The sequence below is a fragment of the Ranitomeya imitator genome, chromosome 2, assembly GCF_032444005.1.
Source record: "Ranitomeya imitator isolate aRanImi1 chromosome 2, aRanImi1.pri, whole genome shotgun sequence".
Taxonomy (NCBI): Eukaryota; Metazoa; Chordata; class Amphibia; order Anura; family Dendrobatidae; genus Ranitomeya; species Ranitomeya imitator.
The window spans coordinates 263,168,838-263,313,016 of NC_091283.1; the positions used below are offsets into that span (position 1 = coordinate 263,168,838).

General features: G+C 46.6%; 2 protein-coding genes across 2 annotated transcripts; both read left to right on the top strand.

The window, feature by feature from the left end:
* Nucleotides 1–7,635: 7,635 nt before the first annotated feature.
* On the top strand, nucleotides 7,636–74,210 carry LOC138666377 (oocyte zinc finger protein XlCOF22-like). The gene is made up of 7 exons (XM_069754604.1): nucleotides 7,636–7,785; nucleotides 22,164–22,313; nucleotides 22,443–22,619; nucleotides 22,702–22,825; nucleotides 22,909–23,003; nucleotides 38,440–38,530; nucleotides 71,999–74,210. The coding sequence occupies exons 1-7, from the start codon at nucleotides 7,636–7,638 to the stop codon at nucleotides 73,423–73,425; spliced, it is 2,214 nt and encodes a 737-aa protein (XP_069610705.1). The 3' UTR covers nucleotides 73,426–74,210.
* Nucleotides 74,211–101,224: 27,014 nt separating this feature from the next.
* Nucleotides 101,225–103,705, top strand: LOC138663020 (uncharacterized). The gene is made up of 2 exons (XM_069749072.1): nucleotides 101,225–101,601; nucleotides 101,718–103,705. Exons 1-2 carry the CDS (start codon nucleotides 101,261–101,263, stop codon nucleotides 102,460–102,462), a joined length of 1,086 nt encoding a protein of 361 aa, XP_069605173.1. The 5' UTR covers nucleotides 101,225–101,260; the 3' UTR covers nucleotides 102,463–103,705.
* Nucleotides 103,706–144,179: the final 40,474 nt, after the last annotated feature.

Below are 144,179 nucleotides of genomic sequence, written 5' to 3' on the forward strand. Positions count from 1 at the left end.
AGCGGTGGCATTGGGTTACTCGCAGGAGGCACAGCGATCGCAGCAGGTGTCGAGTCAGGAGGTCGTGCAGCAGGGACATCAGGAGACCGGCAGTCCGGCTGGAGGGGTCACAGCCTCCTCGCAGCCCGGTGAGTATATATTCATGTCTAGTCCATTTATGCAAAACGTTTCCGTACCGGTGGCTGGTGGTAGGCTGGGTGGTATGGCAGGTGCGGATGTGGCGAATGGTACTGCCGTTGCGGGGGGGGGGGTAGGTGTGCAGGAGGTGTTATATAGCGTAAAGGCGTTACTGTCTATGTTGGATAGGGGTTTATTGGAGCAGAGGCAGCTAGCTGCTTGGGTAACCCCTGGCAGGCCCCCAGTTGGTGTTGTGGCGACAACGCAGGTGCAGGTGTCGCCGGTTTCTGTGTCGGTGCAGACGGAAAAGGAAAAGGAATGCAGGGTGCATCTTGATGATAGGGCTCACGGGGAAGTCTATGTATGTTTTGAAGGTCCTTTGGGGGCCGATCTTAAAAAGAAAGTGAAAGAGAAAATCAGTAAGGATGAATACGTTGAGATTTTTTCGTTGCTTCCGCTAGAGAAGTTTCATTTGGATAAGGTCAAAAAAGAGGAAAGCAAGAAAGAGGATGAGGAGAAACGGACGTGGCGTCTGATACCGCAAACATTTTCGAACTGGCTGCAGGCGTTTGCGATTTTAGCTACTGTGATTGCCGAAAAGGCGCCGGAGAACACCGGTGGGTTGTACTGTTATATGGATTCCATCGGTGAGGCTTATCGGGTTTACGGGGGGCAGGCATGGCTCAGGTATGATGAGCAATTTCGGCAGCGGAAAGCTATCCGGCCTGCCATAAGGTTGGATCAGAAGGATATCGGTTTATGGCTGAGGGTCATGTCGCAGTACAAATTTGGGCATTCCTTTCATGGGGGATCCGGATCCTCGGGTCAGGCTAACCAGGCCAGTGGTTCAGGTTCTGGGGCCCAGTCGGGTAATTCGGGAGAGCGGAAGTCGGGATTGTGTTGGCAGTTCAATGAGGGGCAATGCAAGTTTGGGAACAGCTGCAAATTTAAGCATCTCTACTCCCATTGTAGCGGCTCCTCGCATGGGGCCGCTAAATGTTTTAAAAAAGGCGAGCCCAAGTCAGGGGCTGGTAATACCCAAGGGGGCGACTCCAGGGAGTTTGGAAAAGATGGCCCCTTATCTAAATAGATACCCGGATAAGGAGAAGGCCAAATTAATATTTTCAGGTTTTAAGGATGGTTTCGTGATACCGGCTCCTAGTTTTGTGGTGCTACGAGGGGTTAAAAATTTGCGTTCTGCCTTGTTGCACAGTGCAGTGGTCACTGAAAATTTGGAGAAGGAGGTGTCGTTGGGTCGTATGGCGGGCCCGTTTGAGGTATCACCGTTGCCGGATTTAGTTGTGTCACCACCTGGGGTAGTGCCTAAGAAGGAGCCAGGAAAATTTCGCTTAATTCATCATTTGTCCTACCCGCGTGGGTTGTCCGTAAACGATGGTATAGCGCCGGAGCTTTGCTCGGTGGTATATGTATCTTTTGATGAAGCGGTGGCTTGGGTGCGCAGGTCTGGAAAAGGGGCGCTGTTGGTGAAAACGGACATTGAATCAGCTTTTCGTTTGTTGCCAATTCACCCCTTCAGTGTTAGGTTGTTAGGTTGTTTTTGGGATGGTTTTTTTTTCATGGATAGGTGTTTACCGGTGGGTTGTTCCTTGTCCTGTGCTTTATTTGAATCGTTTAGTTCATTTTTGGAGTGAGTGGTTCGGGATGTGTCCGGTTGTGATTCTGTTTTACACTACCTGGACGATTTTTAGTGTGTCGGCCCAGCTGGGTCCGATCGTTGCCGGAGGTTGTTGAGCGCTGTTCAGTGGGTGGCTGATCTTTTCGGGGTCCCGTTGGCACAAGGAAAGACTGAAGGCCCAGACATGTGTCTTTCGTTTTTGGGCATTGTGATCGACACGGTGCGGTGGGAGTTTCGTTTGCCGATGGAGAAGGTGGAAGGTATTCGGGCTGAAGTGGCCAGGGCCTGTCATTTAAAAAAGTTGTCTCTGCGTGAGGTGCAGTCATTGCTGGGGAAGCTTAATTTTGCGTGTTGTGTTTTGCCCATGGGTAGAGTTTTTTTCCAGAAGGTTAGCGAGTGCTATGGCTGGAGTGCGTGCCCCTCATCATTTTATCAGACTGTCTGCAGAGGTGAGGGAGGATTTGGTTGTTTGGAATAGGTTCTTGACGGACTATAACGGATGCTCTTTGATCATGGATGAGGTGATGGATAGCGACACGCTTGAGTTGTTTACGGACGCCGCGGGGGGCATTGGTTTTGGAGCATATTTTTGGGGACAGTGGTGCGCGGAACATTGGCCTGAAGCTTGGATTGCTGCTGGCCTGGTCAGGAATATTGCATTGTTGAAGATTTTTCCCATCCTGGTGGCGGTCCATTTATGGCGTAAAGACTTCCGTAATAGGCGTGTGCGCTTCAATTGTGAAAATATGGGTGTCGTTTGTGCTATCAACGGGCTTTCTGCGTCATCGCCTCCTGTGGTGCGCGTGCTGAGACAGTTGGTTTTGTCATGCTTAGCGTTGAATGCACAGGTAACGGCATCCCACGTGCCAGGTGCTCACAATGCCATTGCTGATTCTCTTTCTCGTTCGCAGTTCGACCGTTTCCGATTGTTGGCCCCGGAGGCGGAAGTCGTCGGCTTGAGATGCCCTGCAGAGCTTTGGCAGGTGGTATTCGAGACGCTGAAGGTTTGATTAGGTCATCGCTGGCGCCTAAGACTTGGGATGCTTATCAGGCAGTATGGTCGTCCTGGAAAGGGTTATTGGCGGCGGGGCATTACGGGGCGAGCGCGGACGATCAGGTGGGGGCATTGTTATCCTGGTTAAGTGTGTGGGCAGGGGAAGGTTGGTCCGCGGCTAAGGTGTCGCGTACTTTGGCGGCGCTAGCCTTTGGTTTTAAATTAAGGGAGCAGAAAGATCTGTCGAAGATCTTTTGGTGAAGCAGGCGGTTAAAGGTTTTCGGAGGCGTCGGGGTCAGGGTGATACTAGGCGCCCGGTTTCGTTTGCCTTGTTGGAACGTTTGGGGGGGATTTTGCCTTCCGTATGCTCGTCGGATTTTGAATGCTGTCTCTTCAGGTTGGCATTTTCACTCGCATTTTTTGGGGCGCTTAGACTGGGGGAGCTGGTTGCTCCCAGTAAACATGTTTTGGGGGCATTTTAGCGAGCGATGTGCTATTGTCTTCTGATAGTTTGGAGTTTTGGTTGCGGAGGTCAAAAATGGATCAGGAAGGTCGGGGTCAGAGAGTGGTATTGGGAAAGGTTGCGAGTTTGGTTATGTGTCCGGTGAATTGTTTAGCTAATTTTTGTAGGCTGAGGCCGACGGGGAAGGGGCTTTATTGTGTCATGCAGACGGTATGTTTTTGTCCAGACATCAATTTACGGTGGTTTTTAGGAAGGCGTTGAGGTTATTGGGGCTGGACAGTTCGTGCTTCGCTCCTCACTCTTTTCGTATCGGGGCGGCAACGGAGGCCGCGTTGGGCGGTTTGGGTAGTGAGGAAATTCTCCGTATTGGGCCGTGGCAGTCCAATAGGTATCGTAGTTATGTTAGGCCGCACCGGGTTACCGTGGAGCAGTAAGGCCTCGTGACCTGGGGTATTTGCTTGCTGTGATGGTTTGTTTAAGTGTTGTTTTTTGTTGTTTCAGGGTCTCCGCCAGTATTGGTGTGGATCTTCGGTCACTCGTTTGTTCACTGGGGAGCCTTGCGTGTGGACGTGCGGAGAGAGGGGAGACAACTGGGTTTCGAACGAGCGGTGGCTGTGGTTCGGTCGTTGGGTTTCCGGGGTATGCTCTGGAGCGGAGTTTTGAAAGAGGTGCACAACAGTGCGAGTTTGGACAGGGCACCGGATATTTTGGTGTTGCACGCCGGTGGGAACGACCTTGGGGTCCGTCCGTTCAGGGAATTAATCAGGGACATTAAATAGGATTTGCTGCGGTTGTGGGTGTTGTATCCTGACCTTACTGTTGTTTGGTCGGAAATTGTGCCGCGTTCTCGTTGGCGGAACATGCGATCTTGTGTTAAAATTAACAAGGTCAGGGTGAAGGCGAACAGGGCGGTGTCAGCGTTTGTTTCATCGAACGGGGGTGTGGCGGTGCGACATTTCGAATTAGAAAAGGGGGAAGGTGGTTATTGGTTTGCGGACGGTGTGCATTTGAATGCGGTGGGTAGTGATCTTTGGGCTTTAGGCCTGCAAGAAGGGATTGAAAGGGCAATGGTTTTTCGGTCTGGGGGGGTCTCGGGCCTTTGAGGTGGTCATCGGCCCTCGTTGTGGCGGCTGGGGGGAGTCCTTGGAGTTGGTGGAAATTGGTTCTGGGGATCCATCGGCATATGGGTCCCCTGTTTTCGGAGTTTAACAGGTTTTGGATCTGGTGAATTGTGGTGGGGACTTTCGGCTTGGGTGGCCGAATCCCCGTGAAGTTTTCGTGAACAGTTAAATCCCTTGGCGGATTGCAGGACAACATAGACAATTTGTCAGATCGCATGTAATGACTTTATTCAGAAGACGCCACTTTTAGTGAATCTTCCACCTTCTTTTTTATCTTTCTTGGTGCTAGGACATTTTTTAATGATGGAGTCGAAATGTCAAAAACGGATTGCTAGGTAATGTTATTCCCACTCCAGCTGTCTGACATGCTCACCATGCTCCTCCAGAGAACGTGAGGAACTCAATATATCACCCAGGAAAATTACCACAAATCCACCAATCAGTGAGAAAAAATATAATTAATGACATTTTCACAGACTGGTGAAGCATTGGTTACCCCGAATGGCAGCAGCAAATGTTCAATCTGCCCCTCAGGTGTATTGTGTGCGGTCTTCCATCCGTCACCATGGCGATACGTATAATGTTATATGCCCCTCTCTCGTTAAGTCTGTAAATCCATTTATCTCCAGGTAATTGGCTAAACAGGTCAGGTGTAAGGGGTAAAGGACAGGGAAGGTGAACTGTGATTTTATTACTCTCTCTGAAGTCCAAGCATGGACGCCGCCCTCCATCCTATTAACAAAACCCCACAGCGCCTGTATAGGGGCATGGCCGTATACGACCCTTAGCCGGGGTCACACTAAAGAGAAATACGGATTAGAGAGAGGTGCAAAAACAACGCATTGCACTCGGACCAATGTTTCTCTATGGAGCAGCTTCCATCAGCTGAATATTTCTCAGCAATATTTAACAAGATGAGAAAATCGCAGCATGCTGCCATTGTCAGCGTATTCCTACAAAAATACACCAATGCAAGTCTATGGGGACGAGAAAAATACGGATTACACACAGACCACACGTCTGCCTTGCGAGAAATACGCAGCGGTGTCCTATAGAAAAGCCGGTAATTCAGTGCGGTGTACAGTAAAATCACACTGACAGGTTAGAATAGAATAGATCAAATAAATGTCTACACATAGAATAGGTAGATATAGATTATATATATGTCATTGACATAAATATATTTACATTTAATACAGAGCTAGATAGCATAAAAGCCGTAATTCATTTGTCGACTTTTGCTATCTCCTTATCAAACCCGAGAGGATATGAGACATGGTTACATACAGTAAACCATCCAATATCAGTTAGATTTTTACACATTCCTCACTAATAATGTTAGAAGTGTGTGTGTGTTTGTGTAAAATTTGGGAAAAAATTGGCGTGGGCTCCCGTGAAATTTTTTCCACCAGAGTAGTAAAGCCAGTGACTGAGGGCAGATATTAATAGCCTGGAGAGAGTCCATGGTTATAGCCCCCCCCCCCCCCCCTGGCTAAAAACATCTGCCCCCAGCCACCCTAGAAAAGGCACATCTGGAAGATGCGCCTATTCTGGCACTTAGCCCCTCTCTTCCCACTCCCACAGTAGCTGTGGGATATGGGGTAATGAAGGGTTAATGCCACCTTGCTATTGTAAGCCAGGTTAATAATAGAGAGGTGTCAATAAGACACCTATCCATTATTAATCCAATAGTAAGAAAGGGTTAATAAAACACACACACACATTAGGAAAAAAGTATTTTAATGAAAGAAAGAAACAGGGTTTTATTATCTTTATTGTACTCTCAATCCAACTGAAGACCCTCGTTCTCCTGTAACAAATTCCAAAATAGAAAAGCAACAATATCCCATATACCTGTCCGCCGTACAGTCAATTCCCACCCTGTAAATCCATGTAAAGGGTTAAATACTAATGCGGCTGCTCCCGGCTGTAAAAGACTGGGGAATGAATTAAATGAAGGTAACGGAGCTTTGGTGACTAGCGGCGGTGCCATCACCCAAGCTGTGCCCTCATCTCATCATATCTGCCCTCAGTCACTGGCTTTCCCACTCTGGCGGAGAAAATTGCGCGGGAGCACACAACAGTTTTATTCTGTGATTTAACCCTTTATTTTAACACCTAGAGCGCCCGAATTTTACACACAGACACTACTAACATTATTAGTGAAGGATATGTAAAAAAGTAACCGATATGAAATATCCTGTCGGGTTTGGTAGGACTTCGCAAAAGCCGGCAATTGAATTACCAGCTTTTATGCTATCTAGCTCTGTATGAAATATACGGTAAATATATATATATGTGTGTCTCACTGACATATATGTATATATATATATAGAATGTATATATGTTTTCACGAATATTTGAGCCCATGGATCCATTATTGTACGAAAAAAATCGCATCCTCGGACCTCGCATTGAACACGGATCACTGTTCAGGAACTTTTCTGAGTATCTCGGCCATAAAAAACGAACTGTATTTTTATACGTCAGATCTGTCTCTTAGGCCGCGGTCACACTTGTGAGAAACTCGCACTGCTCCCGGCACTCGGGACCGGAGCGTGCGGCTGCATGTATTTTTATGTAGTGGAGCGCGCCCCTCCGAGTGCCGGGTATTGAGGTGCGAGTTTCTCACAAGTGTGACTCCGGCCTTATCCGGACACTGGAAGGGGGTAAATAAGCGAGATTTCGGCATTTTAGCTCCTGGTGTGGAGGCGACAGCACAATCATATGCCGCCATATACTAGACGTCTGGTAAGGCTTCTTTTACACTAGCGTTGGAATCTCCCCGTCGCAATGCGTCGGGGAGAGATTCCGACGCTAGCGTTTGCTGCATTGCACAATGGGTGCAGCGGATGCATTTTTCCGGTGCATCCGCTGCCCCATTGTAAGGTGCGGGGAGGTGGGGGCGGAGTTCCGGCTGCGCATGCGCGGTCGGAAAAAGCGGTCCGTCGGGAGAAAAAAACGTTACATGTAGGGTTTTTTTCTCCCGACGGTCCGCCAAAGCACGAAGCATCCGTCGCAAGACGGATGCGAAGTGTGCCAATCCGTCGCAAATGCGTCGTCAATAGAAGTCTATGGAGAAAAAACGCATCCTGCAAGCACTTTTGCAGGATGTGTTTTTTTCTGCAAAACGACGCATTGTGACGGATTTAAAAAAACGCTAGTGTGAAAGTACCCTAACCGGTAATAATTCCCTCATGTGTGGGGTCTATTTGTCTCCAGAGAAATCACACGTTACATTCCACACAGAACATTGTGTAGAAAAGGCGGCGCGAGGTAATTGTGCCAGTAGTGAGGGCGAATAATGGCGGAAATGTCACTGACTGAGGAGAAGTCTCCATGTAGCGTCTTCACTGCGGATCACATGACCCCCGACTCCTCCCCCTGTGACCTCATCACAGGTCCTGTGCGCACAGAGCAGCCATATATGTGGAGTGCGGCTCTGCAGGTGGAGGTATGTGGAGATTCCCCATTACTGAGCGCGGGGACATTAACCCCTTCTGCACGGAGACTCTTTATAAAAATCATAACGTTGTTGTTCTGTTTCCTGTAATAGATACATACGAGCCAACTATGGAGGACAGGAAGTGAGGGAGCGGATTGTTCTCCTAGTACAGGGCCCCTTTCTTGGCCCCACACAGTGTAATGCCCCCATTATGCCCTGTAAGCAGGTTCTGCCCCACACCCAGCTGCCTCGGGCACTTTACCATGAGCTGGTGAGTCGCCCGCCTGGGCCGTGGGGTACCGGGTCCTGCGGTTCACAGGGGGATGTCACGGTGGCGACCCGTCCGTGGCCCTGGGCGCCCATGTAAAAGGGGAAAGGTCTTTAAAGGGAATAAAGTTTATGTTCATGGTGCCAACTGTGGTATTCGGTCAGTGGGGACCGACGCTGCTTTAAGGGGTCCTCTGGGGTGATGTTATGGCAGCTAGATGGTATACCTTCCCACAGGTGAATTATATCCTCAGAACTCCCAGTGTGTAGATGGAAGATGGTGTGAGGCGCAGTAAAGAACGAGGACACAGGTTTGCAGTCTCTTTACTTTATTTACTGAAGACTTCAGCAGCCACAGTCCAGGGCACCAGGTCACAGGGCAGGCAGGGTCCGGCCGGCTTGGAGGCAAGTTAGGAGTCCCCTTGTCCAGGTGGAAATCAAAGCCTTCCTCTAGCGCTGTGGTGGTGTATTCCCTCACTGCCTATGGCTTCAAATAAGGTCCTCACAGGTGTTCTCTTGCTCTCTCTGTCCCCCATATAGGATAGTCCAATATCAAAAATTACCGCACACTTGAAGCTGGTATGATGCAAATATATAACAAGTTTATTGTGTTCACAAAACAGGTTGCCACAAAAAGGAAACAAAAAGTGCAGATAGAAACCCAACGTTTCGACCCTCCCGGGCCTTATTCATGGGGTTACTTAATCTGGAACAGGCTGGGAATATGCTGTTTTGTAATGCAAAGCGATAGTGGCACACAGAGGCTGTGACATCCGTAGTGGGCCTGTGTATAGCTGGATGACCTGTGCGGGCAGCACTCCTGAGGCTTGTAGTGATGTAAATGGAGGGTGCTGGATGAGCGGCGCTCCTGCGCCCTGCTGCTGCGGCATGTCCTTTTTGTGGCAACCTGTTTTGTGAACACAATAAACTTGTTATATATTTGCATCATACCAGCTTCAAGTGTGCGGTAATTTTTGATATTGGACTGTTTTGGACCACACGGTCTGTTTTACCAGCACCTACTTACCTCTGTCCTGAGTGCACACCATTATTTCCTTTACCCCATATAGGATAGGACATGACCCGTATGACTTGTGACTTGAGGCGGATAATAGGGACTCTAGCACGCCCCGGCCTCTAAGGGTGTCACCGTGCCTCCTGGGTACTAAGGCGGACAGGTAACGTGGAGTTCAGCTGTCCTGCCAGTCTCTGATGTAAGTCGTGGAGGGTCTTACGATCCCCAGTGTTTCGGCTACCGGTTTCTGTGCCTCAGAGGGAGGCAGCCTGCTCGGGGCTGGTCTCCACCTGTTATCCTCTCCTGTGCTTTGCTCTCCTGCATGTTCACGGCAATGTATTTGGCTTTCTGAATATCTCTTTCCGGGAACTGCTGCACTGTGGCTACACAGCTCCGTAAACCCTCTTCTGCCTCAGACTGATCCAGTCTGTTTCCTGGCAAGAACTGACTAACTTTCTCTACAGACTACCGTATATATGGGGAGTCGCCTAGTAAATAGGATCAAAAGCTCCCCCTGGTGGCCTGGAGTGTGAATGTGCTGCATGCTTGTGTTACCTGGTTACAGTTATCCCTTCTTGTCTTCAAGCGTAACATCACTCTCCCCGTGAGGAAAGTAATGCTACTGTGATGACCAGGACCCTGGGGCGCCACACTGGTACCTCAGATTCTTCCCCGCACCCCTTTCCTTTGCTTGGCGCCAAATCTGTTCTGCCTTTGGGGCTCCGGCCTTTATAATATCAGTAACTGCGTCATCAAGGTCTCCTGACCAGGTGCACCCTCTAGACTCTTCCCTCCGGAAACCCTCCCTCTTCCCATTGATGTCACATGGTCCCGTCTGGATGGCAGATAGCAGTCTTTTTGTACAAATGCAGCACAGCCCTGAGGAGTCTTTTTTATGACTCTCCTTTTTAGACCCCTTCACACATCCTCCATCCCATAGTCTAGTGCCCATATACTACTATTATTTATATGGCACCATTGATTCCATGGTGCTGTACATGAGGAGGGGTTACATGCAAATTACAGATATCACTTACAGTAAACTAACAATCACAGACTGATACAGAGGGGAGAGGACCCTGCCCTTGCGGGCTTACATTCTACAGGGTTGTGGGGAGGGAGACAGTATGTTGGGGGGTTGCAGGAGCTCCGGTGTTGGTGAGGCGGTAGCTTCAGTAGAGGTGAGGAGGCAGCGGGGTCAGGGTCAGTGCAGGCTGTAGGCTTTCCTGAAGAGATGGGTTTTCAGGTTCCGTCTGAAGGATCCGAATGTGGTTGATAGTCGGACGTGTTGGGGCACAGAATTCCAGAGGATAGGGGATATTCATGAGGAGTCTTGGAGGCGGTTGGATGAGGAGCGAATAAGTGTGGAGGAGAGAAGGAGGTCTTGGGAGGACCAGAGATTACGTGAGGGAAGATATCGGGAGATTAGTTCAGAGAAACGTATGGCGGAGACAGGTTATGGATGGCCTTGTAGGTCAGTATTAGTAATTTGAACTGGATACGCTGAGGGAATGGGAGCCAGTGAAGAGATTTGCAGAGGGCAGAAGCGGAGGAGTAGCGAGGAGAGAGATGAATTAGCCGGGAAGCAGAGTTAAGGATGGACTGGAGAGGTGCTAGGGTGTTAGCAGGGAGGCCACAGAAAAGGATATTGCAGTAGTCGAAGCAGGAGATCATCACACATCCTGCATCCCATAGTCCATTGCTCATATACCCATCGTACATATCCTGCATCCCATAGTCCAGTGCCCATATACTCATCATACATATCCTCCATCTTATAGTCCAGTGCCCATATACCCATCATACATATCCTCCATCCCATAGCCAACTGCCCATATACCCATCACACATCCTCCATCCCATAGTCCAGTGCCCATATACCCATCACACATCCTCCATCCCATAGTCCAGTGCCCATATACCCATCACACATCCTCCATCCCATAGTCCCGTGCCCATATACCCATCACACATCCTCCATCCCATAGTCCCGTGCCCATATACCCATCACACATCCTCCATCCCATAGTCCAGGGCCCATATACCCATCATACATATCCTCCATCCCATAGTCCAGTTCCCATATACCCATCACACATATCTTCCATCCCATAGTCTAGTGCCCATATATCCATCACACATATCCTCCATCCCATAGTCCAGTGCCCATATGCCCATCATACATGCTCCATCCCATAGAACAGTGCCCATATACCCATCACACATCCTCCATCCCATAGTCCCATGCCCATATACCCATCACACATCCTCCATCCCATAGTCCCGTGCCCATATACCCATCACACATCCTCCATCCCATAGTCCCGTGCCCATATACCCATCACACATCCTCCATCCCATAGTCCCGTGCCCAAATACCCATCATACATATCCTCCACCCCATTGTCCAGTTTCCATATACCCATCATACACATCCTCCATCCCATTGTACAATGCCATATACCCATCATACATATCCTCTATCCCATAGTTCCGTGCCCATATACCCATCATACATATCCTCCATCCCATAGTCCCGTGCCCATATACCCATCATACATATCCTCCATCCCATAGTCCCGTGCCCATATACCCATCATACATATCCTCCATTCCATAGTCCCTTGTCCATATACCCATCATACATATCCTCCATCCCATAGTCACTTGTCCGTATACCATCATACATATCCTTCATCCCATAGTCCAGTTCCCATATACCCATAACACATACTGTATCTTCCATCCCATAGTCTAGTGCCCATATATCCATCACACATATCCTCCATCCCATAGTCCAGTTCCCATATACCCATCATACATATCCTCCAGCCCATAGTCCAGTGCCCATATACCCATCATACATATCCTCCATCCCATAGTCCAGTTCCCATATACCCATCATACATATCTTCCATCCCATAGTCTAGTGCCCATATATCCATCATACATATCCTCCATCCCATAGTCCCGTGCCCATATACCCATCATACATATCCTCCATTCCATAGTCCCTTGTCCATATACCCATCATACATATCCTCCATCCCATAGTCCCTTGTCCATATACCCATCATACATATCCTCCATCCCATAGTCCAGTTCCCATATACCCATAACACATATCTTCCATCCCATAGTCTAGTGCCCATATATCCATCACACATATCCTCCATCCCATAGTTCCGTGCCCATATACCCATCACACATCCTCCATCCCATAGTCCAGTGCCCATATACCCATCATACATATCCTCCATACCATAGTCCAGTGCCCAAATACCCATCATACATATCCTCCATCCCATAGTCCAGTTCCCATATACCCATCACACATATATTCCATCCCATAGTCTAGTGCCCATATATCCATCACACATATCCTCCATCCCATAGTCCATTGCCCATATACCCATCATAAATATCCTCCATCCCATAGTCCAGTGCCCATATACCCATCATACATCCTCCATCCCATAGAACAGTGCCCATATACCCATCACACATCCTCCATCCCATAGTCCCTTGCCCATATACCCATCATACATATCCTCCATACCATAGTCCAGTGCCCAAATACCCATCATACATATCCTCCATCCCATAGTCCAGTTCCCATATACCCATCACACATATCTTCCATCCCATAGTCTAGTGCCCATATATCCATCACACATATCTTCCATCCCATAGTCCAGTGCCCATATACCCATCATACATATCTGGAGAAACTCCCGGACCCCAGAGACCGCCAGATCCTGAGCCGATATAGACTCAGCGCCCACAGTCTGGCCATCGAATGTGGCCGACACAGGCAGAGCTATAAGCCCAGGGAGGAAAACCTGTGCCAACACTGTGACCAGGAGGCCATAGAGGACGAAACCCACTTCCTGCTACACTGCTCCAAATACTCAGCAGTGAGGGACACTCACTTCAGGAGACTCTCACATCTCTTCCCAGACTTCATCACCATGAAGGAGGAAGAGAAAACATATATCCTGCTGGGAGAAGAAGAGAGAGCAGTGGAGATAGCAGCGCGGTATGTGAGCGAATGTCATAGACTGCGAGAAAGGGAACTATGATGCCATGGACTATAGCCCCCAACCTGGACCTGCCCCATCCACCTCCCCTATGCCATGGACTAAAGCCCCCACCCTGGACCTGCCCCATCCACCTCCCCTATGCCATGGACTATAGCCCCCACCCTGGATCTGCCCCATCCACCTCCCCTATGCCATGGACTATAGCCCCCACAATGGATCTGCCCCATCCACCTCCCCTATGCCATGGACTATAGCCCCCACAATGGATCTGCCCCATCCACCTCCCCTATGCCATGGACTATAGCCCCCACAATGGATCTGCCCCCATCCACCTCCCCTATGCCATGGACTATAGCCCCCACAATGGATCTGCCCCATCCACCTCCCCTATGCCATGGACTATAGCCCCCACAATGGATCTGCCCCCATCCACCTTCCCTACAGCTCCTACCCAACATCCCCACAGTCCCTATCCCTATTGCTTTTATACACTTGCTTTGGCAAAACTGATGTGTATTTGGTCCTGCCAATAAAGCTTCTTTGAATCTTGAATCATATCCTCCATCCCATAGTCCAGTGCCCATATAACCATCATACATATCCTCCATCCCATAGTCCCGTGCCCATATACCCATCATACGTATCCTCCATTCCATAGTCCCTTGTTCACATACCCATCATACATATCCTCCATCCCATAGTTCCTTGTCCATATACCCATCATACATATCCTCCATCCCATAGTCCAGTTCCCATATACCCATCATACATATCCTCCAGCCCATAGTCCAGTGCCCATATACCCATCATACATATCCTCCATCCCATAGTCCAGTTCCCATATACCCATCATACATATCTTCCATCCCATAGTCTAGTGCCCATATATCCATCATACATATCCTCCATCCCATAGTCCCGTGCCCATATACCCATCATACATATCCTCCATTCCATAGTCCCTTGTCCATATACCCATCATACATATCCTCCATCCCATAGTCACTTGTCCATATACCCATCATACATATCCTCCATCCCATAGTCCATTTCCCATATACCCATAACATACTGTATCTTCCATCCCATAGTCTAGTGCCCATATATCCATCACACATATCCTCCATCCCATAGTTCCATGCCCATATACCCATCACACATCCTCCATCCCATAGTCCAGTGCCCATATACCCATCATAAATATCCTCCATACCATAGTCCAGTGCCCAAATACCCATCATACATATCCTCCATCCCATAGTCCAGTGCCCATATACCCATCATAAATATCCTCCATACCATAGTCCAGTGCCCATATACCCATCATACATATCCTCCATCCCATAGTCCAGTGCCCATATACCCATCATACATCCTCCATCCCATAGAACAGTGCCCATATACCCATCACTCATCCTCCATCCCATAGTCCAGTGCCCATATACCCATCATGCATATCCTCCATACCATAGTCCAGTGCCCAAATACCCATCATACATATCCTCCATCCCATAGTCCAGTGCCCATATACCCATCATACATATCCTCCATCCCATAGTCTAGTGCCCATATACCCATCATACATATCCTCCATCCCATAGTCCCGTGCCCATATACCCATCATACGTATCCTCCATTCCATAGTCCCATGTCCATATGGCCATCATACATATCCTCCATCCCATAGTCCCTTGTCCATATACTCATCACACATATCCTCCATCCCATAGTTCTGTGCCCATATACCCATCACACATCCTCCATCCCATAGTCCAGTGCCCATATACCCATCATACATATCCTCCATACCATAGTCCAGTGCCCAAATACCCATCATACATATACATATCCTCCATCCCATAGTCTAGTGCCCATATACCCATCATACATATCCTCCATCCCATGGTCCAGTTCCCATATACCCATCACACATATCTTCCATCCCATAGTCTAGTGCCCATATATCCATCACACATATCCTCCATCCCATAGTCCAGTGCCCATATACCCATCATACATATCCTCCATCCCATAGTGCAGTTCCCATATACCCATCACACATCCTCCATCCCATAGTCCAGTGCCCATATACCCATCATACATATCCTCCATCCCATAGTCCAGGGCCCATATACCCATCATACATATCCTCCATCCCATAGTCCAGTGCCCATATACCCATCATACACATCCCCCACCCCATAGTCCAGTGCCCATATACCCATCACACATCCTCCATCCCATAGTCCAGTGCCCATATACCCATCATACATTTTCTCCATCCCATAGTCCCGTGCCCATATACCCATCACACATCCTCCATCCCATAGTCCCGTGCCCATATACCCATCCCACATCCCCCATCCCATAGTCCAGTGCCAATATACCCATCACACATCCTCCATCCCATAGTCCAGTGCCCATATACCCATCATACATATCCTCCATCCCATAGTCCAGTTCCCATATACCCATCATACATATCTTCCATCCCATAGTCTAGTGCCCATATATCCATCACACATCCTCCATCCCATAGTCCCGAGCTGGGTGGCGCTGAGCAGGGATTTCCTGGAGATGTGCTGTTATGTAACCTGGCAGTGCGGCTCTGTGTGCGGCCGCTGATGATGCGATTTTCTACGCCGGTAACAATAGAGCGCGGCAGTAATAGAGGAGGGGGATTCATTTCTGTCCTGTGCTCTTAGCTCCTTTCTGGGGGGCAGACAATGGCTGGAGCTTATGTTCCCAGGGATGCTAGATTTCTCCCACCCGGTCAGTGTCTGCTGAGGTGTTGTGGAGTGGGAAAACCGCTGCTCATAGCAACCAATCCCAGCTCAGCTTCTTCTAAACAGCTCTGGTGAAATGAAATATGCTTAGTGATTGGTTGCTATGTGGAATGGGCGTGGCTTGACACACACACACACATACATATACACATACAGTACACACACACACACACACACACACACACACACACACACACACACACACACACACACACACACACACACACATACAGTACACACACGCATATATACCCTCAGCTTTATGTATATACCGTATATACTCGAGTATAAGCCGACCCGAGTATAAGCTGACACCCCTAATTTTGCCACAAAAAAATGGGAAAACTTATTGACTCGAGTATAAGCCTAGGGTGGAAATGCAGCATTTACCGGTGAATTTCAAAAATAAAAATAGATCATTATTTCCCCATACCTGTGTCATATAGTGCTCTGCACCGTTCATTATTTCCCCATAGCTGTGCCATATAGTGCTCTGCACCGTTCATATTTCCCCATAGCTCTGCCATATAGTGCTCTGCACTGTTCATATTTCCCCATAGCTGTGCCATATAGTGCTCTGCACCGTTCATATTGCCCCATATCTGCCCCATATAGTGCTCTGCACTGTTCATATTGCCCCATATCTGCCCCATATAGTGCTCTGCACCGTTCATTATTGCCCCATAGCTGTGCCATATAGTGCTCTGCACCGTTCATATTGCCCCATACAGTGCTCTACACCGTTCCTATTGCCCCATACAGTGCTCTGCACCGTTCATATTGCCCCATACAGTGCTCTGCACCGTTCATATTGCCCCATACAGTGCTCTGCACCGTTCATATTGCCCCATACAGTGCTCTGCACCGTTCATATTGCCCCATACAGTGCTCTGCACCGTTCATATTGCTCCATACAGTGCTCTGCACCGTTCATATTGCCCCATACAGTGCTCTGCACCGTTCATATTGCTCCATACAGTGCTCTGCACCGTTCATATTGCCCCATACAGTGCTCTGCACCATTCATATTGCCCCATACAGTGCTCTGCACCATTCATATTGCTCCATACAGTGCTCTGCACCGTTCATATTGCCCCATACAGTGCTCTGCACCGTTCATATTGCCCCATACAGTGCTCTGCACCGTTCATATTGCCCCATACAGTGCTCTGCACCGTTCATATAGCCCCATAGATGCTCCACATAAATCTGTGCCGCTGCTGCTGCAATTAAAAAAAAAAAAAAAACACACATACTCACCTCTCTTGATTGCAGCTCCCAGCGTCTCGTTCCGGCGTCCGGTCCCGGCGTCTCTCTGCTCTGACTGATCAGATCAGAGACGCTGGGAAGATGGAGCGGCGCCCGGCGGCTGGAACGCAGACAGGTGAATATAACATACTTACCTGGTCCCGTCATCCGGCTCCCTCTGCCTGTCACAGCTGTCTTCGATGCCGCAGCCTCTTCCTCTGTCAGCGGTCACCGACACCGCTGATTAGAGAAATGAATAGGCGGCTCCACCCCTATGGGAGGTGGAGCCGCTTATTCATTTCTCTAATGAGCGGTCCCACGTGACCGCTGAAGAGGGGAAGAGCTGCAGCACAGAAGACCGTGGGACGGGCGGGGAGCGCCAGGATCGCTGGGACTAGGTAAGTATGCCTCAGCGCCCTCTCCCCCTCACCCGCCGACCCCACCGCTACCGTGACTCGAGTATAAGCCGAGAGGGGCACTTTCAGCCCAAAAATTTGGGCTGAAAATCTCGGCTTATACTCGAGTATAAACGGTATATTTTTTTTTCTCTTTACGTTGGAGGGCCCAATTCCAGCTGTTGCTGTAGGACCTGTGATTTTTATCTCCTCCACTGTGTACAGGATAATAGAGTATAATAAAGTAGTTATGGACGAGACTTAACTAACATTGTGCAGTGACTCTGCTTTCCATATAGTGATGGATATTTCTTGTTGCTGAAACTATGATGTTTTCACTTTAACCCTTTGTTAAACCCCTCTGATCAGTGCGACCACACAACATACAAGCCTCTGATGGCTCCGGTGATGCCCTGTACTACTGTAGTGCCGTGTATCATCACTGCTGTCAGTGTAAAGGTACCTTCACACTCAGCGACGCTGCAGCGATACCGACAGCGATGTCGATCGCTGCAGCGTCGCTGTTTGATCGCTGGAGAGCTGTCACACAGACAGCTCTCCAGCGACCAACGATCCCGAAGTCCCCGGGTAACCAGGGTAAACATCGGGTTACTAAGCACAGGGCCGCGCTTAGTAACCCGATGTTTACCCTGGTTACCAGCGTAAAAGTAAAAAAAACACACTACATACTTACCTACCGCTGTCTGTCCCCGGTGCTCTGCTTCTCTGCACTCCTCCTGCACTGACTGTGAGCACAGCAGCCGCAAAGCACAGCGGTGACGTCACCACTCTGCTTTCCGGCTGACCGACGCTCACAGCCTGTGCAGGAGGAGTGCAGAGAAGCAGAGCGCCGGGGACAGACAGCGGTAGGTAAGTATGTAGTGTTTGTTTTTTTTACTTTTACTCTGGTAACCAGGGTAAACATCGGGTTACTAAGCGCGGCCCTGCGCTTAGTAACCCGATGTTTACCTTGGTTACCAGTGAAGACATCGCTGGATCGGTGTCACACACGCCGATCCAGCGATGTCTGCAGGGAGTCCAGCGACGAAATAAAGTTCTGGACTTTCCTCAGCGACCAACAATCTCCCAGCAGGGGCCTGATCGTTGGTCGCTGTCACACATAACGATTTCCTTAACGATATCGTTGCTACGTCACAAAAAGCAACGATATCGTTAACGATATCGTTATGTGTGAAGGTACCTTAACACTAACGGCCCCATACACATGAGATAAGAGTTGGCTGAACGGTCATTTGGCAGACGGCCGTCTCTCCCGACTCCCCCATACACACAAATATTCCAGCTTTCCTGGGGTCTGTATGAGAGACCTCCAGACTCCTCTAGAGGAGGATTATCTACAGGAAGAACAAACGGAGTATCCTCTGAAATTCAGGATGTCAGATCCTTCTCTGCCCTGACATCATCTGTCGGGAGGCCCCAAATACATTATATAGTCGCCCAAACCCCCGAAATCAGTGATTTGATGGAACTTTAGTCTAATGTGTATGGGGGCGGTAAAAGGTAACTTATTGGACGCTGCCTCTGGCCTAATAGACCTTCATGCAGCCCAGACCCCATTATTAGGCATGTAAGTATCGTAATAACTAGGCCGTCCCATACTATCGAGTACTTGGGGGCGGGGGGCATTCAGCCAAACTCTGTCACCTTCTTAGATGCCATGTTTGCTTTTCACAGCAGTAAGTGGTTAAACTGCCAGGGTTTTTGTTGAAGCCTCATCTGTGCCGTCCCTGCGGTGCACATCTATGTTCTGGGCACAAAAAGATTAATTTATTTTTAATAAATGTTTAACATGTTAAAAATTATAAAATGTGTCTTCTGCTTTTTCCATGTTTTTTCTTTTTACAAGAATTGTTGGAGCCAATTTTCTTTAGAAACATTTCAATACCTGTTTTTTATCTGGTGTTTTTCCTGTAATATAGGAAAGCCTAAGGCCAGAAATAAACCCCATAAATCACTGTACATGGAGACTTTGGGATCAGATCATTTCTGTCACAATCCAATTTTGGATTTGTGGCAGATCTGGTTTGCTTAAGTTAAATACCTTTTTTCCTTTTTGGTCATCAGGGGTTAATGCAGTTTTTCCCCCTTTGGTGGCAGCTTGTGTTATTGCATTGCTTCTGGCTCAGCTGAAGTTTATGGTGACCACTCCCTCCATCCTTTAAAAGGTCACCTGGCTCATCAGCTGACTGTCGGTGTTAGTTCATTCTGCAGCTGACCAAGCCAGGAGTAGGAGCTAGCTGAGAGCTGTTGTTCTACTTCAGTGTCCATTTCTTCTGGTGTTTCTTCTTGCTGCGCCTTGCAGCATTAAGCTAAAGGTACCTTCACACTGAGCGACTTTAGAACGATAACGATAGCGATCCGTGACGTTGCAGCGTCCTGGCTAGCGATATCGTTGTGTTTGACACGCAGCAGCGATCAGGATCCTGCTGTGACATCGCTGGTCGGAGCTAGAATTCCAGAACTTTATTTCGTCGCTGGATCACCCGCTGACATCGCTGAATCGGCGTGTGTGACGCCGATCCAACGATGTCTTCACTGGTAACCAGGGTAAACATCAGCAGGGCCACGCTTAATAACCCGATATTTACCCTGGTTACCTAAAAAAACAAACACTACATACTTACATTCCGGTGTCTGTCACGTCCCTCGCAGTCCGCTTCCCGCACTGACTGTGAGCGCCGGCCGTAAAGCACAGCGGTGACCTCGGCATCGTTGGTCGCTGGAGAGCTGTCTGTGTGACAGCTCTCCAGCGACCACACAGCGACGCTACAGCGATCAGCATCGTTGTCTATTTCGCTGCAGCGTCGCTTAATGTGACGGTACCTTTAGTCTGGTTTTTTTCTTTTCCTTTTCTGTTTTGGTGATATTATGTACTCTGGTGCAGTTTACCTCTCTTGGGGGGAGAGGGGGTCACTTATAGGGCCTGCACAGGAGACAGGGTTATGCTGGCGGCTCGGGCCTTCTAACCTTTATAGGTACCCCCGAGATAAGGGAAAGTCAGGGTCCCTTTTAGTGGCAGGGACAGGTGCGGGTTCCAATACGCCGTCCTGCCCCTTTATCGCCATAAACGGCGTGACAATTTCTGTCCGCGTTGATTGTGGAAACAAAAAACCTTTTCTAAAAGCCTCAAACTTCTGTGTGTGAATCAGAGCTGAGATCTAACGTGATAGAAGATTACAGTGCGGGGAAGACGGGAAACCTTCATATAGAGGCCGGTGGTGATGGAGTCAGTGACCGACTCTGGCCAAATATGTCTGTAGAGCCGTAGTAGAAGATGAAGATGTCGTCCTCATCATGAAGTAGTTATTTCTCATGTCGCGTGTAATGAATATCTCCTGCAGTATTGCTAATGCCGATTCCAGGGTCGGTAAATGAGACGAGAATTAGCGTTATGGAAGATGAGTCTATGAGAAACGTATTCAGCTGCCGACTCCGAGGAGGAAACTGCTTGTTGTCTGTGGCCTAAATATATAGGATTTATTAGTAGACTAGATGGTGGCCCGATTCTAACGCATCGGGTATTCTAGAATATGCATGTCCACGTAGTATATTGCCCAGCCACGTAGTATATTGCCCAGTCACGTAGTATATTGCCCAGTCACGTATTGCCCAGCCACATAGTATATAGCACAGCCCACGTAGTACGGTATATTGCCCAGCCACGTAGTATATTGCACAGTCACGTAGTATATTGCCCAGTCACGTATTGACCAGCCACATAGTATATAGCACAGCCCACGTAGTACGGTATATTGCCCAGCCACGTAGTATATTGCCCAGTCACGTAGTATATTGGCCAGCACAGAGCCACGTAGTATAGAGACTTTAAAAAAATAAATAAATAAACATATACTCATCTGCTTGTTGAAGTCGTGCTATACTTACCATCCGCCGCCTTTCCCGCTCCTCGGCACACTTACGGGACCGCTCCATTGCAAGCGGCAGCTTGCGGTCCCAGGGCTGGTGTGAGCAGGACCTATGATGACGTCGCGGTCACATGACCGTGACGTCACGGCAGGTCCTTGCCGCACACCAGCCCTGGGACGGGACCTCAGCGAAAGCTGCCGCTTGCAATGGAGCGGTCCCGGGAGCGTGGCGAGGAGCGAGAAAGGCGGCGGAGGGTGAGTATAGCAGTTTTTTTTTTTTTTTTCAATTATTTTTAACATGACATATTTTTACTATTGATGCTGCATAGTCAGCATCAATAGTAAATAGTTGGGACACACAGGGTTAATAGCAGCGGTAAAGGAGTGCGTTACACCGCGGGCCGTTACCGCTGCCATTAACCCTGTGTGAGCGGTGAGTGGAGGGGATTATGGAGCGGCCGCCGGGCAGTGAGTGCAGGGGAGTAGGGGAGGGACTAATCGGACTGTGGCCGTTGCTGATTGGTCGCAGCAGCCACGACAGGCAGCTGCCGAGACCAATCAGTGAACGAATAACCGTGACAGGACAGACAGAAGTACCCCTTAGACAATTATGTATATAGATGTAAAGAAGGAAACTAAATACTGTAAAATAATAAATCTCCTCATATGTTTCCCTTATTATCTCCAGTAATTGTATTATTACACAGGATTCTTATGATGTTACATCGGCTCATCTTCTCATTCAGGTCTCTACAATATCGGATCCTCTCAGTGAAGATCGTCTACAAAAGAAAATTTTCCTGATTTACCCATCAAAGATGGATATGGACAGAGACAAGATGGCGGAGAGGATATTACACCTCACCCTAGAGATCCTCTTCCGGCTTACTGGAGAGGTGAGAGGTTCTGATGACGTCACATTACATCATTCTTATCTATAGGAATAACAGATGGACAGAACTGGAGAGGTGAGGACTCTGGAAATGTCTGTAGTGAGATTTATTAATGTGTCTTTCCATTACCAGAATTACACAGTGGTGAAGAAGACCTCTAGTATTCGCTGTCAGGACCCTGTGTCTGAGGGATGGGGAAGACCCCTGAGCCCAATCACGGGGCCTCCACCTCACCTGATACATGAGGACATCAATGACCGGAAGATCCTAGAACTCACCTACAAGATGATTGAGCTGCTGACTGGAGAGGTGACACTGCTGGGAATGCTGGGACATTATACAGTAACACTATGAAGGGATCGGGGGATGACGGTATCATTGTATGTGTCAGGTTCCTATAAGGTGTCAGGATGTCGCTGTCTATTTCTCCATGGAGGAGTGGGAGTATTTAGAAGGACACAGAGATCTGTACAAGAACGTCATAATGGAGGTTCCCCAGCCCCTCACATCTCCAGGTAATAGACAGGACTAAATACACACGGCCTATAATTATCTGTATGTAAAGAATGAATTCACTCCCTGTATGTGTTTCCTCCAGATCTATCCAGTAAGAGGACAACACCAGAGAGATGTCCCCGTCCTCTTCTTCCACAGGACTGTAAGCAAGATGATCCCAATGTTCCTCAGGATCAGGTAGATGGAGAGAAGGTGTCATGAGATCTCCCTTAGGCCAATTTCACACTTCCGTTTATTTCCGATCCCGGAAACACCAATACCGGAGATATCTGTGTCTGTAATACTTGCGGCACACGTGTGGCAACCGTGTACTGCCTCAGTACCACACAGACTGCCGCCGGGGAAGAAGCGCTACTGTAAGCGCTGTTCCCCGGTGGCAGGTGCTGAAGACGGCTCTCATCGTTCTCCCCTGCTCTGCCGGCGATCGTCAGGAGCAGAAGAGAATGATAAGTTATAATTAAGTCTGAACGATGACAGCAGGTGGGGGCTTTTGAGACTTCTACTCCCATCATCCGTCACTTGCTGCCGCTAATAACAGTGACAGCAGGAGCGGATGATCGGGGTATTCCTCAGCCGCCACTTGCGATATAATTAAATAAATTAATGAAAAACCCGGTGTAGGTTCCCCCCCTATTTTCTTGAATCAACCAGGCAAAACTCACAGCTGGGGGCTGCAACCCTCAGCTGTCAGCTTCAGCAAGGCTGGTTACCAAGAATAGATGGTGTGAAGATCTGAGGTTGTGGGTTATAAAAATCACCTAGGCAGGTTAACGATGCAACTAATTTTTTTTTATTCCATACATCCATGGTTGTTTAAAAAATCCAGGTAGATGGCCAACATACAATGTCTTCAGTCCACAAGTTCCCAATCTGAGATCGGTAGTCCCACTGGCTCCATACCAGGCGATGCCCACTGTCTCCCAACTTTTGGTTGGCCCACAGATTTTGTACCTCCAGCTGGTATAGTGTGCAGTCACAGCCTATGTTCCTCCAGACAATGGATATCCAGACCATAGCTCATGGATACCCCTCCAGCCAACAATCTCCAAAGCTCCATAGATCATCCATCCATTCCAGCTTGGATCCTCTTCCATCGAAATCCCTCCAACAACTGCCTGATTCAACCCTATGTCTTTTTCTCCCGCCCCCTTAAACATTTTCCTTTAGCTCACAGAACAAGGCTTATTCCATCAGCTGGGACTGTATATGAGACCTCCCGTGGTGACGGCTCCCCTGAGTCTATTATCCCCAGCCACACAATGGGCCTAGGTTTGGGAGTACAATGGGGAGAAAGACCTTGATACAAATGAGATTGATAGTCTGTCCTTAAGGTCCCTTCACACTAAACAACTTCACAACGATATCGCTAGCGATCCGTGACGTTGCAGCGTCCTGGCTAGCGATATCGTTGTGGTTGACAAGCAGCAGCGATCAGGATCCTGCTGTTATGTCGTTGGTCGCTGCAGAAAGTCCAGAACTTTATTTTGTCGCTGGATCTCCCGCAGACATCGCTGAATCGGCGTGTGTGACGCCGATTCAGCGATGTCTTCACTGGTAACCAGGGTAAACATCGGGTTACTAAGTGCAGGGCCGCGCTTAGTAACCCGATGTTTACCCTGGTTACCAGCGTAAACGTTAAAAAAACAAACACTACATACTTACCTTCAGCTGTCTGTCCCCGGCGCTCTGCTTCTCTGCACTCCTCCTGCATCCTGTGTCAGCGTCGGCCAGCCGGAAAGCACAGCGGTGACGTCACCGCTCTGCTTTCCGGCTGCTGTGCTCACAGTCAGTGCAGGAAAGCAGAGCGCCGGGGACAGACAGCGGAAGGTAAGTATGTAGTGTTTGGTTTTTTTTACTTTTACGATGGTAACGATGGTAAACATCGGGTTACTAAGCATGGCCCTGCGCTTAGTAACCCGATGTATACCCTGGTTACCGGGGATCGTTGGTCGCTGGAGAGCTGTCTGTGTGACAGCTCTCCAGCGACCAAACAGCGACGCTGCAGCGATCGACATCATTGTCGGTATCGCTGCAGCGTCGCTTAGTGTGAAGGTACCTTTAGGTTCACATAAGCTCTAGCCTGCTCGTCTTCCTCTGCTGACTGCCACTGAATAGAGACATTGATTCCTGAGCATGAACTGATGAGCAGGAAAACCACTAATAAAACAGCAATAAAATCACTAATAAAACACATCAAGCAAATTAACTATTAAAGTATAATGATAATGATGTCACCGGTGCTGCGTGCTGGAAAAAGTCTTTATGTCTTAGGGCAGGTGCACACGTTCAGGATTTTTTGCGTTTTTTTTCACGTTTCTTCACAATAAAAACGCGAAAAAACCGCTTACATATGCCTCCCATTATTTCTCCTTCGCCTCATTGGGGGACACAGACCATGACCATGGGTGTATGCTGCTGCCACCAGGAGGCTGACACTAAGTAATACAAAGAAAAAGTTAGCTCCTCCCCTGCAGTATACACCCTCCTGCTGGCTCCCAGCTAACCAGTTCTTGCTTAGTGTCCGTAGGAGGCACACGGACGGGTCTGCTATTCAGACCCAAAGAACTCTTTTTTACCGTTTTTTACTTTTTACTACGGTCGAATGGGGCGACGGATTCTTTCATGTTCCGATCTCCTCGAACCATCAACAGGCGAGCACGGGAGTTTTACCTCTCCGTATCCTCTCCTGCGACGTGGGAAGCCACTGCCTGAGCTGATTTTAGGGGCGACGGGCCCCTTCTAGGGCACCGATCTGCCCCCTCCCTTATCAGACGAGCACTGGAGTTTCACCTTCAGTATCCTCTTCTGCAGCCAGGTCTATTGCCGGACATTCAGCCCTGTCCACCAGGTTTTACCCTCGGCTGTACAGAGGCACCTTCCAGCGTGGCATCCGAGCAGCCCCCACTGCATCACCACTGAAAAAGCGGATGATGGAAGGAGGCAGACGGTTCCTCTCCCCCCCTCTTCTGCAGGGATGGTGGATGGAGGCTCCCCAACCCTGCACCGTCCTATCTACCCGGGCACAGCTCCTACCTGCAGCATCTGCCACCCCCTCCATATTGGGGTAAGTGCTCCGTGAGATTTGGGTTTTCCGGCGGTCAGAGGAGGGCTCCATAGCGACTGGGTCCCCACAGAGCTTCGCGGCACTTTTCCCCTCAGTCTGCGGGTGCGCGCCGGCCGAAGCCATAAATTTAGTCCCCGGCTTCGGCCCTGTTTAGGCTGCATCCCGGGAAGCCCCGCCCACCGCTTGCTTCCTTCTAGCGGCTCCGCCCCCCTATTCAGGCGCTTCTCGTTCCAGACGAGATCTCGGCGGCCATCTTCTTCCTCCTCCATTGCGGTCACTATTTCTTCTGGAGGGGGCTGCGGCCGGCGGTTTTTCAGCGCTGAAGTCAGCGCTATTCCAGACGGGGGACTCAGAACCTGAGTAAGGTGAATCGCCCCAATATCTCCCCCCCCCCCCGGCACGCATCCCGGCAGCATTAAGGGACTAGCTTTCCCTGTTTTTTTATATACTTAAGGCTGCAATCTCTGGTGCTCCTGCACACTACAGAATGTATAGTACAGTGTGCAGTCTTGCAAACAGAGAGCTGTGAGTTCCCAGCAATGAAGCTCTCATGACTCATTCCCTGGTGACTGGTTCCCTGGTGACTCATTCCCTGGTGACTCGTTCCCTGGTGACTCGTTCCCTGGTGACTCGTTCCCTGGTGACTCATTCCCTGGTGACTCGTTCCCTGGTGACTCATTCCCTGGTATTTAATACTCTGCCCGGTAGTCGCTGGGCCCATAGGTGCTTCCCCAGCTTTCCATGCCTTTTTATTAAACCCAGGACCAGCATTCCCTGGTCTTAAGGGTCCCCTAGTTTTAAAAGGGTCACATCCCCAGCATTCTCTGCTCTGCCAGAAGCCGGTCTCCTTTTCCTTAGTACTAAATCAGGCCAGTATGCCCTGGTCTTAAAGGCACAGGGCCAGTAGGCACTGGTCTTAAAGGCACATGGCAAGTATGCCCTCGTCTTAAAGGCACATGACCAGCATCCCTGGTCTTAAAGGAGCATGACCAGCATTCTTGTTCTTAAAGGCACATTACCAGCTTTGCTGGTCTTTAAGGCACTTGTTCCAACATTCCTTTCATGACCAGTATTCCTGGTCTTAAAAGCACGTGACCAGCATGCCCTGGTCTTATAGACTCGTGACCAGTATCCCCTGGTCTTAAAGACACGTGTCCAGTATACCCTGGTCTTAAAGGCACATGACCAGTATGCCCTTGTCTTAAAGGCACGTGACCAGTATTTCCTGGTCTTAAAGGCACATGACCAGTATGCCCTGGTCTTAAAGGCACGTGACCAGTATCCCCTGGTCTTAAACGCTATAACCAGTAGGCCCTGGTCTTAAAGGCACATGACTAGTACGTCCTGGTTTTCAAGGCACATGACCAGTATGCCCTGGTCTTAAAGGCACGTGACCAGTATCCCCTGGTCTTAAACGCTATAACCAGTAGGCCCTGGTCTTAAAGGCACATGACTAGTACGTCCTGGTTTTCAAGGCACATGACCAGTATGCCCTGGTCTTAAAGGCTCATGTCCAGTATGCCCTGGCTTTTAAAGGCACACGACCAGTATGCCCTGGTCTTTAAGGCACGTGACCATTATGCCCTGGACTTAAAGGCTCAGGACCAGTACGCCCTGGTCTTAAACGCAAATGACCAGCATACCCTGGTTTTAAGGGCACATGACCATTATCTCCTGGATTTCAGCATGCCCTGCTTTTAAAGGCACATGAACAGTATGTCATCTTACAAAAGGCACAAGACCAGTATTCCCTGGTCTTAAAGGCTCAGGGCCAGTAACCCCTAGCCTTAAAGGCGCATGACCAGTATTACTGGTCTTAAGGGCACATCATCTATCCTAAGCTGGTCACCCTAACTGAGCTCTGGAGCACTCACATGCTCCCTCTCCTACAATGGGAGCCGTCGGCTAGCAGGGGCCGCAAGTATTCTAGAAAAACGTACAGGTTCTAGAAAATCTCCATCAACATTTGACGGTGATGCACTGGAAGACCTCTAAGTAGGATACCATACCTGGTCGGAATTTTATGGGCGACGGGTCCCTTAAAGGGCTCCGATTTCCCCCCACACCTTCAAGAGACGAGCACACGGAGTGTCGCCTCCATGTATCTTCTTCTGCATCCAGGTCTATCGCCACAACCTGCCCTGTCCACTCGGAAACCTCAATTCTGGGGATGTGGCGTCCACATTTGTGGCGTCCCAACAAGGAGGTTTTCCCCCCTTTGTATCAGATGCAAGAAAGTGGACGATTCCTCTCCACTTCCCTGTTAAGAAGATGGTGGATCGAGGTTTTTCCTTATTTTCTTCTCTGCACGACGATGGCAGAGACCTGCTGGTTACAGTCCCGCATTCTGTCACTTGGCAGACTCGCCGGGCAGAATTTCTTGCGGTATTCCTACCAGTATCCTGGCCGGTGTATCATCAATTAAGATTCCACAGACAGTCGGATAGCAAATCTAGTTCGTTCCGTCTTGTGGTTTCGGGTTCAGCGCTCTACCCTTCCTTAGCCGCATGGGTTGCTTGACCAAAGGGAGAGAATGAAAGTCTCCGGGTCCCAGACCTTATTTACTTCGTTCCACAGTATAGCTGGCCAATCAAATCTTCTGAGCGGGAGACTAGCAAGGGATCGTATCTCTTCTTCAGGCTCAACCTGCAGTGGAAGCATTGGCCAGGACGGTCTAGATCTAAGGGATCTTGGTTCCAAAATGGAGGGAATGAAAAGTATCTCCATTCCTGGACCCCAAACTTCTAACAACCTTTGACAGGGCCCTTTCATTTTTCGGATGGAGTTCCTCCGCTCAGCCACTACTTCAACAGAGAAACGTGGTTGTTTTCTGGCATCCATCGTCATTCGGGATTCTTACCCTCACATACCTATTTCTCCTCTCTACTATAATCTCTTCGCCTTTCCATTCGCGAACAGTATTTTCACGACCTGGCCCTTCTGCCTGGCTACCACACCAGAGTGGTCGCAAGGGTCATGACGGTTGTCATGTTCTTCTTGCACCTTAGAAGCATGGTCGTCCTTCCTCTATTTGGTCGACTTTGTAGCCGCTCTCCTAGGACTACGCTGAGTCGTCCATATCACTTGCAATTACCTCTCTATTGGGCTAGCAGCTAAACTTAGACAAGTTTTTTTCCCTCATTCTCAGCCCAGCAGATCCTCTTTGAGGATGATCCTGCCCAAGAAGGATGGTTACTCTCTCTCGGGTCTAGGTCGTGGCCCTTCTACAGGGAGCTTGCGCACTCGATCTCTCATTCCCTCGGTTCTTTCAATTCACTAGGAGGGTTCTGAGGGAAAGGACGTCTACGGAAGCAGTTTCCTTCGCTGCGCTCGTTTTCTGCAAGTCAATCAGGCTCTCAAAGGGTAGTCTCTGAGCTCCTTTCTCTTCCAGAGCCTTCTCCTGGCCCAAGGGCTATTGGGAGATACCATTGCCAGTTTTCTTCTCCCGATCATCTCTCTGTAGAACCGAACGGTACGGCTATTCCTTCAGCAGGCCCTCTGCCTTCTGGCGGGTCTTCAGTTGGATAATGCCTCGGCTGTGCCCCAAGTTAGCCATCTAGCAAGTACCCTCAGTCAAGCGCCATGGCTAAGGTACCTCGCACTCTCTGATGGGCCGAGTTCTATCTTCGGTGATCTCAACAGTACATTCCCTGGAGTAGTACACTGGGCGGCAGACATATTCAGCCGTCCGGGGTTTTTCCTCAAGTGAGTGGGAACTTCACTCGGAAATCTTCCATCGGACCTGCCTTCACCGGAGTACTCCAGAGGTAGTTCGGATGGCGTCCAAGCTGAACGCCAATGTACTCCAGTTCATGGTTTGGCCTCGCGATCCAGGACCATTGCAGTGCATGATCTATTCTTCCATGGTACCAATTTCCATAACCCCTCTTCCACTACGTCTGAAACCTTTTCGGAAGCGGGTAGGGCCCCAGTGATTCCGGGAGACCCGCACTGACCATGTCAGGTTTTTTTCTCGCTTGCGGTACTAGTATTTTTCCGGCTTATTGTCTCAAGCTGGAAATATGGTCTTTCTTGCAGGCCTCAACCTGTAGTTCTTCCCTACCACGTACCGTTAAATCCGTGGGACCTTAATGGTCCTGGGCATCTTACAGTGGACTCCTTTTCTGATCCGGATAGACTTTTCTATCAGGGAGGGTCTCTCCCCTTCTTTCTCTGCGTTCTTGTCCTCCTGATGAGTCTTCAGATCTCGACGCTCTGTTCTTTATCTTTTTTCCTTATTACCTTCAAGGCAAGGTTGCCCTCTAGCCATCCTATTCCCTCGTTGCCAAGGGGTATTATATCTCCACTGTTGCAGGGGCATTGTCCTCTCATCTCCTTCGGCTCTAGTCCACAAAGCGGAATGGGTTCTCCATAATCTGGAAGAAGCGAGTGCTCCGAGTGGGTACGTATCGAGGACGACGTCCTTCCAAAGGTTGGACATTTTACTCGGGTTTTTCGATGGTAAGTAGGCTTCCTGACGGTCGCAGGAAGGGTTTAGCCGTTTTTCTTCGGCCACGTTAGCCTGGTGGATTCTTTTCTCCATCCAGGAGTCCTTTCGCGCTAGATGCCAGCCTATCTCCCTGTCTGAGGGCTCTAGGCGCCAGACGTCGGCAAGCACGACCGCAGGCTTGCGAATTTCTCCAGGCCGCATGCATTCTTGAAGCACTATATTTCACTCACTTCCACAGATGTGAGTCTGGGCAGGTGGACTTTGCAGGCCGCGGTGGCGCACTTGTAAGTAGCGGCTACACGGCCTGAAGTGATGTTGTCCCCACCCAGGGACTGCTTTGGGACGTCCCATGGTCTGTGTCCCCCAATGAGGCGAAGGAGAAATAGGGATTTTTGTGTACTCACCGTAAAATCCTTTTCTCCGAGCCATTCATTGGGGGACACAGCTCCCACCCTGTTATTAGCTTATGCTTTGTTTTTATCTTTTGATATGTTATACTCTTATATATAATGTGACATGCTTTACGCTTATATGTCGTTATTGATCTCCTACTGCTTTTGCACCGAACTGGTTAGCTGGGAGCCAGCAGGAGGGTGTATACTGCAGGGGAGGAGCTAACTTTTTCTTTGTATTACTTAGTGTCAGCCTCCTGGTGGCAGCAGCATACACCCATGGTCATGGTCTGTGTCCCCCAATGAATGGCTCGGAGAAAAGGATTTTACGGTGAGTACTCAAAAATCCCTATTTTCAGTGTATTCCGTATATCTTGTGCAAATGTTGCATTTTTTTCCGTGAAAAAAATCGCATCGCAGAAAAAAAGCAACATGTTCATTAATTTGCAGAATCGCGGGGATTCCGCACACCTAGGAATGCATTGATCTGCTTACTTCCTGCATGGGGCTATGCCCACCATGCGGGAAGTAAGCAGATTATGTGCGGTTGGTACCCAAGGTGGAGGAGAGGAGACTCTCCTCCATGGACTGGGCACCATATAATTGTTAAAAAAAAAAAAAAAAGAATTAAAATAAAAAATCGTGATATACTCACCCCCGGAGTCTTCCCGCCTCTCAGCGGTGCACGTGGCTGCTTCCGTTCCTATAGATGCTCTGTGTGAAGGACCTTCGATGACGTCACGGTCATGTGACCGTGACATTGCAGTCATGTGACCGTGACGTCATCGCAGGTCCTACACACAAAGCAACCGCTGAGGAGATCGGGGGCCATCAGAGGGTGAGTATAACTTTTTTTTTTTTTTAATTATTTTTAACATTATATCTTTTTACTATTACAGGCAGCATCTATAGTAAAAAGTTGGTCACACTTGTCAAACACTATGTTTGACAAGTGTGACCAACCTGTCAATCAGTTTTCCAAGCGATGCTACAGATCGCTTGGAAAACTTTAGCATTCTGCAAGCTAATTACGCTTGCAAAATGCTTAAAAAAAAAGTGGAAAAAAAACACAAAAAGAAGCATGCGGATTTCTTGCAGAAAATTTCTGGTTTTCTTCAGTAAATTTCTGCAAGAAATCCTGACGTGTGCACACACCCTTAGAGCTGTGGACTCCGCTCCTCGTCCATTTGGCCTATAGTCTTTAGTAAGCGGCCATATCCTCACACTGGGGTCCCCATGCTACGTTTGTTTTTAAATACTTTAATAAATAATCGTAAAAAAAATGGCATGGGGTCCCCCACATTTTTGGCAACCTACCTCGCTAAAGCTCACAGCTGGGGGCTGGTATTCTCATACTGGTAAGGGGTCATTGCTTTTGGCCCCCCTCCAGCCTAAAAACAGCAGGCCACAGCTGCCCAGAAAAGGCGCATCTATTAGATGCGCCAATTCTGGTGCTTTGCCCGGGTCTTCCCACTTGCCCTGTAGCGGTGACAATTGGGGTTAATATTTGTGGGGTTGATGTCACCTCTATATTGTCAGGTGACATCAAGCCCATGGCTTAGTAATGGAGAAGTGTCTATAAGACACCTATCCATTACTAATCCTATACAGTACAGTATATAAATAAAGACACGGCAAGAATAAAATCCTTTAATTGAGAAAATGACACAGATTCCTTTATTAATCTCTCTTTTTTTTTTTTTTTACTCAAATAAATTTTTATTAAGAACAACATTACAATATACATGTTACATTCTTGTTTTCATACAAAGTTTTCCCCTAAAACAAAGCCCCCCATTCCCAACTTATTCCGCCCCCTCCCTATAAGACAGCCCACCTCTTTTAATAGCTCGACCATCAAAACTATAGAATGACTATCATCTCATTTAGGACGGCAGGCCTCATGTTTTGTTTTCACCAATTCAGGACCGTGACTCACCCGTCCTCTATAGCGAACCTATCCCATGGCAAGCCACGAAGACCACAATTTATCAAACGTTTCTATTTTCCCTATTTTCTTATAAAACCCCTTTTCCAATATCAGGCCCTGCTTCACATATTGGAGGAATTCTCGTCTTGGAGGCGGTTCATCCTTAATCCAATTTCGCGCTATTACCTTTCGGGCCATATACAACAATCTGGCAATAGCTGTCTTCAGGTTGTTATCCAGGTTGTTATCCACTCCAATCTCATCCATGTATCCCAGCAAGCACACCATTGGGTCCCTTGGCACCGTGTATCTGTACGCTCCTTCCACACGACTCAAAACCACCAACCAAAAAGCAGCCAGTCTTGGACACGTCCACATCATATGAAATATACCAGCATTTGTAGACTTACACCTCGGGCACTCAGAATCAGCACGCAGTCCTGCCTTATATAACACCTCCTATATACTCTGTGTATTACATAAAGCTGTGACAGCCTATACGGTTCGCTCAGCGACAGCCGTGGAACCCACTCCAGCACCGACTCCCAAGTTTCATTCTCCATTGGGCCCAAATCCCTCTCCTACTTAGCTCTCACCGTTATCGGAAACCCCAAAAGGTAAGTGTCATGGTCCAGTCCGGAGTTTATTTTCATCTTTCCTCTTTTGAGACTGGTCATGCGGGGGTTAATCTCCTCAGCCTCGTTCTTGAGCTAGCTGGGCTATTTCAGGCCCTCACAGCCTGCCTACCGCTGTTAGTGATAGTTCATGTTTCCCAGCTTGAACCCCTGACCTGTATCCTGATTTTGGTGATCCTTGTGTCTCTGACTGCCCGTACCCGTGTATGACTCGATCTGTTCCCTGGACTTCGGCTCTTGTTTTCTGTCTCTGATACCACGCTCCCCTCCTGGTTCTAACTTTGGCTTGTACCCCGACTTTGTCTTACGTCTCATGTTTTGGTTACCACATTCCCGGTAGGCTCTGATTACTTGCGTGTCCCTGACTATTCTCCTGACTGCCCCTGTGTACAGTTCTGGTATCTCTGTGTATGACCTTGGCTTGTCTGACTTCTCTCATTACCTGTGACACCTGTGCCTGAGCTGTGTTACTTCGCTTAGTGTTTAACCTCTCTTCCCTCACCAGCTCCCCCTGGTGGAGGTTTCACTACAGTATGTATGCAGCAAGTCTTTATAAAGAGTGGAAATGACCCCCCCAGTAGTCCCTTCACCACACACATACTCCAACACTATAACCCTTTGAATTCTGATGCCTCCATCCCTATTCTGAGCTCCAAATGCGTGTCTCATCCGCAAATACTGATATTCCCCTGCAGGCCCGATACCGAACTCCACCTGCAATTGGGAAAAGGATTTCAACTCCCTCTTCTCAATTATCTGATACACGTAGTGAATCCCCTTGGCCTGCCATTCTGGTAACACCCCCAGTGCCACAAACTCCGGTAAATTATTATTATGCCATAACGGGGAGAATCTGGTCAGCCCCGTAATCCCACGTATATGTTTCAGTCTACCCCACAGCTTACATATCAATAATATAGTTGGATACAATTTCCCCAAAGCCCCCAGGGATCCATCCTCCAGACACTGCCTTCTTTTTGTCACCTTTTCCATCAGTTGCTGTACCGCACTGGACGACCCCTCACGCACCCAGCCCTTTAAATGCTGACTCTGGGTTGCAAGAAAATATACTTCAGGATTGGCAGTGCCAAGCCCCCATTTTCCTTGAGTCGCTGAAGCTTCTCCAGTCTGATACGTTGATGATGTCTCCCCCATAAAAAAATTCCTGAACAGGGAGTTAATCTGCCTAAATTTCCCTCGCGGTATCCAAACTGGCGTGTTATGAAGAACATATAGAATTTTCGGCATCAAAATCATTTTGATGAGATTCACCCTGCCCACCGCAGATAAATGCAACTTAATCCAGGCATCCACTTTTGCCTTAAGAACGCCTAAGATCGGAGTCGGATTCCTATGTATGTAATCCGTAACCGGCATAGATACCCATATCCCAGGTATTTAAATTGACTTACCACCTTAAGTCGCCCATCCTCAGGAAGCTCACTCCCATCCTCCCCCACATCATCAACTCTAAACAGAATCGACTTACTCCAATTTATCGTCAGCCCCGACAATGAGCCAAATCTTTCAATAAGCCCAATGGCCCCCCGAAGGAAGCGACCGGGTCAGCCAGAAACAGTAGAATATCGTCCGCGTACAGCGCCACCTTCTCTTCAATTATCCCATATTTAAACCCAGACACCTCGTCAGACTGTCGAAGTTTAGCAGCCAATGGCTCCACGGCCAGAGCAAACAAAAGATGAGAGAGCGGACACCCCTGTCTCATCTTTATAGCTAATTGTATAGTCCGCGATAACTCCCCATTCACCCTGACTCTAGCCACCGGCTGCGGGTACAGCAGCTGAATCCTGGACACAAACTGCGAGCCAAACCCCATACACTGCAACACCTGCCAGAGATATCCCCATTCCACACTGTCGAATGCCTTATGGGCATCTAAGAATGCAATAACTCTCTGGCCACAGTTATCAGACCTAAGCTGCAGATTCATAAATAGCCTCCTTAGGTTGACCGCCGTGGATCTATCAGGCATAAAGCCAGATTGGTCTGGGTGCATCAGGTTGGAGATGACACTCGTCAACCGCTTCGCCAACACCTTGGCCAGAAGCTTGACATCCATAGTGAGCAAGGAGATTGGCCGGTACGACTCAGGTTTCCCCAAGTCTTTCCTTTCCTTAGGAATCACCGCTATTATGGCTTCTCTCATGGATGCCCTCTACTCTTAGCCTCATCTAGGACCGCTTTTAATCTGGGAATTAGCACCTCCCCCATATTTTTATAGATCTCAGTGGGAAACCCATCCACTCCAGTTGCCTTCCCATTAGCCATGGATTGTAATGCCCGACCCAGTTCCTCCTCCGTGACGGGAGACTCCAAGCCCTATCTATTTGCGTCACTCAACATCATGAGCCCCACACCCTCAAGGAACGCCACTGTGTCTCCTGCCGACTCGTCTATCTTCAGGTCCCCCTTTTGCCCCCGCCATGCTGCTATTCTCCCTCCCCTTCTCTACCTCATGCTTTGCAGCCAGGACCGCATCCTCCTCCTCCATACCCGCTCCAGCTCTGGTTCCTTGTTCTGCCTCCTCCGCAGCATCCACTCTGGCATACTGCTGAAGCTTCGCCGCCACCTCCATACGCCTCTGACATGCGGCGTTCTCCTTGTCAGCGTCTTCTCTGGCATCAGCGCCAACTTGGCTGGCTCCTGCATCGCCAGCACCCGCATCCTTCTGCCGCCGCCTGGTCATTGCCTCCAAAGCCGGGTCCACCGCTCAGCACCGCTTTGCTCCCCTAACCCTCAGCCAGCCGGTATGTGGCAGAAAAGTCCAGTCAGCAGCATCTGCACAGAATAATTAGCCCTTTAGCAGCGGGAGCGCTCTTCTATGCGTCCGCTCACATGGCCAGCTAGGACACGTCCTCCGCCTTTATTAATCTCAATTAAACCATAGTTACTGCATCGTCTAATTCCACCGAAGCCCTCGGACTATAATAAAAGTGAAATAAAAAAACAGTATACCATACCTGTCCCTTGTTCTGTCCCACGCTGTAATCCATGTCTGGGGGGTAAATAGTTTTCAGCCTGAAGGGTGCCAAGATGCGACCGTCCAGGCTGAAAACCACTGGTGAATGAGCTGCTGCGAGCGCAGCCTCAGTGACAAGCGGTGATATCATCACTAGCATTTTCCCACGGTACTGAGGTCACCGCAGTTCAGCCCGGCCTCGATGATGTCACCGATGGTAAATGATGCTGCGCTTTCATCCGCTCATTCACCAGTGGTTCTCAGCCTGGACGGTCGCATCTTGGCACCGTCCAGGTTAAAAACTAATTATCCCCCAGACACGGATTACGCATGCATAGGACAGAATTACAGACGGGTATGGAATATTCTTGTTTTGTTATTTTATTTTTATTACAGGAGATCGAGGGCTTCAGTGGAATTAGGCGAGGTTGTAAGTATGGTTTAATTGAGAATATTAAAGGAGTCAGTCATTTTTTTAATTAAAGGACTTTATTCTTTGCTGTGTCTTTATTTACCATATAACTATAGGATTAGTAATGGAGAGATGTCTTAGACACTTCTCAATTACTATACTTTGGGCTTGATGTCACCTGACAATACAAAGATGAAATCAACCCCTCAAATATTAACCCCACTTGCCACTGCTACAGGGCAAGTGGGAAGTGTCGGGCAAAGCGCCAAAATTGATACATCTAATAGATGCACCTTTTCTAGGCAGCTGCGGGCTGCTGTTTTTAGGCTGGGGGGTCAATATCCATGACCCCTTACTAGCCTGAGAAAACCAGCCCCAAGCTGTGAGCTTTAGCAAGGCTGGTTGTCAAACATGGGGGGACCCCACACCATTTTTTAAAATTATATATTTAAATAATTTTAAAAAATAGCGTGGGTACCCCTCTATTCTTGATAACCAGCCTTGCTGAAGCTAACAGCTGAGGGTTGCAGCCCCCAGCTGTGAGGTTTTCCTGGTTGGTTCAAGAAAATAGGGGGGAACCCACACCGGGGTTTTCATTCTTTAATTTCGATATATTGCAGGCGGCGGGTGATGAATACCCTGATAATCTGCTCCTGCTGTCACTGTTATTAGCAGCGCTGACCGCCGGTAGAGCAGGGGAGAATAATGAGAGCCGTCTTCAGCACCTGCCGCCGGGAAATGGCTCATACTGTAGCTCTTCTTCCATGGTGCTGATGCGTGTCGCACGGAGGACATCAATGTGTGTTCTCCATCTGCACGTGTGCAGTACGTTTTGCCGTCCGTGCTGACGGTAAAAAACGGACATGACTACGTGCAGGACACACGGTCGATGGAAACACACTGACGTGCACAGACCCATTCATTTGAATGGGTGTACATGTGTACCTGTCTCCGGTATGTGTGAAAACTGTCACCTCACATACCAGAGACATGAACGTGTGAAAGAGGTTTTATGATGTGGTGGTAGTTCACTCACGTGGTGGCACACTGAGGTAGGAAAAATGGGAACACCGTCTATTTAAATCATCGTTGATGTATTGTAAGGCAGCATAAACCAACTTGGGGGGGAAACAAACTCAGCCTTCTTGGCTAAAATAAAAACAAAACGATAAAAGAAAACAAAATTCTGCAGCACAATGCTTATGTTGTGGGTGGCACCCCGCTCTGGAGCAGGACAGGTTCAGTTTGTACTTGATGAGCCACAAAGCCTCTGGAGTCCTCTCTCCAGGCTAGCTGAACCCAGACTGTAGAGCTCGGTTATTTCAACCCAAGCCTGTAACTTCCCCATCATGTGATTGATCACATGATCATGTCCTCATGCAGGTCCTGGCAGGTCTGCCAGGGGAGATAAAGTGGACCTTCTCCCACCCGCTCTGTGAAGGTCCACATAAAACCAGCCCTGTTTATACAACTTAACCCTCACAACACGTAGTGTGCTGGAGAAAAATGCTCTGGTTTCACACCACTGACACCGTTAAGCGCAGTGACACATATCTCCCCTCTATCACCTTACCAGTGACTGTGTCACATTGTGTAGATGGCTGTGAACGTCTTGTGCTCAGTCTTGTTTTATCCACCAGTATTATATGTTTTATACTTGTGTAATGAGAACGGTGGAGATGGCAGGATTAGAGCTGATCATAGATGTGACTTCTCCATCTGTCGGTGACTTTTACAATATTTGTTTCAGGGTGAAGATCTGACCCATATTAATACTACAGAGACATATGTGAGGGGGGATGAGTGGTGTAAAGAGGAGATTCCCACATATGGCTACCCAGGTGAGTAGTGACCACTAAATGCAGAGAAGTCACAGATTCTTCTCATCACCGGCTGTGGCTGCTTTATCGGTGGTGTAGTCCGGCCGTATTACCATGATCACCATTTTACCTCTAGACCACAACCTTCTCCTCCACCCAAAACTGTCCAAGTGACTTTGGGCATTGAAAGCCCTTTTCTATAGAACTTACAACCTGGAGGATCCACCTACCCCCTGAGATTAGAAGACACTGACCGTTACCTGCCCAGATCCGTAAACTATAAAGCCAAATGACAGCGTAGGGGTAGAATGTGCTGACAAGTGAGAAAAATATTATGATGAGAAAACGGAGGGTAATGACGCTGTTGGCTTCCAAAATCCCTGATGTGGGAAGAAGGAAATAATCAGGGCTTTGAAAAGCACTGCCAAGTGCTGAGCCAGAAAGTTGGGTATCAAAACAAATGAACGTAAAAAAAAACCCAAAACTTTTCATTTTAATATTCTGCTAATTTCCGATGTGATCCAGCTCCTTCCTCAGGCTTATACAAATGATACATTGTGGATGTTTTATATCCTCCAGAACGGCGTCACAGATCCAGTTGCTTAATTCATTAATTAATCCGCGCCTATGCTGCAGTTTTTTGTATAGAATCCTTTCTTTGTATACAAAACTATACAAATAGATGTAAAATGCATATTGGATGCACAATAAAATACATGTAAAGAACAATATACGTACATGGAAAATCCTCCGGTTTAAGTGTGGATAGTTTAAAAATCCAATAGGATTCTCTATTCACAAGTCTTTGGGACCGATTAGACACACGTTCTGATATTTGTTCTGATATATTGAGTCTTAAACTGGTGGGATCTCGTTCATATTCTAAAACAAAATGCCTAAATAGACAGATTACACCTTCCCTAATATTATGTCTCTGGCTGGTCATCCTATTCTGGATCGCTTGGGTCGTTTTTAGATCCCTGATATCGGAGGAATCTCCCGTCTCTCCCTTCTGTGCTGCTGAATGTGATCATATGGTCCCTACAAGACCAGGTCCCGTCTTTCTGGCCAAACTTCACTTTTATGATGGACAACATTGAATGTGCAGTGAGGCCAAGTGTGAATTTCTGGACAATAACAGCAGAGTTTCCTTTTATCCTGATTTTACAATTTCTTATAAAACCGACTAACTTCAGACAGGATTGTGATAAACTACATAATAATTAGTACACCTGCGCCATGATGTATCTCTAAGTTGTGCGTGGCTGATGGCTGTAATATACAGTGGGCACGGAAAGTAGCATAGAGAAAGTATTAGCGCCCCCATTTCAGGAGAGATTACTGCACAATCTGAATACCTTAGGATTGAAAACAATGTAATTTATGAGGTGGAGTGAATCCATGAAACCAGGGCTGGAGCCAACACATCTCCTGCAGGCGGGAATAAATGTACGGTGGGTACAGAAAGTATTCAGACCCCTTTACATTTTTCACTCTGTTTCATTGCAGCCATTTGGTAAATTCAAAAAAGTTCATTTTTCTCTAGTAGCCTTCCACGACAGCCACCAGGAGGTTGTCTCCATACCCTAATGGGGGACAGGAAGCACAAGAGGTTAAAAACCCTTCCCACCTCCCATTAACCAGTGTCTTTCCTGTCCCCCATGGGGCATGGAGAGGTTACTGGTGCGCTGCAGCGGCGGCTCTAGCAGTGTACCTGTATTCTATTCTTTTGCCGGGCACTAATGGTCGGGCCCCCCGCGGCTTCCTCCTGCGCTGTGCCTCCCGTCTCCTCTGGATTCTGGGACCACGTTCCCGGTCCTCCTGCGTACTCTTTCGGGGACAAAGCTGGCCGGTGAGCCCACCCGGAGGCCTCCCTGAGCTCTCCGGCGTCTCCCCCTCCAGCGCACGCTGTTCGGCGACCCGGAAGTCAAGTGACTCTCCACTTCCGGGTCGGCGCTCCTGTACAGGAGCGACTCAGTCCAGCGCTATGGATCACCGAACGGCGTGCGAGGCACGCTGCATCCTCGCACGCCTGCCTGGGACTGCGGAGGGGGAGGGGCGGCTAATTGCCACGCGCTGGTGCAGGCTTATTTTCTATATAAGCTGCGAAGACATCTCGGGTAAGCCTGCTGTAGCATGGATTCGTCTTGCCCTGCAGCTGCAGAGCCCAGCGCTCCTCAAGCCCTAGTAAGTGTGGCAGAGGGGGTCCCATTTAAAGGTACACTTAAATATACCTTCTTACACTGCTTCCTCTCTCATTGCAGGGAGTCAAGCCTGGCCCTAAAAGCATTACCAAACGCAAATGTGCTACCTGTAATGTGAAAATGCCGCTAGATTGGGAGAAAAAGTTGTGCCAACCTTGTACGGATAAAATCGTCCGAGCGGAACACCCTTCATTGATTGATGAAATTCGCTCCTTGGTTAGGCAGGAGGTTCAAACCTCTTTGGCCACACTCGCCCCACCTCCACCGCCACCACCATCCTCACCTGGTCCATCACTCCCCAAAAAAAGGAAAATCCAGGAGTATTCTGAGTCAGAGTCTGAGGGGTCTTATACGTCTTCCTCTGTCGAATGGGAAGATGTGTTACCCCATAAATCTGCGGAAATTAGGAAATACCCTTTTTCCTCTGAATATATTGAGGAATTGGTGTCTGCAGTGAGGAACACCATGGGGCTAAACGAGAAATCAGTTCCTCAGTCTATACAAGACAAACTGTTCGGTATACATACTGAAAAACAACCTGGGTTTCCCGTCCATAAAAGCATAATAGATATGATTAATAATGAATGGGAATTGCCCGAGAAACGGCTAACAACGCCTCCAGATTTTAAACATCGGTTTCCTCTTGATGAGGACTCAATAAAATGGAGCATCCCAAAAATTGATGTCCAGGTGGCTAGAGTGGCTAAGAAGACTGCTCTGCCATTCGAAGATTCTTCCCAATTAAAGGACCCCTTGGATAGGAAGATTGAGAGCCTTCTCAAAAAGTCCTGGGAAACTTCTACCTCGGCCCTCAGATTCAATATAGCATCCACCTGCGTGGCCCGCTCTCTCTTCCGTTGGATAGAAGAGTTAGAAAGCGACATCTCAGGGTACCCCGAGAGAGGAGGTACTGGACTCCTTGCCTATCTTGCACAGAGCAACAGGGTTCCTTGCAGACGCCTCACTGGAATCTATCCGGGTGGCCGCCAGATCCTTGGTCCAGACAAATTCAGCCAGAAGAGCTCTCTGGTTAAAAATGTGGAGCGGAGACGTTACTTCAAAAATAAAACTATGTTCCATTCCCTTTAAGGGTGACTACGTGTTTGGGCCCTCATTAGATGACATCTTAGAGAAAGCCACAGACAGAAAGAAAACCCTTCCTGAACAGAGACCTCCCAGGAAGCGTTTTTTTCGACCCTCCCAGCCCCAGCTGTTGTGAATTCTGTGGCAGAGCTCCCTCCTGTGGTCACAAGTGGTACTTCGGCTGATTCTCTCTGGGAGCTTCCGTTTGTGGAGGAAACTGGTACTGCTGCTTCTGAGTTTCCTCCCTCAGGTGATCTGGTGAGGTCGTTAGGTGCTTCTCTACTTAACCCCACCTAATGCTTTGATTCATGCTTCCTGTCAATGTTCCAGTGTTGGACTTGTGTTTCTCTGGATCATTCCTGTGGCCTGCTGCTCTGCATAGCTAAGTGCTTCTTTGCTATTTGTTGCTATTTTTTCTGTCCAGCTTGTCTATTTGTTTTGCTGGAAGCTCTGGGACGCAAAGGGTGTACCTCCGTGCCGTTAGTTCGGTACGGAGGGTCTTTTTGCCCCTTTGCGTGGTTTTCTTTAGGGTTTTGTGTAGACCGCAAAGTTATCTTTCCTATCCTCGTTCTGTCTAGAATATCGGGCCTCACTTTGCTGAATCTATTTCATCCCTACGTTTGTCTTTTCATCTTACTCACAGTCATTATATGTGGGGGGCTGCCTTTTCCTTTGGGGTATTTCTCTGAGGCAAGGTAGGCTTATTTTTTCTATCTTCAGGCTAGTTAGTTTCTCAGGCTGTGCCGAGTTGCATAGGTAGCGTTAGGCGCAATCCACGGCTGCCTCTAGTTGTGTTTGGAGAGGATCAGGGATTGCGGTCTGCAGAGTTCCCACGTCTCAGAGCTCGTTCTATTATTTTGGGTTATTGTCACTGTATGTGCTTTGACCTCCATGTCCATTGTGATACTGAATTGCCTTTCATAACACCCAGCCCTCCCAGGGTAGAGGGAAAGGGAAAACCGGGAGGTGGAGTTATGCTAAGGGGAAGCCTAAAATCATCCTTATTCCCCAACAAGAAAAGCAATGACTCCGATCCGGTGGGGGGGGAGGCTTTCAAACTTCATTCACAGTTGGCAGAATATCTCCAACAACCCTTGGGTAGTGAGTGTCATCCAACAGGGTCTACTGATAGAGTTCGATGCGCCTCCTCCCAGGATCTTAAGAGTCACCTCCCCGTCATCTCGGGAGACTCAAAAGTTGATGATGACTGGAATACAGGACTTGCTAGACTCAAGAGCTATTTCCGTGGTCCCGGTGAACGAGCAAGGGGATGGACACTATTCCCGTATCTTCATGATAAAAAAGCCTTCCGGGCAATCTCGGATTATAATAAATCTAAAAGCTCTCAACAAATACATAACCTACCGCAAGTTCAAGATGGAGTCAGTAAGAACAGCCATCCCTCTAATAGCTCCTCATTCATATATGGCAACAATAGACCTCAAGGATGCCTATTTCCATATTCCAATGCATCCTCATCACCGGAAATAGCTAAGATTTGCGGTCCAATTCAACCAAAAAATCTTACATTTCCAATACAATGTTCTCCCTTTCGGGATCTCCTCAGCCCCAAGGGTGTTTTCCAGAGTCATGGTGGAAGCAGTAGCCCATATCAGGAGCCAAGACATCGCTATAGTACCATACTTGGAGGACCTGTTAATAATTGGTCCTTCCGCCGAAGTTCTCAATCAGAGAATTTCCAAAACTCTGAACATCTTACAGCTTCTGGGTTGGATTCCAAATCTAAAAAAGTCTCAGCTATCACCATCAAAGGTGAGGAAATTCCTCGGAGTCCTCTTGGATTCAGAATTCAAAAATCCTTCCTACCAGAGGAACATCGGATAAATCTAATTTCCAAGGTCTCACACTTCAGAAAACAACGTTCTCCGACTCTATGGGCTGCGATGTCTCTTCTGGGGTCGATGACGGCCTGTATACAATCAGTCCAGTGGGCTCAGAGCCACTCCAGAGTTCTGCAGGCACACATCTTAGGGAACTGGAACGGGAATCCAAATTCCCTAAACAGAAGAGTTTACACTCCAGGGAAGGTAAAGGCCTCGTTAACCTGGTGGGCGATCCAATCAAACCTACTGAAAGGAGTAGACTGGGTGCAAGATCCACTGATTACGGTGACAACAGACGCCAGTCAAAAAGGTTGGGGAGCAGTGGTCTCGCAAATCCCATTCCAGGGTCACTGGAATCAGAGAGAAAGCTCCAGTTCCTCCAACTTCAGAGAATTGTTGGCAGTGGAGAGGGCCCTTCTGGCAGCCAGCAGCCTCATTATAGGTCAACATGTCAGAATCTACTCGGACAATATGACGACTGTTGCGCATCTAAAACACCAGGGAAGTCCGAAGTTCAACCAATTAAGAGCAATATCAAACAGGAAATTTTGCTGGGCAGAGAAACATCTCCTCTCACTTTCAGCGATACACCTCAGGGGGTCAGTGAACATTCATGCAGATCGCCTAAGTCGTCACGACTTGCATCCAGGAGAATGGAGCCTGAAGGCGGACGTTTTCAGAATGTTGACAGACAGATGGGGTCTTCCCGATATAGACCTTCTAGCGTCCAGCCAGAATGCACAGGTCGAGAACTACTTCTCCCTAAACCCCAAGGACAGGTCTCAGGGAGTAGACGTCTTCGCTCATACTTGGAGGTTCCATCTAGCATACTTGTTCCCTCCAATACCGTTACTTGCAAAGAACCTCCGGAAGATCCGGGACGATCAGGTCCAGGCTATCTTAGTAGCTCCAGCATGGCCGAAGAGGAGCTGGTACCACCTCATCGAAGAACTGAAGGTGGACGGTCCAGTCTTTCTTCAAGCATCAGAAGATCTTCTCTGCCAGGGCCCCTTTTACCATCCGGAACCACAAAAGTTCAAACTGGCAGCCTGGCTATTGAAGCCCAGGTACTAAGAGCTAGGGGCCTTTCAGAATCAGTAATCTCTACTCTACAGAAATCTAGAAAACCTATTACCTATGCCATATATGGAAAAATCTGGAATAGATTCTCCTCGTGGTGTCCTCCTCATAAACCTGACCCTTTTCATCCTAATATTTCACAAATATTAGATTTTTTACAAAAAGGATTAGAGTTGGGGCTGAAGCCAAGTACCTTGAAAGTTCAAGTGTCAGCCTTGAGCTCCGTCTTCGATCAAGACCTTGCGGGTCATCGTTGGATAAAGAGGTTTATGGTCGCAGCATCAAGACATTGTCCAAGAAAACAAATTTTCGTGCCATCATGGGACTTAAACATAGTTCTAAAGGGTCTTACGGCTCCTCCATTTGAGCCATTATCATCTTGTTCCTCGCAATTTCTGTCCTTCAAGACGGCCTTCTTAGTTGCAATTTCTACTGCAAGACGAGTGGGGGAAATACAAGCCCTTTCAGTAATAGACCAAAAACCAACAGAAGAAAAGAAGCAGCATACAGTCCAAGTACAAAATAGAAAAAATACTTTATTAGTGGTAAAGCCAGATTAAAAACGACAGGGGGAGACAATCCCCATGCTACCCTTAGCATGCACCTAAATGGACAGGACATAGGTGCTTATGAGATACAAGAATCCACAAGATAACCTGCATAGTCATTATACAATTTATATAAAGTGCATATAGTATGCCTAAATATATTGGGTACACTGACCCAGAAAAAATCTAACAATGCACGCACAGTACAGATAACTTAACATACATACCGGTTAATGTGGCAAGATAACACAGCGTATACTTAGCACCTCACTCCTGTCCCCCCCGACGCGCGTTTCGGCTTAATGCCTTTCTCAAGGGGTACTATAGTGTAATACTGGGCACAATATATACAGGGAAAAGGAACTAACTGGTGGGGCTACACTTGTGAAGTTAACCAATGGCTGCACAGGACCTTAATAGTCAGCTCCGGATACACCTGTACGCCGCTCATCAGAGAACACATGGGGCCCCATGTGTCTCCACAGAGACAGCGTCATGAGAACAGGAGCAGACAAAGTACCTCCAAACACCATGCCGACATCGGCGTCCATACCCGTGCAAATCGCGCCGAACGGCCATGGCAGCAGAGACAGGAACCGCACCAAACATTACGGCCACACTAGATAGGCCTGACATGCGCACTAGTGTCCGAGCGGCCATCTTGGTGAAGACCACACAAGAAAATATACAAGCGGCCGTATAGGCGGACATTAGAAAAACTTGTCATGCGCAGTAATATCAGTGTAGCCCTATTTAAAAAGGCCAGGAATACAAGCAGCGCGGCGGCCATTATACTATAGCCAAACATGCGCCATCCAGGTAGCGCAGCCATATTGGTACAGGCAAGAATAAAAGATGTGTAGTGGCGGCCATTTTGGTGTAGTCAGACATATGTAAAGAAAAAAACTAACCGTACATATTGAGAACAACGACATAGTAACTACATAGAGGGCAAAAGAACCATACCCAATATAAATAAAACAATGTATAGCTATATGGCAGCCACCCACCAGAAAAAACAATGTGGAAAATACTAAGTAACAGATAAAACACACCCAAACCCCGACACAGAACAACAATAAGGAGCTGATATCTAGAGGAAAACAATACTAATATCGATCCTGATACATATCCCGGTTGCTGGAACGATACGAGAGTTACATATAGCTTGAAAACACCTAACACTCGTCGATGGATAATATTCCAAGTCCATGAAAAAGCCTTTTTGTGTAGATGCAAAGATATGGGAAAATTGTATATTGAAGAAAATATAGTCCAAGTGGATCCATAGCGTATATTTATAAAGTCCCGATATATCTTCGACCAACCAGGTCATGTATAGCTCCCAAATTCATGTACAGTCCTTCAGGATAGTAGACCTGCTCCCAAGAAAACAACCGAATAGTCGTCCTTCATGTGTCACAACTAATAATAATAAAAAGAGAAGAATACCCATTAAAATCACACTAAAATCAAACGCATGCGGAGAGAAACAGAGGAAAACGGACAACAGCCGGCGAACTACAAGAATGGGGCGAACGAGATATATTCGTTAAGACCCTCCGGATGAATGGTTCGAAGACGCCATATCCATTGTGTCTCCATTTTAGCAAGCCGTTTCGACAATTGACCACCCCTAATATTAATTTTCAGGGTATCAATTCCTCTGACCCAGAACATATTCCATCAGATCACATATTACGTGTTTATCACGATATGTGATTTACTGTGCAATTTGCCCATGTGGACTTATGTATGTGGGGCTTACCACCCGTCAACTTAAGGTCCGTGTGAGGGAACACGTTCTGGGGATACAGGCGGCCAGTGGCCACGCGGATGCCTCCTTGCTCAAAACTCTGCCAAGGCATTTTAAGGAGTTCCATGGATGCAATGCATCACTATTGAGGGTCAGAGGAATTGATACCCTGAAAATTAATATTAGGGGTGGTCAATTGTCGAAACGGCTTGCTAAAATGGAGACACAATGGATATGGCGTCTTCGAACCATTCATCCGGAGGGTCTTAACGAATATATCTCGTTCGCCCCATTCTTGTAGTTCGCCGGCTGTTGTCCGTTTTCCTCTGTTTCTCTCCGCATGCGTTTGATTTTAGTGTGATTTTAATGGGTATTCTTCTCTTTTTATTATTATTAGTTGTGACACATGAAGGACGACTATTCGGTTGTTTTCTTGGGAGCAGGTCTACTATCCTGAAGGACTGTACATGAATTTGGGAGCTATACATGACCTGGTTGGTCGAAGATATATCGGGACTTTATAAATATACGCTATGGATCCACTTGGACTATATTTTCTTCAATATACAATTTTCCCATATCTTTGCATCTACACAAAAAGGCTTTTTCATGGACTTGGAATATTATCCATCGACGAGTGTTAGGTGTTTTCAAGCTATATGTAACTCTCGTATCGTTCCAGCAACCGGGATATGTATCAGGATCGATATTAGTATTGTTTTCCTCTAGATATCAGCTCCTTATTGTTGTTCTGTGTCGGGGTTTGGGTGTGTTTTATCTGTTACTTAGTATTTTCCACATTGTTTTTTCTGGTGGGTGGCTGCCATATAGCTATACATTGTTTTATTTATATTGGGTATGGTTCTTTTGCCCTCTATGTAGTTACTATGTCGTTGTTCTCAATATGTACGGTTAGTTTTTTTCTTTACATATGTCTGACTACACCAAAATGGCCGCCACTACACATCTTTTATTCTTGCCTGTACCAATATGGCTGCGCTACCTGGATGGCGCATGTTTGGCTATAGTATAATGGCCGCCGCGCTGCTTGTATTCCTGGCCTTTTTAAATAGGGCTACACTGATATTACTGCGCATGACAAGTTTTTCTAATGTCCGCCTATACGGCCGCTTGTATATTTTCTTGTGTGGTCTTCACCAAGATGGCCGCTCGGACACTAGTGCGCATGTCAGGCCTATCTAGTGTGGCCGTAATGTTTGGTGCGGTTCCTGTCTCTGCTGCCATGGCCGTTCGGCGCGATTTGCACGGGTATGGACGCCGATGTCGGCATGGTGTTTGGAGGTACTTTGTCTGCTCCTGTTCTCATGACGCTGTCTCTGTGGAGACACATGGGGCCCCATGTGTTCTCTGATGAGCGGCGTACAGGTGTATCCGGAGCTGACTATTAAGGTCCTGTGCAGCCATTGGTTAACTTCACAAGTGTAGCCCCACCAGTTAGTTCCTTTTCCCTGTATATATTGTGCCCAGTATTACACTATAGTACCCCTTGAGAAAGGCATTAAGCCGAAACGCGCGTCGGGGGGGACAGGAGTGAGGTGCTAAGTATACGCTGTGTTATCTTGCCACATTAACCGGTATGTATGTTAAGTTATCTGTACTGTGCGTGCATTGTTAGATTTTTTCTGGGTCAGTGTACCCAATATATTTAGGCATACTATATGCACTTTATATAAATTGTATAATGACTATGCAGGTTATCTTGTGGATTCTTGTATCTCATAAGCACCTATGTCCTGTCCATTTAGGTGCATGCTAAGGGTAGCATGGGGATTGTCTCCCCCTGTCGTTTTTAATCTGGCTTTACCACTAATAAAGTATTTTTTCTATTTTGTACTTGGACTGTATGCTGCTTCTTTTCTTCTGTTGGTTTTTGGTTTATACTTTGCAGTTTGTCCATTATGGTCCTCTTCTTGGTCCCATTTCCATCATATAAAAATGTACCCTACCCGGGTCAAACTATAATGTTGGTGACTTGGTATGTGTCCACTATAGTGTTTTGTTTAACTTTCAGTAATAGAGCCTTATCTTACCATAAGGGATGACTCCATCGTGTTCCGTACAGATCCATGTTTCCTACCGAAGGTAGTGTCAGAATTTCATCAATCACAGGATATAGTCCTCCCATCGTTCTGTCACAATCCTTCAAATCCGGAAGAACACAGATTTCATACCTTGGATGTACGACGTATAGTGTTATACTACTTAGAACATACTAAATCGTTTAGAATTGACAAAAATCTCTTCGTTCATCTTTCTGGCAGAAACAAAGGCAAGAAGGTAGCGAAGAGTACCATTGCCAACTGGATAAAAAAGGCCATTACTGAAGCATACCTAACTCAGAATATTGCTATTCCTGCGGGCCTAAAGGCTCATTCCACCAGATCTACTTCCGTCTCTTGGGCTGAAAGGGCTGGCGCTTCAACAGAGCAGATTTGCAGGGCAGCAACATGGTCTTCTCTACACACATATACTAAGCATTATAGATTGGACTTCTGGTCCAATCGGGATCTTGCTTTTGGCCGAAAGGTTCTTCAGGCTGTGGTCCCTCCCTAAATACAGAATTGGTTGGCATTCCTCCTGGGCTGTCGTGGAAGGCTACTAGAGAAAATAGAATTATTCCTACCGTTAATTCGGTTTCTAGGAGCCTTCCACGACAGCATTAATTCCCTCCCGATGTTCTTGGATATTTTTCTGAGAACCTAAAGGTAACCGGTGCTATGGGTTCAGTTGTAAGTCACTGGTTAATGGGAGGTGGGAGGGGTTTTTAACCTCTTGTGCTTCCTGTCCCCCATTAGGGTATGGAGACAACCTCCTGGTGGCTGTCGTGGAAGGCTCCTAGAAACCGAATTAACGGTAAGAATCTATTTTTTTCTCATTAGTGTACACTCTCCACCCCATCTTGACTGAAAAAAAACAGGAATGTAGTAATTTTTGCAAATTTATTTAAAAAAGAAAAACTGAACTATCCCATGGTCATAAGTCTTCAGCCCCTTTGCTCAGTATTGAGGAGAAGCCCCTTTTTAGCTAGTACAGCCATGAATCTTCTTGGGAATGATGCAACAAGTTTTTCACACCTGGATTTGGGGATCCTTGGCCATTCTTCCTTGCAGATCCTCTCCAGTATGGTCAGGTGGGATGGTGAACGTTGGTGGACAGCCATTTTCAGGTCTTTCCAGAGATGCTCAATTTGGTTTAGGTCAGGGCTCTAGCTGGGCCGGTCAAGAATGGTCACAGAGTTGTTCTGAAGCCGCTCCTTTGTTATTTTAGCTGTGTGCTTAGGGTCATTGTCTTGTTGGAAGGTGAATCTTCGGCCAAGTCTGAGGTCCAGAGCACTCTGGAAGAGGTTTTCATCCAGGATATCTCTGTACTTGGCCGCATTCATGTTTCCTTCAATGACAACCAGTCGTCCTGTCCCTACAACTGAAAAACACCCCCATAACATGATGCTGCCACCACCATGCTTCACTGTTGGGATTGTATTGGGCAGGTGATGAGCAGTGCCTGGTTTTCTCCACACATACCGCTTAGAATTATCACTAAAAAGGTCCATCTTTGTCTCATCAGACCAGAGAATCTTATTTCTCATAGTCTGGGAGTCCTTCATGTGTTTTTTAGCAATAGTCTTCTATGGAGACTATTGAAGCATGCCAAAAGTAAAACAAAAAAAAGTTTTTTAAAATATAAAAATTCAAATCAGCCCCTTTCGCCCATTCAAAATAAAACAATAAAAATAAAATCAAACATACACATATTTGGCGCCGCTGCGTTCAGAATCGCCTGATGCTAAATGACATAGCGAGAAAAAAAGTCAAAACGCCAGAATTATGTTTTTTTTTGGTCGCCGCGACATTGCATTAAAATGCAACAATGGGCGATCAAAAGATCGTATCTGCACCAACATGGTGTCATTAACCCCTACCCGACCCATGACGCCACGTAGGCGTCATGAAAGTCGGTGCCAATCCGACCCATGACGCCTATGTGGCGTCATGGAAAGATCGCGTCCCTGCAGATCGGGTGAAAGGGTTAACTCCCATTTCACCCGATCTGCAGGGACAGGGGGAGTGGTAGTTTAGCCCAGGGGGGGTGGCTTCACCCCCCCGTGGCTACGATCGCTCTGATTGGCTGTTGAAAGTGAAACTGCCAATCAGAGCGATTTGTAATATTTCACCTATTATAACGGGTGAAATATTACAATCCAGCCATGGCCGATGCTGCAATATCATCGGCCATGGCTGGAAATACTAATGTGCCCCCACCCCACCCCACCGATCGCCCCCCCCCAGCCCTCCGATCTGTCCGGTACACTGCCCCGCTCCCCTCCGTCCTGTGCTCCGCTCCCCCCCGTGCTCTTGTCCGCTCACCCCCGTGCTCCAATCACCCCCCCGTGCTCCAATCACCCCCCCTGCACTCCGATCCACCCCCCCCCCCCGTGCTCCGTTCCACCCCCCCGTGCTCCGTTCCACCCCTCCCGCGTTCCGATCCACCCTCCCGTGCTCCGATTTCCCCCCCCCCCCAGTTCTCCCCCCCCCCCCCCACCCCATCATACTTACCGATCCTGCCGGGGTCCGTCCGTCTTCTACCTGGGCGCCGCCATCTTCCAAAATGGCGGGCGCAGTGCGCCCGCCGAATCTGCCGGCCGGCAGATTCGTTCAAAGTGCATTTTGATCACTGAGATATAATCTATCCCAGTGATCAAAATAAAAAAATGATAAATACCCCCCCCCCCCCCCCTTTGTCACCCCCATAGGTAGGGACAATAAAAAAATAAAGAATTTTTTTTTTCCACTAATGTTAGAATAGGGGTAGGGTTAGGGGTAGGGTTAGGGCTAGGGTTAGGGTTAGAGCTAGGGTTAGGGTTAGGGGTAGGGTTAGGGGTAGGTTTAGGGCTAGGGTTAGGGTTTTGGTATGTGCACACGTATTCTGGTCCTCTGCGGATTTTTCCGCTGCGGATTTGATAAATCCGCAGTGCTAAACCGCTGCGGATTTATGGCGGATTTACCATGTTTTTTCTGCACATTTCACTGCGGTTTTACAACTGCGGTTTTCTATTGGAACAGTTGTAAAACCGCTGCGGGATCCGCAGAAAGAAGAGACATGCTGCGGAATGTAAACCGCTGCGTTTCCGTGCAGTTTTTCTGCAGCATGTGTACAGCGATTTTTGTTTCCCATAGGTTTACATTGAACTGTAAACTCATGGGAAACTGCTGCGGATCCGCAGCGTTTTCCGCAGCGTGTGCACATACCTTTAGAATTAGGCTATGTGCACACGGTGCGGATTTGGCTGCGGATCCGCAGCGGATTTGCAGCAGTGTTCCATCAGGTTTACAGTACCAAGTAAACCTATGGAAAACCAAATCCGCTGTGCCCATGGTGCGGAAAATACCGTGCGGAATCCGCAGATGAAATCCGCACAAAAAACACTGGAAATCCGCGGAAAATCCGCAGATAAAACGCAGTGCCTTTTACCCGCGGATTTTTCAAAAATGATGCTGAAAAATCTCACACGAATCCGCAACGTGGGCACATAGCCTTAGGGTTAGGGTTGGAATTAGGGTTGTGGTTAGGGTTGTGATTAGGGTTATGGCTACAGTTGGGATTAGTTAGGGGTGTGGGGGGGTTAGTGTTGGAGGTCGAATTGAGGGGTTACCACTGTTGAGGCACATCAGGGGTCTCCAAACGCAACATGGCGCCACCATTGATTCCAGCCAATCTTGTATTCAAAAAGTCAAATGGTGCTCCCTCCCTTCCGAGCCCCGACGTGCGCCCAAACAGTGGTTTACCCCCACATATGGGGTACCAGCATACTCAGGATAAACTGCGCAACAATTATTGGGGTCCAATTTCTCCTGTTACCCTTGTGAAAATAAAAAAATGCTTGCTAAAACATCATTTTTGAGGAAAGAAAAATGATTTTTTATTTTCACGGCTATGCGTTGTAAACGTCTGTGAAGCACTTGGGGGTTCAAAGTGCTCACCACATATCTAGATAAGTTCCTTGGGGGGTCTAGTTTCTAAAATGGGGTCACTTGTGGGGGGTTTCTACTGTTTAGGCACACCAGGGGCTCTGCAAACGCAACGTGACGCCCACAGACCATTCCATCAAAGTCTGCATTTCAAAAGTCACCACTTCACTTCCGAGCCCCGGCGTGTGCCCAAACAGTGGTTTACCCCCACATGTGGGGTATCAGCGTACTCAGGAGAAACTGGACGACAACAACTTTTGGGGTGAAATTTCTCCAGTTACCCTTGGGAAAATAAAAAATTGCAGGCTAAAAGATCATTTTTGAGAAAATAATTTTTATTTTTTATTTTCATGGCTCTGCGTTATAAACTTCTGTGAAGCACTTGGGGGTTTAAAGTGCTCAATATGCATCTAGATAAGTTCCTTGGGGGGTCTAGTTTCCAAAATGGGGTCACTTGTGGGGGAGCTCCAATGTTTAGGCACACAGGGGCTCTCCAAACGCGACATGGTGTCCGCTAACAATTGGAGCTAATTTTCCATTCAAAAAGTCAAATGGCGCGCCTTCCCTTCCGAGCCCTGCCGTGTGCCCAAACAGTGGTTTACCCCCACATGTGAGGTATTTGTGTACTCAGGAGAAATTGCCCAACAAATTTTAGGATCCATTTTATTCTGTTGCCCATGTGAAAATGAAAAAATTGAGGCTAAAAATTTTTTTGTGAAAAAAAAAAAAGTACTTTTTCATTTTTATGGATCAATTTGTGAAGCACCTGGGGGTTCAAAGTGCCCACTATGCATCTAGATAAGTTCCTTGGGGCGTCTAGTTTCCAAAATTGGGTCACTTGTGGGGGAGCTCCAATTTTTAGGCACACGGGGGCTCTCCAAACGTGACATGGTGTCCGCTAAAGAGTGGAGCCAATTTTTGATTCAAAAAGTCAAATGGCGCTCCTTCCCTTCCAAGCCCTGCCGTGCGCCCAAATAGTGGTTTACCCCAGCATATGAGGTATCAGTGTACTCAGGACAAATTGGACAACAACTTTCTTGGTTCAGTTTCTCCTTTTACCATTGGGAAAATAAAAAAATTGTTGCTAAAAGATAATTTTTGTGACTAAAAAGTTAAATGTTCATTTTTTCCTTCCATGTTGCTTCTGCTGCTGTGAAGTACCTGAAGGGTTAATAAACTTCTTGAATGTGGTTTTGAGTACCTTGAGGGGTGCATTTTTTAGAATGGTGTCACTTTTGGGTATTTTCAGCCATATAGACCCCTCAAACTGACTTCAAATGTGAGGTGGTCCCTAAAAAAAATGATTTTGTAAATTTCGTTGTAAAAATGAGAAATCGCTGGTCAAATTTTAACCCTTATAACTTCCTAGCAAAAAAAAATGTTGTTTCCAAAATTGTGCTGATATAAAGTATACATGTGGGAAATGTTATTTATTAACTATTTTGTGTCACACAACTCTCTGGTTTAACAGAATAAAAATGTGAAAATTGCGAAATTTTCAAAATTTTCGCCAAATTTCCGTTTTTATCACAAATAAACGCAGAATTTATTGACCTAAATTTACCACTAACATGAAGCCCAATATGTCACGAAAAAACAAAAAAATAAGCCCTCACCCAACCCGAGATCACGAAAAATGAGACACTATGGGTATCAGAAAATGGCGCAAATTTTATTTTTTAGCAAAGTAGTTTTGTTTGTTTTTTTTCACCACATAGATAAAAAAGAACCTAGACATGTTTGTTGTGTATGAACTCGTAATGACCTGGAGAATCATAATGGCAGGTCAGTTTTAGTGAACGTAGGAAAAAAGCCAAACAAATGACAAGTGTGGGATTGCACTTTTATTTTTTAAATTTCACCGCATTTGGAATTTTTTCCCGTTTTCTAGTACACAACAAGGTAAAATCAATGGTGGCATTCAAAAGTACAACTCGTCCCGCAAAAATAAGTCCTCACATGGCCATATTGACGGAAAAATAAAAAAGTTATCTCTCTGAGAAGAAGGGGAGTGAAAAACAAAAACGCTAAACTGAAAAAGGCTTCGGGGGTTAATTAAACACACCTGGCCTCCAATGAAGGAATAGAACCATCTCAAGGAGGATCACAAGGAAATGGACAGTATGTGACTTAAATATGAATGTCTGAGCAAAGGGTCTGAATACTTATGACCATGTGATATTTCAGTTTTTCTTTCATGTTAAATTTGCAAAAATTTCTACATTTCTGTTTTGTTTTCAGTCAAGATGGGGTGTAATGCAATGGGATGGCTGCAATGAATCAAAGAGTGAAAAATACTGAATACTCTGAATACTTTCTGTACCCACTGTACATTTATTCACGCCTGCAGGAGATGTGTTGGCTCCAGCCCTGGTTTCATGGATTCACTCCACCTCATAAATTACATTATGTTTTCAATCCTAAATACCGTATATACTCGAGTATAAGCCGACAATTTCAGCCCATTTTTTTAGGCTGAAATTGCCCCTCTCAGCTTATACTCGAGTCATACCCAGGGGTCAGTAGGGGAGGTGGAGTGGCAGTACCATGTGACCGCTCACTACAGGAAGAAGGTGCCGGGAAACAGACGTGCAGGTACCGCGCCAGGAGCAGGTGAGTGTAAGCAGTGTGCGATATTCTCCTGCTCCCCGTTCCACCGTCGCCAGCCGCCGCTACGTTCCCAGTCCACTGCACTGATGCTCAGGTCAGAGGGCGCGGTGACGCTATTAGTGCGCGCCGCCTTCTGTCTGAGCAGTCAGTGCAGTAGACGTGGAACGTAGCGGCGACTGGCAGCAGTGGAACGCGGAGCAGGTGAATATAATAAGTGCCGGGGGCCTGAGCGACGAGAGGTGAGTATGTGATTTTTTTTTTTTTTTTTTTTTATCGCAGTAACAGCATATGGGGCAAATGACTTTATGGAGCATCTTATGGGGCCATAATCAGCATTTATGGAGCATTACATGGGGCAAATGACTTTATGGAGCATCTTATGGGGCCATAATCAGCATTTATGGAGCATTACATGGGGCAAATGACTTTATGGAGCATCTTATGGGGCCATAATCAGCATTTATGGAGCATTACATGGGGCAAATGACTTTATGGAGCATCTTATGGGGCCATAATCAGCATTTATGGAGCATTACATGGGGCAAATGACTTTATGGAGCATCTTATGGGGCCATAATCAGCATTTATGGAGCATTACATGGGGCAAATGACTTTATGGAGCATCTTATGGGGCCATAATCAGCATTTGTGCAGCATTATATGGGGTGTATTTTGTATGGAGCATCTTATGGGGCCCATCATATACTGTATGGAGCATTTTATGGGGTGTATTTTGTATGAAGCATCTTATGGGCCCATCATGAACTGTATGAAGCATTATATGGGCTCCTGATTCAATATGGATATTCAAAAACCCTTAACCTACTGATGTCTCAATTAATTTTACTTTTATTGGTATCTATTTTTATTTTTGACATTTACCGGTAGCTGCTGCATTTTCCACCCTAGGCTTATACTCGAGTCATTAAGTTTTCTCAGTTTTTTGTGTCAAAATTAGGGGTCTCGGCTTATACTCGGGTTGGCTTATACTCGAGTATATACGTTAATTCGGATTGTGCAGTAATCTCTCCTGAAAAGTGGGCGCTAATACTTTCTCTACTCTACTAGTCAGGACTCATAGTAGCTCTAGTAATCCACCATGAATGAGTGCAACTCCGGTTTAGTGTTGGAGTTCTCCCCTCATACATATGTTGTTGTTGAGGATGTAACTTTTTTTTTTTATACATGTTCATTCTGCATGATAGTTTGATTGTGGTGGGATCGGCCTGCCTCACTTATCTGAGTCTGTAACTCCCTGGAAGTGTTTAGAAAAAGGTTTGTTACCAAATACCTGAGATCTAAATTTAAGATCCCTCAGCTCTGCACTATTATAAAAAGTTCTATTTAAATGTCTAATATTTCTTCTTGACATTTATCTGTCAGAAAATATTGGTCCTTACGATAGTTTATACTACTTAGAGCCACCGAGTCCCATACTCCAATTACTCCAGAGAAGTTTCACCACTACTCATTTTTTTTTTCCTGAGAATGACTGTTCAGCTTGATCATTTCAGTAGATGTGTAATTGTCTATAGTCACAGTTTTGCCCATTACCCTTTAACTTCTTTAACCCCTCTACATGGATTTTGTCACGATATTGTATGAACTATCATATAAGTTTAGTTTCTCTTGTCAGCCCAGGATGTGGGCTAAAACCCCCCCCTTCCCTTTCACTCAGGCAAGACCTTGCCTTGCCAATGTATGTGGGGGAGTTTTATTGAAGAGAGGAATTTACGACCGGCATAGCTGCATTGGAAAGCTTTGCCAGCTAGAACTGGATTAGAAGACTCTAGAATCCATGAGGGTCCTTTGTTCTGTTACTGTAAGATATTAGACAAACGATTTAAGATGGGAGAATAATAAATACATATTTGGAATCTCTAGAAAATATATATAAAAAATGGTGGCGCAAAGTGTCACCGCTATTAATAGTTCCAGCAGCAATACCAAAAAACTTCCACCTTTACGTTTGTCAAAAAATGAATACAAAACAAATAAATATGTATATACACGCAGGTTATATATACAGGTATGCGCATACCTGTATATATAACCTGCGTGTATATACATATTTGGAATCTCCCTCGGTGGATCTGTCAACCGCTGTAAACATGAGCTTCTAACTCCATCAGGTAAAAAAGTTTGGATTTCTCTGTAATTATGCATCACAAATAGGACATATTTGATCTCATTAGAATGCCCACGTTAATACGAGATGAATGCTGTGTTTGTTATGATTATGTTCTGTAGCGGAGATACAGCCATTAGAGTAACTTGTGTTAGAGTTACCAAGACTGAAGAAAGAGGAGGGCGATCTTAACTCAGCCCTTTCTGTGATGTCACAGGCTGCAGGTTATAAGTTTCTGGCAGGCTTCCAGCAGTCAGTTTTTTACCTGAAGAGCCCTGACTGCAAGTCCTAATGCACTGGGACATATGGGAACTCCACTAGCCTGGTTGCCTGCAATGCTCTGAACACATGTAAGTGTTGATTTCTCATGTTATTCCCTGTTTTTTTATAATTACCTTGTACATATTTGCAATTGTCTCCTTTTGTAAAATCCTTGTAATATTTTTCTATAAACACTGCCTAAACTTTACGGAGTATAATATTTAATACTAGTTCGTTCTTCCAGTTCTAAAACGTACCCCTGTCTCCTGAAGGGAATTACGCTACTGTTTTGGGTTAGCTTCGGACCCGTTTAATCGAAGCTGGTGGCAGCAATACCGTGTGCAGGCCTCTGGGTGTCAATGTAGCGACTGCGGTGTTGATAATTATTGTTCCTGCCTGAGCGGGAGTAGTTTATCACGTCGCTGCAGCGTGCCCAATAGCCAGTACATAACAGGCAGCCTTTCTGGCGACTAATCACCCTAGGTGCAGTACCTAATCTGACCTGACAGAAAGGGGGGTGCCAGAGAGCTGCAAGGTTTAAGTGGAACTGTAAGCGGGATACACCTAAATCCCTGCAGTTCGTGGTATATTGAAGAGCAGTGGGATACCTAAAATAAGCCCCTGCTGTAAACTAAGAGGTCAATAGCCTTGTGTGTGTTTTTTTTTGTTCATCACATTGTAGCAGTGGAGGGATAGCTAAGATAAGCCCCCTGCACATTTGATAGCCGTCTGTTGGCCTAAAGTGACCCCGATCCGTGACGTAGGGGTGACGGTCACGGTGTGAATCCGTGACATTGGTGGCAGCGGTCAGGAATCTCTGTGGGGTTCATGACAAAATGGTGGCAAGGCGGTGGGATATTAGAGCATTAGTGATTTGGTTTGAGCAATCATTCCTCTCACTAAAAACTTACAGAAAGTTCTTGCGAGGACTGCGAAAATAAGTTTGGAGAACGAACTCAGTGTTTATTAGTCCTGAGACAATTGTGTGTACTGGTAATTATCCCTTCCCTTTCTCTTCATTTTTCTGTCCTATCTTTTATTTGGTAACCATGGTTGTGCTGGGAGAAACCTTTTATGAGCAGCAGACCAGAGACACCCTTATTGCCCTATGCAGGCAAAAACAAAAGCCAACTGGTCGCAGTTCTGGTGCAATGGGAAGCCACTCTAGACCACTCTCAGAGCCCAGTGGCCGCAGAAGCCAGCACAAGCGAACATGGTGCTGCAGCAGAGGTCCAACCACTGAATGCTGGCTCTGTTAGCAATCTGGGCGAGTTGGACCCCCACCTGCAGGCGGCCTTGAAAGAATTCCCCAATGACGACCATGAGGGACATCGGCAGCTGATCCAGCAATACCAGGAGCAAGCCGAGCGAGAGGCCCAGGTCCAGCGAGCCGAGCGAGAGGCCCAAGCAGAGCGGGAGTACCAGCTGCAGATGGCCCGACTGCAAATGCAGGGGTTGTCCCAGTCCAGCCGTAAGCCAAGCAGCGCTCAGACACCGAAGCCCTGGCCCGATCACTTCCCTGTTATGGAAAAGGACGGGGACTTGGACACTTTTCTGCGGGCCTTTGAGAAAGCCTGCAGACAGTACCAGCTGCCTAGACAAGAATGGGCACGATACCTAACACCAGGGCTGAGAGGCAAAGCTCTGGAGGCGTTTGCTGCCCTCCCTCAAGAACAAGATGGCGACTATGAGGCCATCAAGCAGGCTCTGATAGCCAAGTACCAGCTTACACCCGAGGTGTACCATAGAAAGTTCCGGACCCTCCAACGTGGCCCACACGACAGTTACAGTGATGTGGTGCATGGACTGGGGACCCACTTTGACCAGTGGACCCAAGGACTGTCAGTGACCACCTTTGCACAGCTGTGAGACCTGATGATCAAAGACCAGTTCTTCCATCTTTGCCCAGCTGAGGTGGGACAGTTCGTGATGGACAGAGAGCCCAAAGACGTGACGAAAGCAGCGCAGATTACCGATGCCTATGAGGCCAACCGTAGATCAGAAGTGCGGAAGCCAGTCACCACCAGCTGGAGAGGGGGTAAGCCTGCATCCAACGCCAGTACCCCTGCCAGCCAACACACCAGAGGTCCTGTCCTCGTAGCCAACAGCATCAGACCTACCACCGAACCTCGCCAGTGTTAAGTCTGCAAGCGGCCTGGTCATATCAGTCCCTACTGTCCAGACAAGCAGAAGAACCCCTCATCCAAGGCCCCAGGGCCTAATGCAGCAGTTCTCTTGGGGGGTGTCACGCTCACGCCCTGACTGGTGGGCGTGAGCTCGGGGGGTTTGTGGCCCCACTGTGCCACAAATCAGACTACCCTGGAAGGGGCGTGACTATGACAGCTGCCTGGGTTTTCACTGGAGCCTCTGATGGTGAGGTCAGGCTTGTGGAGTGGTTGATGTGGTATATGAAGGAACAGGTAGGGGCCTGTTCACACTGGAGGTGCTGGTACAGATATGTGGTTTGGAGGAACAGGTAGGGACCTGTTCACACTGGAGGTGCAGGTACAGATATGTAGTTTGGAGGAACAGGTAGGGACCTGTTCACACTGGAGGTGCAGGTACAGATATGTAGTTTGGAGGAACAGGTAGGGACCTGTTCACACTGGAGGTGCAGGAACAGATATGAAATATGAAGGAACAGGTAGGGACCTGTTCACACAGGAGAGGAGTGCAAGACTGCAGATAGGAGTGGAAAAGCAGCAAGAGATAGCGTAGCAACAAAAGCTGAGCAGAGCCACAAAGAATGTGGAGAGAAGCTGCAGCAAGAAATACTGCAGAAGCTAAGCAGAGTGGAACCGCAAGGATTGCAGAGAGGAACTGCAGCAAAAGGTTTCTGCAGCAACGGGAGCGGAGCAGAGTAGAACGGAGCAGAACCGCAGGAGTGCGGAGCAGCTGCAAAGCCACCAAGATACAGAGCAGGCAGAGCCGCAAGAGTGCGGAGTGTAAGCAGACTGAGAACACAAGGAAAGACACAGCAGGGAAGGAAGCCACATACAAGAAGACCGAGATAAGACTAAGTACAGACAAGGCAATGGAACAAGACACAAGGACAAAGACACAGGGACCAGGATATTCTGCCTCCTGGAGGGCGGACTACAAGATCAAGGCAATAGCACAGAGAAAAGCCTCCAGAGAGGGAGTAACTCAGAGCAAGGCCAGGCAAACTCAGCAGCTAAACACTAACTGAGCTAACACATTGCACAGGCCCAGACCACAGGGTGGAGCTGCACTATATACAGGAGGCCTCTTGATAATTGGTCAGGAACTGATTAGACAGATGCACCTGATTCCTATAAGAACCAGAGAGTTCAGGCGCCGGCCCCCTATACACATAGCCATGAGGCATGCAGAGAGCAGAGACACAGAACATGGAGCTGGCATGAAACAGAAACCACATCATGACCTGGAGCAGTGGGTAAGATAGTGTGAGAGATGTGAGGCCATGACGTGATGCCAGCAGAGTTGTTACATTACCCCCCCTTTACGGCCTCTCTTCTTCAAGCCCGCCAGAATAACTTGTAGAAGAAGGATAGGAGCAGACATAGTCAGAGCCATCACAACATTCCCCTGGTAGAATGAGGTATATGTGACATTAGAGATCTCAGGTTGCCCAGTCTCTTTGAGTCCAGTAGGATCAGCTTCCCACACAGAAGATGCAAGGGCCAGGACTTCTTTCACCTGATTAATTGAAAGCAGGGACTTGGAAGCTTGCGATTTGACCACAACATAATGTGATTCCTGGGAAACTGAAGACACATTCACTGGATCCAACTTAAGCCCATCATTACAAGAAAATTGGACCTTCTCCTTTAGACCGGTGGGAAGCAGAGATGAGAATACTTCTGTCTTGGGATCTTCACCAAATAGCCAGATGGAAACTGGAGGCATACATACAGGAAACATCTTCAGCCTGGTACCCTGAAAAAACTGGACCTCCTCTTCTAGATTAGAGGATGATTAAGTCTCTGTCTTAGTATCAAGTAGCCACTTGGAAGCAGAAGGCATACATTCAGGAAGCCCCATCAGCTTGTTACTCAGACAAAACTGGACCATCTCTTCCTCCGGACTGGTGAAGAACAGAGATGCAAGAGCTTCAGCTTCAACTTCTTCATCCACCTGCCACATGGAATCTGAAGGTATCATTACAGGAAGCATCTTTTTCCCAAAGTTCAGAGAAAATTTTTTAAGTGACAAGGATGTTCCTGGGAACTGGTCACTGGTATTGTCACTGGAGGTGTGCGGAGAGGACGCCACTGCTTTCTTTACTTCAGTGAGGTCAGCACACCGTGACTCAATAGCCAGCTGATTAGGTGGCGAAGATATCAACACTGTAGATTGACCTTGCAGTTTAGGAACAAGAAACTTCTGGAGACTTGATAGTTCCAAACGCAGAACCACGCTGGGTCTTCGGACCGGAACAGGCAGCAGAGTATCAGGTTCAGAACGACCGACGGGCGGACTGGTCAACAAGTGGAAAACAAATCTCTCCGCATATAATGCTCCGATTTGGAGCTGTAGTTGTCCCTTCAACACTGGACTGTTCATAAGTAGGGCTCGATCATTAGCAAACACCTTCACAGGATTCTAGAGTAGTGGAACAGGAACCACATTTAGACTCCGTCTGGTTAGCAGCTTGAATATATCTGCAGGGCTGAAGCTCCCACAAGGCACCGGAACAGTCACAGACTTAGGGTACCGTCACACAGTGGCATTTTGATCGCTACGACGGCACGATTTGTGACAGTCCAGCGATATATCCGTGACGTTCCAGTGATCTCGCTGTGTCTGACACGCTCCTGCGATCAGGGACCCCGCTGAGAATCGTACGTCGTAGCAGATCGTTTGAAACTTTCTTTCGTCGTCTAGTGTCCCGCTGTGGCGGCATGATCGCATGGTGTAACAAAGGTGTGCACGATATTGTATACGATGTGCGCATAGTAACCAACGGCTTCTACATCGCACATATGTCGTGAAATTATCGCTCCAACGTCGTACATTGCAAAGTGTGACAGCAGTCTACGACGCTGGAGCGATATTGTTACGACGCTGGAGCGTCACGGATCGTGCCGTCGTAACGATCAAAATGCCACTGTGTGACGGTACCCTTAAGCGGAAGGGAATTATTCTCACCAAGGGCAGTCTCTCCTACTGGCCCGAGGTTTTGGAGCTTTAGATCCCCTGGACAGAGGCTATCCAGGTGTCCCTCACAACAGCAGCGACATAGTAAGCCCTTCTTACGACTGGTCTTAGACTGGTGCTTTGCCAGTCCACTCTTGACAGTCTTTTTGGGTTCTATTTGAGTAGCTGCTTTAACGGGTAGAGGAACTGGAGGATCACAGACGGTCATGGCTTGACGTGGAGGTTTCTTCACGGGTTTCGCCCGTCTGGAGCGCTCCTCGGATCTAGATGGGGAAGACTTCACAGGAGCAGCAGGACGAGGCATGTCAAAGACTTTACGGAAGGCCACCAGGAAGGCCCCAAGACTCATGATGATAGGATCCCCTGCTTCCCAGAGGGGACAAATCCATAATAAAGCATCTCCTGCTAGGTAGGACATGATGTAGCCCACCTTAATCAGGTCAGAGGGAAAACAAGCTGCATTTTGCAGGATGTAGCGCAAGCACTGTTCCAGGAAGCTTTGGCATTCCTCTGGATTCCCATAGAACCTAGGTGGGTCTGCTGGGTTGTGCTCTTCCTCATAGGCCCGAAGTTGATTGTAGAGAGCGTTTGAAATTATGATTGGGCCCGAGGTCTCCTCAATTGGAACGACACAGGGCGGAACAAATTCTTCAGCTTGCTCATACTGGTAGAGAGAAAGTTCATCATGCTCTGAGAGCGGTAGGACATGGGATACAGCGGAGGCCATGGCCTGTGCAAACTGTCACGCTCACGCCCTGACTGGTGGGCGTGAGCTTGGTGGGTTTGTGGCCCCACTGTGCCACAAACCAGACTACCCTGGAAGGGGCGTGACTATGACAGCTGCCTGGGTTTTCACTGGAGCCTCTGATGGTGAGGTCAGGCTTGTGCAGCAGGCAGCTGCCAGGTGCTACTCCAGGGTGGTGTCTGGCCGTGGCTGCTGATCCCACTTGGGAGACAGGAACACCAGGATTGGTGCGGGCATTAGGCAGGACTGGCAGAAGAGCACGGCTGGAACTCAGACGAGTAGGCTGGCAGAGACACGGCAGAGAACACAGGACTGGCTACGACAGCAGAAACACAGGACTAGAAGGCAGGGCAGGAACGGCAGGAACACAGGATTGGGAGGCACTGCAGAGAACACAGGACTGGAAGGCAAGGCAGGGCAGGAACGGCAGGACTGGCAGGAACACAGGATTGGTTGATGTGGTATATGAAGGAACAGGTAGGGGCCTGTTCACACTGGAGGTTCAGGTACAGATATGTAGTTTGGAGGAACAGGTAGGGACCTGTTCACACTGGAGGTGCAGGAACAGATATGTAGTTTGAACAGGTAGGGACCTGTTCACACTGGAGGTGCAGGAACAGATATGAAATATGAAGGAACAGGTAGGGACCTGTTCACACAGGAGAGGAGTGCAAGACTGCAGATAGGAGTGGAAAAGCAGCAAGAGATAGCGTAGCAACAAAAGCTGAGCAGAGCCACAAAGAATGTGGAGAGAAGCTGCAGCAAGAAATACTGCAGAAGCTAAGCAGAGTGGAACCGCAAGGATTGCAGAGAGGAACTGCAGCAAAAGGTTTCTGCAGCAACGGGAGCGGAGCAGAGTAGAACGGAGCAGAACCGCAGGAGTGCGGAGCAGCGGCAAAGCCACCAAGATACAGAGCAGGCAGAGCCGCAAGAGTGCGGAGTGTAAGCAGACTGAGAACACAAGGAAAGACACAGCAGGGAAGGAAGCCACATACAAGAAGACCGAGATAAGACTAAGTACAGACAAGGCAATGGAACAAGACACAAGAACAAAGACACAGGGACCAGGATATTCTGCCTCCTGGAGGGCGGACTACAAGATCAAGGCAATAGCACAGAGAAAAGCCTCCAGAGAGGGAGTAACTCAGAGCAAGGCCAGGCAAACTCAGCAGCTAAACACTAACTGAGCTAACACATTGCACAGGCCCAGACCACAGGGTGGAGCTGCACTATATACAGGAGGCCTCTTGATAATTGGTCAGGAACTGATTAGACAGATGCACCTGATTCCTATAAGAACCAGAGAGTTCAGGCGCCGGCCCCCTATACACATAGCAATGAGGCATGCAGAGAGCAGAGACACAGAACATGGAGCTGGCATGAAACAGAAACCACATCATGACCTGGAGCAGTGGGTAAGATAGTGTGAGAGATGTGAGGCCATGACGTGATGCCAGCAGAGTTGTTACAGGGGGATTGGGGGCATCAGCTGTCCCTTACCAATGGCCCGGGTTTATATTGATTGGGGTGCTGGGAGCGGGGTGAAGGAAGTGGGGCTGTGATAATTTGCCCACTGATGTTTTGTTGGGGACTGATTTGGGGAGGATGGTTGCATACTACGTCCCTGACACCCCTCCCCGATCTGCTAATAAGGGTAACGTTAACCCTGATGATGATGGGAAATCTCATGTGTTACCTGACCATGCTTTATCCAGTAATGATGCCTGTGATAACCATTTTTTTTGCCTAGGATTGATGGTGAAAATGTTGTACCTGTGCCAACTGAACCTGATAATGATTTTTCTGTGAAGGTTAATGTGTCCATAGGTACAGGAGTGCTCAGCCACGTCGCTCTGTGGAGTGAGACGGCTGAGGAACCCCTAGCAGGGGCAAGTGTCGGTGCTACAGGAAATGGGGAGATACATGGGAACCGTGAGGAAGGTGATGCCATGCAATTGACCAGTGCCACCGTGGAAGGTAACTGGCCCATAGGTAGCAATGCTCCTGAGGTAATGAGGGTGGATGGGGAGGTAGAGCCCATAGCAGCGTCGGCTGATGGGTCTGTAGAAATCCCCAGGGAGACAGCCTACGTAGCTGCTGTCACCCGCCGTCAGAGTGCCTGGAACGCAGATAACTGTCTGCCTTCCAGACCCTCCTCAGTCATCAGTGTGATGAACCAGAGGTGGACCCAGAACAGGTCCAAGAGGGTTCCCGTGGGGAAGGGACCCTGACATTGCTTCTGGCTTCCCCTAGCCAGGAGTTTCAGGCCGCTCTGCATACTGATGCGAGCCTAAAGAGTTTGAGACAACTCGCCGAGACGCGCACCTCCGAGACTGATAAGGAGAAGGTGTTCTGGGAACAAGGAAGGTTGTACCGGGAGACAATACCCGGAAAATCGCAAAAGGAGTGGTTGAGGGAAAGACAGCTGGTCGTCCCGCAGCAATTCTGGGGTGAGTTGTGGTGAGTTGTTACGGATTGCCCATGAGATCCCGCTAGCTGGACACTTGGGGATCAGCAAAACAAAGGCCCGGCTGTCTCAAGACTTCTATTGGCCTAAGATAGGGACAGATATGTCAAACTACTGCCGCTCCTGTGTCACCTGTTAAAGAGTGGGGAAGGCAGGGCCTGCTATTAAGGCTCCCCTGATCCCTTTGCCAGTGATAGAGGAGCCTTTCCAGAGGATCACGGTGGACATTGTGGGCCCGCTGGCCGTCCCCAGCAGCTCTGGAAAGCGATACATCCTTACTGTGGTAGACTACGCTACCTGGTACCCAGAGGCAGTAGCTCTGTCGTCAACTAGAGCAGATAAGGTGGCGGATGCAATGTTGGCTATCTTTGCTCGTGTAGGATTTCCCAGGGAGATGCTCACTGATCAAGGGACCCAATTCATGTCTCGCCTAATGTAGGCTCTCTGTAAGAGAAAGCAGGTGAAGCACCTGGTATCGAGTGCGTATCACCCACAGACCAATGGCTTGTGTGAACGCTTCAATGGTACCCTCAAACAGATGCTACGCATGCTGGTTGAGACACAAGGGCATGACTGGGAGCGGTACCTCCCACACCTGCTATTCGCTTACCGAGAGGTTCCGCAGGCCTCGACGGGGTTCTCCCCCTTCGAGCTCCTGTACGGCAGGCGAGTCCGGGGACCCCTTGGGTTGGTAATAGAATCCTGGGAAGAGGAGCCAAACCCTTCTGAAGTGTCCATAGTGGAGTATGTCATGCGCTTCCGTGACAAGATGCAGACCTTGATGCAGTTGGTGCATGACAACATGACGCAGGCTCAGGCTGATCAGAAGCACTGGTACCACCAGAACGCCCGGGAGCGGACCTACCACGTGGGTCAAAAGGTGTGGGTGCTGGTCCCCGTACCAACGGATAAGCTTCAGGCAGCATGGGAGGGCCCGTACGTCGTACACCAACAGCTCAACCCGTTCACCTACGTGGTCACGCTTGACCATGCTCAGGGTAGGCTAAAGGCCTTTCACGTCAACATGATGAAGGCTCAGCACGAATGGGAACCTTTCATCCTACCGGTCTGCAGCTTACCCGAAGACGGGGAGGAAGACACCCTCCTGGACATGCTGGCCCTAGCCAAGGCCCGTGGGTCCATTGAGGATGTGGAGGTAAGCGCCTTGCTAACTGAACCACATCGGTTGCAGTTGCAAACCACACTGGAACCCTTCCGGGTCATGTTCTCCAACAGACCTGGGATGACTGAGTTAACAGTCCACGAGGTGGACACCGGGAATCACGCCCCACTACGGCGAACACCCTATCCAATCTCTGACCAGGTGCAGCAGATTATGCCCCAGGAGATCGATGAGATGTTACAGCTGGGAGTGATTCGACGGTCAAAGAGCGCGTGGGCCTCACCTGTAGTTCTCGTGCCAAAGAAGGACTGGACCACCCGGTTCTGCGTGGACTACAGGGGGCTCAACGCCATTACAGCCTCTGACGCACACCCAATGCCGTGTATCGAGGAGCTGCTTGAGAAGTTAGCTGGCGCAAAATACCTGACAATAATGGATCTGAGTCAAGGATACTGGCAGATTCCCCTGAGCCCCAAGGCGCAGGAGAAGTCCGCCTTTATCACACCCTTTGGACTGTACGAGTCCACGGTCATGCCCTTCGGCATGAAGAATGCCCCTGCCACTTTCCAGCGGATGGTCAACCTCCTGCTTCAGGGACTGGAGAAGTACGCAGTGGCGTGCTTGGATGACATTGCCATTTTCAGTCCCTCCTTGAAGGAACACCTGCAGCATCTTGAGGAGGTGCTCAGGCGAAATCACCAAGCAGGACTGACTATCAAGCCCGGAAAGCGCCAGATGGGCATGAGGGAGGTCCACTACCTGGGTCACCGGGTAGGCGGAGGCACCCTAAACCCAGAGCCTGAGAAATTGGGCGTGATCGTGAACTGGCCCACTCCTGCGACCAAGAAACAGGTGATGTCTTTCCTGGGCACTGCAGGGTACTATAGGCGCTTCGTACAGCACTATAGTAGCCTGGCAAAACCTTTGACGGATCTCACCAGGAAGAAGCTACCCCACATCGTCAACTGGACAGATGGCTGTGAGGGGGCCTTCCAGGCGTTGAAAACCGCACTGTGCAACGACCCTGTGTTGAAAGCCGTCGCGCTTTCTTGGTACAGACTGACGCCAGCCTTTGGCCTTGGTGCTGTGCTCAGCCAGGTTGACTCGGAGGACCAAGAGCACCCCGTGTTGTACCTGAGCCAGAAACTTTTGCCGAGGCAAGTAGCCAACTCCACCATCGAGAAGAAGTGCCTGGCCATAGTCTGGGCCCTGCAGCGCTTGCAGCCCTACTTGTACGGTCGCACCTTCACAGTGGTGACCGACCACAACCCTCTGCGCTGGCTAAACGCCATGTGTGGAACCAACAGCAGGTTGCTACGCTGGAGCCTTGCCCTTCAGCAGCTTGACTTCACCATTGAACACAAAATGGGCACGGAACATGGAAATGCAGATGGACTGTCCCCCCAGGGTGAACCTACTGAGGTGCACATGGAGGCATACCATGGGGTTCTGCCTCCGTAGCGCACACCAAAAGGGGGACGTGTCACGATATTGTATGAAATATCATATAAGTTTAGTTTCTCTTGTCAGCCCAGGATGTGGGCTAAAAAAAACCCTTCCCTTTCACTCAGGCAAGACCTTGCCTTGCCAATGTATGTGGGGGAGTTTTATTGAAGAGAGGAATTTACGACCTGCATAGCTGCTTTGTAAAGCTTTGCCAGCTAGAACTGGATTAGAAGACTCTAGAATCCATGAGGGTCCTTTGTTCTGTTATTGTAAGATATTAGGCAAACACTTTAAGATAGGAGAATAATAAATACATATTTGGAATCTCCCTCGGTGGATCTGTCAACCGCTGTAAACATGAGCTTCTAACTCCATCAGGTAAAAAAGTTTGGATTTCTCTGTAATTATGCATCACAAATAGGACATATTTGATCTCATTAGAATGCCCACGTTAATACGAGATGAATGCTGTGTTTGTTATGATTATGACATGTTCTGTAGCGGAGATACAGCCATTAGAGTAACTTGTGTTAGAGTTACCAAGACTGAAGAAAGAGGAGGGCGATCTTAACTCAGCCCTTTCTGTGATGTCACAGGCTGCAGGTTATAAGTTTCTGGCAGGCTTCCAGCAGTCAGTTTTTTACCTGAAGAGCCCTGACTGCAAGTCCTAATGCACTGGGACATATGGGAACTCCACTAGCCTGGTTGCCTGCAATGCTCTGAACACATGTAAGTGTTGATTTCTCATGTTATTCCCTGTTTTTTTATAATTACCTTGTACATATTTGCAATTGTCTCCTTTTGTAAAATCCTTGTAATATTTTTCTATAAACACTGCCTAAACTTTACGGAGTATAATATTTAATACTAGTTCGTTCTTCCAGTTCTAAAACGTACCCCTGTCTCCTGAAGGGAATTACGCTACTGTTTTGGGTTAGCTTCGGACCCGTTTAATCGAAGCTGGTGGCAGCAATACCGTGTGCAGGCCTTTGGGTGTCAATGTAGCGACTGCGGTGTTGATAATTATTGTTCCTGCCTGAGCGGGAGTAGTTTATCACGTCGCTGCATCGTGCCCAATAGCTAGTACATAGCAGGCAGCCTTTCTGGCGACTAATCACCCTAGGTGCAGTACCTAATCTGACCTGACAGAAAGGGGGGCGCCAGAGAGCTGCAAGGTTTAAGTGGAACTGTAAGCGGGATACACATAAATCCCTGCAGTTCGTGGTATATTGAAGAGCAGTGGGATACCTAAAATAAGCCCCTGCTGTAAACTAAGAGGCCAATAGCCTTGTGTGTGTTTTTTTTTGTTCATCGCATTGTAGCAGTGGAGGGATAGCTAAGATAAGCCCCCTGCACATGTGATAGCCGTCTGTTGGCCTAAAGTCACCCCGATCCGTGACGTAGGGGTGACGGTCACGGTGTGAATCCGTGACATATTGGTGGCAGCGGTCAGGAATCTCTGTGGGGTTCATGACAGATTTGGACTTACACAGAGACCCCTAGGCTTGAAGCCCAGTGTTACCTGCTGTTCTGTGGAGTAAGAAGGGAAGAAGAATAGACAGATAACCGTGTCAGAACCAAGAGGCCAGAGAAAATACTAACTCAGGAGACATAGGAGTAGTCAGTAAACAGGCTGGGGTCACAACAGGAAACAAATACACAAGCCAGGAGCTGAGCACAGAGGACTGAACTAGAGGAGATCAAGGCTGTATCTGGCAGATTCCGGCAATATGCTTCAAGCTGTAGTAAGGTGTGGTGCTTTTGAAGTCCAACTCTGATTGTCCAAGGTGTTGGCAATCTCAGACGGACATATTGCATATGCTTTGGCATTGTCCCAGATTGTCCTCCTATTGGATTGTACTGTTGAACTGCATTGGAGTGGTGTATGGGTGCGTTATCTCTAGGGATCCGTTGATATGTATATTAGGGTATGTGGAGGAAATATTAACTGACAATACGACTAAAATTGTAATTGCAAGATTATCGTTTGCTGCAAGTAAACTGATTGCAAAATATTGGGTTAGAGAGGAGCCTCTGTCCAGACGCGAATTCATTGCTCAAACGAACCACATAACTGAGCTTGAGAAAAGCATTTACACCAGGAGGGACGAGCTAGATTTCTTCCATAAATTATGGCAGCCGTGGTTGGATAGGATTAATGTTATACCAGTATATAGTATTATAGAATACAACTTATGGTAAACTGGAACTCTGTTTGATATTGTCAACTATGGACGAATTATTGTTTGCTCCTGATATCGTCTCCATCGGGGGGGTTAATTTACTGTAAAACAAAATGAGTATAAACATGTGATCTGTTGTAAATCTTGTTATCGTTAATACAAATTTATCTGATAAAAAAATGTTTGGTGCTTTCCAATTGGCTAAAACAGGGAAGAGATTACTGCAGCTGAATACACACACACCTATACTGCCAGACTAGATGGTACTACAGATACCAGGCACCCTAATCTTAGTGGGTGGGAAGAGCCTGCACCGCTAAGAGCTTCTGGTTCCAACCCCACCTCTGTTCTTAGCATCGCCTGCAGAATTAGTAAGCCGCGTCTGGTGTCCGAAGCAGACATTGCAGGAGCAGATCGCAGAGGAGATGGGGCACACCATTTGCAGAATCTCTAATACGACAAAATTGCAGAAAACCAGATCTGATGAAATCCCTATAAAGTGACTCCATTTTGTAAATTATAACCCTCAATAAATTAATCTATAGAAATAGTGACTATTTTGACTGCACTGCAGTTTCCAGATGTTGGAAAGTGAAAATTGCAAATATCCCAAGTTATTACCCAACACATAGTGCCCAGATTGTGCTTCAGGAGATACACATGCCGTAAAATAAGTGGTTTCTTCTCACTATAGTAATGCCAAAAGCATGGATGCTTAATGTGGTTTTGAGCACAGTCTAGTAAACTGTCATTGTCTTTGTGAATAATTCAATAATTTTGCATAACTTGCCATTTTTACAGACCGTTTAAGTAGAAATGTTCAAGAATATAGAATTCAAGGATATTTTATTCTAAAACAATAATTGGTTTTATTCTTGGCAGATGACCGTACCAGAAGATCAGCAGGACAGCTGACATCTTCAATGTTTAAATCAGATAATCTTGAGATCCCACAGGATACAATTGAAGTGAATGCCATTACTCCAAATATACCATCATCCCTTCACAGCAAAGATCTGTCATCTGATCATTTGGAACAAGTCCTGTCTTCTGATTCATTACCGACTACTAAAGAAAATCAAAGTCACAAAATAAGCATTAAAAATCAAACTGCTCCTAAAACAATGAAGACATTGTCAGAATATGGAAATAGTTTTTCCCTAGAGAAGTCATTTCTCAAGCAACAAAAACTTCACAAAGCAGACAATAGATTTTCTTGTTCCAAGTGTGGGAGATGTTTTAACCAGAAATCAGATTTTGTCAGTCACCAGAGAATTCACACAGGGAAAAAGCCTTTTTCCTGTTCAGAATGTGGGAAATGTTTTAACCACAAATCGAATCTTGTTAGCCACCAGAAAACCCACACAGGGGAGAAGCCTTTTTCCTGTTCAGAATGTGGGAAATGTTTTATTCGGAAAGCGCAACTTGTTACCCACCAAAGAACTCACACAGGAGAGAAGCCTTTTTCCTGTTCAGAATGTGGGAAATGTTTTCCAGATAAATCATTACTTGTCAGACATCATAGATCTCACACAGGGGAGAAGCCGTTTTCCTGTTCAGAATGTGGGAAATGTTTTACCAGGAAAGCGAATCTTGTTATCCACCAGAAAACCCACACAGGGGAGAAGCCTTTTTCATGTTCAGAATGTGGGAAATGTTTTAACCAGAAAGTGTATCTTGTTAGCCACCAGAAAACCCACACTGGGGAGAAGCCTTTTTCATGTTCAGAATGTGGGAAATGTTTTAACCAGAAATCGCATCTTGTTAGCCACCAGAAAACCCACACAAGGGAGAAGCCTTTTTCCTGTCCCGAATGTGGGAAATGTTTTAACCACAAAACGAATCTTGTTAGCCACCAGAAAACCCACACAGGGGAGAAGCCTTTTTCCTGTTCAGAATGTGGGAAATGTTTTAACAACAAAGCAAATCTTGTTAGCCACCAGAAAACCCACACAGGGGAGAAGCCTTTTTCCTGTTCAGAATGTGGGAAATGTTTTATTCGGAAAGCGCAGCTTGTTACCCACCAAAGAACTCACACAGGAGAGAAGCCTTTTTCCTGTTCACAATGTGGGAAATGTTTTCTAGATAAATCATTACTTATCAGACATCATAAATCTCACACAGGGGAGAAGCCTTTTTCCTGTTCAGAATGTGGGAAATGTTTTAACCGGAAATCGAATCTTGTTAGCCACCAGAAAACCCACACAGGGGAGAAGCCGTTTTCCTGTTCAGAATGTGAAAAATGTTTTGTGAAGAAACCATCTCTTTCTATCCACCAAATAATTCACACGGGGAGAAGCTTTATTTAAGTTCTTAATTGTTTTTACACAGTCACATACAAGTGCTTCTAACTAAATTAGAATATTATCAAAAAGTTAATTTATTTCAGTTCTTCAATGCAAAAAATTAAACTCTTAGATCACTCTGTAATGACTAATATATCTCAAGCGTTTATTTCTGTTGATGACTATATCCTATAGCCAATGAAAACCCAAAAGTCATTATGTCAGTAAATTAGAATAAAAACACCTGCAGTGGCTTCCTGTTATAATCTGATGGTTTAGGAGCAACATGGACAAGCTCTGAAGGAGGTGGTAACTGTACTGACCGCAGTCCCTAAGCTTAACACAACACTAGAAGTAGCCGTGGGATGTTTCTGTCACTCCCTAGACATCTCTTCACAGCCGGAGAACTAACTACCCCTAAAGATAGAAATAGGAAAGCTATCTTGCCTCAGAGAAAATCCCAAAGGATAGATAGCCCCCCACATGTAATGACCGTGAGTGGAGAGGGAAAAGACATACATAGAATGAAACTAGGATGTAGCACAGGAGGCCAGTCTAGCTAGATAGAAAGGACAGGACAGGATACTGTGCGGTCAGTATTAAAAACTACAAAAGTCCACACAGAGTTTACAAAAATCTCCACACCTGACTAAATGTGTGGAGGGTAAATCTGCTTCCCAGAGCTTCAGCTAACAGAATTAATCCATACTGACAAGCTGGACAAAACATAGAATGCACAGAACAATTTAGTCCACAACATGTGGACCGAAAAGAGCAAAGCAAGGACTTATCTTTGCTGAACTGGTCAGGATATCAGGGAAATCCAAGCAGAGATGTGAATCCAACCAGGAACTATTGACAAGTGGCACTGGCTGAAGGGAAGGGCCAGGCAAAAAGCCGAGCAGAAAGACAATTAGTGGAAGCAGCTGCAGACTGCTAAATCCAAGGAGCAGCCATACCACTTAAACCACCGGAGGGAGCCTGTTATGACATGGTGGTCAGGACAATAATGGACCTGGTGGTTAAGAGCACACGGAATGACCTGATAGTTACTGATAATAAGGACGAGCTCTGGGACGTGGGAACTCTGCTGACCGCAATCCCTAAACCTATCAAACACACAAGAAATAGCCGTGGATTGCGCCTAACGCTCCCTATGCAACTCGGCACAGCCTAAGAAACTAGCTAGCCCTGAAGATAGAAAAATAAAGCCTACCTTGCCTCAGAGAAATTCCCCAAAGGAAAAGGCAGCCCCCACATATGACTGTGAGTAAAGATGAAAATACAAACACAGAGATGAAATAGATTTAGCAAAGTGAGGCCCGACTTACTGAACAGACCGAGGATAGGAAAGGTTACTTTGCGGTCAGCACAAAAACCTACAAAAAAGACCACGCAGAGGGCGCAAAAAGACCCTCCGCACCGACTCACGGTGCGGAGGTGCTCCCTCTGCGTCCCAGAGCTTCCAGCAAGCAAGACAAAAAATTAAATCGCAAGCTGGACAGAAAAATAGCAAACCAAAGAAATACAAGCTGGAACTTAGCTTCTGATGGGAAGACAGGTCACAAGAACGATCCAGGAGTGAACTAGACCAATACTGGAACATTGACAGGTAGCATGGAGCAAAGATCTAAGTGGAGTTAAATAGAGCAGCAGCTAACGAATTAACCTCGTCACCTGTGAAACTCAGAAACACCCACCAGAGGAAGTCCATGGACAGAACCAGCCGAAGTACCATTCATGACCACAGGAGGGAGCCCGACAACAGAATTCACAACAGGAGCCCAAGAGCAGAACTCACAAAAGTGCCACTTACAACCACTGGAGGGAGCCCAAGAGCGGAATTCACAACAGTACCTACCCCCTTGAGGAGGGGTCACCGAACCCTCACCAGAGCCCCCAGGCCGATCAGGACGAACCAAATGAAAAGCACGAACCAAATCGGCGGCATGGACATCGGAGGCAACAACCCAAGAATTATCCTCCTGGCCATAACCCTTCCACTTGACAAGATACTGAAGCCTCCGCCTCGAAAAACGAGAATCCAAAATTTTCTCAACCTCATATTCCAACTCTCCCTCAACCAACACCGAGGCAGGAGGATCAACCGAGGGAACAACGGGCACAACATATCTTCGCAACAACGATCTATGGAAAACATTATGAATGGCAAAAGAGGCTGGAAGAGCCAAACGAAAAGAAACCGGATTGATAATTTCAGAAATCTTATAAGGACCAATAAACCGGGGCTTAAACTTAGGGGAAGAAACCTTCATAGGAACATGACGAGAAGACAACCAAACCAAATCCCCCACACGAAGCCGGGGACCAACACACCGACGGCGGTTAGCAAAACGTTGAGCCTTTTCCTGAGACAACGTCAAATTGTCCACCACATGAGTCCAAATCTGCTGCAGCCTGTCCTCCACAAAATCCACACCAGGACAATCAGAAGGCTCAACCTGCCCCGAAGAAAAACGAGGATGAAAACCAAAATTACAAAAGAAAGGTGAAACCAAAGTAGCCGAACTAGCCCTATTATTAAGGGCAAACTCGGCCAACGGCAAGAAAGCCACCCAATCATCCTGATCAGCAGACACAAAGCATCTCAAATAGGTTTCCAAGGTCTGATTAGTTTGCTCAGTTTGGCCATTAGTCTGAGGATGAAACGCCGAAGAAAATGACAAATCAATGCCCATCCTAGCACAAAAGGCCTGCCAAAACCTAGAGACAAACTGAGAACCTCTGTCAGACACAATATTCTAAGGAATGCCATGCAAACGAACCACATGCTGAAAAAACAATGGAACCAAATCTGAGGAGGAAGGCAACTTAGGCAAAGGTACCAGATGGACCATTTTAGAGAACCAGTCACAAACCACCCAGATAACAGACATCTTCTGGGAAACAGGAAGATCCGAAATGAAATCCATTGAAATATGCATCCAGGGCCTCTCAGGGACCGGCAAAGGCAAAAGCAACCCACTAGCGCGGGAACAGCAAGGCTTGGCCCGGGCGCAAGTCCCACAGGACTGCACAAAAGCACGCACATCCCGCGACAAGGAAGGCCACCAAAAGGACCTAGCAACCAAATCTCTGGTACCAAAAATCCCAGGATGACCAGCCAACACTGAACAATGAACCTCAGAAATTACCCTACTTGTCCATCTATCAGGAACAAACAGCTTCCCCACAGGACAGCGGTCAGGTTTATCAGCCTGAAATTCCTGAAGCACCCGCCGCAAATCAAGGGAAATGGCAGAAAGAATCACCCCTTCCTTAAGAATGCCAACCGGCTCAAGGACTCCAGGAGAATCAGGCAAAAAACTCCTAGAGAGAGCATCAGCCTTAACATTCTTAGATCCCGGAAGATACGAGACCACAAAATCAAAACGGGTGAAAAACAGGGACCATCGAGCCTGTCTAGGGTTCAGGCGCTTGGCCGACTCGAGGTAAATCAGATTGTTATGATCAGTCAAGACCACAATGCGGTGCATGGCTCCCTCAAGCCAATGTCGCCACTCCTCAAATGCCCACTTCATAGCCAACAACTCACGATTGCCGATGTCATAATTGTGCTCCGCAGGCGAAAACTTTCTGGAAAAAAAAGCACATGGTTTCATCAAAGAACCATCAGAATTCCTCTGAGACAAAACGGCCCCTGCCCCAATCTCAGAAGCGTCAACCTGAAAAGGAAGAGAAACATCCGGCTGACGCAACACAGGGGCAGAAGTAAATCGGCGTTTAAGCTCCCGAAAGGAATCAACAGCCACAGAGGACCAATTCGCCACATCAGCACCTTTCTTCGTCAAATCAGTAAGGGGCTTAACCACACTGGAAAAGTTGGCAATAAAACGGCGATAGAAATTAGCAAAACCCAAAAATTTCTGAAGGCTCTTTACAGATGTGGGCTGAATCCAGTCATGGATAGCTTGGACCTTAACAGGATCCATTTCTATAGACGAGGGAGAAAAAATAAAACCCAAAAAAGAGACCATCTGAACTCCAAATAGGCACTTAGACCCCTTCACAAATAAAGCATTATCACGAAGGATCTGGAATACCATCCTGACCTGCTTCACATGAGACTCCCAATCATTGGAAAAAATCAAAATATCATCCAAATATACAACCATGAATTTATCAAGATAATTGCGGAAAATATCATGCATGAAGGACTGGAACACAGATGAAGCATTAGAGAGCCCGAATGGCATCACAAGGTATTCAAAATGGCCTTCAGGTGTATTAAATGCAGTTTTCCATTCGTTACCCTGTCTAATACGAATAAGATTATATGCCCCTCGAAGGTCAATTTTAGTAAACCAACTAGCCCCCTTAATCCGAGCAAACAAATCAGAAAGCAAAGGCAAGGGGTATTGGAATTTGACCGTGATCTTATTAAGAAGACGATAATCTATACAGGGTCTCAAGGAGCCATCCTTCTTAGCAACAAAAAAGAAACCCACTCCCAATGGTGACGAAGACGGCCGAATATGCCCCTTCTCCAAAGACTCCTTAACATAACTCCGCATGGCGGCATGCTCTGGTACTGACAGATTGAAAAGTCGGCCCTTAGGGAACTTGCAGCCAGGAATCAAGTCAATAGCACAATCACAGTCCCTATGCGGTGGAAGGGAACTGGACTTGGGCTCATCACATACATCCTGGAAATCCGACAAAAACTCAGGGACCTCAGAAGAGGGGGAAGAGGAAATTGACATTAAAGGAACATCACTATGTACCCCTTGACAACCCCAACTAGTCACAGACATAGTTTTCCAATCCAGCACCGGATTATGTTCCTGTAACCATGGAAAACCCAGTACAACAACATCATGCAGGTTATGCAACACCAGAAAATGGCAATCCTCCTGATGTGCTGGAGCCATGTACATGGTCATCTGCGTCCAGTACTGAGGTTTATCCTTGGCCAATGGTGTAGCATCAATGCCCCTCAAAGGAATAGGGCTCTGCAAAGGCTGCAAGGAAAAACCACAGCGCCTGGCGAATTCCAACTCCATTAAGTTCAAGGCGGCGCCTGAATCCACAAATGCCATGACAGAAAAGGACGACAATGAGCAAATCAGGGTCACAGATAAGAGAAATTTAGGCTGTACAGTACTGATGATAACAGACCTAGCGACCCTCTTAGTACGCTTAGGGCAATCAGAAATAACATGAGCAGAATCACCACAGTAAAAACACAGCCTATTCTGACGTCTGAATTCCTGCCGTTCTGTTCTAGTCAAAATCCTGTCACATTGCATAGGCTCTGGACTCTGCTCAGAGGACACTGCCATATGGTGCACAGGTTTGCGCTCGCGCAGACGCCGATCAATCTGTATGGCTAGAGACATAGATTCGCTCAAACCAGCAGGCGTAGGGAAGCCCACCATAACATCTTTAAGGGCTTCAGAAAGACCTTTTCTGAAGATAGCAGCCAGAGCATCCTCATTCCATTTAGTGAGCACAGACCATTTTCTAAATTTCTGGCAGTATAATTCTGCTGCTTCCTGACCTTGACACAGGGCCAACAGTGTTTTTTCTGCATGATCCACAGAATTAGGTTTGTCATACAATAATCCGAGCGCTTGAAAAAATGCGTCTACATTCAGCAATGCCGGGTCCCCTGATTCAAGGGAGAATGCCCAGTCCTTAGGGTCACCACGCAGCAAGGATATGATGATTTTAACTTGCTGAATGGGATCACCAGAAGAACGGGGTCTCAAAGCAAAAAACAATTTGCAGTTATTTTTAAAGTTCAAAAACTTGGATCTGTCCCCAAAAAACAAATCGGGAGTAGGAATTCTAGGCTCTAAAGCCGGAGTCTGGACAACATAATCTTGGATACTCTGTACTCTTGCAGCAAGTTGATCCACACGAGAAAACAAACCCTGAACATCCATGACAGAGCATAAATCCTGAACCACCCAGAGTTCAAGAGGAAAAAAAAAGACAAAACAGAGCACAGAAAAAAAAATGGTTCAGAATTTTTTTTCCCCTTCTTTTCAGATGCATTTAATTCATTTTTGGCCACTTGTACTGTTATGATCTGATGGTTTAGGAGCAACATGGACAAGCTCTGAAGGAGGTGGTAACTGTACTGACCGCAGTCCCTAAGCTCAACACAACACTAGAAGTAGCCGTGGGATGTTCCTGTCACTCCCTAGACATCTCATCACAGCCGGAGAACTAACTACCCCTAAAGATAGAAATAGGAAAGCTATCTTGCCTCAGAGAAAATCCCCAAAGGATAGATAGCCCCCCACATGTAATGACCGTGAGTGGAGAGGGAAAAGACATACATAGAATGAAACCAGGATGTAGCACAGGAGGCCAGTCTAGCTAGATAGAAAGGACAGGACAGGATACTATGCGGTCAGTATTAAAAACTACAAAAGTCCACACAGAGTTTACAAAAATCTCCACACCTGACTAAATGTGTGGAGGGTAAATCTGCTTCCCAGAGCTTCCAGCTAACAGAATTAATCCATACTGACAAGCTGGACAAAACATAGAATGCACAGAACAATTTAGTCCACAACATGTGGATGGAAAAGAGCAAAGCAAGGACTTATCTTTGCTGAACTGGTAAGGATATCAGGGAAATCCAAGCAGAGATGTGAATCTAACCAGGAACCATTGACAAGTGGCACTAGCTGAAGGGAAGGGCCAGGCAAAAAGCCGAGCAGAAAGACAATTAGTGGAAGCAGCTGCATACTGCTAAATCCAAGGAGCAGCCATACCACTTAAAACCACCGGAGGGAGCCCAAGAGCAGAACTCACAAAAGTGCCACTTACAACCACCGGAGGGAGCCCAAGAGCGGAATTCACAACAGCTTCCTAAACATTCAAAAAAGGTCCCTTAGTCTGTTTCAGTAGGCTCCACAATCATGAGGAAGACTGCTCACTGGACAGATGTCTAGAAGGCAGTCATTGACACACTCCAGAAGGAGGATAAGACCCTGTAAAATATTAGTAATTCAATAATAAAAAATATAGATTACTTAACATATGCAGGTTCTATCTAGCAAATAGATACTCTGTATATTGAGGGACTGAGTTATTCTGAGGATTTTGGCCGATACGTCTGTTCTCTGTTTGTCAGAACTATAGGGCTTTTGTCAGAACTGTCAATATGTGGCTATTTGGAGATAGTAAATGGTTCATAAAGGTCACAGGCTATATGCTTAAGCATTTCAAAATGAGGTAATGTACAAATAACTAATATGCATATTCCGCAAGTTACTAGTGTTCTTGTAATATGGTAGAGGCTATGAACATAGCGGCAGATCATGTTATGTTGTTATGAGACAGGAAAAATAGAAACCAATGTAAGTCTATGGGTCAAAATAGTATACAGGTCCTTCTCAAAAAATTAGCATATAGTGTTAAATTTCATTATTTACCATAATGTAATGATTACAATTAAACTTTCATATATTATAGATTCATTATCCACCAACTGAAATTTGTCAGGTCTTTTATTGTTTTAATACTGATGATTTTGGCATACAACTCCTGATAACTCAAAAAACCTGTCTCAATAAATTAGCATATCAAGAAAAGGTTCTCTAAACAACCTATTACCCTAATCGTCTGAATCAACTAATTAACTCTAAACACATGCAAAAGATACCTGAGGCTTTTATAAACTCCCTGCCTGGTTCATTACTCAAAACCCCCATCATGGGTAAGACTAGCGACCTGACAGATGTCAAGAAGGCCATCATTGACACCCTCAAGCAAGAGGGTAAGACCCAGAAAGAAATTTCTCAACAAATAGGCTGTTCCCAGAGTGCTGTATCAAGGCACCTCAATGGTAAGTCTGTTGGAAGGAAACAATGTGGCAGAAAACGCTGTACAACGAGAAGAGGAGACCGGACCCTGAGGAAGATTGTGGAGAAGTGGAAACATCCAGAGCCACCGTGCACAGGCGTGTGCAGGAAATGGGCTACAGGTGCCGCATTCCCCAGGTAAAGCCACTTTTGAACCATAAACAGCGGCAGAGGCGCCTGACCTGGGCTACAGAGAAGCAGCACTGGACTGTTGCTAAGTGGTCCCAAGTACTTTTTTCTGATGAAAGCAAATTTTGCATGTCATTCGGAAATCAAGGTGCCAGAGTCTGGAGGAAGACTGGGGAGAAGGAAATGCCAAAATGCCTGAAGTCCAGTGTCAAGTACCCACAGTCAGTGATGGTGTGGGGTGCCATGTCAGCTGCTGGTGTTGGTCCACTGTGTTTTATCAAGGGCAGGGTCAATGCAGCTAGCTATCAGGAGATTTTGGAGCACTTCATGCTTCCATCGGCTGAAATGCTTTATGGAGATGAAGATTTCATTTTTCAGCACGACCTGGCACCTGCTCACAGTGCCAAAACAACTGGTAAATGGTTTACTGACCATGGTATTACTGTGCTCAATTGGCCTGCCAACTCTCCTGACTTGAACCCCATAGAGAATATGTGGGATATTGTGAAGAGAAAGTTGAGAGACGAAAGACCCAACACTCTGGATGAGCTTAAGGCCGCTATTGAAGCATCCTGGGCCTCCATAACATCTCAGCAGTGTCACAGGCTGATTGCCTCCATGCCACGCCGCATTGAAGCAGTCATTTCTGCCAAAGGATTCCCGACCAAGTATTGAGTGCATAACTGAACATTATTATTTGATGGTTTTTTTGTTTGTTATTAAAAAACACTTTTATTTGATTGGATGGGTGAAATATGCTAATTTATTGAGACAGGTTTTTTGGGTTATCAGGAGTTGTATGCCAAAATCATCAGTATTAAAACAATAAAAGACCTGACAAATTTCAGTTGGTGGATAATGAATCTATAATATATGAAAGTTTAATTGTAATCATTACATTATGGTAAATAATGAAATTTAACACTATATGCTAATTTTTTGAGAAGGACCTGTATAAGCCGACCTAACTCTTGTTCAGGAGATCTCTCATACTTTAAGAAACTCCAACCCGGACCACATCAACTTCAAGACCATATGCAAGAACCACTGAATGCTTGTTTTCTCTTTTATAATCTAATACTTATTTTTGGATGCTATGAAGTTTACTTTTCTTCATTTTTGTAATCATTTTTTGAATAAACATTACACAAGATTTGTTTTATCCACACAATTCAATATTGTGCTCCTTTCTATCCTCACTGTGCTCTTACTTTAAAAAAAAAAAAAAAAAAAAGTAAGAAAGTTATTTTTTCTCACATTTTGGGGAGCCCAGCCAAATCTGATTTTTGTGCTATTTTGGGTGGATTCCTTTTGATTGCACACAGGTGGAGGAGAGCTCTGCTAAACACCTGTTGTTCAAGGTCCAGGAATTCCACTATTTCACGTCACAAGGATCAGACAGAGCCTACAGAGGAGTGAAGATTTGTGTCCCCAACCATAAAGAGCTACATGTGTCCCATCCAGACGGAGGTCTGAGGATTTCAGTAAAGACACAGAGGACCATCCATTGACTGTTGGATCAATCCAGGAGAGGAAAAGACATTCCATAGGTGAGAAAATGGATTTTATTCATGATTATTCTAAGAAAAGTAATATAGAGTTTAAGTTTGTTCATAGCCATACAGATTCACAATTATGGTCTAGTTTGTATAGCCAATGTGAAGCAGAGAATCTTAAGATTGATCAGAGGTTTTTCTCAGTAAAACAAGTTACAGAGAAAGCTTCAAAATGGAATGCACATGGTCCGAGTGTACAATAATTTAGTCTTTGAGAAAACTGAAACACAAACACATAAAGCATGTACTATCACACAAGACATTGGTCATACTGACACACAAGGTAACACACAAGATTCTGACGGGGTTTACTTCGATTGTCCAAATTGTTTGATATTGTCAGAGCATAATGAACAATTGGAAGATCAAATTGATACTCGAGCAGAATTATTGTCCAAATTGCACCAAGATAAAAAAGCTTCTGTTGTTACACGATCAAGCAAACAGGAAGACAATGCCGCTGCATCATTTGTACCAGACACACAAAATCCAGCTGTTTCAGTAGAAGATTTACAAGCAGATGAACTACAACAGAAAAAATTCCATGACAGAGCTGCACGCATTAATCTGAAAATACATGATCAGTTAATGAAGATTGTAAAAGACATTCCAAACTTCAATGACAAGATGGATGGCTTTTATAGTGCGGACATTTTTTAATCAAACACAGATAAGTTCAATCTTAATGATGAACAAAAATATAAGATATTCAAAGTATGGTTACCATCACATATGGGAAAAAGGTTACAAACCACACCCAGATTAAATGATGATAAATTGACGCATAGCACAAAAGAAGACAGACTTAGACTATTATTATTATTATTATTATTTATTGTTATAGCGCCAGTTATTCCATGGCGCTTTACATGTGAGGGGGGTAGTTGGAGCGCCCCCAGACACAGGGCCACGCGTTTCGGTACCGGGCCTCTCTGCTTCGGTTCTGAGGCGGTCACGGTGGCTAGACCCGGTCAGCGACCCTGCTAAGGGGCATCCAGTAAAGGTAATAATGCAGTCTGTCAGAGGTTCGTGACGCCACCTGTGGTGTTCGGTCAGGGTGACCGACGCTGCTTGGGGTCCACTGGGGTGATGTGATGGCAGCTAGATAGTATACCTTCCCACAGGTGAAGTATGTCCCCAGGGCTTCCCAGTAAGGTGGATAGTGATGGTGTGAGGCGCAGTCAATAACGAGGACACAGGGTTGCAGTCTCTTTACCTCTTTACTGAAGGCTTCAGATCCTCAGTCCAGAGCACGTTCAACCGGGCTATCAGAGACTGGCCGGTCCGATGGGCACATCCAGAGTTTCCTTCGCAGATGGAAATCGTTGCCTACCAATAGCGCCTGTGTGTTGTAGTCCTACCCTGCTGAGCATTCGGAATAGTCCTCACAACTGCTGTTCTCGTTCGTTCTCTACAGCTTTCTCTCTCTCTCTTTCTCATTTTTTGGTTCCAGATGTTACTAGTTTCTAACGTCCCCCAGATATGTTATAGCTAGGACGCCACCCATTTGACGGGAAGGCTCAGAGCTCTTCCGGGACCCCAGAGATGCCCCTCTCCACGCGTTGCCCCCTATGTCTTCGTAGGTGTAGTAGGTAGACAGCCAACCTATAATTAACTATCCAGCGGAATTTGAAGTAATGCCTGAAGTCAGTTACTCCTACGGTGATCCAGCCACCGACTACGCGCCTCAGTAAGATGTTGCCTCTCTCTCTGGGCACGACTCTTACTGGTTCTCCTTTGTGCTGATCTTGTTTACACTGTTCCACAATATCCTTCCCTTCGTGTCTCTCTCCTGGACACCGCCGCAAGTGTGCAGGCGCGGTTCCGTTACGTTCTGTTCTGTTCACTAGGCACCTGCCAGGTTCCCACGCCTGACAGGGACCCCCCTGTGCCTTCTCCCTGCAACACCCCCTGCCACGGGATGTTGCCTGGTTCCAACCCAGTCAGCTTCTGACTAACTTCCTCCCCAGCCCCTAGTTTTACCAGTGTGAGGAGTGGCCCAATAAATAAAGCCTTTTTCTCCCCCTAGTGGCCGGAGTGTGAAGTGTAATGTGTTCTGGTGATACCTGGTCAGGAGAACTCCTTAGTGCCATCAGACGTACCGCCACTCTCCTTAGCGGCAGAGTGCCATACTGCAACGACCAGGTCTCTGGGGCGCTGCACTTCCCCCCCGGTTAAATGCAGTACTCCTGGACTGGGAAGAAAAACAACAATAGAATACAGCAAAAGACATACGAAAAATTTTAGAATGCTAGGAACAAGTAATTAGAAAAGGTGCTTCCCTTTATGGGAGGTAAGGACGCTTGAACTTTACAAACAATAACAAGATTAAATAGTTTTAAATAACATTTAGATTATAAATAACTTTCAGTACCCAACCGGGTATTCTACTAAGTGCAAATTTTTAAACCACAAACTAACTTTTCCTCTAAGGGCGTATACACTGAACCCACTAAAGGCCTATCATAACATACTATAACAGCAACTCAACCTTCTTTCCGTTCCAACTTCCCCAATGCAGGACCGCCTAGCTCCTTGGCTGGGCCTACTGTCATTGTACCGACCATCTTTCTACATCTCTCAGGAGGACTCTTTCTCTAACCCCTACGGGTTGAAGGTAGCAGCAGAAAACATTGAACTATTTACAAATCATGTCTCCGAGGTTTATTTCTATAGTAGGTTGCAAGGCATCCATCGGTAGGGGACTCTTCCCAGCCGCGGGAGTTCCGGTTCCGTGTTCTCACCTGTTGCATTGTCTTTGTCGTGGTTTCGTCGCTCATTTTGCGGCCATGTCACCGGTGTATGAATCCGAATGTCGGCTTGGGTCGCAAGTTCTGTAGCAGCGATGATGCATATGGTGGTGACAGGGGTGGAATTCGTCAAATCTGAGTTAGACATAGTCAAGACTGCAGGTGGCACCACTACCGGTTCGCATCGGTGCACGTTCCGGGCGCACCACCCCTGCGCGCTTCGATAGCGGGTGTACGTCACCTGATCCCCTTGATACAGCAGCTGATTATCCCACCTATCGCGGCGTGGGGTCTTCACGCTGTAGCTAGTAAAGAAGACTTCCGTCGGTAGCCCCGATTCCTGTATATAGCCCCAACCTTGCTTCGGATGGAAGGCTACCACAGTTCCCCGCTTTACCGGACTTCCTTTATTGCGTCCTGTCTTTGGTTCTGGTACTTTCAGTAGGCCACTTTGTTCTGTCTCTTGTCGGTCTTTCCAGTGTAAAATCAGGCATTGTTTATACTGTTCCCAGGTGAGCACAGCGATGCTGGTGCCCTCCTGTCTAGTCCCGTCAGGCCCTATCCTCGGGTTATCCCATTGGAAAATCACCCCCTCGGAGCTTACGCACAGTGGTGTCCCCATAGTAGTTGGTAGCGGGGGCACCAGCTTCTCCATGGTGCTGGGGGCTATAGCCACCAGTTCAGGGGCAGGGAGTCAGTCACCGTCAGGATGGGGAGCTGTCGCGGGAACCGGATTGATCATGAGGGCAGGGGCGTTTTCCGTACCTCCATCTGCCATAGTTCCACGATACCGGCCGGTTCCGTCGATAAGGCCACTGGAGTCGACAGCGGCTTGCACTGTGGTTCCCCCGACGCGGCTCTCGACGGCGGCTCCGATCTCCATAGCTTCGGATCGACCGGCTCGGGGTCGGCTGACTCTGCTCCTCCGCCTGCGACCCCAAGAAATCCGGGTCCTCCTCTGGCTGACGGGGACAAGCCAGGATCACTTCTCCGCTACTCGGGTACTCTTTGTTCGTCATCCTCTCTCCGGGATCTGCAACGGCACTCCCACGCGGCACCTCCATTTCCTGGGGTTTTAGCTCCTCCTTGCCTTGGTTCCCGCCGTTGCAACTCAGGGGGCGGTTCTCCTCTGCTTCGGGGCAGATCATCCTCCCGCAACAGTAATCGGAGGGGGCGGTCGGTACTTCTGGCGCCACTTTGATAGTCTCCTCCCATGTCACGCCCTTCTCCTGCGCTCCTCGTGGCGCGGCAATGGCGGCAATCTTGCGTCAATAGCAATGCACAGTCTTGGCAATAAATCACAGTCCAACACGTTTCAATCACAGTTCCAAGGCACACATGACCCAATTCTTCAGGCTTAAGTACGATCCTGTTCGTGACGCCAAGTTGGAGCGCCCCCAGACACAGGGCCACGCGTGTTAGGAGTCGAGTTTCCTCTGCTGCACAGGGGGAATCTCGATCCGTGTCTGCTGCGGTCTCCCATTCTGCTTCGGCCGCAGTGGGCTCTGCTCAGCGGAGGCGCCGCTCCCAGCGTCTTGCTGGGACTGATTCTGTGCAGGGGGTTACTGCTGCCTTTTCTGGCTCTCCTGTTGTACCCTGCACTGATCTGCGGCGAGCGGGCTTCTCTGGGACTAAGTCCTTATTTGCACACACTGAGCATGCCCAGGGCAAGATCTCCCGTTGGAGATCGAGGGTCACATGCTCAGGCACTGCAGCACATCCCATTGGTCCTCTTGGCAGGTCCTGCAAAACTTCTGTAGCTGCTTCCTGTGCTGCAACTATATAAACTGCGCATGACCGCACGGCCATGCGCTAGTATTGTCTTGATAATGTGTGTGTGTAGATGGATGTATGTCGATGGATGAAAGCTCCTAAGTATCCCTCCCTAGTGTTGTTGACTGCTCGCGGATGATGGTAGCTATCTAGCGCCCGACTAGCCATCTGCACGTAACACACATCACAGCGTCCAGTTGCTGTGTCCGCCAGTACGGCGCCGTGCGCTTCCTCTGCGCTTTCCTTACCCAAGCCTGGGTGGTTAGTGGCGTCAGTCAGTGCGGCACCGCACGCACTCTCGTGCCTTTATATTCTATTTATTAGTTTCCTTACACACCCAGTTGCGGTGTTGTGCCAGCAAGTGTCTAATCGGACTTCAATCCTGAGTAGGGGTTGAGTTCGCTGACTTCTTGCTCGCGCTCTATGTGCGGTACTGCAGTCCTGTGATGCAGCAGGATCGCTTCCTTCACGCAGGGTGAAGTTAACCCATGTGTGTATACTTAGTACCGCCATATAGTCCGTCTTACTAGCAGCAGGGTCTTTACCTGCACGGTGGACCTCGGACTGCGAACGCACCTAGTTTCATATCATCTATACTTGGTGCGTTCCGCCGGTCCTTAACATAGTACTAGCGCCAAGGTCTGGCTAGTAAATGGCGGACATTCAGCAATCATGGCGGTATATCCAGCAGCTGGAGGGTAGGTTGTCGGCTCTCGAGAGCTCAACCTCAGCTGTGGATGTTACCGCAGTTGCTGTACAGGCTGCTAGCGTGGCTGCAGCAACCTTGTCCACTGCCACCCCTGTTCCAACATTATCTCGCCTCCCGTTGCCAGAAAAATTTTCTGGAGATTGCAAAACTTGTAGGGAATTCGTGAATCAGTGCTCTATCCACCTCGAGCTCCTGGCTGCACGTTTTCCTACAGAGCGGGCTAAGGTGGGATTTATTGTCTCTCTCTTGTCGGACAGGGCGTTGGAGTGGGCTACGCCGCTGTGGGAGCGTGATGATCATGTGGTGCAGAGTGCTCCGTTGTTTCTGAGCACTCTGAAAAAGGTCTTTTTAGGACCTCAAGTCACCCATGACCCAGCGCTCCAACTACTGGCATTAACTCAGGGTGAGTCCTTGGTCAGCCATTTTTCCGTCCGCTTTCGTACTTTAGCTTCTGAGCTGGAGTGGTCGGATAAAGCCCTTATCCCCATATTTTGGAGGGGCCTGGCTGATCACGTTAAGGACGCTCTGGCCACTAGGGAGATTCCTGCCACACTGGAGGAGTTAATAACTGTCTCTACTCGTATTGACCTCCGTTTTAACGAGCGGAGGTTAGAGCGAGCCCAGTGTAGGCAGAGGTTTCGGCTGGCTCCCACCTTCGCCAAACCTTTGGAATCTCCAATCCAGGCATCTGAGTCACATGAGGCCTTAGAGGTGACATGAGCGGGATCCAAATCTCAGTCTGCCCGTGCACATAGGGTCTGTCATGTTTGCCAGCAGTCAGGACATCTTGCCTCCAAGGGTCCTCAGCGGTCGGGGAAACGGCAGTTGGAGGAGGTACACTAGACACGGCGACGTTTGCCTCAAAGTTGTCCTTCAAGGGGACAATTACCATAGGCCCATCCACTCTTATGGTCGAGCTATGCGTGGATTCTGGGGCAGAGGGTAATTTTATGTCTTCCTCTTTTGCCCAGCGTCACGCAATACCCTTGGTGATGCTCGCCAAGCCTGTAACCGTTCGAGTGGTAAATGGGTCAACACTACCCTCACAGATTACCCACCAAACCATTCCTTTCACGCTTTCTGTGTCTCCATCACATCAGGAGATAATCTCCCTATTAGTCATTCCTGAGGGAATTGATGAGGTCCTGTTGGGGATACCATGGCTTCGCTACCATTCACCTCATATTGAGTGGTCCTCTGGGAGAATTTTGGGATGGAGTAAATCCTGCGATGGTAGATGTCAGAGGGAGTGCGTTCAGGTTGCTACTTCACAGGTACCCGCAGATCTTTCCTCTCTCCCCAAGCACTACTGGCCCTATGCAGACGTGTTCTCCAAAAGAGCTGCGGAGACCCTTCCGCCTCACCGCCCCTATGACTGTCCTATTGACCTCTTGCCTGGTGCGGAGCCTCCCCGGGGTCGAGTCTATCCGTTATCTCTCCCGGAGACGGAGGCAATGTCTCAGTACATCCAAGAGAATCTGGCAAGAGGATTCATTAGGAAGTCAGTGTCACCGGCAGGGGCTGGGTTCTTCTTTGTACAGAAGAAGACTGGAGACTTACGTCCATGCATAGACTACAGGGGTCTTAACGCCATCACCGTTAAGAACAAGTACCCATTACCCCTGATATCTGAGCTGTTTGATAGGCTACAGGGAGCGAGGATATTTACTAAGTTAGATCTGCGGGGTGCTTACAACCTGATTCGCATCCGTGAGGGGGATGAATGGAAGACGGCTTTTAACACCAGGGATGGGCACTATGAATATCTGGTGATGCCCTTCGGGCTCTGTAATGCCCCAGCCGTTTTCCAAGACTTTGTGAACGACATCTTCCGGGATATGCTCACCACCTCGGTCATAGTCTATCTGGATGATATTCTCATCTTCTCTCCAGATATTGACTCCCATCGGAGAGATGTTCGCAAAGTCTTCGACCGCTTACGGGCAAACTCCCTCTACGCCAAGTTGGAGAAGTGTGTGTTTGAGCAGGAGTCCTTGCCTTTCCTTGGTTATATCATCTCTGCCCAGGGTTTGGCTATGGATCCTGCCAAGCTACAGGCTGTAATGGACTGGCAGGAACCCCATTCTCTTAAAGCGGTGCAGCGCTTTATGGGGTTCATTAATTACTATCGCCAGTTCATTCCACACTTCTCAACTTTGGTAGCTCCCTTGGTTGCCCTCACCAAGAAGGGAGCAAATCCCAAGTTGTGGTCAGAGGAGGTCTCCAAAGCCTTTCTCTCGATCAAGTCACACTTCGCTAGCGCTCCCATCCTACATCGCCCCGATGTAGATAAACCATTTATCTTGGAGGTGGATGCCTCATCCGTTGGTGCTGGAGCAGTCCTTTTCCAAAAGGATGCTCAAGGTCGGAAGCATCCTTGCTTCTTCTTCTCCAAGACCTTCACACCAGCGGAGAGGAATTATTCCATCGGGGACAGGGAGTTGCTAGCCATGAAGTTGGCTTTTTCTGAGTGGAGACACCTCTTGGAGGGAGCTCGCTTTCCCTTCCAAGTCTTCACTGACCACAAGAACTTGGTATATCTACAAACGGCCCAGCGGCTGAATTCTCGCCAGGCTAGATGGTCCCTGTTCTTCTCCCGGTTTCATTTTACTCTCCATTTCCTCTCCGGGGAGAAGAACGTTCGTGCTGACGCTCTCTCCCGCTCCGTAGTGTCATCGGAGGAGGAGGAGGAGGAGCCTCGGCTTATTGTCCCTTCTGAGAGCCTGAGAACTGTAGCTCCGGTTTCGCTAGAGTCTGTGCCCCCGGGCAAGACTTTCGTACCAGCTAACTTGCGACCGGAGGTTCTCTCTTGGGCTCACTCCTCCAGAGTGGTTGGGCATTTTGGGACCAAGAGGACATCTGAGCTTTTGGCGAGAACATACTGGTGGCCGCATATGGCCCGAGATGTCAGGGACTACATTTAGACGTGCGTTTCTTGCGCCCAGAATCGGTCTCCTCGGCAACGGCCTGCTGGGTTGCTTTACCCTCTACCGGTGGCAGACAGGCCCTGGGAGATGGTCGGGATGGACTTTGTGGTGGGCTTACCCAAGTCGCGTGGCTGCTCCATTATTTGGGTTGTCACCGACCATTTCTCTAAGATGGTGCATTTGGTGCCGCTTCCTCGGTTACCCTCTGCACGGGCCTTGGCGGTGTTGCTCATTAAGCACGTTTTCTGAATGCATGGTATGCCTGATAAGATTGTCTGCGATCGGGGTCCCCAGTTCGCGTCTCGGTTTTGGAGAGAGCTCTGCCGTTTACTCAGCATAGAGTTAAACCTCTCCTCTGCATACCATCCCGAGACGAATGGGTTGGTGGAGAGAACCAACCAGACTCTGGTGACATATTTGCGACATTTCATCTCTGCTAGGCAGGATGACTGGGCATCTTTGCTACCTTGGGCGGAATTTGCTTTGAACAACGCCGTAGCCGATTCCACTGGTCAGACTCCTTTTCTCCTTAATTACGGCCAGCATCCGCGTGTCCCTGTGCCCATGCCCGTGTCATCCACCGATTCTAGGGTGGCAGACTGGGCGGTGGAGGCACGTGACATCTGGGACCGCACACAGGATGCCATCCGGGCCTCCAAGGAGAGAATGAGGGTTTCGGCTGATACACACCGGCGCCCCGCTCCGGTCTTTGCTCCTGGCGACTTAGTGTGGCTCTCCGCCCGTAACATCAGGCTGCGAGTTGAGTCCACTAAGTTTGCTCCTCGCTACATTGGCCCGTTTAAGGTTCTGGAACAGGTCAACCCTGTGGTCTACCGTTTGGCTATTCCTCCACGCCTTGGTATCACCGATACTTTTCACGTTTCCCTCTTAAAGCCCGTTCATTTGTCCCGGTTTTCTGAGTCATCTGCTGGGACATCGGGTTCATCCACGGATGAGTTTGAGGTGAATGCTATTGTGGGGTGCAAGGTGGTACGTGGCAAGAAATTTTATCTGGTGGACTGGAAGGGTCACGGCCCAGAGGATAGAACCTGGGAGCCTGTGGAGCACATTCGGGCTCCGCTGCTTATTGCAGCATTTGAGCATAGTGAGGCTCAAGGAGGGGGGGCCCTAGGAGGGGGGGTAATGTTAGGAGTCGAGTTTCCTCTGCTGCACAGGGGGAATCTCGATCCGTGTCTGCTGCGGTCTCGCATTCTGCTTCGGCCGCAGTGGGCTCTGCTCAGCGGAGGCGCCGCTCCCAGCGTCTTGCTGGGACTGATTCTGTGCAGGGGGTTACTGCTGCCTTTTCTGGCTCTCCTGTTGTACCCTGGACTGATCTGCGGCGAGCGGGCTTCTCTGGGACTAAGTCCTTATTTGCACACACTGAGCATGCCCAGGGCAAGATCTCCCGTTGGAGATCGAGGGTCACATGCTCAGGCACTGCAGCACATCCCATTGGTTCTCTTGGCAGGTCCTGAAAGGGCAAAACTTCTGTAGCTGCTTCCTGTGCTGCAACTATATAAACTGCGCATGACCGCACGGCCATGCGCTAGTATGGTCTTGATAATGTGTGTGTGTAGATGGATGTATGTCGATGGATGAAAGCTCCTAAGTATCCCTCCCTAGTGTTGTTGACTGCTCGCGGATGATGGTAGCCATCTAGCGCCCGACTAGCCATCTGCACGTAACACACATCACAGCGTCCAGTTGCTGTGTCCGCCAGTACGGCGCTGTGCGCTTCCTCTGCGCTTTCCTTACCCAAGCCTGGGTGGTTAGTGGCGTCAGTCAGTGCGGGACCGCACGCACTCTCGTGCCTTTATATTTTATTTATTAGTTTCCTTACACACCCAGTTGCGGTGTTGTGCCAGCAAGTGTCTAATCGGACTTCAATCCTGAGTAGGGGTTGAGTTCGCTGACTTCTTGCTCACGCTCTATGTGCGGTACTGCGGTCCTGTGACGCAACAGGATCGCTTCCTTCACGCAGGGTGAAGTTAACCCATGTGTGTATACTTAGTACCGCCATATAGTCCGTCTTACTAGCAGCAGGGTCTTTACCTGCACGGTGGACCTCGGACTGCGAACGCACCTAGTTTCATATCATCTATACTTGGTGCGTTCAGCCGGTCCTTAACAACGCGTTTCGGTACCGGGCCTCTCTGCTTCGGTTCTGAGGCAGTCACGGTGGCTAGACCCGGCCCGCGACCCTGCTAAGGGGCGTCCAGTAAAGGAAAAAAATGCAGTCTGTCAGAGGTTCGTGACGCCACCTGTGGTGTTCGGTCAGGGTGACCGATGCTGCTGTGGGGTCCGCTGGGGTGATGGAATGGCAGCTGGATGGTATACCTTCCCACAGGTGAAGTATGTCCCCAGGGCTTGCCAGTAAGGTGGATAGTGATGGTGTGAGGCGCAGTCAATAACGAGGACACAGGGTTGCAGTCTCTTTACTGAAGGCTTCAGATCCTCAGTCCACAGCACGTTCAACCGGGCTATCAGAGACCGGCCGGTCCAATGGGCACATCCAGAGTTTCCTTCGCAGATGGAAATCGTTGCCTACCAATAGCACCTGTGTGTTGTAGTCCTACCCTGCTGAGCATTCGGAATAGTCCTCACAACTGCTGTTCTCGTTCGTTCGTTCTCTACAGCTTTCTCTCACTCTCTTTCTCGTTCTTTGGTTCCAGAAGTTACTAGTTTCTAACGTCCCCCAGATATGTTATGGCTAGGACGCCACCCGTTTGATGGGAAGGCTCAGAGCTCTTCCGGGACCCTAGAGACGCCCCTCTCCACGCCCCCTATGTCTTCGTAGGTGTAGTATGTAGACAGCCAACCTATAATTAACTGTCCAGCGGAATTTGAAGTAAGGCCTGAAGTCAGTTACTCCTACGGTGAAAGATGTTGCCTCTCTCTCTCGGCACGACTCTTACTGGTTCTCCTTTGTGCTGATCTCGTTTACACTGTTCCACAATATCCTTCCCTTCGTGTCTCTCTCCTGGACACCGCCGCAAGTGTGCAGGCGTGGTTCCGTTACGTTCTGTTCTGTTCGCTAGGCACCTTCCAGGTTCCCACACCTGACAGGGAGCCCCCTGTGCCTTCTCCCTGCAACACCCTTGCCACGGGATGTTGCCTGGTTCCAACCCAGTCAGCTTCTGACTAACTTCCTCCCCAGCCCCTAGTTTTACCAGTGTGAGGAGTGGCCCAATAAATAAAGCCTTTTTCTCCCCCTAGTGGCCGGAGTGTGAAGTGTAATGTGTTCTGGTGATACCTGGTAAGGAGAACTCCTTAGTGCCATCAGACGTACCGCCACTCTCCATAGCGGCAGGGTGCCATACTGCAACGACCAGGTCTCTGGGGCGCTGCACTTACATAATAAAAACAAGTACAATAATCTTAAACAATACAAGTCATAACTGGTACAGGAGGAGTGAGGACACTGCCCGCGAAGGCTCACAATCTACAAGGGATGGGTGAGAATACAGTAGGTGAGGATAGAGCTGGTCATGCAGTGGTTTGGTCGATCGGTGGTTACTGCAGGTTGTAGGCTTGTCGGAAGAGGTGGGTCTTCAGGTTCTTTTAGAAGAACAATCAATATTGTTTACAACCGGTGAAGCCACTCCTACAATTGATGTTCTGGAAAATGTACGAACTAATATTAATGATGACCCATTTGCATTTTTGGTAAAATTTGAACAGGCCTTTAGGATGGTGATGGATCTTAGGCCTCATGTGGAGCCAACGTCCATGATCAGATTTTTTGTAAAAAAGTTAAAATATTTAGATCCTGCCTCAGAGCAGTTGGCTAGTGCTCAGCCATCATTACAAGAAGCAACAGTTTTTATTGACTAAAATAGCTGTAGTTCATGAGAAAGAAGTCAGCTGAAACCTAGACCCACAGGAACATCCAAGAACAGAGATTACATTGATCATAGAGATAAAAATACTACACAAAGGAACAATATCCATTGTTATTTTTGTGCTATACCTGGACACTTAAAATGGCAGTGCAGAAAATTCTTGAGAGCAGACTCAGAGACAGGTACACAAGGAACAGGTAAGCTTGGAAGGGAAAATGGACTCATGCCAAAATCATCCACCAACCCTTCCGCACCTCCATTACATTCTTCTGCACTCACTCACAACTCACAACAGACAAACGCAGTCACCATATGCACCATTAATCAGACAGATCAGAGAGATGACTGTGAAGGACACAGTCCAGGGACAGAATTTCAAGTGCTTTTAATAAGGACATTGGTCTTCTCCCATCTCCTCCATCTTCTGACAATCACAGACTACTCCTACACCCCATTCATTGGAATTTGTGACTCGTTGCATTGGATAACAGTGGAAGACCATTTATCAATGGAAATTTAGCAGGACAGAATGTTGTATTTCTTATTGATACAGGAGCTCAATTACGTGTTACAAATCTTGATTTGAAGCTACAACCAGATTCACCAGTTTGTACTATTGTTGGTTTTAGTGGAAAGGTGGAACTACAGCAACCTTGGTTAGCAATGTGACGTTGGAAATACCTAGTTCTTTCAAAACAGGAATTGACATTTGCTATGGTCGTGATTCTGAAAATATACTTGGCACAGATTTTGTGCAGAAATTCGGTTGGGTAGTCGATCTAGGAAATCAAGTGATCTGGAAAGATTCTAATGGTTGTAAACCTGAAGTCATTGACCCTAGTGATTTATAGCCATGTTGGAAGTATTGGCTTAAATTATGTTGTGTCAACAGATCATTTGTGGCCTGAAACTGGTGGTGATGAGGTATTGACAGAAATTGTACAGCTTTTTCCTTTTCTTTGGGCTCTGTTCAGGAATGAGGTTGGTACAATGAAGGATGTTGTTGTAAATGTGGAAGGGCGAGATCTTCCACCACAATGTCAGTATAAATTGCCTCCAGAATCAATTGATTCTATCAAATAAATAAGGCAGCACACTGTAGCGCTAAAACATGCAAACATGAAAATTGAACTGCATTACTGCACTAGAAATATGAAAAAATGAGAGCGTTTAGCGCATGAATTGGCCAATTCATGGGTAGCTGGTAGCCACATTAGGGCATCTCTCGTATACCAGGTCCTGCAATATGTTGATGATATTCTGTTGTCTTCTGAGCATAAAGAATCACATGTTTCTCTTCTGACAGAATTGTTTGAGCTGCTGCATGATGCAGGGTTGAAATTGAACACCAAAAAGGTCAAATTGATGCAAACCAAGGTCAGGATTTTGGGAGTGTTGTTGAGTTCAGGAAAAAGACAGCTACTACAGGAAAAAATAGAGGCAATTGCTTCTCTACCAATTCCAACATCATAGAAGGCATTGTGACATTTCTTGGGTCTTGGGGTTAGAACTATTCAAGGGACTTCATTGACAATTTTGCAGACAAGGCCAGACCCTTGTATGATCTTTTAAAAGGTGAAAATAGTGATTACTTTGGTCCTTGGGGTGATGAACAACAAACTTCATTTGAACAATTGAAAATTAATTTACAAAAGTCACCTGTAGATCCTTCGGCTCCATTTGCTTTGCAAGTACACACATCAGAGACTTCTGTGTCTGCTGTGCTGCTACAGTTGTAGTGAGAAGAGTGGAGAATTTTGGGCTATTTTTCTAAGCTTCTCTCACCTGTTGAAAGAGGTTTTGAGACCTGTCCAAGACACTTGGTAGGTGTACTTAGCAGTCAGAGCACCTGAACACATTGTTGGGTTCAACAAAATCACTTTTCAAACTCCTCATTCTACACTAAAACTTCTCTTTGAGAACAATATCCCAGGCGTGTCACAGAGATTTGCTCATTAGTTATTGTCATTGTCTCCAAAACAAATTGAGGTAGATTATAAGGCCAAATATGTTCTTCCTCAGTTGATGCAATATGAAGGGCAAACTCATGATTGTTTAGTCTTTTCATGATCCTAGTCCATCGCTTTTCAGACGGAACCCAGAGGCAACAGATGAACCAATTTTTGTAGATGGTTCCAGATTTTATTCAGATGGACACTACTATTCATGATATGCCATTATTTATCCCAAAAGATCACACGTTGTAAAACACAAATTACTGTGTAATTTTGCAGCCCAAAGGGCAGAGCTAGAAGTGATAAAAATGGTACTACAGCTGAACGAAGCTGATGATCAGTGTCCCACTGTAATCTACAGTGATGGCTCCTATGTTGTGAGATCACTGACAGATTATTTGCCAGTTTGGGAAAAAAGAGGCTATGTAGATTCTTCTAATAAGACCCTTGTACATAGTGACACACTGAAAACAATTTGTGATGGCATCAAAAACCCTAATGGTTTTGCTATTGTCAAAGTCCCTGCCCATAAAAAATGTGATGAATTATCTGTTGGAAATGCCACTGCAGATAGGTTAGCCAAAGAGGCAGCCCTGACAGCAGAAGAAGTGTTTCACCCTGAAACTTTAGAGATTTTAGCAGTTTAAAGAACAGACACGCATATCCCTTCTTTTGTGGAAGAACAAGAAAAAGACACATCTCTTGTTGCTTCCCGGGTTGATCCAAAACCTCCCTTTGTTTGTGAAAACGGTGTTTTGTGCCATGACTTAAACAGGGAGTTGCGTCCTGTTGTACCAAAAGTTCTACAGGTTGAGTTCACAAAATATAATCATGGGTCAACAGAAATTGTTAGGCATTCTCAGAGAGATATTTTACTGGGAAAAGATGGAAGAGACTGTATAAAGTATTGTGCAATTATGTCTCATTTGTGCCCAAATTTATCCAAGACCAAAAGGACAGAAACCGCCACTACTCCGAACCTTACCTGCAGATGGTCCATGGTCCACATTACAAATCGACTACATTGGACCGTTACCATCACGTAAAAATGGTCTCAGGTATGAATTGGTTGTAGTAAATGTTTTTTTCTAAATGGGTTGAAATATTACCTGTTAGGAAAGATGATGCTTTGTCTACAGTTAGAGAATTAGTTTATCATGTCTTTTGTACTTGGGGATCCCAAGAATGATCTCCTCTGATCGAGGAAGTCACTTTACAGGAAAAATCATGCAAGGAGTTTGTACTATTCTAGGGGTACAACAACAATTCTATGTACCTTACCATCCACAGTCTGCTGGTATTGTGGAAAGGATGAATAGAACAATAAAATCCAGAATTGCCAAGATGTTATTGGACAAAGGCAATACTTGGGTTGTTGCAGTACCTTTTGTACTGTTAAGTGTGAGAGGAACAACTTCTTCCACGACTCAATTTACTCCTTTTGAACTAATGACAGGAAGAAAAATTGCCATTTTCCACATGAACCATTTTTGTTCACACCTCAAAAAGATGCTGTTGCAAGATCCAAATGGTTGCAACAAGGAGATTATGTACACAATAATAAGACAGGCACATGGGAATGTATTCCTACAGATGTATTATACTGGAATAAAGAGATAAGAGGTGAAGAAAAAGCTGTGCGGTCGGGTGATATTACAAATGATGTGATCACAAAACGGAAAGATGGAAGATCCAAAACAGATATTTGGTTAAAGACACAACTTTTTTGGAACATTTTGGATCCTTCATTACTTTCTGTTATAGAAGGAGATGAAGATTGGGTAAAAACATGGAACTTGCAGAGAACCAGTACAAGTGCAGGTATCTGTAGTTTTTACAGTAATAAATACTATAGCTCCAGAAGTAAGGGTTACACCACAAGCAGTACATATTAAAAAAAATGTGTCTCCTTTATTACTAAAATGCAACACAAGGTTAGAATTACCTTCAGAATCTCTGTTGACATGGACCAAAGAAAGATTATTTTGGGAAGTTTTTCAAATGGTCCAATAAATGTTATACACAGAGGTGAATCCGGTAATGTGAGTTGGTTGAATAAGAATTTTATTTTTTCTGTAGATAATCCATCTCCTTAGGATTCTGGACTTTACCAATGTTGCGTTTTAAGTAAAAATAACTACAAACAATGTAAAGATGTAACATAGTAACCTAGTTAGTAAGGCCGAAAAAAGACATTTGTCCATCCAGTTCAGCCTATATTCCATCATAATAAATCCCCAGATCTACGTCCTTCTACAGAACCTAATAATTGTATGATACAATATTGTTCTGCTCCAGGAAGACATCCAGGCCTCTCTTGAACCCCTCGACTGAGTACGCCATCACCAACTCCTCAGGCAAGCAATTCCAGATTCTCACTGCCCTAACAGTAAAGAATCCTCTTCTATGTTGGTGGAAAAACCTTCTCTCCTCCAGACGCAAAGAATGCCCCCTTGTGCCCGTCACCTTCCTTGGTATAAACAGATCCTCAGCGAGATATTTGTATTGTCCCCTTATATACTTATACATGGTTATTAGATCGCCCCTCAGTCGTCTTTTTTCTAGACTAAATAATCCTAATTTCGCTAATCTATCTTGGTATTGTAGATCTCCCATCCCCTTTATTAATTTTGTTGCCCTCCTTTGTACTCTCTCTAGTTCCATTATATCCTTCCTGAGCACCGGTGCCCAAAACTGGACACAGTACTCCATGTGCGGTCTAACTAGGGATTTGTACAGAGGCAGTATAATGCTCTCATCATGTGTATCCAGACCTCTTTTAATGCACCCCATGATCCTGTTTGCCTTGGCAGCTGCTGCCTGGCACTGGCTGCTCCAGGTAAGTTTATCATTAACTAGGATCCCCAAGTCCTTCTCCCTGTCAGATTTACCCAGTGGTTTCCCGTTCAGTGTGTAGTGGTGACATTGATTCCTTCTTCCCATGTGTATAACCTTACATTTATCATTGTTAAACCTCATCTGCCACCTTTCAGCCCATGTGAAATGTGAAATGGATGGTCAGCAGTAGACAAGGTTTCAACCATCTACACCTTTCCAAATCAATCAGTTCCAATCTAAATCTTTATTACGAGATGGAGTGTTTATGACTATGATATGGACTTTTATCATGTCTAACTGGAAAATATCTTCTAGATATCCCCAGTGTCAATCACATCACATTAACATAGAAGTGGGAATAGAACAATGGTTGACGGGAAGAGAAGAAACCCTGGTTCCTATAACTGTTCTGGGAATTCCTGCTAGTCGTACACAATTGCTATATTATCAATTACAGGACACATATTTTGCATTTGATGGCACAAACACTAAACAATTAGACATTTCCTCATGCTTAAATGTTGTTTCTAAGGTAATGTGTCTACCTGGACAGGTTAAAGTCATTAATTATTCATGTTTCCATAATCCTACCTCATCACATGCCAGAGTGGAGAATGTACACACGATCCATGACTTGGTGACACCAGTAAGCGCTGACAAGATTTGTTTCCAAGTTATGTCAGAAAAAGAAGTTGTTTCTGCATTCTTTTCATCTTGTGTACATGCTGAAAATCGGTTTATATCGTATTGGGGAAAATGTGAAAACTCAAAAAAGGAAGGAAGTATAAATATTACATCAACAGGCACAAGAAATCTGAAAATCCTCCTGATACAGTTCAGTTTGTCACAAATTAATAATCTTCCTTGGTATATGTGGACAAATGAGATAAAGAAAGACAAGGGTTTGTTAAAGGGAACCTGTCACCCCCAAAATCAAAGGTGAGCTAAGGCCACCGGCATCAGGGTCTTATCTACAGCATTCTGTAATGCTGTAGATAAGCCCCCAATTTAACCTGAAAGATAAGAAAAAGAGGTTATATTATACTCTCCCAGGGGCGGTCCCGCTGTGGTCCGGTCTGATGGGCGTCGCAGTCCGGTCCGGGGCCTGCCATCTTCTTACGAATGAAAAATATAGATTACTTAACATATGCAGTTAAATCTAACTCTGGTTAGTGGGTGACTGAGTTAGGCTAGGTTCACATTTGCGTCTTTGGGTGCAATGTCGTCGACGCAACGCATGACGCACTGAAAACGCACACAAAACGCAGCATATTTTGACGCACGCGTTGAACGCATGCGTCGAAAAACGCTGCGTTTTTTTTTAATTTGCCTTGCGTTTTTTGTAAAAAACGCTGCGTTTTATGACGCATGCGTCGTCATACAATGATGCCATTCTTTACCCAATTGCAGGAAAAAAGCCCCAATTTACTGTCTAGACACTAGATAAATACCACCAATGGATAGAAGAGGGTGGGTGTAATGGAATTTGTGTATATAGAGATGAATTCCTCCCATTTTGCTTGTGGTTACAGCATCAAGATGCAGCGTCCCATGAAGAGTATGTACATGAATATGGAGTTGGATTTTGCCTTGGCTAATGCTTATGCTATTGCCTTTCATGAACAAAGGAAGAGGGAAAAACGGAGGAGTCATCAGCGCTTTTGGCTACACCCAATACTTGAAGTCCGGGAGAGCCGTGGAGCCTACCATTGCTTATTTGGTGAGCTGAATGACAATCTGGAAAAATATTTTGAATATACCAGGATGTCACAAGACAGCTTCCGGTATCTGCTGCGTCTTGTGGAAGGAGCCATTACCAGGCAGGACACACAGCTACGCAGATCAATTTCTGCAGAGGAACGGCTGCTGGTGACTCTACGGTACGTTATCTTGCAATGTGAACGCCTGTGATATGTTCAGCAGTGTAATTATTTTTTATTTATTTGGTTTTTTTTCAATGTACTTAATTAAATTTTTTAATTTATCTTTTTGGCAGTTTCCTGGCTACCGGAGAGACCTTAAGATCCCTGCATTTCCAATTTAGGATTGGAGTCTCCACACTTTCCAGAATTGTTGCCGACACATGCCGTGCTTTGTGGGACAATCTCCGTGATGAATTTTTACCCCTCCCTATTACTGAATTATGGGAGGCCAACGCCAAAAAAACTGAACAAGTTTGTTCTTTCCCGAACTGCATTGGAGCTGTGGATGGGAAGCACATTAGGATTACAAAGCCTGCAATAACTGGATCTCAGTTCTTTAATTACAAAAAATACTTCTCCACCATGCTCATGGCAATTGCAGGTGCGGACTGCAGGTTTATCGCCGTGGACATTGGAGCTTTTGTCCAGACAAATGACTCGTGGACATTTAAAGAGTCAGATATGGGCCAAAGGTTATATGGGAACAATTTTAATTTCCCCCTGCCACGACCTCTTCCCAACACCGAAGGCCCGGCAATGCCATTTGTTGTGGTTGGGGATGAGGCATTTCAAATGTGTGCCAACCTTCTGAAACCCTACTCCAGTCGGGGCTTGGACCAAACCAAAAGTGTTTTTAATTATAGACTGTCCAGGGCCAGAAGAACTGTGGAGTGCGCCTTTGGCATCCTGGTCTCCAAATGCCGTATTTTAGGATCCACCTTTAATCTGAAAATTGAGACAGTGGATGAGGTGGTGAAGGCTTGTGAGGTTCTCCACAATTCTATTATTGCTAAAGAGACTCAACGTGAAACTAGATGAACCCATATCAAACCCATTGCCCGATTACCATGATCATCCTCTGAGGACAACTGTTGAAATTGGGCAGATGAGGGATCAATTTGCTTCCTATTTTGTTTCTGATGTTGGCCGTGTGTCATGGCAAGATCAAATGGTGTAGTGTTTATGTTTAACAGTTATACTTTATTCTGCTTTTAACTTAAGGTACCGTTACACTAAACGACTTACCAACGATCACGACCAGCGATACGACCTGGCCTTGATCGTTGGTAAGTCGTTGTGTGGTCGCTGGGTAGCTGTCACACAGACAGCTCTCTCCAGCGACCAACGATCAGGGGAACGACTTTGGCATCATTGAAACTGTCTTCAACGATGCCGAAATCCCCCTGCAGCACCCGGGTAACCAGGGTAAACATCGGGTTACTAAGTGCAGGGCCGCGCTTAGTAACCCGATATTTACCCTGGTTACCATTGTAAAAGTAAAAAAAAAACACTACATACTCACATTCTGATGTCTGTCACGTCCCCCGGCGTCCACAGCGTTAAAACTGCTTTCAGGCAATGTGTCAGCGCCGGCAGTAACAGCGGTGACGTCACCGCTGTGCTCTGCTTTACGGCCGGCGCTGACAGTCAGTGCAGGGAAGCTCTCGGCAGCAGTGCGTGCATAGCGGCGCTCCTGCCGAAAGCAGTTTGAACCCTGTGGACGTTGGGGGACGTGACAGACATCATAATGTGAGTATGTACTGGTTTTTTTTAACTTTTACAATGGTAACCAAGGTAAATATCGGGTTACTAAGCGCGGCCCTGCACTTAGTAACCCGATTTTTACCCTGTTTACAAGTGAACACGTCGCTGGATCGGCGTCACACACGCCGATCCAGCGATGACAGCGGGTCATCAGCGACGAAATAAAGTTCTGGACTTCCAGCTCTGACCAGCGATATCACAGCGGGATCCAGATCACTGCTGCGTGTCAAACACAACGAGATCGCTATTCAGGACGCTGCAACATCACTGCAACGTCACGGATCGTTGTCGTTCTCGTTGCAAAGTTGCCGAGTGTGAAGGTACCTTTACAATAAATTTATTGTGCTTAAAATCAAAGAAAATACTGACATTTAAAGATTTTAACACTATTGTGTCCATTAAATGTAATTAGGTGCCTAATGTAATGTTCTTTCAATTTTGTAATGTTCCTAGATTTTGTACTGTGTTGTGTTTTGAATAAACGTACTTTTTATTGTGCCTTTCCTTTATAAAAACTGCTCCCTTTTTTTTTAAATGTTGTCAATAAAAAAATATTTAAACTATTCCAATGTCCATTTTAGTACCAACTGTGTGTACCACAAAAAATGTACTCCGGTGATCACCAGTTCCCAAATAGTTTCTGCCAAACCACCCCACTTATGTTCACATAGCCGTGTGTTCCATAGTTGAGCGAACATGAGCGGCTCCCTCCTTGTCAAGCTATGAAGATTGCAGACTAGTTGCATATGGAACCCGGCTTCATGGAGCGCGCTGGCTGAAGCAGTTTTCAGCCGCTGCAGCTTCATGTGCCGTGGCTGTGTGACAGGCACTACGCATGCATGGCGAGGCCAACAAATAGGCCTGGGTTGTGCATGTGTTCTGCCTGTCACACAGCCTCGGAACATGCGGCTGCGGTGGAGGCAAAATGCAGATCATAATCCGCACTCCAGGAAACCGGGTTCCATATGCTAGTAGTCGGCAACTGTTATAGCTTGCCAAGGAGGGAGCCGATCATGTTCGCTCAACTCTAGTGAGCTAAACACTATTGAACTCAGGATGCTGGAAAACATCCTGAGTCAAATAGTTGCGACACTTGGCCACGTGACCATTGCTACCACCTTACCTGACCCATTACCTTAAAGTATGTTTAAAGATTGTAATATTTTTTAATCCTATTTGTGTTTGTAACACCTCATAGTACAATGAGAGACCCGAAAAAAAAGGAGATTAAAAAATTTATAAAATAGTGTCTGACATTGCAGATATGAGGTGTGAAAAACAAAAGATTTGTGTACACGGCGCACGGTGTGAGTTGCCGGCAACTAATTTTAGAACTATAAAAATAAATTGAGTTTGCAACATAACATTTTTATTGGGGGGACATAAAAAAAAGGGGGAGTGATTCTTAAGGGGTATCTATGTCGGCAATTAAGGGCGACTGATATCCACCACTTTGGGAGTGGGTAGAGGAGGAGGATGACCCATAGTCAATAATGCTTGACGGTATCTCAGACCACCCTGTGGCCGTCGGTGGTGAGATTGCCAACGCAGGAGGGGAGAGAGGAGGCACGACCAGTGTACGAGTGACTGTTGACTGGCTCTGGCTACTCCTGCTCCGACTTGACCCCCGCCGAGAGCTCGGTGTGGGTACTGGAGCAGCCAGAGCCGCCGTAGCTGTCCTGGTTTTCCGTTTCTTCCTCTGTCCCTTTGGGTGTTCCTCAGCATGGCGTCTTCTGGAACTTGAGGGCCTGGCAGGAGCAGGACTCAGAGGCTCGGTGCGATGCTGTAGGTGGCGGCGTCCCTCAGCACCCGGACGTTGGTAGAGTTGCTGTGCAGCAGGACTAGGAGTCATGCTTGCCAGTGTTGGTACAACTGGCATTGTACTTGCTGACTGCATGATCCTAGCCTGCTGCAGAGCACTGACATAGGCGTTGCAGGCCTGCATCACCGAAATCTGGAGTTCCGGTGTAAGGTGTTCCACCATGCCCTTAGCAATTGCACTAAAAAATGTTTTGCCGGCTTCATGAGCTCGGATTCCATTGATTCAAGGCACCGGTCGATATTGGACAGAGCAGTGTCCATCCTATCTCCCAGCACCTTGAAACAATTTTGGAAAACCGTGCCCAAATGAAAATATCTGGGCATTAGCGGCCTGTCCGAGGCCCGCTGACGCTGTCAGGAATACCCGAAAGAAGTAGCGCCTGAGGCCTCGGCCAGGGGAACACCAGATGGACCGGCTGCCGGTTCTCCAGAAAGTGGTTCAAGCCTGCTCTCGCTGCGGGATGGCTGTGACGGGTCAGATGGCGATTCATGAATGACCGCTCCAGAAAGCCGAACAGGTTCGAGGGTGCTGCTGTGTGTTCTGTGAAAACATAAGGAAAACATTAGTATACAAAATATAACATTTCCCATTCGCCACCTCCTGTGTAATATAAAGTTAACATTGCATCACACAACACTATAAAATAATTTAACATAATTGTAAAGGGTCACTTCCGTCTGTCAGTCTGTCTGTCCTTCACTCACGGTTATTCATTCGCTGATTGTTCTGGCCAGCTGCCTGTCATGGTTGACGCGACCAATCAGCAACTGGCACAGTCCTGAATAAAAAGGCCGCTCCTTACTCCCCGCAGTCAATGCCTGTCGCCCGCATACTCCCCTCTGTCATCGCTACACTTGGCCGGCGGTAATGCACTGCGTTATGCCGCGGGTTAAGCAATCCGTTTGCCGCCGTTAAACCTTGCTGTCACCAACTTTTTACTATTGACGCTGCCTTATGCCGCATCTATAGAAAAAATGTAACAAATTTGATTTTAAAAATTACCATGCTATACTCACCCTCCGTAGCCATTTGTGACAGCCGCCATGGTTTACGCTTATCGCCGGACCTGCCATGACATCACAGTCATGTGACCGAGACGTCATCACAGGTCCTGCGATCAGACCAACCCTGGGAACGGAACCTGCCGTGGACTAGAAGGTCTCCCGTGGAAATTTTTTTTTTTTTTTCCAAAAAACGGTGACAAACCTGGATGGGGAATATACTACGCCACTATGAAATATTGTATGTGGCTGGGCAATATACTATGTGGCTCTGTGCTGTATACTACGTCACTGGCCAATATACTAAATGGCTGGGCAATATACTACGTGGCTGGCGAATATACTACGTGAACATGCATGTTTTACACTACCCAATGTGTTGGAATAGGTACTAAATACTTACTCTCGGTGGGCAAGGACCGGTCTCAGGAACTGTAGAAGTCGTGTGTACTTATACGTTGATGTCCTTGCCGCAGCAGCACCACTTCGAGCCTGTTCCTCCTCCTTCCGCAGGCCCGATTGAAACGGTCCTTCATGGAACGCCATCTTGTCTTCAATTTTTTGACTGTAAAAAAAGCCAACAAAAAAAAAGGTTAGAGATTGAACATTTTCAAATGATAACACAACCGTGTGCGATGCAACAAACTTGCAGGAGTTGATCACATCACACACGGTTGTGTTATCCTGGGCTGATGGGTCAGAGCGGCGTTTCAGCAATACTTACCAAAGTTTGCTTTGTCTGTGGATGAAGCACTGTCAAAGCCATCCCACAGCGATTTGGCCACCTCAGCCCACATACGCCTTAACACCACCTGGTCCGCATGCCGGGGGTCACGGCTGTCATACAACGGGCCTGGCTCTTGGATACAGGTGACCATGAGATCAACGTTAATCCCCTCATCTTGGTCCCGTTGTGAAACCTAGAATAATTGAAAAACATTAATGTTTGCAAGATACATAAAAATAGCTTCCCCCTCCCCCCCCCCCACAAAAATAAAATAAATAACTAAAAAAAAAAAAAACATTCCTAATGTTGTTTGAAAAAATACTTATTCGCCGTCTTGCCACCACAGCTTGGCCCCAAGGTCGCTGCTCCTGCTGGTTCGCTTCCTCCTCACTTGAAGAAGCCTGGAAAATATTTTAAAAAATATTACTGACACGTGTACAAATACAACGAATAGTAAGCAACAGTAGATCATGTACTCACCGAACTCCCCTGCGGCATTGTGTGGCTTGTGTCAGTGGCCATGGTTTTTACCAAGATAAATTCTGCAAGGAAAAATTGAAAAAATTATTACATTAAAGAATGCACAATACACAGCCACATAGAAGAAAATATCAAAAATTCCATACATAACATTACGACCACAACGAACAGTGCACTCATAGGACAATGCCAACTGAACAAGCGCTGACCAACCCACACCGCCATACATTGAAAAAAAAATCAATGGCAGAGACAACACAATGCCAGAGTATAGCAAAAGCAGAATACAACAGTCCCAGGAAAGATAAGAAAACAAATAATAAACAGCCCCCTATGTACAAATCCCCCCCAAAAAAACATATCTTTTTTAAAAAAATAAATATTTTTTTTACAGAAAGGCCTAAGAAAAGGTAATCCATTATAAACCGCCATACTTCACAATTTATTTAAGAAACAACAAAGCCAAGAAAACGCCATACGTTACATATAACCCCAGAAATGCATCGGAAGCACTTAAAAAAAAAAAAATAACAATTACTATTTAAAAAAAACCACAGTGGAACAACCGCATGCTTACAGAACAACCCAAAATAAAGCACCATAAATTATTAGGAAAAAAAAAAAAAGAAAGCAAACTCTCTTCCCCCCCCCCCAAAAAAAAAAAAAAGAGGGAAAAGAAAAGTCAATCATGGATAAACCACCATACTTTAAAATAAAACCAACAAGGCCAGAGACAATGAAACGCCATCATAACGCCAGAAATACATCAGAACCAGATAATAAAAAAACATCAATTTCCATTAAAAAACCGCAGTATAGCCGGATTAAAGTACAGAACAAACATTAAATTAAACATCCACAAATTGCAGTAAAAAAATAAAACACACTTTTAAAGAAAATGAGCAGATACATTCTATACTTACATCTCTTGAAAGCAGATCTGGAGAGAGCTTGTCTGGTGTGTGTCCTAGTGCTTCAGGCAATTGACAAACAATGCATCAACCTTTTATTTATATGTATGGGTTGTTTTGTCACTGTCTAGACATCGTCTAGACACTTATCTTGTGATTTTATTAAACAACGCATGCGTCGCACAACGCGCTGCGACGCATGCACTTGCGCCCTCTGCGTTGTCAATTGACTTCAATGGGTTTTTTAACGCATTGACGACGCAAGGGCGACGCATGGGTTTTTTAAAAAAAATTTGACGCTACAAAGATGCAACATGTAGCGTCGGCCACACCCTGCCAGGTGCGGCCAAACGACGCATGCGTCGTAAAACGCATAACGCATGTCCATGCGCCCCCAATGTTAAAGATAGGGGCGCATGACGCATGCATCTGTTCTCTGTTTGTCAGGACTATAGGGCTTTTGTCAGGACGGTCAATATGTGTCTATTTGGAGATAGTAAATGGTTCCCAAAAGGTCATAGGCTATAGGCTTAAAGGGACTCTGTCACCTGAATTTGGAGGGAACAATTTTCAGCCACAGGGGCGGGGTTTTCGGGTGTTTGATTCACCCTTTCCTTACCCGCTGGCTGCATGCTGGCTGCAATATTGGATTGAAGTTAATTCTCTGTCCTCAGTAGTACATGCCTGCACAAGGCAATCTTGCAAAATTAGGTAATGTGCAAATAATTAAAAATCATATTCCATAAGTTACTAGTGTTCTAATATGGTAGAAGCTATGAATATAGCGGCAAGTCGCCATATGTGGTTATGAGACTGGAAAAAGAGCAACCAATGTAAGTCTATGGGTCAAAATAGTATATAAGCCGACCTAACTCCTGTTCAGACAGAGCTCTCATACCTTGAGAATTTCCAACCTGGACCACATCATACCTAAAGACCATATGTAAGTACCAATGAATGCTTGTTTTCTCTTCTATAATAATCTAATACATATTTTTGTGTGCTATGAACTTACTTTTCATTTTTCTAATCAATTTTTTGAATGAACTTTAAACAAGATTTGTTTTATCCACACAATTCAATATTGTTTTCATTTCTATCCTCTAAAAAGTAAGAAAGTGTTAGAAAAAATAACATGTGCCTTTAAGAAGATCTATCAATGACGCTGCTGTTATAGCGAAACTCAGAATGAATAGCAGATAGTACTCCACAATTCCAAGAAACGTCCTCACTTGCTTCTTGGAAAGTGGTTGCAGCCACTCTTGAATCGCCTCGATCTTGTTTATTTGTAGCTTAATTTCGCCCCTCTCGATGACACAGCCTAGGTACGTGGCATATTTTTTCGGAATTATGATGAACCCCGCATTTCTTAAAGCATCCTTAACTGTCTGTACCTTTGGCAGATGACTAGCCCAGTCAGGGCTAAAGACCACAATGTCATCGAGGTACGCTGTGGCATACTTCTTATGCAAAGTCAGGATCCGATCCATCGCCCTCTGGAAGGTTACTGTGGCCCACTGAAGACCGAAGGACATTCTGGTGTATTGAAAACACCCATCAGGCATCGAAAAGGCCATCTTCTCCTTGACACTATGGGACATGGGGATTTACCAATAGCCCTTCATCAGGTCTAGGGTTGTAATGTACCTTGCGGGACCAAGTCTCTCAATGAGCTCGTCCACATAAGACATCAGGTATGCATCACATCTTTAGACTTCATTCAGCTTGCTGTAGTCATTGCAGAACCGCCACTTTTCGAGTCCTCTATCTCCCCGAGATCTAGCATCCTCTTCACCTCATTTGAAATCACCTCCTGACGTGCTTCCGGAATTTATTGGGCTTGAGGTTCACCCTGACATGCAGTTCTGTCAACATGTCATGCTCTACCACCTGAGTATGCCTTGACAGCTCCGAGAACAGGACATGGTTCTGCTGCAACAGCTCCCGACACCATTGCCTCTGGGCGGGCATTAGAGTCTCCGCAAAAGTGACATTGTCCACTGTGACTTGGGACTGGCTCCTAGGCTAGGGGCGTCCAGCAATTCTCAGTCTCGCCAAAGTTTTAGCAAGTTCACATGATAAGACTTGGTTCGGCTTCCTTCGACCCAGCTGTGTGCCTTGAAATTAACTTCACCCAGTTTTTCCACCACCTCATATGGGCCTTTCCACTTAGCTAGGAACTTGCCCTCCGCCTTACAGATGAGCACTATTATTATTTTATTATTATTATTCATTTTTTATACCACCATTTATTCCATGGCGCTTTCATGTGAAAGCACTAGCATGGGGTTCCCGGGTTGGAACTGCCTCAGTCTCGCTGTTGGTCATAGACCCTTGCCTATGCCTAGAGAAGATTCTCCTTCATGATAGTCATCAGTTTCGCCATTTTCTCCTGCAGCTGCGGATCACAGAATAATATTAGGAAGAAGGAAAAAGATACAAGATGATAATACACAGATAGGAATAATAGGAAATATTGGAGAACAATACATGTAATATTGAGATGGATCCAATCATCATTTTATAAAAAAAATCTACTTATTAAACTGTCACGAATCCTCACTGCTGCCACCAGTTTGTCACGATTCACACTGTGACCGTCACCCTACGTCACGGATCGGGGTTGGCTTTAGGCCAACAGACTGCTATCACATGTGCAGGGGGGCTTATCTTAGTTATCCCTCCACTGCTACAATGTGATGAAAAAACACACACAAGGCTTTTGACCTCTTAGTTTACAGCAGGGGCTTATTTTAGGTATCACACTGCTCTTCAATATACCATGAATTGCAGGGATTTAAGTATATCCCGTTTACAGTTCCACTTGAAACTTGCAGCTCTCTGGCGCTCCCTTACTCTCAGGTCAGATTAGGTACTGCACCTATGGTAATTAGTCGCCAGAGAGGCTGCCTGCTATATACTGGCTATTGGGCACGTTGCAACGAGGCGATATAAATACTCCTGCTCAGGCAGGAACAATAATTATCAACGCCGCAGTCACTGCAACGACTCCCAACTACCCAGTACAACGGTATGCTGCCACCAGCTTCGATTAAACGGGTCCGAAGCTTACCCAAAACAGTAGCGTAATTCCCTTCAGAAGGCTTAGGGTACGTTTTAGAACAGGAAGAACGAACTAGTAATTTATTTAATTTACTCCGAAAGTTTAGGGCAGTGTTTACAAAAAAAGACATTTAAAGATGTTACAATATGAGACCATTGCAAATATGTACAAGGTAATTATAAAACAATCGGATTAAATGAGAAATAACACTTACATGTGTTCAGATAATTTGAGGCAACCAGGCTAGTGGGCGGAGTTCCCAAATGTCCCAATTCATCAGGGTTCTGGAGTAAGATCAGGCTCACACAGAATATAGCAGGCAGACGCTAGGCTGGGGTGAGGGTAGAAACTTATAAAGTGTAGCTCAGTGACATCACCAAAAGGGCTGGCTCCCCAGACCCTCCTATCTCTTCAGTTTAACTAAATTTAACCTAAATTTGTCTAATGCCTGTAACCGCTACAGAACATGTCACAATCATAACAAACCCAGCATTCATCTTGTATTAACATTGGCATTCTACTGAGATCAAATATGTCCTATTTGTTATGCATACTTATAGAGAAATCCATACTTTTTTACCTGATGGAGTTAGAAGCTCATGTTTAGAATGGCTGACAGGTCCGCCGAAGGACGTTACCAATATGTACCTTATATTTTCCTAGCCTAAATGGTTGGCCCAATATTAGGGTTGAACGACTTTTAGTTTATTAGGGTCGAGTCGGGTTTTGCGAAACCCGACTATCTCAAAAGTCGAGTCGAGTGGAATCGGCCGATTATCGCGAATAGAGTTGAGCGACCTTGACCTTTTTAGAGTCGAGCCGGGTTTCGCGAAACCCAACTATCTCAAAAGTCGAGTCGAGTGGAATCGGCCGATTATCGCGAAAAGTCGGGGATCGACCGAAACACGAAACCCAATGCAAGTCAATGGGGGAGCATAGTCGGCAGTGAGTAGAGGCCAGGAAAACATGTACAGAGCCCATTGCATTGGCAAAAACATCCATTCTTGCTACTGAAGCTTGTCAATCGTAATTTAGCTTATAATAATTGTAAGGCATTTGAAATTGGGGGTCATTTGGCTAAAGTTGTGGGGGGTAGGGCTGGTTCAAGCAATTAGTGGGCCAAGGACATCTGGACCACGGCAGTGGAGCAGGGAGAGGTAAGTATTTCAACTTTGCAAGTGCTGTGATCCTGAGCAAGCAGGGGGGGCCCACTTGTTGGCATTGGCACTGGCACTGGGCCCCTCAAAATCCAGCGGTGTGTTTGCACGGCGGGGGCGCCTTCCACCGGCAGCAACACTTTTGCGTACTATGAGAGGCCCTGTGCCAGTGACGTCGCCAACGAGTATTCCTCCCCCCACCTGATGAAGGAACCTGCACCTTCATCTGCACCTTCCTCTTTGTCCCAGTGTAATGTGGTATGGTATGCGTGAAGAGGGACCTGACTTTCAGCAGGGTCACAATCTTGCAGTGTAGCGTGCACGGGGAATGTTGCGTTATGGGTCAATGTACCAGCAGACTCATCTATCACTGGCTGGGCAATGGGCAGGATGAGGAGCAAACACAGATATAGGCCCAAAGAATAAAGTGGGCTAAATGCAGTTCAAAATTGGTAACAGGACTAACCAGGGGGCACTGTTTTGTTCAGTGGAGGACAACTGCAATGAGAGGCTGACACAGAGAGTAGGCCCAAATCTGTAAGTAGTCTAAATGCAGTTCAAAATTGGCAAGAGTAGTAAACAGGCGGCACAGCTTTGTTCACTGTAGGAGAACAGCAAGGAGCGGCAGACACAGATAGAAGGCCCCAACCCAACTAGTAGGCCTAATGCAGTGTAGTTTTCAACAACTACTAAACGAGAGTCGGAAGACCGAAGCAATGGAGAGGAAACCTGGGGAACACCTTGGAGTGGAACACACCGTCTCTACACCCCATACCCAATGTGCAGGCCTAATGCAGTGTTGTTTGCAACAACTACTAAATGTGAGTCGGAAGACCGAAGCAATGGAGAGGAAACCTGGGGAACACCTTGGAGTGGAACACACCGTCTCTACACCCCATACCCAATTTGTAGGCCTAATGCAGTGTAGTTTTCTACAACTACTAAACGAGAGTCGGAAGATTGAAGCAATGGCGAGGAAACCTGGGTAACACCTTGGAGTGGAACACACTGTCTCTACACCCCATACCCAATTTGTAGGCCTAATGCAGTGTAGTTTTCTACAACTACTAAACGAGAGTCGGAAGACCGAAGCAATGGAGAGGAAACCTGGGGAACACCTTGGAGTGGAACACACCGTCTCTACACTCCATACCAAATGTGCAGGCCTAATGCAGTGTAGTTTTCTACAACTACTAAACGAGAGTCGGAAGACCGAAGCAATGGAGAGGAAACCTGGGGAACACCTTGGAGTGGAACACACCGTCTCTACACCCCATACCCAATTTGTAGGCCTAATGCAGTGTAGTTTTCTACAACTACTAAACGAGAGTCGGAAGATCGAAGCAATGGCGAGGAAACCTGGGGAACACCTTGGAGTGGAACACACCGTCTCTACACCCCATACCCAATTTGTAGGCCTAATGCAGTGTAGTTTTCTACAACTACTAAACGAGAGTCGGAAGACCGAAGCAATGTAGACGAAACCTGGGGAACACCTTGGAGTGGAACACACCGTCTCTACACCCCATACCCAATTTGTAGGCCTAATGCAGTGTAGTTTTCTACAACTACTAAACGAGAGTCGGAAGACCGAAGCAATGGCGAGGAAACCTGGGGAACACCTTGGAGTGGAACACACTGTCTCTACACCCCATACCAAATGTGCAGGCCTAATGCAGTGTAATTTTCAACAACTACTAAACGAGAGTCGGAAGACCGAAGCAATGGAGAGGAAACCTGGGAAACACCTTGGAGTGGAACACATCGTCACTACACCCTATACCCAATTTGTAGGCCTAATGCAGTGTAGTTTTCTACAACTACTAAACGAGAGTAGGAAGACCGAAGCAATGTAGACGAAACCTGGGGAACACCTTGGAGTGGAACACACCGTCTCTACACCCCATACCCAATTTGTAGGCCTAATGCAGTGTAGTTTTCAACAACTACTAAACGAGAGTCGGAAGACCGAAGCAATGGCGAGGAAAGCTGGGGAACACCTTGGAGTGGAACACACCGTCTCTACACCCCATACCCAATGTGCAGGCCTAATGCTGTGTAGTTTTCTACAACTACTAAACGAGAGTCAGAAGATTGAAGCAATGGCGAGGAAACCTGGGGAACACCATGGAGCGGCAGACACCTTTAGTAGGCAATACCGAAGTAGTAGCCCCAATGCAGTTTTCAAATTCCTAGAGGCTGAAAACCAGACTATTGACGCTCAGCTTTTTTCAAAGGAGGACAGCTGTATTGAGTGGCGCTGACAGACACAGGTAGTAGGCCTTAAACCAAAAATGTGGCTCAATGCAGTTTAAAAAAGGTTACAGGGGTACACAGGCAACATTGGTCTGGTCAGTGGAGTACTATTTCAATTATGGACCGCAGACAGACTTTGTACGCCTACTATTAAAAAAAGGATGCTCTATGCAATTAAAAATAGGTTCCAGGGGTACACGGGCAGCAGTGGTGTGGTCAGTGGAGGAGTATTGGAAGGAGGGACCACAAACAGGCGTAGTAGGCCTAACATAACAAAATTTGGCTGTAGGCACTTTAAAATTGGTTCCAGGGGTACACGGGCAGCAGTGGTGTGGTCAGCGGAGGACAATTTGAATTAGGGACTGCAGACAGACTTTGTAGGCTGTCCCCTGTGGACCATGCATCCAACACATTATCTCCAAAGGAAAAAAAAAAAGGGATTGAGATCCAGCTCCTAAAATTCGGTAATTTTTATTAGATTCCAAAAACGATAAAATCCACAGACATGGAATAACCAAACTCCCTCCGGGTGGGTGCCCCTACACATGAGGGGCTATACGGCAACGCGTTTCGATCTGACGATCTTTTTCATAGCCATATCATAATCTGGTTTAGCTGTCCTATATGTGGGAAATCCACCAACCAGATTGCCTAACTAAATCACATGATACTTTTAGACAAATTATAATTAAAATCATTATACATACATCAAAATACAATAAAATAATCACTTCTTATTTGGCCATACTCATTTAACAATAATGTAACATAGTTTCATTACGTTTGTTAAGTCCCCGGGGGAATCGGGTGTTCAGATGAAATATCCAGTACGCTTCAAGCGTGAGTAGACGCCTCCTGGAGTCTCCGCCGCGAAGAGGCACTTTAACCTGTTCGATGCCCTGAACCTGAAAGTTAATAGTGCTTCGTGCATGGTGAGTCACAAAGTGTCTGGAGACTGCTGACATGTTCCTATTCGAGCCCTGTATAGTATTTATATCATATAAATGTTCCCGAATGCGCGTCTTCAGTTTTCTCTTTGTACATCCCACATAGGATAATTCACACTCCCTACAACTGATTTTATATACTATATTAGTAGAATTGCAATTTATATAGTGTTTAACATTAAATTCAATTGTTTCTTCTGCATTGTGGAACGTTTTAGCTACTAGGGCATATTTGCACGTACTGCAATTATTTGTACCGCATTTATAAAAACCCGGATAATTTAACCATGTTTTTGGACATTTAACTGTCTCTGAGCAAAATATGTTAGGGGCTATTTGATTTCCGATAGTCGGTGCTCTCCTTGATACCACATTGACACCGGCGTTCAATATACCATATAGCTGTGGGTCCTCATACAGAATTGGTAAATGTCTATGAATAATATTTTTGATTTTATTAAATTGAGGACTAAATTGAAAGCATATATAGGTTTTTTTTACCATATTCGAATTCCTATTGCTATTGGATGTTATAAGCTCTTTACGTTCCTTTTTTTCTACAATTTTCTTTGCCCGATTGATTGTCCATTGGGGATATTCCCGATTTTTAAGTTTTCTTTCTATTTGTCCGAGCTCTCCTTTCAGGTCCCTCTCTTGACTACAGTTTCTTTTTATTCTGGTGAACTCACCCACTGGAATGGCTTTTATTGTATGTTTACTGTGGCTACTACTGGCATGTAAGATAGTATTGCCCCTTACTGGTTTATGATGAGTTTTAGTACTAACATTACAATTGATATGCCCTGTAAGTTCCAAATCCAGAAATGAAATATTGGTACTGTCAAATTTGTATATGAATCCAATATTATACTCGTTATTATTGAGATAATCCACGAAGTGTGGTATGGCAGATACATCACCCCCCCAAATAATGAGGGTATCATCTATGTATCTGCCATACCACCTGACCTGATCCAGAAATGGATTGGTCACTGAAAAAATATACTCCATTTCCCAGAATGACATAACCAAATTTGCAAGAGAGGGTGAATATTTAGCACCCATCGGTACTCCAGATTGCTGCATGTAAAATTGTCCATCAAACAAAAAAAAATTATTCGTTAATAAGTACTGAACTACCATCAGCAAATACTGAATCAAATCCATAGAGTAATTACTAAATTTGACGAGATGATATTGTATTGCTCGTATTGCCAGATTATGCGTAATACTGGTGTAGAGTGATATGACATCACAACTCAGCCAGTAAAAATTAGCCTGCCAAATTTTATTGTCCATTATTCTCAAAATCTCTTTAGAGTCTTTGATATACCCTGGGACCCGCTTTACAAGAGGCTGTAATAGGGAATCTACCCATTGGCAGAGTTTCTCATTGCAAGATCCAATTCCGGACACTATAGGTCGCATTGGGGGAATACCTTCTGTCTTGTGTATTTTAGGTACCCCATATATGATGGGGAGAATCGGATTTTCTACCTTAAGATATTCCATTTGTTTTTTGTTTATCACTGCTAAGCTTAATCCCTCCATAATAATCACATCCCTTTTTTTCATAATTTCCTGAGTAGGATTGGATTTTAGTTTTTTGTAAATTTTTTGGTTAGCTAGCATTTCCAACATTTTATTGTGGTAATCACTTGTATTTAATACTACAACCACACCTCCTTTATCCGACATTTTAATAGTAAGATTTTTCATATCTTTTAGTTCTTTTATAGCATATTGGAGTTTTCTGGGTATGTTTTTGCATCTATTAGGGTTACTTTTATTGCTGTTATATAGTTCTCTTAATTCCCTCTCTACACCCTCTTGAAAGCGGTCCATACACTCTGATCTATCCTGAATTGGATAGTAATATGGGTTTTTGATATTGAAATCCCGAGAAAAATTAATTCTATCTGAGTCTGGTATAATGTCCGAACTCAGATCCTGTAGTGTAATTAGTGATACTTGATCCCCAAAATCCATGTGTAAAAATTCATTTTCCACTTTGTGTACAGAAACCGTCTCCTCATAGTTTAGTTCTTCCTCAGAAATTTCCCCACTTAGAAAATGTTTTTTGATAGTCAAATTCCTGATAAATTTATTTGTATCCATAATAGCTGAAAATAAATCAAAGTCCTGATCCGGAACAAAGTTCAAACCCAACGATAATACCTGAGTCTGTTCTGGTGTCAGAGCCACAGACGACAGGTTTAGAACATTGATGTATTCATTCACTTTCTCTGCAGCTTCTTGTTGTGCGTAATCATTCCTCCTTCGTCTGTGTTTTCTCCCCCCCCTCCTTTTGCGTTTTTTGTCTGAACAAAGACATTCCTAGGAGCACTCGCTCTACTGTCATTAAGGGAAACATCTGACACACTGCCACAATTATCTGACGAATCTTGATCTGAGGATGTAAAGTACACATGTGATTTAATTAATGAAAAAGTAGCAGCATTAGAAGAACAAATTATGGAGCGCAAAAAAAGAAAATTTACCAGAGATTATAATGATTATAGTACGAATAAAGTGTATGACTGGGGTAATTGGACAAATGACAACAAAACCCCGAAATCTATACTAAAGCAAAATCAGTTCCATCAAAGACGCAAAAGCTACAAAAAGAAGTCAACGAAATCACATGTGTACTTTACATCCTCAGATCAAGATTCGTCAGATAATTGTGGCAGTGTGTCAGATGTTTCCCTTAATGACAGTAGAGCGAGTGCTCCTAGGAATGTCTTTGTTCAGACAAAAAACGCAAAAGGAGGGGGGGGAGAAAACACAGACGAAGGAGGAATGATTACGCACAACAAGAAGCTGCAGAGAAAGTGAATGAATACATCAATGTTCTAAACCTGTCGTCTGTGGCTCTGACACCAGAACAGACTCAGGTATTATCGTTGGGTTTGAACTTTGTTCCGGATCAGGACTTTGATTTATTTTCAGCTATTATGGATACAAATAAATTTATCAGGAATTTGACTATCAAAAAACATTTTCTAAGTGGGGAAATTTCTGAGGAAGAACTAAACTATGAGGAGACGGTTTCTGTACACAAAGTGGAAAATGAATTTTTACACATGGATTTTGGGGATCAAGTATCACTAATTACACTACAGGATCTGAGTTCGGACATTATACCAGACTCAGATAGAATTAATTTTTCTCGGGATTTCAATATCAAAAACCCATATTACTATCCAATTCAGGATAGATCAGAGTGTATGGACCGCTTTCAAGAGGGTGTAGAGAGGGAATTAAGAGAACTATATAACAGCAATAAAAGTAACCCTAATAGATGCAAAAACATACCCAGAAAACTCCAATATGCTATAAAAGAACTAAAAGATATGAAAAATCTTACTATTAAAATGTCGGATAAAGGAGGTGTGGTTGTAGTATTAAATACAAGTGATTACCACAATAAAATGTTGGAAATGCTAGCTAACCAAAAAATTTACAAAAAACTAAAATCCAATCCTACTCAGGAAATTATGAAAAAAAGGGATGTGATTATTATGGAGGGATTAAGCTTAGCAGTGATAAACAAAAAACAAATGGAATATCTTAAGGTAGAAAATCCGATTCTCCCCATCATATATGGGGTACCTAAAATACACAAGACAGAAGGTATTCCCCCAATGCGACCTATAGTGTCCGGAATTGGATCTTGCAATGAGAAACTCTGCCAATGGGTAGATTCCCTATTACAGCCTCTTGTAAAGCGGGTCCCAGGGTATATCAAAGACTCTAAAGAGATTTTGAGAATAATGGACAATAAAATTTGGCAGGCTAATTTTTACTGGCTGAGTTGTGATGTCATATCACTCTACACCAGTATTACGCATAATCTGGCAATACGAGCAATACAATATCATCTCGTCAAATTTAGTAATTACTCTATGGATTTGATTCAGTATTTGCTGATGGTAGTTCAGTACTTATTAACGAATAATTTTTTTTTGTTTGATGGACAATTTTACATGCAGCAATCTGGAGTACCGATGGGTGCTAAATATTCACCCTCTCTTGCAAATTTGGTTATGTCATTCTGGGAAATGGAGTATATTTTTTCAGTGACCAATCCATTTCTGGATCAGGTCAGGTGGTATGGCAGATACATAGATGATACCCTCATTATTTGGGGGGGTGATGTATTTGCCATACCACACTTCGTGGATTATCTCAATAATAACGAGTATAATATTGGATTCATATACAAATTTGACAGTACCAATATTTCATTTCTGGATTTGGAACTTACAGGGCATATCAATTGTAATGTTAGTACTAAAACTCATCATAAACCAGTAAGGGGCAATACTATCTTACATGCCAGTAGTAGCCACAGTAAACATACAATAAAAGCCATTCCAGTGGGTGAGTTCACCAGAATAAAAAGAAACTGTAGTCAAGAGAGGGACCTGAAAGGAGAGCTCGGACAAATAGAAAGAAAACTTAAAAATCGGGAATATCCCCAATGGACAATCAATCGGGCAAAGAAAATTGTAGAAAAAAAGGAACGTAAAGAGCTTATAACATCCAATAGCAATAGGAATTCGAATATGGTAAAAAAACCCTATATATGCTTTCAATTTAGTCCTCAATTTAATAAAATCAAAAATATTATTCATAGACATTTACCAATTCTGTATGAGGACCCACAGCTATATGGTATATTGAACGCCGGTGTCAATGTGGTATCAAGGAGAGCACCGACTATCGGAAATCAAATAGCCCCTAACATATTTTGCTCAGAGACCGTTAAATGTCCAAAAACATGGTTAAATTATCCGGGTTTTTATAAATGCGGTACAAATAATTGCAGTACGTGCAAATATGCCCTAGTAGCTAAAACGTTCCACAATGCAGAAGAAACAATTGAATTTAATGTTAAACACTATATAAATTGCAATTCTACTAATATAGTATATAAAATCAGTTGTAGGGAGTGTGAATTATCCTATGTGGGATGTACAAAGAGAAAACTGAAGATGCGCATTCGGGAACATTTATATGATATAAATACTATACAGGGCTCGAATAGGAACATGTCAGCAGTCTCCAGACACTTTGTGACTCACCATGCACGAAGCACTATTAACTTTCAGGTTCAGGGCATCGAACAGGTTAAAGTGCCTCTTCGCGGCGGAGACTCCAGGAGGCGTCTACTCACGCTTGAAGCGTACTGGATATTTCATCTGAACACCCGATTCCCCCGGGGACTTAACAAACGTAATGAAACTATGTTACATTATTGTTAAATGAGTATGGCCAAATAAGAAGTGATTATTTTATTGTATTTTGATGTATGTATAATGATTTTAATTATAATTTGTCTAAAAGTATCATGTGATTTAGTTAGGCAATCTGGTTGGTGGATTTCCCACATATAGGACAGCTAAACCAGATTATGATATGGCTATGAAAAAGATCGTCAGATCGAAACGCGTTGCCGTATAGCCCCTCATGTGTAGGGGCACCCACCCGGAGGGAGTTTGGTTATTCCATGTCTGTGGATTTTATCGTTTTTGGAATCTAATAAAAATTACCGAATTTTAGGAGCTGGATCTCAATCCCTATTTTTTTTTCCTTTGGAGGACTTGTTCGTTTACCTGCAACGGAGATCCGTGCACCTGTGATCGTCATCGGTGAGCTGGCTTATTTCTTTTCTCTTGTTGTATCCAACACATTAACCCAGTGCGCCGTAATGGACACGTAAATTTTTGTGGACATGCCTACTGGTCCATGCGTCTCTTGTCAGGTCAGGTGCACCTTTCTACTGTTTGATTGCCTGAGTGCTATGACAATGCAGAATTTTTCATGCCGGTGGAGGGCTGGGATGGCTTTTCTCGCAAAAGAAGTGACGACTGGGTAGCTTGAACCGTGGTACAGAGTAGTTCATCTGGGCTTTATAAATATAAAACAAAGAAAAAAAGTAGGCTCCATGCACTTTCAGCTGGGTTCCAGGGGTACACGGCCAGCATTGGTATGATCAGTGGAGAACTATTGGAAGGAGGGCCCGCAGACAGTCTTCGAAGGCGTAATATAATAAAATTAGGCTGTAGGCACTTTAAAATTGGTTCCAGGGGTACACTGGCAGCAGTGGTCTGGTCAGTGGAGGCCTAGTGGAAGGAGGGACCGCAGACAGGCTTCGAAGGCCTAACATAATAACATTGGGCTGTAGGCACTTTATAATTGGTTCCATGGGTACACGGGCAGCAGTGGTCTGGTCAGTGGAGGCCTAGTGGAAGGAGGGACCGCAGACAGGCTTCGAAGGCCTAACAATAAAATTGGGCTGTAGGCACTTTATAATTGGTTCCAGGGGTACACGGGCAGCAGTGGTCTGGTCAGTGGAGGCCTAGTGGAAGGAGGGACCGCAGACAGGCTTCGAAGGCCTAACATAATAAAATTGGGCTGTAGGCACTTTATAATTGGTTCCAGGGGTACACGGGCAGCAGTGGTCTGGTCAGTGGAGGCCTAGTGGAAGGAGGGACCGCAGACAGGCTTTGAAGGCCTAACATAATAACATTGGGCTGTAGGCACTTTACAATTGGTTCCAGGGGTACACGGGCAGCAGTGGTCTGGTCAGTGGAGCCTAGTGGAAGGAGGGACCGCAGACAGGCTTCGAAGGCCTAACATAATAAAATTGGGCTGTAGGCACTTTATAATTTGTTCCAGGGGTACACGGGCAGCAGTGGTCTGGTCAGTGGAGGCCTAGTGGAAGGAGGGACCGCAGACAGGCTTCGAAGGCCTAACATAATAACATTGGGCTGTAGGCACTTTACAATTGGTTCCAGGGGTACACGGGCAGCAGTGGTCTGGTCAGTGGAGGCCTAGTGGAAGGAGGGACCGCAGACAGGCTTCGAAGGCTTAACATAATAAAATTGGGCTGTAGGCACTTTATAATTGGTTCCAGGGGTACACGGGCAGCAGTAGACAGGTCAGAGGAGGCCTAGTGGAAGGAGGGACCGCAGACAGGCTTCGAAGGCCTAACATAATAAAATTGGGCTGTAGGCACTTTATAATTGGTTCCAGGGGTACACGGGCAGCAGTGGTCTGGTCAGTGGAGGCCTAGTGGAAGGAGGGACCACAGACAGGCTTCGAAGGCGTAACATAATAAAATTGGGCTGTAGGCACTTTAAAATTGGTTCCAGGGGTACACGGGCAGCAGTGGTCTGGTCAGTGGAGGCCTAGTGGAAGGAGGGACCGCAGACAGGCTTCGAAGGCTTAACATAATAAAATTGGGCTGTAGGCACTTTATAATTGGTTCCAGGGGTACACGGGCAGCAGTAGACAGGTCAGTGGAGGCCTAGTGGAAGGAGGGAGCGCAGACAGGCTTCGAAGGCCTAACATAATAAAATTGGGCTGTAGGCACTTTATAATTGGTTCCAGGGGTACACGGGCAGCAGTGGTCTGGTCAGTGGAGGCCTAGTGGAAGGAGGGACCGCAGACAGGCTTCGAAGGCCTAACATATTAAAATTGGGCTGTAGGCACTTTATAATTGGTTCCAGGGGTACACGGGCAGCAGTAGACAGGTCAGTGGAGGCGTAGTGGAAGGAGGGACCGCAGACAGGCTTCGAAGGCCTAACATAATAACATTGGGCTGTAGGCACTTTGAATTCTCTTGCAGGGGTACACAGGCAGCATTGGTGTTGTCAGCGGAGGCCGATTGTAATGAGTGTCTGCCAGTTAGTAGTCCCAAACAATAGGAAAGAGAAGGAGATCCAGCTCAACGAAATAGTGAAAAATCCATAGTTTATTTCACTTAAAATATAGTGAAAGGACAAAACATCAGCATACAAAAAAATATTATAAAACCAAGGTCAACGCGTTTCCGGTGACTAAGCACCCTTAATCATGATACCTGGTACAAGACATGTCTATACTTTTATACTAGTATCCGGTTATCGCTCCGGTGCTGCAATTGGTGGAATTGTCTAATCAAGCAAAAATAGACACACATGATAATGGAAGCAAGACAAGCTTGATAGAAGCACAAAAACAAATGTTTAAGTTAAACAAAAAAGCAGAGAAAACAGAAATAGCATAAGATACAAAAACTATATACAAAATGAAAAATGAAATAACATTACCATAATCATTGAATAAATCCAAAAATATAATGGTAAATAATATGTACAGTGTCATATGTTGTGAACCCACATAACAATATAAAGCTTGAGTTGCTAGATATTATTTGTAAACCCTCGGAATACTAATAAAATGCCCTAGTACCTTTATACATAGCGGGTTCACAAACAACTATGAAAACAGCCAAAATAGGTTGGAGCAAGTAGGTAAAAGCACAGCTGCAGACGCCGTGACAATGTAACAGCAGTCGGCAAACAGGGGGAAACAAAAGGGCAGATTGATAACTATTAGCCTCAGGCCGCTGTTACATTGTCACGGCGTCTTCAGCTGTGCTTCTACCCATTTTGCTCCAACCTACTTTGGCTGTTTCAGCTCTCTGTTTGAGAGATTTCTGCCATAGATTGTTTTGCTTTTTTATCTATAGCTGCTTGTGAGCCCGCTACTTTCAAAGATATTAAGGAATTTTATTAGTATTCTGAGGGTTCACAAATAAGGATGTTGTTTTTCTAACATCTAGTAACCAAATTTGTAGTTTATACTTTCTGCATAATCAATAACTTTTTTGTGAGGCTAATAGCTATCTATTTTCCCTTCCGTTCCCTCCTGTTTGCCGGCCGCTGTTACATTGTTACGGCGTCTTCAGCTGTGTTTTTACCTATTTGCTCCTACCTATTTCAGCTGTTTCAACTCCCTGTTTGGGAGATCTCTGCCATTGATTGTTTTGTTTTTCCATCCATGGTTGTCTGTGAGCTTGCTACTTTCAAAGGTATCAGGGAATTTTATTAGTATTCCGAGGGTTTGCAAACAATGAAGTCGCTTTTTTGACATCTAGTTACTAAATTTGTAGTTTATATTTCCCGCATAATTATCGACTCTTTTGTGAGGCTAATAGTTATCAATCTGCCCTTTTGTTTCCCCCTGTTTGCTGACTGCTGTTACATTGTCACGGCGTCTGCAGCTGTGCTTTTACCTACTTGCTCCAACCTATTTTGGCTGTTTTCATAGTTGTTTGTGAACCCGCTATGTATAAAGGTACTAGGGCATTTTATTAGTATTCCGAGGGTTTACAAATAATATCTAGCAACTCAAGCTTTATATTGTTATGTGGGTTCACAACATATGACACTGTACATATTATTTACCATTATATTTTTGGATTTATTCAATGATTATGGTAATGTTATTTCATTTTTCATTTTGTATATAGTTTTTGTATCTTATGCTATTTCTGTTTTCTCTGCTTTTTTGTTTAACTTAAACATTTGTTTTTGTGCTTCTATCAAGCTTGTCTTGCTCCATTATCATGTGTGTCTATTTTTGCTTGATTAGACAATTCCACCAATTGCAGCACCGGAGCGATAACCAGATACTAGTATAAAAGTATAGACATGTCTTGTACCAGGTATCATGATTAAGGGTGCTTAGTCACCGGAAACGCGTTGACCTTGGTTTTATAATATTTTTTTGTATGCTGATGTTTTGTCCTTTCACTATATTTTAAGTGAAATAAACTATGGATTTTTCACTATTTCGTTGAGCTGGATCTCCTTCTCTTTCCTGTTCGTCTACGCCCTGACACAGCGGTTCCGTGCTCCGAGCTCTTGGGAATGTCGGTATGGTGAGCTGGATTTTGTTTTTTCCTGAGTCCCAAACAATACATACATGTTAATGTCTCGCATTACATCAAAACGAAAACACAAAAGGGTGCAATCATTAGGTACAGGGGTGGGCTCCTCTGCGTAGTTTCAGACCTAGTAATTTGGCACAAAGTATTTACTTGGGTAAATATAGGACACTGCCCCTGACTATGTTAAGTACCATCATACATGTCAACACAATGGTATTGTCAGTGGCAGGAATTTACGGTTGTCAGCGCATAGACTAAACATTGGTGGAACTGTGAGAGATAATTGTGCAAGTGGTAGAGCAATGTTTGAGCTGGGGGTGGGGGAACTCTCTTGTGGCCGGCGGTACAGGCCCAGGGTCCCTCATGTTACAACAGTGTGTCTGACGTTGGGTGCACACCACCACCGCCAGAGACACTTTATTGTACTATGAGGGACCCAGTGGCAGTGCCGTCGACCAAAAGCGGGCACACCCACCTCTTCAGACAAACGGCACTCTCACGGGTGCTTGCGCCAAGTGGCGATACCACGGCCCCGTGTGGGGAGTTTGGCCATTTAGGGAGGTGTAAACATGTCGTATGCTGGACAATCAGCTGCTGCAAATTACGAGACTGGTAAAGTCATTCAGAGTAGTCCACAGGCAATACCTTTTCATTGGAAAGCTAGGTGTCGGCCGGGCAAGGTGGGGCAAAAGAATTCGAAATCCAGTTGTAGTTCATTTTAATGAAGGTTAGATCATCAACATTTTGGGTAGCCAGACGAGTCCTTTTTTCGGTTAATATTGAACCTGCAGCACTGAATACTCTTTCTGATAGGACACTAGCTGCCGGGCAAGCAAGCTCCTGCAATGCATATTCTGCCAATTCTGGCCAGGTGTCTAATTTGGATGCCCAGTAATCAAATGGGAATGACGGTTGAGGTAGAACATCGATAAGGGATGAAAAATAGTTAGTAACCATACTGGACAAATGTTGTCTCCTGTCACTTTGAATTGATGCAGCAGTACCTGTCCTGTCTGCGGTCATAGCTAAATCACTCCACAACCTGGTCAGAAAACCCCTCTGTCCAACGCCACTTCTGATTTCTGCACCTCTAACACTTCTGGTCTGCTGCCCCCTGCAGCTCGTGTGAGAACGATCACGGGCGCTGTGTGCTGGGAATGCCTGAAGCAAACGGTCAACAAGAGTTGATTGGTTGCTAATATTAGTTCCAAGTTCTCATGTGGCATAATATTTTGCAATTTGCCTTTATAGCGAGGATCAAGGAGGCAGGCCAACCAGTAATCGTCATCGTTCATCATTTTCGTAATGCGTGTGTCCCTTTTGAGGATACGTAAGGCATAATCCGCCATGTGTGCCAAAGTTCCAGTTGTCAAATCTGCGGTTGTGCTTGGTTGAGGGGCAGTTTCAGGCAAATCTACGTCACTTGTGTCCCTCAAAAAACCAGAACCCGGCCTTGACACGCCACCAATTTCCAGTGGCCCCGGAGAAGCTTCCTCATTAACAAAATACTCATCCCCATCATCCTCCTCCTCCTGTTCGCCCGCTACCTCATCCTGTACACTGCCCTGACCAGACAATGGCTGACTGTCATCAAGGCTTTCCTCTTCCTCGACTGCAGATGCCTGCTCCTTTATGTGCGTCAAACTTTGCATCAGCAGACGCATTAGGGGGATGCTCATGCTTATTATGGCGTTGTCTGCACTAACCAGCCGTGTGCATTCCTCAAAACACTGAAGGACTTGACACATGTCTTGTATCTTCGACCACTGCACACCTGACAACTCCATGTCTGCCATCCTACTGCCTGCCCGTGTATGTGTATCCTCCCACAAAAACATAACAGCCCGCCTCTGTTCGCAGAGTTTCTGAAGCATGTGCATTGTTGAGTTCCACCTTGTTGCAATGTCTATGATTAGGCGATGCTGGGGAAGGTTCAAAGACCGCTGATAGGTCTGCATACGGCTGGAGTGTACGGGCGAGCGGCGGATATGTGAGCAAAGTCCGCGCACTTTGAGGAGCAGGCCGGATAACCCCGGATAACTTTTCAGGAAGCACTGCACCACCAGGTTTAAGGTGTGAGCCAGGCAAGGAATGTGTTTCAGTTGGGAAAGGGAGAGGGCAGCCATGAAATTCCTTCCGTTATCACTCACTACCTTGCCTGCCTCAAGATCTACTGTGCCCAGCCACGACTGCGTTTCAGTCTGCAAGAACTCGGACAGAACTTCCGCGGTGTGTCTGTTGTCGCCCAAACACTTCATAGCCAATACAGCCTGCTGACGCTTGCCAGTAGCTGGCCCATAATGGGACAACTGGTGTGCAACAGTGGCAGCTGCGGATGGAGTGGTTTGCCGACTGCGGTCTGTGGACGAGCTCTCGCTTCTGCAGAAGGACAAGGAGGAGGAGGGGGTGCGAACACCTACAGCCAACTGTTTCCTAGACCGTGGGCTAGGCAGAACTGTCCCGAAATTGATGTCCCCTGTGGACCCTGCATCCACCACATTCACCCAGTGTGCCGTGATGGACACGTAACGTCCCTGGCCATGCCTACTGGTCCATGCATCTGTTGTCAGGTGCACCTTTGTACTCACAGATTGCCTGAGTGCATGGACGATGCGCTCTTTAACATGCTGGTGGAGGGCTGGGATGGCTTTTCTCGAAAAGAAGTGTCGACTGGGTAGCTCGTAGCGTGGTTCAGCGTAGTCCATCAGGGCTTGGAAAGCTTCGCTTTCAACTAACCGGTAGGGCATCATCTCTAAGGAGATTAGTCTAGCTATGTGGGCGTTCAAACCCTGTGTACGCGGATGCGAGGATAAGTACTTCCTTTTTCTAACCAGAGTCTCATGTAGGGTGAGCTGGACCGGAGAGCTGGAGATCGTGGAACTAGCGGGTGTGCCGGTGGACATGGCAGAATGAGAGACGGTTGGAGACGGTATTGTTTCCGCCGGTGCCCTACATGCAGTGTTTCCTACTACGAAACTGGTGATTCCCTGACCCTGACTGCTTTGGCCTGGCAAAGAAACCTGCTCAGATACTGCAGATGGTGCGGAAAATGGTGGCCTTACAGTGACGGCAGGGATGTAGCGTTGCTGACTAGCTTCATTGGCCGAGGGTGCTACAACCTTAAGGGACGTTTGGTAGTTAGTACAGGCTTGGAAATGCATGGTGGTTAAATGTCTATGCATGCAACTTGTATTGAGACTTTTCAGATTCTGACCTCTGCTTAAGGTAGTTGAACACTTTTGACAGATGACTTTGCGCTGATCAATTGGATGTTGTTTAAAAAAATGCCAGACTGCACTCTTTCGAGACTCGGATCCCTTTTCAGGCATTGCAGACTGAGCTTTAACCGGATGGCCACGCTGTCCTCCAACAGGTTTTGGCTTTGCCACGCGTTTTGTCCCATCTACGGGCCCGGCAGATGGAACCTGTTGCGATGTTGATGCCTTCTGCGGCCCCTCCTCCTCCGCTTCAGAACTACTGCCGCCTGCACCCTGTTCCCCCAATGGCTGCCAATCGGGGTCAACAACAGGGTCATCTATAACCTCCTCTTCTAGCTCGTGCGCAACTTCGTCTGTGTCACCGTGTAAGTCGGTGGTAGAGCGTTCGTGACGGGGCAACATAGTCTCATCAGGGTCTGATTCTGGATCAGTACCCTGCGAGGGCAATGTTGTGGTCTGAGTCAAAGGACCAGCATAGTAGTCTGGCTGTGGCTGTGCATCAGTGCACTCCATGTCAGACTCAACTTGTAATGGGCATGGGCTGTTAACTGTTTCACTTTCTAAGCCAGGGACGGTATGTGTAAAGAGCTCCATGGAGTAACCCGTTGTGTCGCCTGCTGCATCCTTCTCTGTTGTTGTTTTTGCTGAAGAGGACAAGGAAGCGACTTGTCCCTGACCGTGAACATCCACTAACAACGCGCTGCTTTTACATTTACCTGTTTCAAAAGAGGAGGCAAAAGAGCTAGAGGCTGAGTCAACAAGGTAAGCCAAAACTTGCTCTTGCTGCTCCGGCTTTAAAAGCGGTTTTCCTACTCCCAGAAAAGGGAGCGTTCGAGGCCTTCTGTAGCCAGACGACGAACCTGGCTCCACAGCTCCAGACTTAGGTGCAATATTTTTTTTCCCACGACCACCTGATGCTCCACTACCACTACCATCATTACCAGCTGACAATGAACGCCCACGGCCACGACCTCTTCCACCAGACTTCCTCATTGTTTTAAAAACTTAACCAAAGTAACGGTATTTGTTGCGGTCAAACAACTTACACGGTGAGCTATAACTTCAGTATGATTTAGATATCCCTTTACAGGTGGGTGAGACTGCAAGGAAAATCAGGCACAATGTTACACACTCTGTTTTCGGTGGCACCAAATGAGAGAGATGCCACACACACATGACTGTCACTCAAGCACAAATGTCAATATTGATCTCCCACTTTTTTTTTAATTTTTTCAGGGAGAATTTAGAAACCAAATAAAAAAAAAAGGCTTTCTATGGCACACTATTTGAGAGAGAGAGATGGCACACCCAGGAGTCAAGACTGGCACACAAGCAGAAAGGCCAATATTAATCTCCCACTGATTTTTTTTAAATTTTTTTTCAGGGAGAATTTAGAAACCAAATTTAAAAAAAAATTAGGCTTTCTGTGGCCCACTATTTGAGAGAGAGAGATGGCACACCCAGGCGTCAAGACTGGCACAGAAGCAGAAAGGCCAATATTAATCTCCCACTGATTTTTTTTTTTTTTTCAGGGAGAATTTAGAAACCAAATAAAAAAAATAGGCTTTCTATGGCCCACTATTTGAGAGAGAGAGAGAGATGGCACACCCAGGAGTCAAGACTGGCACACAAGCAGAAAGGCCAATATTAATCTCCCACTGATTTTTTTTAATTTTTACAGGGAGACTTTAGAAACCAAATAAAAGAAATGATTTTTTCAGGGAGAATTTAGAAACCAAAAAAAAAAAAGATTTTTTAAGGGAGAATTTAGAAACCAAATAAAAAAAATAGGCTTTCTATAGCCCACTATTTGAGAGAGAGATGGCACACCCAGGAGTCAAGACTGGCACACAAGCAGAAAGGCCAATATTAATCTCCCACTGATTTTTTTTTATTTTTTCAGGGAGAATTTAGAAACCAAATAAAAAAAAAATAGGCTTTCTATGGCCCACTATTTGAGAGAGAGATGGCACACCCAGGAGTCAAGACTGGCACACAAGCAGAAAGGCCAATATTAATCTCCCACTGATTTTTTTTTTTTTTTTCAGGGAGAATTTGGAAACCAAATAAAAAAAAAATAGGCTTTCTATGGCCCACTATTTGAGAGAGAGAGATGGCACACCCAGGAGTCAAGAGTGGCATACAAGCAGAAAGGCCAATATTAATCTCCCACTGATTTTTTTTTTTTTTTTTTCCAGGGAGAATTTAGAAACCAAATAAAAAAAATAAATAAATAGGCTTTCTATGGCCCACTATTTGAGAGAGAGATGGCACACTCAGGACTGGCACACAAGCCCAAAGGCCAATATTAATCTCCCACTGTTTTTTTTTTTATCAGGGAGAATTTATAAACCCCACAAAAAAAAACAGAAAAATAAAAAGGCTTTCTATGGCCCATTATGTGAGAGAGATGGCACACACAGCGATGGCACTCTAGCAGAAATGCCAATCTTAATCTCCCACAACTTATCTTTTTAGGGAGAATAAAAAAAAAAAAACAGGGACTGTCTTACAATTACTATCTCCCTGCAGTAATCTGAGCCAGGTATGGCAGGCAGCAATAAGGAGTGGACTGATGCACAAATTAAATAAAAAGTGTGGACAAACAAACAAGATAGCTGTGCAGAAAGGAAGGAACAACAGGATTTGTGCTTTGAAAAAAGCAGTTGGTTTGCACAGCGGCGTACACACAGCAATGCAGCTATCAGGGAGCCTTCTAGGGCAGCCCAATGAGCTACAGCGCTGAGGAAAAAAAAATGTAGCTTCCACTGTCCCTGCAAACAAAAGGTGGTGTTGGACAGTGGAAATCGCTACAGCACAAGCGGTTTGGGGGTTAATGGACCCTGCCTAACGCTATCCCTGCTTCTGACGAAGCGGCAGCAACCTCTCCCTAGGCTCAGATCAGCAGCAGTAAGATGGCAGTCGGCGGGAACGCCCCTTTATAGCCCCTGTGACGCCGCAGACAGCAAGCCAATCACTGCAATGCCCTTCTCTAAGATGGTGGGGACCAGAACCTATGTCATCACGCTGCCCACACTCTGCGTCCACCTTCATTGGCTGAGAAATGGTGCTTTTCGTGTCATTGAAACGCGACTTTGGCGCGAAAGTCGCGTACCGCATGGCCGACCCCACACGGGGTCGGGTCGGGTTTCATGAAACCCGACTTTGCCAAAAGTTGTCGACTTTTGAAAATGAACGATCCGTTTCGCTCAACCCTAATCGCGAAAAGTCGGGGATCGACCGAAACACGAAACCCAATGCAAGTCAATGGGGGAGTATAGTCAGCAGTGAGTGGAGGCCAGGAAAACCTGTACAGTGCCCATTTTAATGGCAAAAAACATACATTCTTGTTACTGAAGCTTGTCAATCTAAATTTACCTTACAATAATAGTAAGGCATTGGAAATTGGGGGTCATTTGGCTAAAGTTGTGGGGGGTAGGGCTGGTTCAAGTATTTAGTGGGCCCAGGTAATCTGGACCACGTCACGGCAGTGGAGCAGGGAGAGCTATGTATTTCAACTTTGCAAGTGCTGTGATCCTGAGCAAGCAGGGGGGGCCCACTCGTTGGCATTGGCACTGGCACATGGCCCCTCAAAGTACGGCGTTGTGTTTGCACGGCGGGGGCGCCTCCCACCGGCAGCGACACTTTTGCGTACTATGAGGGGCCCTGTGCCAGTGACGCCACCAACGAGTATTCTTCCCCCCACCTGATGAAGGAACCTGCACTTTCATCTGCACCTTCCTCTTTGTCCCCGTGTAAGGTGGTATGGTATGCAGGAAGGGCTACCTGACTTTCAGCAAGGTCACAATCTTGCTGTGTAGCGTGCACGGGGGGGAATGTTGCGTTATGGGTCAATGTACCAGCAGACTCATCTATCACTGGCTGGGCAATGGGCAGGATGAGGAGGAAACACAGATATAGGCCCAAAGAATAAAGTGGGCTAAATGCAGTTCAAAATTGGTAACAGGACTAACCAGGGGGCATTGCTTTGTTCAGTGGAGGACAACTGTAATGAGAGGCTGACACAGAGAGTAGGCCCAAATCAGTAAGTAGTCGAAATGCAGTTCAAAATTGGCAACCGTAGTAAACAGGCGGCACAGCTTTGTTCAGTGGAGGAGAACAGCAAGGAGCGGCAGACACCGATAGTAGGCCCCAACCCAACTAGTAGGGCAAATGCAGTCTAACATTAACAACTCTGGAACTCTCTACCCCAACACATCAGACTTGCGCCTACCATAGAAACCTTCAAAAAGAACCTGAAGACTCATCTCTTCCGACAAGCCTACAGCCTGCAGTGATCCTCAACCTACTGAACAGCCACACAGCCAGCTCTTCCCTCTCCTAGTGTATCCTCACCCACCCCTGCAGACTGTGAGCCCTCGCGGGCAGGGTCCTCCCTCCTTATGTACTCGTGTGCCTTGTTATCTGCTCATGTTTAATGTATTTGTCTATATTTGCCCCGTATTCACATGTAAAGCGCCATGGAATAAATGGCGCTATAAAAATGTATAATAATAATAATAATAATAACAACAACTTAACGAGAACCTGAAAATGGAAGTTCAGGACAGGAAACCAGGAGAACAGCAAGGAGCGGCAGACACTGTTAGTGAGCCCCAGCCCAACTAGTAGGCCAAATGCAGTTGTTCCATTTAACAACTATTTAACAAGAGCCTGAAGATAGAAGCTCAGGAAAGGCAACCAGGAGAACACCTTGGAGCGGCAGACACTGTTAGTAGGCCCCAACCAAACTAGTAGGCCCACTGCAGTTTTAAAATTCCGATAGGCTGAAAACCTGATAATTGCAGGTCATTTTTTGTAAAGAGGACAGCTGTATTGAGTGGCGCAGCCAGACACTACAAGTAGGCCTTACACCACAAAGTTGGCTCGACGCAGGTTTAAAAAAGGTTACATGGGTACACAGTCTGCATTGGTGTGCTCAGTGGAGGACAATTGGAAGGAGGGACCGCAGAAAGACTTAGTAGGCCTAAAATAACAAAATAGGCTCTATGCAGCTTCGATTATGTGGCAACCTGGAGAACACCTTGGAGCGGCAGACACCGTCTCTACGACCCAGACCCAACTTGTAGGCCTAATGCAGTGTTGTTTCAACAACTACTTAATGAGAGCATGAAGATTGAAGCTATGGAGAGGCAACCTGGAGAACACCTTGGAGCGGCAGACACCGTCTCTACGACCCAGACCCAACTTGTAGGCCTAATGCAGTGTTGTTTCAACAACTACTTAACGAGAGCATGAAGATTGAAGCTATGGAGAGGCAACCTGGAGAACACCTTGGAGCGGCAGACACCGTCTCTACGACCCAGACCCAACTTGTAGGCCTAATGCAGTGTTGTTTCAACAACTACTTAACGAGAGCATGAAGATTGAAGCTATGGAGAGGCAACCTGGAGAACACCTTGGAGCGGCAGACAATCTTAGTAGGCCCCAACCAAACTAGTAGCCCCACTGCAGTTGTTCGATTAAAAAACTAATTAAGACGAGCCTGAAGATTGAAGCTCAGGAAAGGCAACCAGGAGAACACCTTGGAGCGGCAGACACCGTCTCTACAACCCAGACCAAACTTGTAGGCCTAATGCAGTGTTGTTTCAACAACTACTTAACAAGAGCTTGAAGCTAGAAGCGAGGGAGAGGCAACAGAGAGAAAACCTTAGAGCGCAAGACTCAGTTTGTAGACCACGATGAAACTTGTGGCCCCAATGCAGTTTTATAATTCTGACAAGTTGAAAATCCGCCTTTTTTGGGTTTTTTTTTAGAGGAGGACAGCTGTATTAAGTGGCGCAGACAGACACGGCTAGTAGGCCTTACACCACAAAGTTGGCTCACTGCAGGATGACAAAAAGTTATATGGGTACACGGTCGGCATTGGTGTGCTCAGCGGAGGACAAATGGAAGGAGGGACCGCAGACAGACTTAGTAGGCCTAAAATAAAAAAATTAGGCTCAAAGCAGTTTGAATTATCTTGCAGAGGTACACAGGCAGCATTGGTGTGTTCAGCGGAGGATAATTGGAAGGAGGAACCGCAGACAGACTTAGTAGGCCTAAAATAAAAAAAATTAGGCTCAAAGCAGTTTGAATTATCTTGCAGAGGTACACAGGCAGCATTGGTGTGGTCAGCGGAGGACGATTGGAAGGAGTGTCTGACACAGTTAGTACTCCCCAAAAATAAATAGATGTTAATGTCTCGCAAAACAACAAAACCAAAAAACAAAAGGGTGGCATACTTAGGTACAGGGGTGGGCTCCTCTGCTGAGTTTCAAACATAGTAATTTGGCGCTAAGTATTTACTGGTGTCAATATAGGACCCTGACCCTGACTATTTTAACGAGCATCATACATGTCAACAAATTGGTATTGTCAGTGCCAGGCATTGAAGGATGTCAGCGCATAGACTAAACATTGGTGGAGCTGTGAGAGATAATTTTGCAAGTGGTAGAGCACTGTTTGAGCTGGGTGGGGAGAACTCTCTTGTGGCCGGCGGTACAGGCCCAGGGCCCCTCATGTTACAATGGTGTGTCTGACGTTGGGTGCGCACCACCACCGCCAGAGACACTTTATTGTACTATGAGGGACCCAGTTGCAGTGCCGTCAACCAAAAGCGGGCACACCCACCTCTTCAGACAAATGGCACTCTCACGGGTGCTTGTGCCAAGTGGCGCGACCATGGCCCCGTGGGAGGAGTTAGCCCATTTAGGGAGGTGTCAACATGTTGTATGCTTTACAAACAGCTGCTGCAAATTAAGAGATAGGAACAGTCAGTAAGACGAGTCCACAAGCAAGACCTTTTTATAGGAAAGCTAGGTGTCAGCCGGGAAAGGTGGGGCAAAATAATTCGAAATCCATGAGTGGTTCATTTTAATGAAGGTTAGATCATCAACATTTTGGGTAGCCAGACGAGTCCTTTTTTCGGTCAATATTGAACCAGCAGCACTGAATACTCTTTCTGATAGCACACTAGCTGCTGGGCAAGCAAGCTCCTGCAATGCATATTCTGCCAATTCAGGCCAGGTGTCTATTTTGGATGCCCAGTAATCAAATGGGAATGACGGTTGAGGGAGAACATCGATAAGGGATGAAAAATAGTTAGTAACCATGCTGGACAAATGTTGTCTCCTGTCAATCTGAATTGATGCTGCAGTACCTGTCCTGTCTGCGGTCATTGCGAAATCACTCCACAACCTGGTCAGAAAACCCCTCTGTCCAACGTCACTTTTGATTTGTGCACCTCTGCCCTGTTGCCCCCTGCAGCTCGTGTGAGAACCATCACCGGCGCTGTGTGCTGGGAATGCCTGAATCAAACGGTCTACAAGAGTTGCTTGTTTGGTTGCTAATATTTGTTCGAGGTTCTCATGTGGCATGATATTTTGCAATTTGCCTTTATAGCGAGGATCAAGGAGGAAGGCCAACCAGTAATCATCATCGCTCATCATTTTAATAATGCGTGGGTCCCTTTTGAGGATACGTAAGGCATAATCCGCCATGTGGGCCAAAGTTCCAGTTGTCAAATCTGCGGTTGTGCTGGGTTGAGGGGCAGTTTCAGGCAAATCTACATCACTTGTCTCCCTAAAAAAACCAGAACCCGGCCTTGCAACGCCACCAGTTGCTATTGGCCCCGGAGAAGCTTCCTCATTCAAAAAATACTCATCCCCATCATCCCCCTCGTCCTCCTCCTCTTCACCCGCTACCTCATCCTGTAGACTGCCCTGACCAGACAATGGCTGACTGTCATCAAAGCTTCACTCTTCCTCGGCTGCAGACGCCTGCTCCTTTATGTGCGTCAAACTTTGCATCAGCAGACGCATTAGGGGGATGCTCATGCTTATTATGGCATTGTCTGCACTAACCAGCCGTGTGCATTCCTCAAAACACTGAAGGACTTGACACAGGTCTTGCAGCTTCGACCACTGCACAACTGACAACTCCATGTCTGCCATCCAACTTCCTGCCCGTGTATGTGTATCCTCCCACAAATACATAACCGCACGCCTCTGTTCGCACAGTCTCTGAAGCATGTGCAGTGTGGAGTTCCACCTTGTTGCAACGTCGATGATTAGGCGATGCTGGGGAAGGTGTAAAGACCGCTGATGGTTCTGCATACGGCTGGAGTGCACGGGCGAACGGCGGATATGTGAGCAAAGTCTGCGCACTTGGAGGAGCAGGTCGGGTAACCCCGGATAACTTTTCAGGAAGCACTGCACCACCAGGTTTAAGGTGTGAGCCAGGCAAGGAATGTGTTTCAGTTGTGATAGGGCTATGGCAGCCATAAAATTCCTTCCGTTATCACTCACTACCTTGCCTGCCTCAAGATGTACAGTGCCCAGCCATGACTGAGTTTCTTTCTGCAAGAACTCGGACAGAACTTCCGCGGTGTGTCTGTTGTCACCCAAACACTTCATTGCCAATACAGCCTGCTGACGCTTGCCACTAGGTGTCCCATAATGGCACACCTCGTGTGCAACAGTGGCAGCTGCGGATGGAGTGGTCGTGCGACTGCGGTCTGTGGACGAGCTCTCGCTTCTGCAGGAGGACGAGGAGGAGGAAGAGGGGGGGCGAACGCCTACAGCCAACTGTTTCCTAGACCGTGGGCTAGGCAGAACTGTCCCAATATTGCTGTCCCCTGTGGACCCTGCATCCACCACATTAACCCAGTGAGCCGTGATGGACACGTATCGTCCCTGGCCATGCCTACTGGTCCATGCATCTGTTGTCAGGTGCACCTTTGTACTCAGATTGCCTGAGTGCATGGACGATGTGGTCTTTAACATGCTGGTGGAGGGCTGGGATGGCTTTTCTCGAAAAGAAGTGTCGACTGGGTAGCTCGTAGCGTGGTTCAGCGTAGTCCATCAGGGCTTTGAAAGCTTCGTTTTCAACTAACCAGTAGGGCATCATCTCTAATGAGATTAGTCTAGCAATGTGGGCGTTCAAACCCTGTGTACGCGGATGCGAGGATGAGTACTTCCTTTTCCTAATGAGAGTCTCATGTAGGGTGAGCTGGACTGGAGAGCTGCAGATCGTGGAACTAGTGGGGGTGCCGGTGGACATGGCAGACAGAGAGGGTTGGAGATGGTATTCTTGCTGGTGTCCTACATGCAGTTTTTCCTACTACGAAACTGGTGATTCCCTGACAGCTTTGGCCTGGCGACGAAATCTGCACATTTGCTGCAGGTGGTGCGGGAAATGGTGGGCTTACAGTGAGGGAAGGGATGTAGCGTTGCTGACTAGCTTCATTGGCCGAGGGTGCTACAATCTTAAGGGACGTTTGGTAGTTAGTCCAGGCTTGCAAATGCATGGTGGTTAAATGTCTACGCATGCAACTTGTATTTAGACTTTTAAGATTCTGACCTCTGCTAAAGGTAGTTGAACATTTTTGACAGATGACTTTGCGCTGATCATTTGGATGTTGTTTAAAAAAATGTCAGACTGCACTCTTTCTACTATCGGATACCTTTTCAGGCATTGCAGACTGAGCTTCTTTAAACGTATGTCCACGCTGTCCTACAACTGGTTTTGCAACGCGTTTTTGGCCAGATACGGGCGTGGCAGATGGAACCTGTTGCGATGTTGATGCCGTCTGCGGTTCCTCCTCCTCTTCAGAGCTACTGCCGCCTGCACCCTGTTCCCCCAATGGCTGCCAATCGGGGTCAACAACTGGGTCATCTATGACCTCCTCTTCTATCTCGTGTGCAACTTCGTCTGTGTCACCGTGTAAGCCGGTGGTATAGCGTTCGTGACGGGGCACCATAGTCTCATCAGGGTCTGCTTCTGGATCAGTACACCGCGAGGGCAATGTTGTGGTCGGAGTCAAAGGAACAGCATAGTAATCTGGCTGTGGCTGTGCACTCCATGTCCGATTCAACTTGTAATGGGCACGGCCTGTTAACTGTTTCACTTTCTAACCCAGGAACGGTATGTGTAAAGAGCTCCATGGAGTAACCCGTTGTGTCGCCTGACGCATCCTTCTCTGTTGTTCTTGGTGAAGAAGACAAGGAAGCGACTTGTCCCTGACCGTGAACATCCACTAACGACGCGCTGCTTTTACATTTAGCAGTTTCAGAAGAGGAGGCGAAAGAGCTAGAGGCTGAGTCAGCAAGGAAAGCCAAAACTTGTTCTTGCTGCTCCGGTTTAAAAGCGGTTTTCCTACTCCCAGAAAAGGGAGCGTTCGAGGCCTTGTGTAGCCAGACGACGAACCTGGCTCAACAACTCGAGACTTAGGTGCTATATTGCTTTTCCCACGACCACCTGATGCTCCCCCACCACTACCATCATTACCAGCTGGCAATGACCGCCCACGGCCACGACCTCTTTCACCAGACTTCCTCATTGTTTGAAAAACGTGAGCAAACTAACTGTATTTGCTTCTGTAAAACCAGTTACAATGTGAACTCTAACTTCTGTTGGATTTATATATCCCTTTTATAGGTGGGTCAGACTGCAGGGAAAACCAGGCCCAATGTATAACAGTACACAGCTTCAGTGGCAGACAGATATGCCACTAACAGGACTGACGCAGATGCAGACACTAACAATTCAAATCTCCCCCTTTTTATTTTTTCTGGGAGAATATTGAAGAAATGTGGCCCACTCTCATACAGTATATGTTCTGTGGCACAAAAATTTGAGACAGGTGGCACACACACAGGAGTGGCACTGAAGCTGAAATGCCAATCTTAATCTCCCACTATTTTTCTTTTTCAGGGATAATTTAAAAGAAATCTGACCCAGTATTACACACTGGGTTTAATGTGGCACACAATTTGAGACAGGTGGCACACACAGGAGTGGCACTGAAGCAGAAATGCCAATCTTAACCCCTTCCCAACCCATGACGCCACGTAGGCGTCATGAAAGTCGGTGCCAATCCGACCCATGACGCCTATGCGGCGTCATGGAAAGATCGCGTCCCTGCAGGCCGGGTGAAAGGGTTAACTCCCATTTCACCCGATCTGCAGGGACAGGGGGAGTGGTAGTTTAGCCCAGGGGGGGGGTGGCTTCACCCCCTCGTGGCTACGATCGCTCTGATTGGCAGTTTCACTTTCAACAGCCAATCAGAGCGATTTGTAATATTTCACCTATTATAACGGGTGAAATATTACAATCCAGCCATGGCCGATGCTGAAATATCATCGGCCATGGCTGGAAATACTAATGTGCCCCCACCCCACCCCACCGATCGCCCCCGCAGCCCCCCGATCTGGCCGGTACACTGCTCCGGCTCCCCTCCGTCCAGTGCTCCGCTCCCCCCCCGTGCTCTTGTCCGCTCCCCCCGTGCTCCAATCACCCCCCGTGCTCCAATCACCCCCCCTGCACTCCGATCCACCCCCCCGGTGCTCCGTTCCACCCCCCGTGCTCCATTCCAGCCCCCCGTGCTCCGTTCCACCCCTCCCGCGCTCCGATTCCCCCCCCGTGCTCCGATTCCCCCCCCCGTGCTCCGATTCCCCCCCCCCGTGCTCCGATCCCCCCCCCTGTGGTCCCCCCCACCCCATCATACTTACCGATCCAGCCGGGGTCCCGTCTGTCTTCTCCCTGGGCGCCGCCATCTTCCAAAATGGCGGGCGCATGTGCAGTGCGCCCGCCGAATCTGCCGGGCGGCAGATTCGTTCCAAAGTGCATTTTGATCACTGAGATATAATCTATCTCAGTGATCAAAATAAAAAAAATAATAAATGACCCTCCCCCCTTTGTCACCCCCATAGGTAGGGACAATAAAAAAATAAAGAAATTTTTTTTTTCCACTAATGTTAGAATAGGGTTAGGGGTAGGGTTAGGGGTAGGGGTAGGGTTAGGGCTAGGGTTAGGGCTAGGGGTAGGGTTAGGGCTAGGGTTAGGGTTTCGGTATGTGCACACGTATTCTGGTCCTCTGCGGATTTTTCCGCTGCAGATTTGATAAATCCGCAGTGCTAAACCGCTGCGGATTTATGGCGGATTTACCGCGTTTTTTTCTGCGCATTTCACTGCAGTTTTACAACTGCGATTTTCTATTGGAGCAGTTGTAAAACCGCTGCGGAATCCGCACAAAAGAAGTGACATGCTGCGGAATGTAAACCGCTGCGTTTCCGTGCAGTTTTTCCGCAGCATGTGTACAGCGATTTTTGTTTCCCATAGGTTTACATTGAACTGTAAACTCATGGGAAACTGCTGCGGATCCGCAGCGTTTTCCGCAGCGTGTGCACATACCTTTAGAATTAGGCTATGTGCACACGGTGCGGATTTGGCTGCGGATCCGCAGCAGTGTTCCATCAGGTTTACAGTACCATGTAAACATATGGAAAGCCAAATCCGCTGTGCCCATGGTGCGGAAAATACCGCGCGGAAACGCTGCGTTGTATTTTCCGCAGCATGTCAATTCTTTGTGCGGATTCCGCAGCGTTTTACACCTGTTCCTCAATAGGAATCCGCAGGTGAAATCCGCACAAAAAACACTGGAAATCCGCGGAAAATCCGCAGGTAAAACGCAGTGCCTTTTACCCGCGGATTTTTCAAAAATGGTGCGGAAATATCTCACACGAATCCGCAACGTGGGCACATAGCCTTAGGGTTAGGGTTGGAATTAGGGTTGTGGTTAGGGTTAGGGGTGTGTTGGGGTTAGGGTTGTGGTTAGGGGTGTGTTGCGGTTAGGGTTGTGATTAGGGTTATGGCTACAGTTGGGATTAGAGTTAGGGGTGTGTTGGAGTTAGTGTTGGAGGTAGAATTGAGGGGTTACCACTGTTTAGGCACATCAGGGGTCTCCAAACGCAACATGGCGCCACCATTGATTCCAGCCAATCTCGTATTCAAAAAGTCAAATGGTGCTCCCTCACTTCCGAGCCCCGACGTGTGCCCCAACAGTGGTTTACCCCCACATATGGGGTACCAGCATACTCAGGACAAACTGCGCAACAATTACTGGGGTCCAATTTCTCCTGTTACCCTTGTGAATCTAAAAAAATGCTTGCTAAAACATAATTTTTGAGGAAAGAAAAATGATTTTTTATTTTCACGGCTCTGCGTTGTAAACGTCTGTGAAGCACTTGGGGGTTCAAAGTGCTCACCACATATCTAGATAAGTTCCTTGGGGGGTCTAGTTTCTAAAATGGGGTCACTTGTGGGGGTTTCTACTGTTTAGGCACACCAGGGGCTCTGCAAACGCAACGTGACACCCGTAGACCATTCCATCAAAGTCTGCATTTCAAAAGTCACTACTTCCCTTCTGAGCCCCGACGTGTGCCCAAACAGTGGTTTACCCCCACTCATGGGGTATCAGCGTATTCAGGAGAAACTGGACAACAACTTTTGGGGTCCAATTTCTCCTGTAACCCTTGGGAAAAAAAAAAATTCTGGGCTAAATAATTATTTTTGAGGAAAGAAAACGTATTTATTATTTTCACGGCTCTGCATTATAAACTTCTATGAAGCGCTTGGGGGTTCAAAGTGCTCACCACACATCTAGATAAGTTCCTTTCGGGGTCTAGTTTCCAAAATGGGGTCACTTGTGGGGGGTTTCTACTGTTAAGCCACATCAGGGGCTCTGCAAACGCAACGTGACGCCCACAGAGCATTCCATCAAAGTCTGCATTTCAAAACGTCACTACTTCACTTCCGAGCCTCGGCATGTGCCCAAACAGTGGTTTACCCCCACATATGGGGTATCAGCGTACTCAGTTGAAACTGGACAACAACTTTTGGGGTCCAATTTCTTCTGTAACCCTTGGGAAAATAAAAAATTCTGGGCTAAATAATTATTTTTGAGGAAAGAAAACTTATTTATTATTTTCACGGCTCTGCATTATAAACTTCTATGAAGCACTTGGGGGTTCAAAGTGCTCACCACACATCTAGATAAGTTCCTTTGGGGGTCTAGTTTCCAAAATGGGGTCACTTGTGGGGGGTTTCTACTGTTAAGCCACATCAGGGGCTCTGCAAACGCAACGTGACGCCCACAGAGCATTCCATCAAAGTCTGCATTTCAAAACGTCACTACTTCACTTCCGAGCCCCGGCATGTGCCCAAACAGTGATTTACCCCCACATATGGGGTATCAGCGTACTCAGGAGAAACTGGACAACAACTTTTGGGGTCAAATTTCTCATGTTACCCTTGGGAAAATAAAAAATTGCAGGCTAAAAGATCATTTTTGAGAAAATAATTTTTTTTTTTATTTTCATGGCTCTGCGTTATAAACTTCTGTGAAGCACTTGGGGGTTCAAAGTCCTCACCACACATCTAGATTAGTTCCTTTGGGGGTCTAGTTTCCAAAATGGTGTCATTTCTGGGGGATCTCCAATGTTTAGGCACACAGGGGCTCTCCAAACGTGACATGGTGTCCGCTAATGATTGGAGCTAATTTTCCATTTAAAAAGCCAAATGGGGTGCCATCCCTTCCGAGCCCTGCCGTGCGCCCAAACAGTGGTTTACCCCCACATATGGGGTATCAGCATACTCAGGACAAACTGGACAACAATATTTGGGGTCCAATTTCTCCTATTATCCTTGGCAAAATAGGAAATTCCAGGCTAAAAAATCATTTTTGAGGAAAGAAAAATTATTTTTTATTTTCATTGCTCTGCGTTATAAACTTCTGTGAAGCACCTGGGGGTTTAGAGTGCTCAATATGCATCTAGATAAGTTCCTTGGGGGGTCTAGTTTCCAAAATGGGGTCACTTGTGGGGGAGCTCCAATGTTTAGGCACACAGGGGCTCTCCAAACGCGACATGGTGTCCGCTAACAATTGGAGCTAATTTTCCATTCAAAAGTCAAATGGCGCGCCTTCCCTTCCGAGCCCTGCCGAGTGCGCAAACAGTGGTTTACCCCCACATATGAGGTATCGGCGTACTCGGGAGAAATTGCCCAACAAATTTTATGATCCATTTTATCCTACTGCCCATGTGAAAATGAAAAAATTGAGGCGAAAATAATTTTTTTGTGAAAAAAAAGTACTTTTTCATTTTTACAGATCAATTTGTGAAGCACCTGAGGGTTTAAAGTGCTCACTAGGCATCTAAATAAGTTCCTTGGGGGGTCTAGTTTCCAAAATGGGGTCACTTGTGGGGGAGCGCCAATGTTTAGGCACACAGGAGCTATCCAAACGCGACATGGTGTCCGCTAACGATGGAAATAATTTTTCATTCAAAAAGTCAAATGGCGCTCCTTCCCTTCCGAGCCTTACCATGTGCCCAAACAGTGGTTTACCCCCACATGTGAGGTATTGGTGTACTCAGGAGAAATTGCCCAACACATTTTAGGATCCAATTTATCCTGTTGCCCATGTGAAAATGAAAAAATTGAGGCTAAAAGAATTTTTTTGTGAAAAAAAAGTACTTTTTCATTTTTACGGATCAATTTGTGAAGCACCTGGGGGTTCAAAGTGCTCACTATGCATCTAGATAAGTTCCTTGGGATGTCTAGTTTCCAAAATGGGGTCACTTGTGGGGGAGCTCCAATTTTTAGGCACACGGGGGCTTTCCAAACGTGACATGGTGTCCGCTAAAGAGTGGAGCCAATTTTTGATTCAAAAAGTCAAATGGCGCTCCTTCCCTTCCAAGCCCTGCCGTGCGCCCAAACAGTGGTTTACCCCCACATATGAGGTATCAGCGTACTCAGGACAAATTGGACAACAACTTTCGTGGTTCAGTTTCTCCTTTTACCATTGGGAAAATAAAAAAATTGTTGCTAAAAGATAATTTT

Bases quoted from the DNA above. Each gene is read 5' to 3' on its own strand.
- LOC138666377 (XM_069754604.1), top strand. From the start codon at position 7,636: ATGGCGGAAATGTCACTGACTGAGGAGAAGTCTCCATGTAGCGTCTTC. The intron at 7,786-22,163 runs GTATGTGGAGAT...CTTCTCATTCAG, and splicing joins GTGCGGCTCTGCAGGTGGAG to GTCTCTACAATATCGGATCC. The intron at 22,620-22,701 runs GTGACACTGCTG...TGTATGTGTCAG, and splicing joins TTGAGCTGCTGACTGGAGAG to GTTCCTATAAGGTGTCAGGA.
- LOC138663020 (XM_069749072.1), top strand. From the start codon at position 101,261: ATGCAGCGTCCCATGAAGAGTATGTACATGAATATGGAGTTGGATTTT. The intron at 101,602-101,717 runs GTACGTTATCTT...TCTTTTTGGCAG, and splicing joins CGGCTGCTGGTGACTCTACG to TTTCCTGGCTACCGGAGAGA.